Here is a 121,896-nt window from a genome sequence, read left to right as displayed (position 1 = left end):
ATAATTCTGCTAAATATCTTTTTATTCAGAGATTTTTTGTCTTTCCAATTGTGGCGCAATTGGTAAAGGCAGCAATCTAAAGAACAGAGATTTGGCTGATAACGTAGGTTCGAATTCTGTTCGGAGCCGTTATAATTTATAACTTTGGCCGGGTTATAGAATTACATCTCCATAGATTATTGAATAAAAAAACTCTATCTCTCAATTGGGAGATGAAAAGCTCCAATGCCGTGTCATGGCAGGGGGTTTCAGTGCCATAGTTGCAACCTGGCCTCCAGGCAATCATCTCCCAGTTATGAGAGATAGCGTTTCTCCGAGAGGAGTTTTGCAAAAATTCACAATAATTAATTATTATTATAAGTTATTAGGAAAAAAGACATTTTATTATAGTATAGTTAGAAAATCCATTTACAAAAAATAAGAGACAGAGAGAGCGGCTTTGATTCAGTAGAAATGCTATAAACATTGCTTTCAATATAGCGTAAACGTTATTACAGAAGCCACTATTTGGATTTAGTGATCTATAGTGAATGATTGTTGATCGTTGTAAAACTGAGCGTTAAGAATAACAACTTATTAGAAAAAACACTACTTGGCGTTCTATAGTTGGAAGCCCCAATTAAGATAAAAAAAGCAAACATTACTTGATGATGATAATGAATGAATACGTTTCATATGTCTGCCATAATGTTTCTTTGTAATCCAATTGTTACACATAAAACATTGTTGCTTTGAATTCATATTTTTATCGTCAGTGTTTGCTGTTTTATCTTAATTGGAACTCTCCCTACTATAGAATACCAAATAGTGTTTTTTCTAATAACGTATTATTCTTAACGCTCACTGTTTTTTACAACGATCAACAATCATTCGCTGTAGATCACCAAGTAATGTTTGCTGTTTTTATCTTAATTGGGGCTTCCAACTATAGAACGGCAAGTAGTGTTTTTTCTAATAGGCTATTATTCTTAACGCTCACTGTTTTACAACGATCAACAATCATTCACTGTAGATCACTAAATCCAAATAGTGGCTTCTGTAATAACGTTTACGCTATATTGAAAGCAATGTTTGTAGCATTTCTAGTGAATCAAAGCCGCTCTCTCTGTCCCTTATTTTTTTGTAAATGGATTTTCTAACTATACTATAATAAATTGTCTTTTTCCCTAATAACTTATAATAATAATTAATTATTGTAAATTTTTGCAAAACTCCTCTCGGAGAAACGCTATCTCTCATAACTGGGAGATGATTTCCTGGGGGCCAGGTTGCAACTATAGCACTGAAACCCCCTGCCATGGCACGGCATTGGAGCTCTTCATCTCCCAATTGAGAGATAGTGTTTTTTATTCAACAATCTATGAAGATGTAATCCTTTATAACCCGGCCAAAGATATAAACTATAACGGCTCCGAACAGGATTCGAATCTACGTTATCGGCCAAATCTCTGTTCTTTAGATTGCTGCCTTTACCAATTGCGCCACAATTGGAAAGACAAAAAATCCGAATAAAAGATATTTAGCAGAATTATTAATCATTCTTTTCTCCTATCTGCCGGCAGAGTAATCAAGCAATGCCATCTATTAGCAAAACTATCAACCATTATTTTCTGTCTGTATTTTATTGCCATCTGTTGGGCTGCTTTATAATTACCAACAGCGCTAGTAGCTTCGGAACCCTGGGTCCCAACATAAGACAATATCACTTCTGGATTTCGACGTCGCCAAACTTAACATTGCCACGACAGGAGGGGACCATTTTTTGCCAAAAATTTCAAATAATCGACAATTGTTCGCTCACTGGTACTACGGTTTTCAAAACCCAAAAGTACTGACCATCGAAGTCAAAGGTCAAACTCGAGAACGGAGTCACATACTGAAGTGCTGTTTCCACATTTAGTAATTGGTCATCACCTACTGACCATCGAGGTCAAAGGTCAAAACACTTAAAACCTAATAACTCGAAAACGGAGCTACATATTGAGGTGGTGTTTCCACATTTAGTAATTGGTCATCAACCGCCACATGTCCCAAATGTACTGGTCATCGAGGTCAAAGGTCAAAATACTTAAAACCTAATAACTCAAAAACGGAGCCCCATATTGAGGTGGAGTTTCCACATTTAGTAATTTGTCATCAACAACTGACCATCAAGGTCAAAGGTCAAAATACTTAAAACTTAATATGTCGAAAACGAAGCCACAAATTGAGATGCTGTTTCCACACTTAGTCATTGGTCATCATATACTACATTTTCCAAAAAGTACTGACCATCGAGGTCAAAGGTCAAATACTTAAAACCCGATCACACGTAAATAAAGCAACATATTGATGTGGTTTCCACATTTAGTCATTGGTCATCAACTACTGACTAAATGTGGAAACAGCACCTCAATTTGTCGCTCCGTTTTCGAGTTATTAGGTTTTAAGTATTTGATCTTTGGCCTCGATGGTCAAATACTTAAAACCCAATCACACGTAAATGAAGCAATATTGAGGTGGAGTTTCCACATTTATTCAGTAGTTAATGACCAATGACCAAATGTGGAAACAGCACCTCAATTTGTGGTTCCGTTTTCGAGTTATTAGGTTTTAAATATTTGAACCTTGACCTCGATGGTCAGTACTTTTTGGAACATGTAGTATTTGATGACCAATGACTAAATGTGGAAACAGCACCTCAATTTGTGACTCCGTTTTCGAGTTATTAGGTTTTAAGTATTTTGACCTTTGACATAGGGTTTGGAACGAAGCCATCCCTTAAATTGGAGGTCGTAAAAGGGAACGAGTGCACCCTGCTATGTTCAAATAGGGGTTGTAATCTATGCTATGTTCGTAGTTAAAATAGGGTTGAACGAGTCCACCCCTGTATTATCTGCTCTGCTAGGGGTGGAAAAAGGTGGTCATCAAAGAGAATGCTGCTAAATAGGGGATGGAAAATATGCTCATAAAAGAGAACGAGTCCACCCCTAAAAGGGAATGAATACACCCCTAAAATGGACTAAGTTCAAATAGGGGTGGAAAAATAGGCCAACTGCTATGTTAAAATAAGGATTGGAAAACGAGTACACCTCTGCTATGTTACGTAGTCTTATGTAATCTATGCTATGTTCAGTTAGGGGTGGAACGAATCTTAGTATTCTCTGTTATGTTAAATATGCTCATGAAAGAGAACGAATACACCCCGTTATTATGTTACGTAGTCTTATGTCTGCTATGTGTTCTGTGCTATGTTAAATAGTGGTTATTAGCTCTGCTATGTTCGTTAGGGGTTGAACGAGTCAACCCCTAAAATGTGCTCATAAAAGGGAATGAATACACCCCCTAAAATTACTCATAAAAGAGAACGAATACACTCCTATCACAGAGGACTCAATTTCTCACATCCCCCCTGTGTCCCCCGGCATAGTGTGTCAGGCGGCACTGGGAAATTCATTGTCTGCTTCAGGCGGGACTGAGAAAGTGGGTAGAGGGTCAGTGGCGCAGAAGCCCCAATTTGTTCTTCTACTTGGCGTTCTATAGTTGGAAGCCACAATTAAGATAAAATGAGCAAACATTACTTGGTGATCTACAGTGAATTATTGTTGATCGTTGTAAAAAACAGTGACCGTTAAGAATAATACGTTATTAGAAAAAAAACATTATTTGGTATTCTATAGTTCCAATTAAGATAAAACAGCAAACATTAACGATAAAAATATGGATTCAAAGCAACAATGTTTTATGTGTAACAATTGGAGTACAAAGAAACATTATGGCAGACATATGAAACGTATTCATTCATTATTATCATCAATTAATATTGTGAAAAGACAAAAAAAGCTAATCAGGGGGTAAAGACTGCATTCGAGCGTACCCTTAGAACTTATATTTTACCAGATGAAAATACTGAATACTATTTATGTGACACACCAACGTTTTTAAAGCGTATTAAGCCGCAATGTGAATGAATTATAAAAGAAGCTTTGAGTATTGATCATTTAGTTAAATTCAATTGCAGTTTAACAACAAGATTTCTACAACCTTCATTACCAGATGTTATAACAAGTTTTTTTGTTGTATCCGGATATCAAGTAATCCAACCGATTGATGATATCAGCAAAAAACTGGATGAAATATTCCAGGACTTATGTCACTTTCAAGAGGAAATATGTATTCAGAAATCAGGCTGGAGTCTATGTTCTGAGCCGGAACATAAATTAAAAATTGATGTTGATAAATATATTCCATTGAGAGCATCAAGTTATATAGATTTGCCAGATTGGATTAAAGCTAAAAATGCATACTTAATATAAAAAATAATGATAATCATTGTTTTGTATGGTGTGTATTGGCAACGTTGCATCCAATTTCACGACAAAATCATCCTGATCGTGTGTTTTGCTATGTTCAATATCAAGGTATATTTGATCGTGTTCAAGGTATATTTGAAGGTATAGAGTTTCCTATTGCATTAAAAGATATTGATAAGTTTGAGAAACAATATTATGAGCATACTCAAAAGACTATTTCGGTAAACGTATATGGATGTGACAATAATATTTATCCATTACGTGTAAGTGATGTTAGCGAACAATGTGATTTACATGTTGATCTGTTATACTTGACTCACGAAGATGGTCGAAAACATTATTGTTTAATTCGAGATTTTTCACGTTTAGTTCATAGTCAATTAACGAGTCATAAGTGTAAACCATATAACTGTCGACGATGTTTTCAATTTTGAATACACAAATTAAATTAGATAATCATTTGGAGCTATGTACAAAGCATAGAAGTATCACGAATCGAAATGCCTAATTTTAGTGAAATACTTAAATTTAATAAACTTGTGACCACTTTAAAATTGGATGCAATAATTATAGCAGATTTTGAAAGCATTTTGAAACCAATTAGCGGTTCTGATAATAATCCTGATATATCGTATAGCCGTCCTATTCAGCATTATGAGCCTTGCAGAATTCGCGACGACAAGAGATTTTGAACCGAATAGTAACACGAATTCCCTGCTTTTAGTCGACATTTAATTTCTCCGTGAATATGATTTTCCTCTGTTAATATTGATCCTAGATATTTGAAACTATCCACTTTATCAAAAGTATTATGGGGTATTTCCTTACGAATATATTACATCACTTAATAAATTTGATGAAGAGAAATTACCCCCGAAGGAAGCGTTTCATAATACTTTAACTGGTGTAATAAGTAATGAAGATTATTTGTACGCTCTCGCAGTATGGTATAGATTTAATTCCAAACACTGGGTGATTATCATGACCACTATTTATTAAGAGATGTATTACTTACTACTGATATTTTCAATAATTTTCGAGATGAGTGTATGCTAACTTATCAGGTCGATCCAGCACACATGTTTACAACACCTGGATTAGCATGGAATGCTATGTTAAAATTTACTAATATTGAACTTGAATTAGTTTCAGACATAGATATGTATATGTTTTTAGATTTGAATATTCGTGGGGGAATCACACAGTGTTGCCAAAGATATGCAAATAGTATTGAAAATGATTCTTGGATTGCGTATTTTGACGTAAATAATTTGTATGGATTAACAATGGCGGACTATTTACCATATGGAGGATTTCATTGGGATACATATCCTGAACAATATACAGTAAGAGATATCTTAAGTTGGTGTATAGATAAGAAAGAAGGGTGTTTTCTTGAAGTAGATTTGATATATCCAAAACATTTACATGAGATACAGAGTGATTTTCCGATGGCGCCCGAAATAAAAAATAAAAAGTTAATGTTAACCCTAGATAATAAATCCTATTATGTGGTTCACTACCGACTTTTACAATTTTACATTTTACAAGGTCTTAAACTTACAAAAATTCATAAAATTTTATGGTTTAAACAGGCTCAATGGTTAAAATAATATATTGAACCTAACACAAAATTACGAGCACAAGCCACTACATCCTTTGGTAAAGATTTTTATAAACTTATGAATAACTCACCTTACGGTAAAACAATGGAAAATGTAAGAAATAGGGTTGACATTCAATTGGTATCCGATCGACTGAAAGCTCAGAAACTTTTAGCATCACCTCGTTTAAAATCTAGAGTTATTTGTAACGAGGATTTGATAATGTTTAACATGGAGCGTTCGAAAATTAAATTAAAGAAACCTATTTATATTGGTGTTGCAATTTTAGAATTATAGAAACTTGCAATGTATAACTTTCATTATAATGTAATGAAAGCAAAATATGGTGGTAACATCAAAATTATGTACACAAATACAGACAGTTTCATTTACCAGATATTTACAGATAATTTATACGATGATATGAAAGAAATGTCTGGTTATTTTGATACTTCTAATTATCCGGAAAATCATGCTTTATATAGCACAAAAAATAAGTAAGTTTTAGGTAAAATGAAAGATGAAGTAGGTGGACTCTCCATTATTGAATATGTTCAGTTACGTGCTAAAGTACATGCAATTCGCACTAAATCTGATAAAGAAATAAAAAATAAGGGTATAAGAAAAAATGTAACACGTATGATTTCTATCGAAGATTTTAAGGATTGCTTAAACAATAATCGAACTATTAGAAAGAAACAAGCACAGTTTTAATCTAAAGAACATGAAATCTTTACAGTATCTGTTAATAAAATTGCTTTAGATCCTCATGATGACAAGCGAGGTATTCTTAGTTGTAACATTCATACATTGCCATGGGGTCATTATCAGTTAGCATTGAAATATTGTGATAAGTGTAAAATGTAAAATAAAACCTTTTTAAAATTTTTTCCTGAACTTTATAGAGAGCAAATAGTGTCTGAATATAAAACGTATAAAGGGTCAAAAATCAAATCTTGTTTTTCTATATATAAAGAAGTTATACAAAAAATACGCTTTTCAATCGAAACAGCATAATGATTATCAATGTAAAATATGTAAATAATGTTTTAGGAGAAATACATAGAAGTGATGTCTTATCAGGATGAAAGAAAAAATATTGTAAATGAATTACATAAATCTGCTAGAAAACAATATGCTAGAATTCCTGTTATTACCAAAGGTATTCACGATTTATGGCAGGCATATCTTGTAGAAATGAATAGTGGGAAATTAAAAGGTCTAGCAAAAATTAATGAAAATTATAAATATTTATTAACTGTCATAGATACATTTAGTAAAAAACAAAAAACTGGTGAACATGTTGCCAAAGGCTATGGGTCGATTTTAAAGCAAAATCAGATAAGTCCTAATTATCTTCAGACGGATAAAGGCAAAAAATTCTACAACACATACTTTACTCAATTAATGAAAAAGTATAATATTAAGCATTATTCTACTTATACTGAAATAAAAGATAGTATTGTCGAAAGATTTAACAAAAACATTGCGTAATTTAATGTGGAAACACTTTACTTTACAAGGTAATTATAAATGTGTCGATATATTACCAGAATTACTAAAACAATATAATCATACTGAACATAGCGCTATCAAAATGAGACCTGCAGATGTAACCAAAAAAGATGAACAGGTTTTATTATCAACCGTGTATTGTAAAAAAATTGCTTCCTTTAAAGGAAAACCAAATTTAAAGTGAATGATTATGTTAGAATAAGTAAGGCGAAGAAGCAATTTCAAAGAGGATTTACTCGTAATTGGACGACTGAAATCTTTCAAATAGCTAAAGTATTCCTGACAAATCCACCGACCTACTACTTAAAAGATAGCAAGCAACAACCTATACAGGGACGTTTTTATGAACAGGAATTAAAGAAAACCAAATATCCTCATACGTATTTGATTGAAAAAGTTTTGCGAAAGAAAAATAATAAAGCCTATGTAAAATGGTTAGATTTTCCAAAAAGCGAAAATTGTTGGATTGATTTAAAGCATACTCTATTGTAAAAAACGAAAATTCAAAGCCTTTATAGGTGAATCATGTCGTCACAAGTATTTCTTTTAGATTTTATAATTTTAAAAGGTGAATTCTATATTTTAAATTCTAACAACACTGTAAATTTTCGTTGCTTAGTTAAATTGTCATCATCATCACGAGGTTTATCAGTATCACAAGTAAAAGGTATATTAAATCAAATTTGTTCTTCAACGAACGCTGTGTTTTATGTAAAGGAGAAAATAAAGCAAAATGGTTTAAACGTTATTTAAAATAAATGTGATATATCTGTAAAGGGAGAAAAAAACATGGAATGGAAAATTCCTTTTACATGTATGGTAGCAGGTCTTACAGACTGTGGAAAATCATATTTTGTTAAAACATTTCTTGAACATTACAGTAAGTTATTTAAAAATATTGTATGGTATTATGGTGAATGGCAGCCGTAGTATGATACTCTTTCTGGCTGCACGTTTAAAGAAGGTTTACTTCAAAATAATGAATTTCAAGCACACGAGGGTCCACATCTTGTAATTATTGATGATTTAATGCGTGAGTGTGACCATCGGATTGTAGATATTTTTACTAAGGGTAGCCATCATAGAAATATAAGTAATATTTATAATACAGAATATTTTTCATCAACAAAAGGGAATGCGGGATATTTCGTTAAATTGTCATTATATTGTTTGTTTTAAAAATCCTAGAGATCAAGCTCAAATTAATTATCTGGCACGACAATTGTATCCAGGTAATACAAGATTTATTCAAGAAGCATATCAAGATGCAACTCGAATTGCACATGGTTATTTACTTTTTGATTTAAAACAAAATACTCCTGGTGAGCAGCGAGCTCGAACAAATATCTTTCCAAAAGATTCTTTTAATTATGTTTATGTGCCTATAAAAATAATTGCAATATGGTTTATATTCTAACAACTATTTGTGCTATAATAGCCTAAAAATGATTAGTAAGGAAAATGCAGATTTGTTAAAACTTTTAGCAAAGTCAAAACCGAAAGCACGTAAGGCAATTTTACAGATCCTGATTTAATTCGCTCTATTTGCGAATGTTCCTATAACGTATTACAGGGAAATGTTCCATTAAATAAAACAGAGATAAATAAATTAAAAATATAAAAAGGAACTGAGATATTTGGTGAAAAAGGTCCGCCATTAAAACAAAAGAAAAAACGAATAATTATACAAAAAGGTGGTTTTCTTACTGCATTGCTTGCACCTATTTTAGGATTATATTATCATGTTTAATTAAGTAATTATGCAAAACACACAAAAACTTATTTTAATCTCACCAGAAAAATTACATCATTATCAAACGATATCTAATCTTGATGATGAAATGAAAGAAATTTTAAATAATAAAAATTTAAATGCAGAAGAAAAATGGGTACGATATAGAGAGGTCTTACAAAAATATCTAAATATAATTCAAAAACCGGCAGCAACAACAACTACTACTATTGATAAAGAGGAGGAGGAAGAAGAAGAATAGGAGGAGGAGAATGAAATAATATCTACTCTTCCTGAAATTTGTAAACGTAAAGCAAGACCTTTATTACGTAAATTGAAACAAAATCCTAATATTCAATGGGATGATAATGGAAATGTGAATATTAATAATTAATTCCAGGTGCAAATATAGTGGATTTGGTATTCGATTATTTTAGATGTCGTAAGAAAAATATTTCAGTTGCCGGTTAGAAACGTTTTGCTACATTATTAGCTAAAGCTAATATACCCTTAGACTACATTGGTAATCCTCAACGAATAGAATATATTAGAAAAATCACACAAGTAGAAGGTGGGGAAGAGGACGATGATGATGATGAGAATGAAGAGGATGGCCCTCCATCCCGTAAACGTAAAGCTATCAACAAATGGCGTACTTATAAGCAATAATACTAATATAATATTGTAATCTATTGATATTTTTGAGTATATAGAAAGAAAGATGAATGACCCTTACTTTCATTATTACACTAATCAAGCAGGGAGTGGTTACAATGTATACAAAAATACAGCATATCAAGAAGGTCATTGGTAGTTTTCTAGGAGGTTCATTCCGTACTGTATTTCCTTTATTTAAACAAGGTGCAAAAACTGTTGATAAAGAGTTGATACGTTCAGGAATTAATGTAGCAGGAGATATACTAGATAATAATAGACCTATTGAAGAGTCTTTACAAAATCGGTGGCAAGAAGCTAAAACAAATTTAAAAAATACAGCTCAAAATAAATTAAATCAGGTGTTGGTAGGATCTGGAAGAAAAAGAAAGAAAGTTCATTTTAGTGGTGGTGTGAAGCGGATAAAAAGATCCAAAGATATTTTTGATTGATTGATTATGGAGCAAAGTGATAGTTTTTATCTCACACTTCCTAGCAATAGTTCTATGGAATATTTTCCTCAAAATACTCTTGCTTGTTATACTACTAAATTATATAATCCTATTGTACTGGAGAAGGGAGTGTGGGAAACAGCTGTTGTTGAAGTACATTATACAAGTTCATTTCAGAATGTTTCCAAATATACAAATAATATTTATTACCGTATCATGAATACAAAAAGCTGGAACATAACTAAAATCTTACCAGGACACTATTATCATGTTAATGATATTCTATCTCAAATTAATAATAAAAGTGATATATTAAATTTATAATTAAAAGTTAAAGCATCAGTAAAACGAATTGAGGTTAGTAGAGTAATAAAAGATCAAGAGAAGCATAGAAGTACGCCTATCTCCTGAACTAGCCAGAATACTAGGGTTTGATCATATACAACAGGAAGATATTGCAGTTGTGCATCATGCTCGTTATCCACCAGATTTACAAAAATCGCTACCTATACTTATGTATATTTACAGTGATATTGTAGAACCACAAATGGTAAGTGACACCATAGCTCCATTGTTACGTATTATAAATACAAATATTACAGAGTATGGTATTAATAATGTACATATTTTTGACAATCCTCATTATGTCACCGTGCAACATAAACAATTTGATCAAATTATTATTGATTTGCTTGTGTGAATATCAATAGTAAGAAAAAAGACAAAATGCAGTGTGAGTGTAGAAAATCAGAATTAGATTTATTTGCTGGTTTACCCACTCAAAAAGTATTATAGGTAATAAAATAGTACCATATAAGCTTGTGGCTTCAATAACTGATAATTCACCAATAGAGTTTGTAGTCCCTGGTCATGGACATGACTATATTGATCTAAGTCATACAATGTTATATATTAAAGGTAAAATTACTAAGTCAGATGGTTCTAATTTAACTTCTGCCGATAAGAAAATTGGTCCTGTAAATGATTTTCTCAATGCAATGTTCAGCGAGGTGCAAATATATCTGAATAATCAACTTATTTCTTACTCTTCACATACATATCCATATCGATCATATATTGAAAAACTACTAAATTATAATAACTAACTAACTAACTAACTCTATGGCCTATGGACCCGGAGGTTCAGTGCCGCGTTCATAAAAGCTCTCCACTGACTTCTATCCTTAGCTAATTGGATCCAGTTTCTACTTTGTATTCCTATCTCTGCGAGATCCATCTTAATATTATCCTCCCATCTGCGCCTAGGTCTTCCTAATGGTCGTTTTCCTATGGGTCTACCAGTCAAGACTTTGAAAGCGTTTCTACTTTCTTCCATTCTAGCTACATGACCTGCCCACCTAAGCCTCCTAGACTTGACGACCCTAACAATGTTGGGTAAACCGTATAGACTATGTAGTTCCTCGTTATGAAGCTTCCGCCATTCCCCATTCTCGTTCCTCTTGGGTCCGAATATTCTTCTCAGGATCCTGTTCTCAAATACTTTCAGTCTATGTTCTTCCCTCAGAGTAAGCGACCATGTTTCGCAACCATACAGAACAACAGGCATGATTATCGTTTTATATATTTTAAGCTTCAAATTCCTCGACAGAATTCGCGACGACAAGAGATTTTGAACCGAACAGTAACACGAATTCCCTGCTTTTAGTCGACATTTAATTTCTTCGTGAATATGATTTTCGTCTGTTAATATTGATACTAAATTATAATGCTAATGCTAAATCAACGCATCTTCAAACATCAATGTGGTTTAAAGATACTGCAGGGCATATGGACAGTGTGGCCGATGGTAATTTAAGATTTAAACAACGTTTTCTTCTCACTACTTTAAGTCAGTCATTTGAAATATTGGGTTATATTCAAGCTATTTTCAATCAGGAGAAATTTTTACTGAATGGTGTACAACTGCGTATTAAAGTAATTCCAGCTAAACCTACATTTTGTCTAATGGGTCAAGCAGATGCTGATGGAAAAGTTGTAATTACAGATGCAACATTGCTTGTGAAAAAGGTTGATGTATCACCAGCAGTTAAAATAGCACAAAATAAAGTATTACAAAATCCTAAATTTAGAATAAAATATCCTCTAACAAAAGTGCAGGTGAAGACAGAAAATTTGCCACAAGAAATTATGGATAGTACACTTCCAGATCTGTTTTCAGGCATAGTGCCTAAACGTATTATTATTGGTTTTGTTACTAGTACTGCTTTCAAGGGTACTTATCAAACAAATCCATTCCATTTTCAACATTTTAGTATGTCATTTTTTACACTGTATGTTGATGGAATGCCTGTACCATCCAAACCACTACAACCTGATTTTGATAATAAGCTATATATACAAGCATATTCTATGTTATTTACAGGTTCAGGTATTTATTATTCTAATCAAGGTAATGATATTTCACTTGCCGAATATCCTAATGGTTATACTCTACTGGTGTTTGATTTAACTCTCGATTCTAGCGCTAGTACTGCTTTTCATACTAGTCCACAACGGCAAGGAAGTGTACGTTTAGAGGTTCATTTTAAAGAAGCACTGCCATCTCCTGTAACAGCAATTATTTATGGTGAATTCCCCTCAGAATTAGAAATTGATTTCCAGAGAAAAATATATATTAATTAATTAATGTTAAATACAATTGAACTTTATGAGGCACTACAACAAAATTTGCCTAAAGATCATTTTATTGGTGTATATGCTGCAGATGAGTTACCTGTGTTTATTCATACATTTCCAGCAGCTATAATTATAAACACTGATTCTAGTGATAAGCCTGGTGAACATTGGGTTGCTGTTTATATATCTAATACGCGTGTGGGAGAGTATTTCGATAGCTATGGTATACCTCCCTATATATAGCATCATATAAGGTTTTTAAAACGAAATTTTTTGTATTATACTTGGAATAATAGACGTATTCAAGGTGATTTATTTCAATTTTGTGGACATTACTGTTTTGTATATCTAGCATGTCGTGCATCTCGTTATTCACTACGCGATTTGTTAAACAAATTCTCTTTCACCACTATTGATGCTAATGATATTATGCTTTATTCATTTATGAGAGTATGATGATGGTCACTGACGCGAGATTAAGTGTGTGTGTGTGTGAATAACCAGACTTGTTAAATGGTGTTGTTATTTTTTTTAAATCTCTGCTAAAAAAAAACTTTTAACTCCGCCATTGCCGGTCCCAAGAAGGAGGGTTGAGGGTACACCCCTTTTGCTATGTTTAAATAGGGGTGGAACGAATTCTTTGCTATGTTACATACTTGTTGGATAATGTGTTCATTCTCTGCTGTTAAGTTAAAGTAGGGGTTGGAACGAGTACACACCCTTTTGCTATGTTAAAATAGGGTTGGAACAAAAACATGGAAGTTATCTGCATTCCTTTGCACTCTTTAAACAGCTGAATAAAATTGTTGCCGGTCCCAAGCCCTGGATGAGAAAGGAGGAGGGTTGGGGGTAGCTAATCTCTGTTGTGTTACACCCCTAAAATGTAGGTTCGAAAATCTGCTATGTTACATAGTTGTTGGATAATGTGTTCATTCTCTGCTATGTTAAGTTAAAGTAGGGGTTGGAATGAGTACACCCCCTTTTGCTATGTTAAAATAGGGGTGGAACAAATACACCACCTCCCCTTTGCTAAGTGTCTCTGCTAGAGGGGTTGGAAAATAGGGTGTACTTTGCTATGTATATGTCCACAGTCTGCTAAGCCAAATGTTACTCAACGAATATTCTCTGCTGTATTAAATAGGGGTTAAAAAGGAAACAAGTACATCCCCATTATTCTCTGTTATGTTAATAGTTTTTGCTATGTTACATAATTATGTGTTCGTAGTCTTATGTATTCTCTGCTAAGTTCGAATAGGGGTTGAAAAATATGCTCATAAAAGGAAACGATGCTACAGTATGTTCGTTATGTTAAAATAGGGGATGGAAAATATGCTCATAAAAGAGAACGAGTCCACCCCTAAAAATACTCATAGAAAGGAATGAATACACCCCTAAAATGGACTATGTTCAAATAGGGGTGGAAAAATAGGCCAACTGCTATGTTAAAATAAGGGTTGGAAAACGAGTACACCTCTGCTATGTTACGTAGTCTTATGTAATCTATGCTATGTTCAATTAGGAGTGGAACGAATCTTAGTATTCTCTGTTATGTTAAATATGCTCATAAAAGAGAACGAATACACCCCGTTATTATGTTACGTAGTCTTATGTCTGCTATGTGTTCTGTGCTATGTTAAATAGTGGTTATTAGCTCTGCCATGTTCGTTAGGGGTTGAACGAGTCCACCCCTAAAATGTGCTCATAAAAGGGAATGAATACACCCCCTAAAATTACTCATAAAAGGGAACGAATACACCCCTATCACAGAGGACTCAATTTCTCATATCCCCCCTGTGTCCCCCGGCATAGTGTGTCAGGCGGCACTGGGAAATTCATTGTCTGCTTCAGGCGGGACTGAGAAAGTGGGTAGAGGGTCAGTGGCGCAGAAGCCCCATTTTTCTATTACTTAAACAGTATCAATCACTACTGTAAAAGTAATTTCCTATTGTCATTAATCAATCAAATGTACATATATCCATACACGAGGGAGCGGGCCTACCCAAAATTAAAATCCTATAGCCGCCCGTGACTGCGAGCCTTAGCATGTTGGAGGTGAACTACTGGAAAAAACTTTACTACTTAGTGATTAAAACTTTTTGTGAAATGATTTGATACTAGACCGAAGAAGTTTGTTTCGTCTTCGTTTCAGCTACAATGTCAAAGGGCTTTGTTGAAACTGAGTCAATTAATTTTCCATTTCTCTGGAGGTAGTTTTTTTTTAATCACATTCATTTTTACTGAAATAGATGTGAATAACACTGTTAAAAACAGAACTATCTAGTCATTTTTTCCTAGAAGAACAAGTAGAATTACATCTAAAATTTATGAAAAAACTCAAAGAAATAGTTATTCTTCTTACAGAATCTTACAATTAGTAAAGAAAAATTCTCTTGAAGAAATCCTTCCCTGGACAGAATTCCTCGTCTCAAAAGATTAGACAGAATGGGAATTCCCGTTCTGCCTAAAGGTAAGATCATTTAAAATATTTTCTAGAAAGTGCTGCGGGGCCTTAGGCAGAACGGGAAGGCGCCATTAACAATCTTGCTATTTTGGTTTTTAAAAGATTTTGAGTTCTTGTTTTTACGTGAAAATAAAATAAAACAACTTACTTTCGACAAGGTAAATTTGCAAGCAAAGCACTTAACACAAGATTGAATGGAAATCAACCTTTACACGGCTGTGATCGTCACAACGTTTGATCAATCGATTGCCAACGATTTCATCACGATGTCACACTAAGCATGAGAAAGTCGACGCTAATTGGCTCTGGCTGAGGAAGGAAATCCAATGTAATCGTTCGTTGCATCAACGAATTTTAGTTTGTTAAAAAAAAAAAAAAAAAAAAAAACTAAAAGATTGCCTTTTATTTATAGCTTTGAAGGCCATTAGTTTTTTTTAAACTTAAAGTCTTTATTTAAAGGATGTTGACAGTTAAAGGTAAAATGATTATGCCTCTTAATGAAATAATAATAAATATTGATCTAATTGATATTTCTTGTTTTTTTTTTTTTTTTCATTAAGGATGTTCATGTTTGGTTATGGTGGTTAATAATGAAGGCAGCATAGGCAATTCGCATGTAGTAGAAAAGAGTAATTAGTGTTGTTATTACTATTAAGGTGAGAATGATAAATGATATTTGCTCAGTAGTTTTTATGATGATGATTCATTTAGGTAAAAATCCTAAGAATGGTGGTAGGCCCCCGAAGGATAAGAGGCTGGTAAAAATAGCTAATTTTGTTGTTATGATAATTTTATTAGAAAAAGTTTGATTAATATGAAATATTTTGTTTATTGCGAAGAGAGTGACTGCTATTGTTGAAAGTAAGGCATAAAATAAGAAATAGAGCGATCATGCCATATCACTTAACAGTAGGGCTATAAGTATTCAGCCAGTGTGATTAATAGATGAGAATGCTATGATTTTACGTAGTTACGTTTGTTTTAAACCTCCAATTGAACCTACGATTAAAGATAAAATTAAGGTTAGATAGATTAGATTTGTAGGTTTTAGGCTGTAAGTTAGTAGGCCAAGGGGTGCTAATTTTTGTCATGTTATTAAAATAATGCAGTCTATTCAGAGTATGGCTTCTATTACTTCGGGCATTCAGAAGTGAAGGGGAGCTGGTCCTATTTTAAAAAGTAAGGAGATGGTGATTAAATAATATGTAGTTTGCAGTCCTATATAGAGTAAAATAATTGCTATTAGAAGCAAGGATCTTGCAATGGCTTGTACTAAAAAGTATTTTAAAGCAGATTCGGTATGACGTTGATTATTGGTCTTTGAAATCAGGGGGATGAATGATAGGTGGTTAATTTCAAGACCAATTCAAGTACCAAATCATGATGAGGAAGTTAGGGAGATAAGGGTTCCTAACACAAGTGTTGTAGAGAATAAAAGAGTTTTAGGATTAGTGAGCATTAGAAAAAGAAGAGTAATCTTCATATGCGGGGTATGAGCCCACTAGCTTATCTTAGCTTATCTTTCTACACCTTAGTGTACGGTGCACGTTGATTTTTGATATCAAAGGTGAAAGTTTAATTCTTTTGGCTGTAATAAGAGTATATTGAAATACTTGATTTATCCTATCACGATAATCCTTTAATCAGGCATCTTATTATTTAATAATTATTTATAGTAGTATATGAGGATTTAAATGGATCAATATTGTGTTATAGTAATTAAATTTAGAAATATTATATGTTAATAATAATTAAAACTTGAAAATCTATTAAATCCTCTTAATTAGCCTGAGATACCGGCTAAAGGTATATTAATAAGCTTAACGTATCCATTATATGCTAAATTTTACAGCATATGTGTGAGGAGAAAATAAATATACTTGTATAGGATACAATTTTGTTTGAGAGGAAAAAAAACAAAATTGTATCCTAGACAAGGGGGAATAAAGTTTTACTTAATACTAATTTTTATCAATTGAAGTTAAAGATGCAATTAATGATTATTCATTTTAACATTATAAATTAATATTAAAGTATTATCCTGGCTTTTCTTCCCTTATTTATCTAGTTGTACATGTAACCTTCTGGGCAAGGAATAAAATTGTTGTTGATCTTGAGGATAAGTAATGAGGTATAATTGTCGCAGTGCTTGTTTTTGTTTATTAATTAGTGTTTAAAGCAGTTAAGGTTTAAGGAGACCCGGCGAAATTCGTGCCAGCTGCCGCGGTGAGACGAGGGGAGTCTTAAATCTCAATACTTTCGTACCTGTTCAATATAACTATATCTACATTGCTGTAGTTGTGCTTGGAAAGAAAAGCAACAATTTGGTTAAGTATTGCAGATTCAAATATCTTTGAGAAAGAAGAAAGTATTGAGATTTGTCTAAAATAATCTGCATTTATTTTTGCGCCTTTCTTATCTAGAGGTTTAATTTTGCATGTCTTAATCTGTCAGGAAATTTACCGAGTTAAAAAGACACATTTATTAAGTAATGTAACGGTCTTGTTAAATGAATACTACATCTTTTTAGTATGGACATCGGTATTTCATCTAGACCTGTGGACCATTTATTTTTAGATCGTTTAATTATTGTGCAGTCGCCCCTTGTCGGTCTCAGAGCTCAGATGATGTACTTATAAATGACGTGATTGGGGATGACAGAACCGACAAGTTGCGCCCAGGATTTGTAAACATAGAACTTAACAAAATATGAGGTATGGGATCCAACCTGGGTTGCATTTAAATAAGATCCAACACGTACAAAAGAAACAGATTGTGATGCGAAAGGGGATGAAGAGGGGTAAGAAGGGAGTAACTTTCAGGATAGGTTAATCTACTCGCACTTACTTGCTGGTCTGATCGTTGTCCTCTCGACGATTCCTCCAACGGGCCGACGTCCGTCCATCCCTCTGTTTGGCTGGCTGGTCGTTCAAATAACCAAGGTTAAGAGTCGGCGAAACCCGGACTGAGAAACCAACTTTACGAAGATCGCAATTCTAGTTAAACTTAAAACTTCTTCCCAAAAAGCAATACATCGTCGTAGATGGCTATCTGGCATTAGCCGAAACAAAGGCGCTCTATAAGACAGAGCAAGGCTATCAATCGTAAATTTCAAAAAGAAGCTCGCGGTCTACATTCTAACTCGTCTCTTGCTCCATGTCGACTATTTCTTCCAATAGTCTCTCAATCGATTTTGTATGGCGTTCCTTCCGGGTTCATATCCTCGGTTATTCACTCTGTTTTGCGTCTCGAGGAAAAAAGTGCATGCTCGTAGATTAACCAAGGTAAGGTGATGATAGGAATGCGGACGAGGAAGCAATCTGTTATTTTATTAATTGAAAAATTACAAACGTAAGAAATGAATGACAGACAGCAAAGGCAAATGAACTTAGAAAAAAAAAGTCGATAGGTGATTTAACTTGGAACGAATGATGATTCTTTTGACTGAAATGTTCTTTTAAAATAAAATGTTCCAAAGTTCAAAATAAGAAACTTTGTCATGTGTCCAAATACACATATCTTCACGTTATTGTTAAAATTTCATTTTCCGACACTGGGCGGAGAAACATTGAGTTATTTATTTTGTTAAACAATAACTGATCTGAAGGTAGCTGACTATTTGGACCTGTAGTTTTCTGAATATTCGAAAAGTGATTGTTGAAAAGATTGGCAATAATAAAAGGATCGTTAATTGCCGTTTGATTCGATTACTATGTTTTCTTCAATTAACCGTTCTTTAGTATTAGACTCATCTTTTACTATACTCCATAATGTGGCGGTTTTATTTTCAGATTTTGTTATGCGTGTTGAGTAATATCGTGTTTTTGCCAATTTTAAGATATTTTTGTAAGTCTTTTTATATATTTTATAGTACTCCGTCATGTTACTTGTTAACTTGCCACCTCTTATATGCTAAATTTAAGGATCTTAACTTCTTACTAGAAACTTTAATCGCAGGAGTTATCCAAGATTTGTTATTTTTTATTGGAATAGGAGGAAATGCTCATTGAAGTAAGGAGTGTATGTGTCATGGAAAATGTTTCAAGCTTCATTTATAGATTTTTTGGTGTACATTTCCTCCCAGCTTTCATTACTTAGTATAAAATTGAAATGGGCAATATTTGTTTCATTAAAAATCCTTGTGTATGCGGATTTGACTTTCGTGTGTCGGATTTGATTAGTGTTTTGTACAATAGGAATATTTAAATGAAATAATTGAGCTTCATGATCCGAGAAGCCGCTATTTAAGACTGTAACTGTGCCGTTTATTTATTTATTTTTATAAAGTAATTGATCGAGTGCGCTACGACTATGATGTAGGTACACTCATGTCCAAAATTATTGTCGCATGTCTATAAAAATATTGTTGTAGGAATATAATTTGATAACGAATTCTCCCCTTATTTCTTATAATGTTAGTGTATGTATAATCGGTAAAGACATGTATGTGGCAAATTTCATGTCAAAAGAGCAGTAAATAAGAACAATAAAACGAAAACAAAACTTTCTTGTCCATTTAGCAACATTTTGTTTTACTCATTCTAATTTTCGTATTTATAATTCTTTTCCTATGAAATGTACCACAAATATACATTTCCCGATTATACACATAGTATCAGTATTTACAGTATCCTGCAAAAACATTATCAAATTATATTCTCTCAATGTACTTGGTGCTGAATTAACATACAAGTAACACGCTAAAATGGTAGTTATTTTGTGTTGTGTCAATACCTCATTTTTTACAGTGTGTGTTTATTAGACTGGACAAAATTGTCCATAATTATTTCAAGGTTTTGTATAAAAATGTTCAGATCGTTATCAGAAGTTCTATAGATACATATTACAACAGGTTATGAGCTAATAATTCAACTATATAAGATTCAAAATATTTATCCCTATTTAAATAATCAAATTTTGTTATTATTTTGGTTTCAATACCTTTTCTGCAATAAACACTAGCCCCGCTCCTTAGCATATTTGATCTACAATATGCAGTTGCTAATGTAAACTCAAAAATGCCTGTTACCATCTCATGTTGTTTCATCCAATGTCAGTTATGCATAGAAGGCTAACTTCATTTGTGAACGCAGAAAGTAAAATGTCCATATTCTTATATCTTTAAGAACAGTTTGGCAATTAAGCTAGTTTTAAACATTTTAAATTAAAATTTGCCCAACCGACATTTTAAAATGGCTGCCAGAGAAAACTATGGCACATAAATTTTTCAAACAGTGTTTTGTGACTATCTACCTATAGGGAAAAAACGATAAAAAAAAGGAAATTAAGAAAATGTTGGTAACATTGCCTAGGTGATTTGAAATGGATTGACCTATATCTATATCTATCTATCTATCTATCTATCTATCTATCTATCTATCTATCTATCTATCTATCTATCTATCTATCTATCTATCTATCTATCTATTATCTATCTATCTACCAACATTGGAGATGGCCTTCTCGAAATTTTCTTGGGCCCTTCATTGGCCTACCTTGAAAAAAATTCTAGCTACGCTACTGCTCTGTCCGTATATTTAAGAGGTTGGTATATTGTCAAAACTACTTGTTCTTTTAAAAGGGTTTAGTCTTGCTACACCAATTATAAATTTAATAATTTTCTGAGAGGTTAACTAGAAAGTCTAGGAGGGTGAGATAATGATTTCTGCCGGAAAGAAATACTGGATCTACTATAGGAATATTTTCTTACAAAAAGGGATATTTGATATTCATTAGTGTAATTTTTGTATAATTTAACCTGACAACTCTGAAGAAGAAAAAGAAGAAGACTAAAGCGGGATAAGGTCGATTCGTGTCCTGTTTTGAAGATTTAAGGAATAATTATCAAATAATGTATGAAAAAGAAGCTACAAAGTAAATTTATCTTCACGGTTTATAACTAGTGCTTAATATTATATTGGCAGGATCATATTTCTTATATAATACAATATTTTATATATTAAAATGGAGACACAAGAAAGGCACAGGAAAGTGAAAGACTCAAAGAAAGACAATAAAACTGTAACTAAAGGGACCACTAGCTCTAGGAAAGAAGTTAGGAAGGCGTAAGTAAATGTGATGTTTCAATTACAATACAAGTTAAGAATACGTTAAATATTTAGGCGAAGTCCATCAAGGTAATAGTATACATGAGAATCCCCTGATCTGCGTTTCTTCTGTGTTGTATTACCACTTCTACATGAAATACCATAAATTTTCTACGTAGTGCAATAGTAAGAAGTATCCATATACACAAGACATGCGATATGCGTTAAATTCCCCCCTCCCCCTCCACACACACATGGTCATAGATAAAGTACAAGGGCACTACACATGCAGGTATAAAGTACAGGTACGTTCTTTTTTTATTTTCGTGTCAGTCGATAAGTAAATATCGCTTTGTTACCCCCTTTGTAAGTTCGTACATACTCAATGAATAATCCCTAAGAAGTATGAGCATCCTGCTCCTTCGGGAACTGATGCAGCTTCATGTATACTATATCCTCCATCAACTCAGGAACAAGCTTCCTGCAGTCGTGCAGGCTAAGTTTAAAAGCTACAGGAGAAGTAACTTCGTAAATTAAAATTGCTTGCCATTCAGTTTTATGGGGGCATCTGTACATTCATGAAATATTGCCATAGCAGCTACTGCATTGTTAGGTCTCTTAGAAAGTCTCTTAAAGCAGTTGCCTTGGTGGGCGCATATTGACCTTGGAAGGGCTGAGTATAAAGCTAACGTGTAGACTTAGGGCATAAAAACGGCATTTGTGCCGTATCGCCGGACCACTTTGAAAACTGAAAAAAAGCACCAAAGTGCATTGCATTCGGTTTTATTTTGTTGGGTTACATTAAGTTACGTTACATTAGGCGTGCAGTATTACTTTAATACGGATCCATAGTATAAGTATTAGTAATAGTACAGCAGGAGTAAGAGTAATAATAGTAGTAGTAGGAACGGGTTAGAAACCCGGCAGGGGTTGGTTGGGTTCTGTTCTCTACATGAAAGGGCAAATTAAAGACTTGCCAATTTTTTTCTGTACATCTTACAATTTCTGGATCCGTATAGTAAAACAAGTGTACCTCTCCGCGAAATAGTCCATCCGCCTCCACATACAGTGCCGCTAAAAACATCAAAAACAATCAACAAATACAACAACTTTTTTTACCTTTTGCTATTCCCCTTGCGTCCGTTGTACTCTTTCTTTCTCACAAACTTTCTCACCCGCTAAATTTTCTAAAATTGGTCCGACGATACGGCACTTAACCCCATAAAAACTACCGTGCAGAGAACAAGAACCAACTTGTGCTAGGTGGCAATAAAATACACGAAGGCCTAAGTGTTGTATCGCCTGACCAATTTTAGGAAAGTTACTGGGCGAATTGGAGAATTTGTTTTGGTTTGTGATGAGGAGTGAGTGGAAGTTTAAGCGAGTCAGAATAGGAGCGCAACAGGAGGACCCGCTCGGGAATGCGTCCTAGGGATATTGCTTGTCAGGAACGTTGAATATGCAAATAAATGTGAATAGTAGAGAAACACTTCATATAATCTATATCATATATGAACCTACCTTGAACAGATTTGCGACATTTCTATACTCAGTTTATACACTACCCTTACATATAAGCTTCACTTGATCATGTATTCTTTATGGAGACCGTGGGTAAGAGCACATTTTCCATTTCGTATTTTTACTATATTATACATGTGAAAAGTAAAATCCCGATATATTTTGATTACTTATATCCTAGTATGAATATTTAATATATTTCTTCCCTAAATTTTACTAATTTATAATATATGCCTAATATAGGATGGCACCTAAAATTATTTCACTAACTAGGTATGCCTTTGCAAACTATTTTGACCGGCGAGATGCGGTTTACCACAAACAGTGCTATGAACTTCTTTCTCATCCATGGACTCACAAACAGTGCTATGGACTCACAAACGAATTGTGACTTTCCATTTGTACTTAGTACAAATGCGTGATCTTCCACTGATGGCAGCCCATTACACCCACATGAACCTGTTTTCAATATTGTATTGCCAATTTTTAGCTGTTAGTAATTTACCTTATCTACAATTACTCCTATTTCATTTTCATCCTTCACTCGTAATTGTTAATCATAAATATTTCTTATTTTCATGGTTTCTTTGCTCGCATCCTCATTGTATTACTGCGTACAATTAGTACGTTTGAACTGTTAAATGTTGCGAACTGCGCACTATTGACAAATAACGAAAACAGTGGATCCTTACCTTCTCACTGCGATGGGGGAATATAGCTTCGAAACTACTACTAGGAACTCATTAACAATGTCAGCCTTTTTTGTTGTGTTTGAACAAATATTCTGCCAAATATTTACTGTTGCTGCCTTAGAAAGAGTTTCTTAAGAGAAAATTTGCATTAATTGGTGCTATTTAACTTTAGGGGAGCTGATGATAAATTCAACATGTTGCAGGGCATAAAAATTATAGTCGATAAAACACGAACCACCATGTGCTACGGCGCTACTAAAAGACACAAATGCTGTCTAACTGAGTCGAAGCAGGAGCGCACCAGGGGAGCCGCGAGAAATGCGTACGTAGGGCACAGGCGCGTTACTGACGGTGGATAGACGGAAAAACTAGGATAGTGAAAAAGATCTCGTATAGTAATAGTAATAATAATAAAACGCGTGTGGGACGATTTCTTGGCTCCTTCAGTATAAACAAAGGGTGGCTTTTTAGTGTCACAATATTGTCCTGCTTCAGGCATAGCCTGCTGTGTTCAGAGAGTAAGTAAATGTTAACTCGTTTGATTAACAGCCCTTTCTCATTTGGCGGCGAACTGCCGCTCGCGGCGGTGGCGAATTGCCACACAGGGTAGAAAGACATTGCAAGCAATGGAGCTTTTCATATATGCGCGACGGTCGCCGCAAATTTTCGCGGCGAGGAAAAACAGCCTCCTCTTCCTGCTAGAAAGCGGCGCAGCAGATTGCCGCGTATAGCGAAGCGAGACATTGTAAGCAATGGATCTCTTTACATATAGGCGGCGATCTGCCGCTTGGGTGTTGGGGGAGGTAGCAAGGGTTGCAAGGAAAGAGTAGAGTGGTTGCGATAATATGGATGTGTGTGTGTTTTACGTATGTATATATGTGTGTGGACTGTGTTTGTGTATGTGGTTATGTTCTAGCTTAGAGAGCACCTGGAGTGCTTTTAACCAAACTTGTTACATACAATATATGGGAAAAGATAATATGTAAAAATAATCGAAAACGACCGATACTACCGAAGTGTCGAATCCATAGGTCGTTGATTAAAAAGAGTCCAAATCAATACTTTTTTTATTTATTTATTTAATAGAAGATTGGGATATACGTGCGGGCAGCGCTGGGCAAAGGAGCTAGTAATTCTATAAATTTCTTGTGCTCCAAAATTGAAATATATATACTATCCAATATTTCAACAATATTGCATATTTTACAGTCTTTTGCTATATATTTATGTACTATTTTGCTATGTATGTCTTGTTACATAAAAATTTGTAATCCGGATTTTAGTAATAATCAGGGTTGGCTGGTTTAAACCAGCTGGTTTTTTCAAAAAAAAAAAAAACAACTGGTTTAAACCAAAAACAAAAAAATGTTCGTAAAAGTGTAAGTGTTTGTAAAATCTTGATGAACACACATTTGTGGGTTATCACGTTTCACTCCTGTATATTATTCGTACTATATTCAGACCTAAATTCCCCATTCATTAGTCAAAAAGATTATACATACAAAAGCAATTTTTTTTATAAGTTTATAAATGTTTATTTTGTGATTTTTTGTAGTTGTTATTATTGTTATGTAATTGCAATCGAAGAAAAATTATAAATATTGTTTCGTTTCAATGTTTACTATTGATAAAATACATCGAAAATGCCGTACTTTTTGTGTGGGGGGAGGGGGGGAAGTCATACAGACCCCACGAGAGGCATTTAGTGAAATGAGAAGTATCTTTGGTATCTATTTATGTATAAATGAGTCTGAGCCAAAGTGGACTCAAATAATTCGTATCTTTATTCACTTTTCTTATTGATATGCAGATTAAGTCGGTGTATTTCTTTAATTTGGACCAAGAAAAGTCGTTGTTAACTAACTTGAACTAAATTAGTTCTTCTGTACTCCGTAGTACTTTGAAATTGTTCATATGTAATTCTGTGTAATGGTTTCACTTGTGCAACTGTTTATCTTTTTGTCCTTCTGAAATGACTCTTGACAGTTATATTAAGAAGCATGTAAAGATCAGTACAACGAATTTTTTTTATCAGGATTCCTTCGTGAGTGAGTCGGCAGACGTATCGCATTTGAGGCCAATTAGTTCCGGTTTCGAGTTCAAATGGAGGACAATTTCTCTCGGATGTAACTCGAGAAGCGGTTTTTATTCCTATTTAAGCTTATGTGACCCCTTCCAGCATAACCCTGTTGTTGCATAATAACATCAAGGCGAAACAAACTTATTTCTGTCCATATATGATATGAATATATAGAGCAAAGTATTTAAACCATAAAAACCTGGTTTAAACCAAAAAAAAAAAAAAAACCCGGTTTAAACCAAAAAAAACGTTTTTTTGTTTTTTTAAAATAAAAACAATGATTTTTGCCAACCCTGGTAATAATACTGTACTTTAGCATCACCTTGATTATGTGATATTTGATAAGTATGCCGTATTTTATATATTTTATAAATCTTAACACTTCTATGGGTGTAATTCCTTGAATAGTCCCTTGAATTCAAGGACTAGAGCAGTGTTTTAAAGAGACTCGAGTCAATAGTCGGAACGCTTAAAACAAACGAATAAACCCGAAATACTATAATAATAATAATACCTACAGACCAGCCTTGAACTCAATGGTTGAGTGTTGACTTGGGATTCGGGGATAGATCTCAATCACCTACTGTTCTTAGACTTTATCCTGGTTTTCCCAGTCACAATAGTTAAATATCGGGATGGTATTTTATATACCAGACCTGGCCGCTATTATCAATTGTGAAAACAGTATAGAAAAATCTCCTTCAAGATACCACTTCTCTAAATAATAATAATAATAATAATAAAAAAGGTAAAGGTGTCTTTTTTTTTCTGTCTGTCTTAACAAGGCGAGTAGGAGACACTTTTTGCGTCTGTCCATTGCAACCACCACAACACGACAAGAGTCGCAAGGTTTCGTTTTTTTCAGTTACACAGCAACCCTGCTCGCATATTTTTCATTCGCGGCAAAACGCCGCGTAATATAAAAGGGTACATTTCTCACGCAGCAAACTGCCACTAGTGGCGACGGCAAATCGCCGCCTCAATGTGAAAGAAGCGTAAGATGAAACATCGAGTTCATTTCCTTCCGCTGTACACACCATTTGTGTTTCTCCCCTCATTATCGCATCATACAAATGCTGGGTTAGGGCAAGGTTCTCGAATGCTGGTCCGCACATGTAGGCGAAGGTGGGTTAGTAGCCAAATTGGTTCCTTTCTTTTATCAAAGCTCAGTACTCAATTCAGGTAGTAATCAATTCACTTAGTAGTACCGACCGAGCGATAGTGACTGAAGGCGGGTTTGTAGCCAAGTTGATTTCTTTCTTTATTACGAAGCGCTGCGGTGGATCACTGGTGTATGGTGTATCCACCTCTGATGTATGGGGTCCTTGGTTCGATCCCAGCTCGCGCCAAGTGAGTTTTATGGACAAACACCGTGTGCATGGGTTTTGTCGGGGTTCTTCCGTTTCCTCCCATTTTTTCATTCCACCATTTCATTCATTTCTCATCATCACCATCTCCTTTAGCCTAACCGGCATAGTCGTGGAATCAAACTTAAAGAATTTTTTTTTTCATTTCATAGTTTGTAATTTATTACGCCCCCCTACGAGAGCTGTGTTATGTCCGCATTTGGATCTCGAAAATCAATATCGACAAAATTCAAAACCTGATTGAAGTGCCGGTATTTCGAAATTTGATATCACACAGCCCTATTTGCTTTAAGGTGAGTTTGTTTAGTTTTCTTAATCACGAACAGATGGCAGCACATTTCTCCTATCTTTTCCAGTGTATTTTGTAGGAAATGGCAATAATTGAGTCGCGTTGAGCTGAATCAATAAATCGAGAATAATCCGTACACTTTTCTAATATTGTGTTTCTTTTATTGTTGACAGAGCTTTTTGTTGGAAGTGTGCTCCCGTATAGTAAAATTAACCCTCGCATTATCTGTTTTCTGGTAACGTGGACTACCAAGGGGAAGGGGTCATTTTGTATCCACCTGTTAAGATTAAATATATCTCGCACAAAAGAAACAAATGAGAAAATCTCACAAGGATCTACAGTGATTGAAGCAGGGTTGGGAAAAAACATGGTTTTTATTGAAAAAAACAAAAAAACGTTTTTTTTTTGTTTAAACCAGATTTTTTTGGTTTAAACCAGGTTTATTTGGTTTAAATAATTTGCTCTATATATTCATATCACATATGGACAGAAATAAGTTTGTTTCGCCTTGACGTTATTATGCAACAGCCGGGTTATGCTGGAAGGGGTCACATAAGCTTAAAGCGGAGTAAAAACTGCTTCTCGAGTTACATCCGAGAGAAATTGTCATCCATTTGAACTCGGAACCAGGACTAATTGGCCACAAATTCGATACGTCTGCCGACTCACTCACGAAGGCCTCCTGATAAAAATACGTTGTACTGATCTTTACATGCTTCTTAATATAACTGTCAAGAGTCATTTCAGAAGGACAAAAAGATAAATAGTTGCACAAGTGAAACCATTATACAGAGTTACATATGGACAATTTGAAAGTACTACGGAGTACAGAAGAAATAATTTAGTTCAAGTTAGTTAACAACGACTTTTGTTGGTCCAAATTAAAGAAATACAACGACTTAATTTGCATATCAGTGAGAAAAGTGAATAAAGATACGAATTATTTGAGTCCACTTTAGCTCAGACTCATTTATACATAAATAGATACCAAAGATACTTCTAATTTCACTAAATACCTCTCGTGGGGTCTGTATGACCCCCCCCCCCCACACACAAAAGTACTGCATTTAGATGTATTTTATCAATAGTAAACATTGAAACGAAACAATATTTAGAATTTTTCTTTGATTGCAATTACATAACAATAATAACAACTACAAAAAAATCACAAAACAAACATTTATAAACTTATATAAAAAAAAGTTGCTTTTGTAGTATAATCTTTTTGGGTAATGAATGGGGAATTTAGGTCTGAATATAATACGAATAATATACGGGAGTGAAACATGATAACCCACAAATGTGTGTTCATCAAGATTTTACAAACACTTACACTTTTACGAACATTTTTAGTTTTTTGGTTTAAACCAGAGTTGGTTTAAAAAAAAAAAAAAAAACAGCTCGTTTAAACCTTGGTTTAAACCAGCCAACCCTGGATTGAAGTGAACAATACACGGGACCAAGACTAACATTTATGATACTGCCATCTAGGAGTGACACTACTAAATGCCAATCACGTCTTCTAGCAACGGGAGGGGCGGGGGGTTGTGCCCAACAACTTAAAATAACAAAGTTATGAGGCACCAACGTTCAGTTTGCACCACCGTAAGATATATGCTTTTCAGCAATAAAACATTTTTTGTTTACAATTAAAAAAAAAAACGATAAGAAGAGTAATTACAAAAAACATACTGTGGTAGGTACAAAATATCCCCCCCCCCCCCCAGTTGGTAGTGCAAAGGTTAAGTACTATTTTTATAACGAACAAAACCAAGTAATCAACAAGTGCACGGCTTTTTGTGTAATTACTGTTTTACTTTTTCTTTGGGCAAAGTGAATATTTATTTCATGTTATTGATCCAAATATTTTGAATATTGTCGCTCCGTACGTAATAGATAAAAGAGACTGTTGCCGATAATCGAGCCTGTATAGTTACCTTACGCTTCTAATTTCCTATTTTATTTCTCTCTTTTATAGTAAATATGGTCCAATGCCAACATTTCCATATCAAAGAGTTTGGAGTCATGTCGCGGTTGTAATAGGAATTACGGTTATTGTGTACTTTACGCTTCAAAAAGAACGGATATCAACATTTGCTAGTCAAGCGGAATTGGTCTCACACAGGACAATGGATCTACAGTGTTCTAATGATTATAATAGCGATACATATAGGTTTGCAGGTAGGTACGCATAATAGCGATACATGAGACAGACACCGAAATAAAACTTGGAACTAATGGGATTTTGTATGATTAAAACATATTTACACTAAATGATTGAATTATGAAATTGGAACATAACTGTTTCGGCTTCTTTTTTCATATTAAAATATTTAGTTGTAATCAGATATTGTGAATAGGGATTGAATTTTCGAACCTGTGAAATGCTACTAGTCTGTAGATTTTTTTGCGTCGTGCACTTCTTGTACATTATCTGATTTGAACCATTGTAGGAGTTAATTAATTTGCGTTGTCGAAATGTAACATTGGTAGAATATACAAACAAAGTATTTCTTTCGAGGGATTAACATAAAAGTTTTCTGATGTTGCACATTTGTGTTCAATCCTTTCGAAGATTCACATGTTTATTGTAACTTACTTCCCTCTCTTCCTGTCGTTTGCTATTATCTTGGTTTGAAATATTTCTATTTTCGTATTTACAGTCTTATTGAAATAAAACTTATCATTACATAGCCTAGGATATCTAGTATTTTTTTGTAGGTCACCTTTCATGTTGGTATCAGCACTCTGAGCCTCTGTAGAGGCGCTCTCGAAAAAGAAAATAAATTTCTGGAAAATCACCGCATTTTTCATCCATGAGAAATGCTAGTGATATCTTTAGAAAGCCTGTTTCATTCTGAAGACAACGACTTACAAACCATGAATCTAAAGGTAATTAGGGTGCGTGCGTAGGGTGTAGGATTTCTAAGAGAAATTTACATATGCCTGTAAACACTTGTGATTTTAAAAGAAATAAACTGAACTAGTTCACTTAACGTGCTTCTGTGTTCTGATGCAGTGTTGCTAGATTGGGCTGCAAGTAGCGGATTGGGCAATATTTTTAAGTGTTCTCGTTACCAAATTTTCAAAATTGGGCAACACGCTACTTTTTGGACTACTATTAATTATTTACAGTCTATAATTCTTAAGAATGCTCTACTTTATTATTTTCGTATGTGAAATCACAAATTATTTGTTTTACATAATGTAACGACATCTTGTAGTTCCAGTGTAATTTTAAATATTATTTATTATACTTCCGGGCAATGTATGATTTTAAAATATGCACTAACCAGTTTGAAGAAGAAAAAAAAAATACAAAAAAGAAAGAGAATCAAAACTGATTCTAATATGTTGAGTTGATCAGTTTTTGTCTTTAGGTAGTCATAACAACGATTGGTAAATAAAACTATATAATTCAGGAACCATCATATAAATGGATGTATACATAATCATAAAGGTGTGGATTTGTTTCTATAATTGTGCCACAATAAAAGCACGGAAAGCTAATCGTAATCTGGACTGTTTTAAGTGATTTTCGTAATATAATCTAGTTATAATTATGACTGAGGACCTATATATAACGAGTTACGTTATAATATATATATATATATATATATATATATATATATATATATATATATATATATATATATATATATATTAAGTATTATATTCACAATGAAGAATAGTTTTAGGTAAAACTTAATATTTTCGATTCTAGTTCAATTCTTGTTTTAGCACTTTTTAATCTCCGGATCTTTTATTGTAAGTGTAGTTACAATAGATTTCAAAATTCATGGCTTTCAGATTTAAAAAAAAGAAATACATTAAGGAAGTGAAGAATAAGAGTGAAAAGGCATACTGTAAACGTTGTAAAGTGTATTATTTTAAGAGCACACAAAACTGACTTAAGCAAACCTGCCTGCTTAGAAATCAGAAAGGTCTCCTGTTTTATATTATTGTCTGCCCAGTTCATTGCGCTCTGCAATTCTACTGCTCGTGACGTAGTATGGAATTTGCTCTTAACACCACGTGATCGTTGTCAACCCCAGACATCAGATGTACTTACAACTCCAGGTGTTTCCATTAAATCGATACATAAAATTATTAACATTATAGCTGCAGAACAAATCATTTTTATGTTTGTGCTACAAGTAGTTGAAATCCGCTACTTTTGGACCACAATCTCGCTACTTTTTAATCTTCAGATCTGACAACACTTTTCTGATGTGCTTTCTCTATTCTTTGTTTCGCATCTGTTTTGTGTTCACGTGCAGCATCAGTTATGTCACTTGTTCTCACTACTGTCATATATTGATTACAAGATATGTCACTTTATGCAGTCCTTTGCTGCTTATTCAGACTTTGTATACTTCAAGATAATTAATACTTCTGAAGAGAAGAATGTGGAGCTTCGTCAGTCGTGACACCGTACAATACTTTTTAATGGAAGATTGGATTTTTTTTTTTAAATAATTCTTCGCTATTACGAACCGCAACAGGTAGCTTACTCCTGATTTAACACATTTTCCCTATACAGGTCCGCGTGGGCTCCCTAGTTCGATCCCAGCTCGCGCCAGGTGGAACTTTCTGGTGTACAAGCACCTTGTGCGGGGATTTTCTCACTTTCTTCATTCACCGTTTCATTTATTTCTGATCATTACTGTCATCCATAGTCTAGCCGTCATAATTGTAGGACGTAAAACTGAAATATTTCATTTCATTTTTTTTCTCTATACAGTTTCTACAATTAATCTAAATTTATCGTGCACCTGTTGAACAAATAGTGTTGAAAAGTCATTTTCTGAACTTATCGTTATTTCTAAAGTGTTTACGTGTATTAAATTGTATGCAACTGTTAACCACCTTCATATACAAGATGCTTGTGGTTCGATAACTTATTTCCCCGAAGAATTTTGAGACCTGATCTTACGTGTTGTGGAAATTTCCGTTTGGGTTATCTAGAGGAGAGGATAACAGCAGCTACTGCATTTGTGGATCTCACATGTTGAGGCATTTGATGGAATGTTTGAGGAGTGTTGATTCAATTTTCATTGGTTTCGGCATGGCAGATTTATCGTATTAATTAATATTCAAGTTTTAAACTTTATTTCGGTATAATTTGCATTTACGCAATAACAGCATCATAATTCAACAGCATCGTTTGCATTAAGACAATTGGTTGTCTATCAATGATCGTTGAATTCAAATTTTTTAGCCATCCTGTAACGAAAATCAACTTTAAAAATCCGTTGGAATAAATGTATTTATTATAACGAATACTTGGATTTAATATCTTCTTAAAATGTCTTTTTACAGACTGTGTGGCCGAGAGGTGTGGTCGATTAGTTGCGGATCGACTTATTACTCCTGGAGAAGCTAAAGCGCTCTACAGCATGGCTGAGAGAGCGTTTTTTGTAGCAGGGGCAGTAGATGGAATTTCTGTGTTAGATCTTACAACCGGAGGATTGTCACAAGGACGGCAAATAACGAATATTCGTCACCTCGATGGAGCTAGTTTATACCTGAAGAAAGAAGATTTTGATATTTACAAGTATGTCCGTTAATGAAAAGTTAAATTATTATTTGCAGTTACGCATTATCATATTATTGTGTTAGAGCGTTTCATCTTTTACTTTAATCACATCATACTGTACTTTGTGTCAAATTTTGTTGAAAGTTCGTCTCAGTTAATTTCTTGATTAGATAAGTAACAATATATATATATATACAATAAATTTAATTTCACACCTTTAATTAAGCTTGTGCGTGGTTATATGGTTAGTGTATAAGATACTCTAATTCGATTCTTGATGAGGGGGGAGGCACGGTGGCTCAGTGGTAGAGCGTTCACCTCCGGTGCTTGGGGTCCCTGGTTCGATCCGAGCTTGCACCGTGTGGACTTTATGGTGAACAAACACCGTGCTCGTGGGTTTTCTCGGGGTTCTTCCGTTTCCTCTCACTTTCTTCATTCCACCGTTTCATTCATTTCTCATCATCACCGTCTCCTTTGGCCTAACCGGCATAATCGTGGGACGTAAAACTTAAAGATTGCATTTTTTTCGACTTGATGGGGGCTCATTTGATTTGATTCCATGTTACAGGTGTAGATACATATCTCGTATAATCTCGGTGCTGAAAAAGAACTTTCAACCAAGCCATATCTTATTCAGTTGTATATTCATTTGAAATCCATAGAAAACAAGCGACTTACTAGGGAAAGTCGCGGGGTGTTACTCTGACTTCATAGTTACAAGCGATAAAAGTTCAGAATTGAACAGATTTTGCAAAAATGTTTACAGTAACTATTTTGTTTAGATGCACTCTTCATTTTTATTATCGGGAGGAGGGGTTCTTGGGTGTCCAGCACAGTGGTGAGGTAAGAACTTACGCATTTTGCAAGATAAGGGCATTTATGAGGGAGGAAGTGAAGGATAAAAGAGTCTTACAACTTGCAAATTACCTTCTCTTTGGCACACCGGGTCGATAGGCCGATACAGTGTATTTGCTCTATTCCACTGTATTGTCATTCAAATATAACTTTCCTGTGTGCCCGCCCACCTTCAAATTGTACAATGACATTTTGTTTCCGAAACGCTTGGCCGCGGAACTAACGTGGACGAGACTCCAAACCAAGTCGGCCTCTGCTTACGCACTATGGAAGACAGTGTTTCAGTATCTCACCGCTAGCAATTTTCTTAAAAATTTTTTAGCTGATTTTAATGGCAATTGTTGAAAGATAGTGGCAAAACTTCAGTGAATATTTTACGATAAATGTGACCAAAAACAAGCAATCGGCTAGCGACGATGTATGCAAACATCGATTGTCTCCAGAATAAAAGCCGCCTTGGTCACAGCTTTGAGCGCACATTCCCGGTAATCTTTCTTTTTAAAGTTTTCGGGCTATTTTGTCGCTGAATATCTTCAAATATTTCCTGGAGTTTCACCAATATTTTCCCATGACCGGCATTCCGATTCGCTATTATATATTAAAAAAAAAAAAAAAAAAAAAAAAAGCGATGAAGTATTGAAACACCATCTTCCGCAATGCATTAGCATAGGCCGACAGAGTTCGGAGTGCCGCTCAGGATTGTTCCGCGGCCGACCGCTCTGGCACTGCGCGATCCGTTTGAAACGCCGCGCCGCGCGTTGATTACAAATGAAATGCCGGTGGTGTAAACTGATATTCGTATTCACTGTCAGTGCTAGCCTGTGGTGGATAATTTATTTGGTTTAATAAACTGATTTTTATTTTCTACATATGATACTATGGTGTAGTGCGGAAAGTGCAAAATTTGTGCTGGACAGCTGATACGGGCAAAACAACACATTGGTAACAGAGTCTTTTGAGAAAATATTGGTCTTAGTCCTATTTACAAAAGGAAAACATGTCATAATATAGATTATCACAAGACTAATTATGAATAACACGACGTATTTCATTGAGTTTCGTGCGCCTAGCAAAGCGTTTCGAAGACAAATGTCATAGTTTAATTTGAAAATAGCCACACAGGAAAGTGATATTTGATTGGCAGTACAGTCGAATAGGGCAAATACATTTTATCAGCCTATCGATCCAGTGTTCCAAAGAGAAGGCAATTTGCAAGTTGTAAGACTCTTTTATCCTTCACTTCCTCCCTAATAAATGCCCTTATCTTGCAAAATGTGTAAGTTCTTACCTCACCACTGTGCTGGGCACTCAAGAAAACCCCCCAAAACTAAAAATAAGACATCTATCTGAGGAAATGGTTATTTCAAACTTTCTGTAAAATTTGTTTCATTTTGAACTTTAAACGCTCGTAATTAAACACGCTTGCGATCGAGAATTTCTTCGTTTCCGTAATTGTTTCACATGTAAAAACGAGTCAATTGGGCATAATATCGATATGAAGTCAGAGTAACACTCCGCGACCTTCCCTAGTCAGTCTTCTTCTTGTTTCTGCACTAGTAATCTTTCTCTGAAGTAGTTATAATTTTCCTCTTTAAATGAATGTTCTGAAGACGGAAAACGTAGTTTGATGATCCTCGCTCCAGTCTCATTTTTTCACTGTGTGAATTTCATTAGCCTTTTGAAGATTGAACCCCCGTTCGTGAGTAAAGTCAGTGACATGGGCGGAACTTCGACGTTATTTTCGAGTTATCATAGATTAGGCCCTGATAGGCCTGAACTCACTACGCCCTGATAGGCCTGAACTCAAATGCATCAGTTTACATAGAGCAACTAAAGTTTGGTAGTGAGTATTGTGTACGCAGATCCGACTGGAGGGTAGGGGGGAAAGGGAAGACAACATTTTTTATGAATGGCATAATTATTTTCAAACGATTGTAAGATCTGTCCCTAATAGGCGTAGATTCACGAAATTTGTAGCATTTTACGCAAAATCGACGTAAGATTTTGGATCAAAAGATCCAATATGTTTCAATCAAAAATTTTCTTGTAGGTTTTATATCTGGAGAACTACATATAATGTAGCGAAACCCAAACTATCACTTAATTCAGTCGTAGATAATACGAAAACTCGATTTAGGGGCCGTTCAAAAATTTTGTGGCCCCTGATCCAAAAACTAATTATTGCATCGGCCAAGATATCAATCTTTTGATTTCATCATTCCTAAATTCTTGTTGTGTTAATAAAATAGCTATGGACTCCTTCGTGGCTAAGCCTTTAGCGTACGCGCCTTTGACGTGGGAGACCCTGGTTCGACTCCTGGCGAGAGCTCATATGGTTCGTATCCTACGGCAAGCTGTAGGTTCACGCCTCATACTGCGTTGCAGCTAAAAGGGCGGTAAACTCTAATCAAATACAATAGATGTAAGTACATAGATTTCATACAAAAAAGTGTCATTATTAAGGTTTTTTTATATGTAAAAGCAAGTATCCCGAGTGGGACACTTCGTTTTAAAAAAATAAATCAATACCTATGGTTGTTCTTGTACCGTTGATTTTTACAGTTTTTAAATCTTGTAAAAAAAGAACATGTAGTTAAAGGAAGAAAAAAATGAAAATGTCTTAAAAGAAAGAAAGAAACATTTGATTGATTGGGGTTTAATGGGGACGTCGTCAACGAGGCTGTTTGTCCCCGTCACGAAAAAGAAAAGAAAAAAGAAACGTTAATTGTTATCAATGACTATAACAGTAGTTCAGGAAGAAGTATATAAATACATTAAATGTCACATTTTGTTCAACGAAAAGGGGTGATAATATTTTATCTTGTTTATTTTTATCTTGTCTATATATTTATTTGTTCACCTTTATGGAAAACATGGTTGACTGAAAATAAAATTATCAACATGAACTCATATTCTTCCGTAATAATAACTGTTTAAAATGTATTCGTTACTATCTTTTCTAGTATTTAACAATCAAACGATTGCTATAAAGTTGAATTTTTTATGGTAATATTTGGTTTATGCTAAAGCTATTAAAAAGAGATAGTAAATTAATGATCTTCTCTTTAAAGATGTTATTATTATAGTTCAGTTTAATATCCTATAATTATGCCCTGAGACTTAGGGAGACTGCGGTGATGATAATGAACGAAATGGAAGAGCACTGAGAAAATCCTGCACACAGTGTTTGTCTCACAGAAAGTCCACTTGGCCGGGGTCTAACAAAGAATTCCACGCACCAGAGGTGAGCACTTTACATTGAGTCACTGCAACTCTATCTAATCTTTCAAATATAGAAGAAAAATTTGCAAGTTTTCGATTTAATGACTCAATTGAACGAACGTAAAATCGTTGCAAGAAGTGTAGGAGGAAACGCTAAAACTTGTAATGTGCATTACCACAATTGTTAAAAACAGTTTCATAAGAAACGTAATGACTACCATCATAGTGTTCTCTTTATGACTCTGTTTCCATGGCTGAATGAAGATATCCATGAATACAGGGGATACTATTCGTTATAACTGTAATGAGTGAGACAGCCATGTGCATCAGCCGGGCCCCGGGCCAGTCCCGGCCCACTGAACCGTTTCATCCGGCCCGCCTGATTCCTTATTGAAAATACTGTTTAGATGACCTTAAACTGGATTGAAAATATTTCCTGGATAATTGGTGTCCATCTTGGAAAATATCACCCGCGTTGGAACATCCAGTGCATCATGAGACATTAAGAGACTAATAGAGGACATGAAGAATCAAATTTCCCACTAAAATGATAAATATATAGATTTCTCTGTCTTTCTTTAGTAAATAAATATTTTGATTACCGTCATAATAGTTTCTATGTTGCTGTGATGTTATTGTACGGCGAACGAGTTTCTTCATTACCGTAAATATGGTCATTTGATTGTTATGAAAATGTTATACATTGTCTCATATGGTTCTCAACGGCAGTAAGTTCTCTGTGATTGGCCCGCTGTTCCGAGTTGTACATACCTTGTGAAAGACTTGTTAGCTTAGTGATAGGGTGCTTACCTTTCATGCATAGAGTCCTTAGTTCGATCCTCGCCACAGGAAACAACTTTGTGCGTATACCTTTCTTATCCCTTTTACTCTGTTATCTCGTTTCGGCAATTGTTTATTCATTATTCGCTTAAATCTGTCGCTCTGCGTTAGCCTACAAAGTGCTGTTGCAGAATTCGAAACAAATTTTGGTTTCACTTTTAAGAGGCATGGTAGCGCGCTCTCTTCGGGTGCGAAGTGTTCCTGATTTCATTCCATGTTCACGTGATCTTTCGGTGGACATTAATCATGGCTATAGGTTTCCTTACGTGTCGTCCTAATTTCTCATTCGTAGTTCCCTTTTCATTGGCGTGGGAGACCCTGGTTCGATTCCCGGCGGGAGCTCATGTGATTCGGATTGCACGTTAATCAATAGTTCCCGTCTCATATAGCCTCCCTGCTAAAAGGGACGTAAAACTCAAAATCAACTCAATTTTTCATTGTCATTCACTTGTGTCTCTTCGTGAAGGAGCGACTCTCTCTGTACTAGTACCCTTGGCCCCTTATTCGATTCCTGGTGGAATAAAACTCAAGTGTAGTGGTTGAGATCCCACTGTAAATTCCTTCAGTACTGTAAAGCTTCAGTACTGTAAAGGGTCAGACAAACTTAAAATTACATCGCGTAACCACAGAATGTTGAACTGTAAATTTTATTCCATAATTAATTGTGATAGAGTGGAGATCATCGTCCTGTTCAGTAGTGAGGCTATATGAGACATGGACTTATAGCTTAACGTGCGTTCGATTCCCAATGGAAGTTGATGTGGCTCGAATCCCACTTTAAGCTGTAGGTCCAAGTCTTATTTATCCTCAATACTCAACGAGACACTGAACTCCTAACTCAACCAACCGAACATAGACGGCCAGCCTTTCTTAAGATTATATTAGATTAGAATTTTAAGATAGCTTTTCCATATGTTGAAAAATAATCCAGTTTTTCACTAGTTAAAAGAAGCATACGTAGTTTATGTAAATTACATCTCGCACCTACTGTTACTCCTAAGTACCTCCTCGTTGATTTCTAATTATATATACATAATTGTTTCATTAATTGAATCTTGTGTGATATAATTTTATTATGTTTAAAGACATTTGTATTCCTTCTACAGGACATAATTTTTCTAGGTAGACGAACTAAATTTAGAACTACGAGAATTAGCCAGTGAAAGTGGTATGTAATTTTGAAATGCAATTTATGTACTAATCAGTGCAGCACTTTCAGCTTGTCTGTCTAACAGTGATGCGGTGGTGGTACTAACCTGGGAATTTGGGTGTTGTGCATGCTTGTGGTTGAGTTATTTCCTAATAGGATGTAAGATAAAAATATATCTATATGGAGTAATAATCTTTTCTTCCCTTATATATATATATATATATATATATATATATATGGATGTATGTGTGTGTATATATGTATGTTCCAGCATACCTCTAGAACGCCTGGAGCAATTTTAACCAAATTTAATACACTTATTACTTACAATTTGGAAAAGAGTATTGTCGGGTTAAGACCTCCTGGTACTTCTAGTGGTAATGGGAGGCGGAGACGTATAAATATGATCGAAATCGATTGATATTAGTCTCGAATCAATAGTTTTCGAAATCCATGAGCTGATTGGTGATAGTTCCCATGCCCCTAAAGTCCAAGCTCAGCCCCCAGTGAGGGTAAGATTCCCTAGCATGCCTAGGGGAAGCAAGAGGAGTGAGCAACATAAAAATGATCGAAAACGACGGACATTAGTGTCGAATCGACATTTTCGGAGTCACTGAGATGAAAAGTGATTCTTTCGATGGCGTTTAAATCCAAATTCAGCCCCAATTAGTTTTCCTCAAGGGAGAGGTGACATGTAAAAATAATTGAAAATGACCGATATTATTGTCGAATCTATAGTTTTCAGCGTTTCTGAGTTGATAGATGAGAGTTTTGGTGCTCTCTAAGTCCAAACTCTGCTCCCAGTTAGGGTAAGACCCGCCCTAGCACTCCTAGGGGAAAGGGAGGGTAAGACATATAAAAATGATTGAAAACGACCGATATTAGCGTTGAATCCATAGTTTTCGGTGTTGCTTACATAAATAGTGACACTCTTTAAATAATGATTACTATGGCGATAATATAAATAGGTAAAAGAAATAAAGTTATATAATAATAAGTGAAATAAAAGTATAAAAAGTAGAAATAATAATATATAGTTACAGGTTAATTAAGAGAAACGCATTTTTAATAAAATAATCGAATAAAATTTATGATACATAACAGTGAGGAATATTGGAAACCAGAAATAAGTATAATAGCCATACATTATATTTCGAATTACTACAACCTACCTATTGGAATGAGAGTAACTCATGTATCTACGTAATAGCATAACTAACCAGGCAGTACCAGCTAATTCAAATGAGAAGCAGGCAAATCAATAATAGCGCTAGCGCTATTAATCTGACAAGATAACTAGCCTACCTACTATTAATTATTGTAGTTACTAACGGTGAGTTACGAAACCTGTACAATTAATCAACAGTTAAGTTTTTATGTAGCTAATACGCACCTATTGAATAAAAGCAACAAAGAAGACGCAATGCGTATACTAACATTCAGCAGAAGTTGTTGACTGCTCGAGACTTACCTTGCCTAATCAACTAAATGATAATATACATAATGTTACTGTTAAATTTAATTGTGATGCCATTAAATATTTACTTAACTACATATATTGTGTTTGTGTTACAGGTTCTACATAAAAAAGTACATTGTTTGAAAGTCAGCGTAATAATTTATTAATGGTAGCAAATGCTGTATTTGATGTTTGAAATATATTTAAGGAAAATTTATTTTTGTGATTAGATTAAGAAGTTCTTAGCCCTTCGGGAGCTCCTGCGTGGCTAAGCGGTTAGCGTACGCGCTTTTGGCGTGGAAGACCGGGGTTCGATTCCCACTGGGACTTCATGTGGTTCGGATTCCATGTTAATCCATAGGTCCACGTCTCATATAGCCTCGCTGCTGAAAGGGACGTTAAATTCAAAATCAGCTCAACTCAACCTTTAGCTCTTCGGGAATACGATTCTCTGTTCGCCTAAATTGGACACGCCTATTACTGTACATAATATCGTTATTTCTGGAGCAATATTCCAGATGGCGATCTAACTGGCCTTGCGGCACTGTTGCTGTGTGCTACTTAGGTACCAGCGTCGACAGCAGGGGCGGATCCAGAGGGGAGCGAACGGGGCGATCGCCCCCCCCCCCCCACAAGAGGAAACTTTCTTATTTTATATATAAATAAACCCATCCATAACAAGTTTGGAGCTCTTAAAAGTAGTAGTATTACCGCCGACCGCCCCCCCCAGAAGTCCGTCCTGCATCCGCCCCTGGTCGACAGTGCCGTTACCATTTCATCTAATCTGTTGAGCAGTACATTTTTTAATATTAAAGGGTAGTTGTAGAAAATCCATGAAATTAAACCTTCTGCTTCTCTCTCTCGGTAGAATTCGAGTTTTTGATAATCCAAGGTCCTATGCAACTCAAATTATGAAGTCTCTATTGTGAATAAAGAAATAAATGAGAGAAAACTTTAACTTAGTACTTTAGGGCGTTCACGTTGCTCCATATCTACAGCTTGTTGGGAGCTTGGGGAAATTATCATATGAGCGTAGATCACATGTGCAACATTCTGCTGCTTTCCTGTGGAAGACATGACGTCTTAACGTACAACTTATGGCAGTCGTCAAATCTCGTACAGAGACATAGTAGTATAAGCTGATAAAAGATCGTCGTATGGAAGAAAATTGGATTTCGTTTCGTAGCAGGCAGTATTAATCAATAATTGATAAAACCTACAAAAACAGTGTATTTAGTCACTAAATAGAAGTAGTAAAGTACGGGACAAAAATAAACAACCACAAACGCCATTAAAACTAATGATGATTTTGGGCAATAACTAACTGATTCATACTAGCTTTGCTATATTGAATAACTTACACTAAAATACAAATTGCTGAGCAAAGCAACGTTTTATTATAAAATAATAAATGTGTGGCAGTTTCGCCAACTAACTGAACATTTTGACTTCATCAGACACTGCCACACATTACACATCAGTTGGCGAAACTGTCACACATTTATTATTTTATAATAAAACGTTGCTTTGCTCAGCAATTTGTATTTTAGTATAAATGATTTTGACCGTTTATATTTGTCCCGTATTTTAGGTTATTATTATTCAAATTGAAAAATTTAAATAATAATTAACTTTGTATGTATAGTGTTTTCAAAGAAATGTTGACTTTTTTTTTTAATGGCAAACCATCTAGCTTTAAAAGGCTGTATAGTGGCAACCGCACATAGAAAGTTCTAATACTTCGACTCTAAACAAAGACCTCAGTTGGGCTTACAAAATCCACTCCTGTTTGATTTATTCCTACTCTTGGCGTGTGGACAGGGCTTTTTGTAAAAGAGAGAGATGACTTGTTTTTAACAAGAGTGTACCTTCCGAAATAGGTCCAATGTGTTTAGGGTCGAAATTCGACAAGAATTTATTATTATTGTTAAGTATCAAAGTTGTCTGGTTTAAAGCATGATTTAAACCTTGGTTTAAACAACAACAAAACTGAAAAATGCTGTAAATCGTGTGAACTTCATGGTGACACTTCCGCATTTCAAACCATCTGCATTAGTTTTATCTCTTTTTTCACCTTTTAATAATAATGGCGTCCCATGTTCAATTCTTGGTCAAAGCACTACCTTTCTTTCAAGTGTAAACCAAGTAGCGATTCGGATGTCACTTTAAGCGAGAGTTTTCTTGATAATCTCGGTATTACATAAGGATGTTAAGCCTAAAAATACGAAACGAAACCAAATTGTATATTTCTGCTTGCTTGAATGTTGGTTGTTTTATAAAGAAGCCAAGGTTGCTTAAATATATTGATAGAAATTGGCAAAATTTATCGACTGCCTACGTAGCTTTCAACATTAGCTTGGATTAGAATTTCAGTTTTAATTTTATTTAATGATATCTACATATTAAATTTGTAATTTAATACCTCAGTTTTAGCGTACTAATTATAATACATAAAATTTTACATGCAAAGTAATAACATAATTTTACCGTTATTGCATTGCATTTAAAGTAATAACAGGATTTTCCCGATGGCTAAGGCGGGAGTTTCCCGATTTAAGAAATTTACTGACCGGACCACTGAACTTTATAATGAAACGGGACAGTCCCGATTCTCGAATATACTATTGGTGTTGGAGTGAAGTGGGTGCAACTTCCATTCTGCTGTTCCACGTCCAAATGGAGGACAATTTCTCTCGGATGTAAGCCGAAAAGCGGTTTGGATTCCGCTTTAAGCATATGTGACCCCTTTCAGCATAACCCCGTTTTTGCATAATAACACGAAGGCGAAACAGACTTATTTCTGTCCATATGTAATATAAATACATAGAGCAAATTATTTAAATCCAAAAAACCGGTTAAAAAAACAAACAAACAAAACATGTTTTTTGTCAATCCTGTTAAGTATTCTGTCTTTCGGCAGGTCCTGGGACTAATGAGTTTTTTTGGTCAATTTTAAATTTGGGCCTGAAAAAGTGTTTCTTCCACGTTTCTCGATCTTCATCTTCTTGTAACTCCCAATCTTTCTTCTGTTTTTCAAATCATGTTAGTTGTTTTTCTTCTTCCTATTCCTCGCTTTTCTTCCATCTTTCCTTCTATGCCGGTATGAAGAAACAATTTCTTCGCAAGATATGTCCAATCTAATTGACCTTTCCACGAAGGATAGTGGCTAGAAGCGTTCTCTTCCCTCTTATCCGTTTTAAAACATCTCCGTTTGTTACCCTCTCTGTTCATTTTATCTTCTCCATTTTCCTCCAACACCACATTTCGAAGCTCTCTAAATATTTCTTCTCTAACCTTCGTAATGTCCAAGTCTCTGAACCATACAGTCCAAAAATGCTCCATATATAGCACTTGACCATATATAGCACTTCTTCTTAAGTCCAATATTGAGCCTGCTAGTTAAGAGTGATCTTGTTAAATGCTTCTTTAGCTATGGCAATTCTTGACTTGATCTCTTTGGTGCAGTAAGCATCTCTCGTCAAAATACTTCCCAGATACTTGAAATTATCGACCTCTTCAAGTTTTTATTCTACTCTGACCCGCAAGGACGCGTTTCCACTGGATATTCTCATGACTTGCGACTTTTCGATGTTGATTTCCATCCCACCATCAAGAATTAGTGGGTAAAATTTATCCAGTGTTGCATTTTTTTATATATACATACACACAATGTTATAACAAAACAATTTTCCAGTATAACCTACGTAAAAATTACTCGATTTTCATACAGTATAATGTATACATTCTCTTTCGGCTTTTTTAGTTATCCCCAATGCTTACAATTGAAACTAACAAAGAATAAATTTCTCAAATTTTGAAGTGTTTTATTTAAATAATTAGAAAATAATTTTTACCAACAATATGCTGTCTTCATGCAGTATGATATATATTTTCTTTCGACTTCCCCAGTTATCATGACCTTAAAGCTAGGTTGCCATGCTGCAATAATCTTGTAGTTGTCATTAAAAAAAAATCTTGCAATCCCATCTTTCTATTTACTGTTTACGCACTACAACTTTCTGAAAGGAATAAAGATGTCTCCACCCATGCAGCACTGCACTCTAGTGGACAAATAGTGAACTTCCTCATTAAAAACATGTATTTTTGGCGTGCTTCCCCTCCCCGTCCAAAAGAATACGTCATTTAGAAAGCGGCGAAACTGTTTTTTCTTTATGTCAGTGGGATGGTGACAGCAGGTAGCAAGCAAGACGACCCAGAAAGTTGTACATACAGAAATATTGTAGGGTTGCAAGATTTTTTTTTTTTAATGACAGGTACAAGATTCTTGTAGCATAGCAACCTGCTTAAGACTAAATTCTGTCAAGAATCAGAGTGTGTGTAACCCGTCTCTGTTTAACAAAAGAATGGTCCATAATAATTTTCGGTTCTGATGCAATATTGTGAAGCTTCCTAATCATCACTACTGCATTGAGTTAAAATCAATCAAGAATGAGGAAATGCATTACTCCCCCTTTTTTCTTAAGTTCCACAAAAACTTTTTTGAAAATTCTTCGATTGTGTTATAATATGGTGTATATTTTCGTTCAGGATTTCCACTTCCTAGTGCTTCGGGTTAAACTCAGTTACTTCGTCCATAGACTATACAACGAAGCATAGGAAGATGTATGTTAGGAATCTGCCGCAAAACGAGAAAAAGAACCACATAAATCAGAAAATTGACAGGAGTGACGGATGTTGGTATTAAATATAGGTATTGAAGTGGAAATGGGCCTATTATGTTGCAAGAAGAAATGATGATAGGTGGACAAAACCATTATTCACTGACCTTGAAAACATTAAATATTAAACAGGAAATTTCCGAATAGACCGGTACAGTTACAATTCGGAACAGGAATCGGATCACTGACAGTTTTTAGTTAATTATTCTCCAAAGTTGCTTCGAATTTCATAAACAGATGTATGTATCTAGATCTGCGGCAGGGCGAGAAATTTATGGTGGTCAAATATTTTAGTTTGGCGGTAGGGATTTGGTCTTTACTTTGCCCTCGATAAAATGGTGACCATACTCTCTGATCTAACTACTGGATTCAGACCTGAAAATTTCGTGCCCTGATGTACGGTAATCTTAACTTGCCGTATTTATCGAATTCGACAATTTCAATCCATGTATCTGCACGGGGCAGAAAGTCAAACTTAACAAGCAAATTCCAAGGTCCACATAAAAATAGGTGAATTAGGCAAGATAGTTAAGATATTAAAAATGCCATATACAGTAATTACTACAATAACTAACCACAGGCTGCATCGTGAAGCTCTCACTTTCTAAGAATATCCGATCCTGTTGAAATTTCACATTTTACATTGTTGATGTTGGAATAACTCCAAAATATTATGTTTGCCTTATTATACCAGGGCAGTCATTAGTTTTGGGAAGGCTGTTGTAGTTTTGTTATTTATGATATAACTACAATAAGTCTTGTACAGTACAGTCTCTAGTTGTCTACCTAGATAATTATGAATTTGATAAGTATGAACTAGTCATAACAGGCAGTGTACGAGAAGTGAATTTGGACAGAGGTGTGTGGTGATTAGTTGGCGCAGTGTCTCAACACTCAAAAACATCAAGTTACATGTGTAAATCGGAGAAATTGCTTCAGAGACTTTGGTAGCCTTAAAACAGTTAAGAAAAATTGGCCTCAAAAATACCAGTTTCGCCACCGTAGAAGATATCAAAATCAAACCAGACGGCTGAACTTTGGGAGATACCAAAACAGAACTTTCGTCTATGTTTCCAGGAATGGCAGGAACAGTGGACTAAATGTGTATGTTCCGATGATGCCTATTTTGAAGGCAGTTAAGTAAATGTGTACTTATATTCTGGTAATAAAGACCTGCAACAACATTCCGGGATCTTTTTGACTGCCGTGGTATATTATGTTTGATTTATCCAGCACAAGATGGCAGCTCTACTGTTTATATCATTGGTACCTAGCAGCTTATGCCTAATGTTTCTTAGATTTGTACTATCAAATATTCGTATTCTTTAAATGCTGCACATTCTAATATATTTCAAAGGATTTCTCCAATAATATTGTGGGGACTGTGGATTTTGTGTCTGTAGAGTAACTCATTGAATTATTTTCTTTTAATTCTGTGGTGCTTCTCAAAACACATAGAGAAGAAATTGCTCCTGAAATAATGATTGTTGTAGCGGGAACAGACAGACGATATTCTCTTTATTAAAATAAAACACATTGTGTACAAAGAGAATCTATAACATAAAATCTTTTATAGTACAAATTGCTCTAGAAACTTTGGAATATTCTCATAAAACAATGTACTTTAGAAAATATCAATGCGATAAACATGTATTTGGTTTACTTGCAGAGTTGTTAGAAGCAAAATTCACAAAGCTGTGGCCAATCATTTTGGAATAAAACCAAATGCTATATTTCTCAGTCACCCTACCTTTTTATCTCGTATGGCCCCAGAAGCTTCCTCCTTAGTACATAGCGGATATTATGGTCGCCCTTTAGTTGATAAGGTATGTTATTAACTGCAGTATTATAAGAAGTTATGGTACTTTTTTATTTATTTATTCCAGGGATTTTGACATATTTTGTAGCGATAGGGAAGGTAATAAATGATTAGACTTTTAATGTGAAAATTCGTGTTTTAACTTCGTTGCTTAATCAATTCTAGGTATATCATAAGTGCTGTCTTTTTAATTTGATTTAGAAGTTACAAAATATAACAGTTTCATTCCCGAAATGCATGTTCGAGAATGTGACATATTCGGACCATATGTTGGTAGCTAAAGTACCTTTCATAGTAATCATTTATTAAAATTATTATGTAGGATTCCACACTTTTTTTCTCCCATTGTTTTAATTCTTGTTACCTTACCACTGAAAACGGACCTAGCTGCTTGTTCCGATACGTGTGGAGAGTGTTTAGTTTCCCCACGGAAACCAATTTTATGTTGATCATGTACTGGTTGATCATGTTATGTTAATCTTCTGATTTCTGGAAACTGGCTTTGGATCTCCTTAGGTCCTTTCTTACGTCATTTGTATTAGGTATACCAGAATTTTTTTTATTTTTTTTTATTTTAGTTTTCTGGTGTCGCTTCATTTGTTTTTTTACAATACTTGAGCTGTAGAGTATTGAAACACCACATTGCTCATTTTTCTCTTTCAGCTTATGCACCCGGAGTTTGTGTTCTCTTCGCTTGTGTACTTAACAGATTACAAGAAAGATTTTCAAGGGGGAAGACTAATCTTTATGGATAAAGAATCTAATAGAACTGTGGAACCAAGGAAAGGTGAGAGTAAACTTTTCCTTTTTAAGAAAAAAGAAGGTCTTTACACACGTTTGTTGTGATCTTATTGATAACAATTGTAATGTAAATCGCTTAAAGATAAGACGTAAGAAAGAAACTGTATTTGGTACGGATACGGATAGAGTATATTACAGAGAAATTGCATGTTTACTCTCATAAATAAAGTTTAAAAAGATAAAAAGAAACCAATTGCTTGAAAAGATACTCATCTTGAATCTTACTTTATCCGTAAGATGTAACCTTTATCCAAAGTACCCATATTCAGATTTAATTTTGATTTCAAAGTGCCCATATTCAGATTTAATTTTGATTTCAAAGTGCCCATATTCAGATTTAATTTTGATTTCAAAGTGCTCATATTCAGATTTAATTTTGATTTCAAAGTGCCCATATTCAGATTTAATTTTAATTTCAAAGTGTCCATATTCAGATTTAATTTTGATTCTCTTATTCGAATGAAAAATATCGCTTTGGTTGTTTTTCGAGAATGATTTTTTAAAAATCAGTTTCATTTTATCAATGTTATGCTTTGTGTTTTTAAGATGGTTTGAAAGATCTGATATCGGAACATCGTTGTATTTGGTTTCCCAAATGTTTTCTTTCAGTCTAGAACATTAGAAGATTACAACATTATATTGAAAGAGCTTTCTGGTTGCTAAATACAGCTTCGACGTGTAATATTTTTTAAACAATCTATAAAAATTTGAAGAAGGAAAAATAATTACCTTTTGACTTTATTATTGACCTTTTACTCTTGATATTGAAATGTGCAACTGACTGCCGAATTTGCAAAGTTCACATCCGAACAATATACAAAATATTGGCGCGAAACTACGCAGAGCATGCAAAGCTGCGAGCAAATATTGGTACCTCCACATAGAATATATTTTTTCAAAAGGGGATAGATACGATTATATTTTCTTGCGAAACACACGTTGTTCTTTTACTGCAAATCGAACTTTTATAAAATATCATTCTTTTGAGAGATTAACCAAATTACTTATTGGCGGTAGTAAAAATAGAATATAATTTTTGAATAATTGTATCACTGTCCCTTCTGTTGCTTGCTTACGTTCTGTCATTTCCTGTTTAAAAAAAAAAAAAAAAAAAAAAAAAAAAAAAAAAAAAAAAGCACTGTTTCAAGTGTTCGTGTTGTAAGTACTTAGTTTGAATTTTTATGTATTATTATTATATTCATAGAAGACTAACATAGAATTAATAATTTATTTATGAGCTTATCGTGGCTATATGGCTTGACGTGAAAGACACGAGTTCAGTTCTTGGTGTTAGCTCTTCGGTTCGGATCGTAAGTTAAACCTTTCATGTCTACGTTTTATATGACCTCAGTGTGCTGAAATTGGACGTTCAGCTCCTAATCAACCAGTTGTTTTCAACACTCACTTTTACTTTCGCTGATTGCAGATTAACTATACGTATCGGCAACTGATTAAATACAATGGGCAAAGAAATATAGCAGACGACCGATTGGTTTATTGGGGAACATTATCGCCGGAAATTTAACTGGAAAAACATACGTACCAAAAGTTTTGTAGTTTTGTTTTGAAAAGGTAGTAGCATTTAGATAAAAATTTACCCTTATCAGAAATGCGTCGAAAAGTTGAGTTGGGAGACTTATTAATTCAATGCTAATTTTCTAAAATAACGTAGGATTATTTTATCTTATGTTAATTTAGAAAGAGGAGTAAACTAACTAGAGATGCAAGGGCTCGGAAAAAACCGGCTTTTTTGGAAAAAAAACTCGGTTTTTTCTGCTTCGCTTTTTTGCTTGGGAAATTTTGGGCTTTTTTTGAAACTTTTGCTTTAAACTGATAAAGTAGACTTTGTTTCGCGTCTCTACAACAAAAAAACTCATTTAAATAGTGGCTGATGCAGATAATAATATGAAACCTCGAAAATATACCGGTACCATGAATTTCAAAAAGATTTCTTAAAATTCTTAACATATTTACATTATGAATTCCTTTAAAGGATTAACCAATATATGTAATAATATTTTAACCTCTTATATACAATAAGTACTTTATAAAAAATTATGCACAAATAACTAGCAAAATTGTATGTAGTATTTTTACTTCAAAATATCACACACCCTGTTTTTGAAGCAAAGTAAAGAAAAACATAAGAGAAATCTGCACATCAGGAGCTTCGTTTCGGGTGGTTCTGTACATTCTTGAAATTTTTCTGTTAAGTTTTAATTTTTATATACATTGTATGAATATATCAAACAAATTTTTCACTGATTGATCACATACGTAATAATCTGTTACCACCTATCAGGTGCTTCGGATCTGCAAAATCGGTAAAGCTCCCAAATTCTGTAATGCACTGACTGCTAGTTAAGCTTGTTCAGAATCGGGAAAGTATCGAATTTTCTGTTTATGGATCATATACGTAATAGACAGTTCATCTGAGCGTATGGTTTCCTAGGCTGTAGAATATATAACCACCAACACGGTTTACCCAATGCTGAAGGTTTCTAAATTTTTAACAAGAAAATTCAACATATAGTTACCTTTTTTTTTTTTTTTTTTTTTTTTTTTTTTTTTTTTTTTTTTACGAAAAAGAAAAACTATGGAATACATTTTAAAAGAGTGGAAGAATCAATCACTGTTCCAATTCACAAGAAGGACGACAAAATTGATTGTAATAATTATCGAGGCATTTCTCTCAACATTCTATTAATAAGATTGACCCCATACGCAGACGAAATTATTGGAGATTAACAGTGTGAATTTAGTCGAAATCGACCAGATATTTACCATTGGGACAAATAATCGAAAAGAAATGGGCATATATTACCCAGTACATCAACTGTTTATTAATTTTAGAAAGGCTTACAACTCGGTAAGGAGGGAAACATTGTACAACATTCTTACAGAATTTGGAATACCGAAAAAGCTAGATTTATTAAGTGTTTAAATGAATTCCAGAGTAAAGTTCGAGTAGAAAAATGCGAGTTTCCACGTCGAGATTGGCCTGAAACAAAGATATGCGTTATCGCCGTTATTATTCAGCTTTGTTCCGGAGTACGCTATAAGAAAAATCAAAAATAGGAACCAGCGCCTAGAGTTCAATGGTATTCACCAGGTTATGGTGTATGCTGATGATGTAAATCTGATAGAACGATCGAAAGAAATGCAGAGGCCTTATTAAACGCTTGCAGGGACATGAGTAAATGCAGAGAAATCTAAATAGAAGGAAGTTCACAAGGAAGTTACGGCAAATTATGAATGCGTTAAAATGTAAATTAATACTTTCGACACAGTGGATAGTTTCAAATATCTTGGATCAGTATTACCAGACCAAAATCATACCCACAAAGAAATTAAATGTCGATTAAAATCAGAAAATTCTTGTTATTATTCAGTTCAAAATATTTTGTCGGCGCGAATTCTGTCAAGGAATTTCAAGCTTAAAATATATAAAATGATAATCATGCCTGTTATGCCTTATGGTTGTGAAGCATGGTCGCTTACGCTGAGGGAAGAACGCAGACTGAAATTATTTGAGAATAGAATTCAGAGACGAATATTTGGACCCAAGAGGAAGGGGAATGGCGGAAACTTCATAAGGAGGAACTACATAATTTATACGGTTTACCAAACATCGTGAAAGTAGGAACGCTTTCAAAGTTTTAACTGGAAATCCAATCGGGAAACGTCCATTAGGAAAATCTAGGCCCAGATGGGAGGACAATATTAAGATGGATCTAGCAGAAATAGGAATACAGAGTAGAAACTGGATTGAATTGGATAAGGACAGAAGTCAATGGAGAGCTTTTGTGGCCATAGAGAAAGAGAGAGATAGAGAGAACACATTTAAGTTAAGCACAACAAACATGATTGAGTGGTTAGCTTTCGCGCTTCTATAGTGAAGTCCGGGATTCAACCCCGCATTCGACCATTTTGACAAAAGTTTTTCTTAATTCCATCTGTGAATGTAGAGATAGTGCGTGTACTGTGAGTCCTGGCCGACTTACTTTCTAATCGTTTTTAAATCTTTGTTGTTATTAATTACCAGCAGTGATGGATTTGCGAAGAGGGTTAGGGTGGGGATGTCTTCCGGATTGAAGCCTCTACCCCGAAATTACGGAATTTCTAAAGCAAACTAAATATTTGTTTTGCCTTTACTCATAAACTTCAAGCTGTCCTCAAATAAGAAATTAGGAATTTTTAGAAAAACTAAGCATTAATAAGAAAAGCCCCTCCGAAAATACTTTTCTAAATCCGCCACTGATTATCAGTATAAAATGGTCTTCAAAGTTGTATCTGGAAGATTAGAGCTGAATATACAAACGAAACGAAATATTTGTTATGCCTGTACTCATAAACTTAAGCTCCTCTTAAATAAAAGTTAGAAATTTTTAGAAAAACCAAACATTATGCAAAAAAAAAAAAAAAAAAAAAAAAAAAAAAAACCAAATAATTTTTCTAAATCTGATACTGATTATTTCTATCAAATTGTATTCAAGGTTGTGTCCGGAAGATTATTGTTAAATCATTGCACAGCTACAGTATAACGGAAATGTGGAAGTACGCTCTTACAGATATATTGAAAAATGTATGCTCTGATGGATATATGGGGCCGCGGTGGCTCAGTGGTAGAGCGTTCACCTCTGGTGCTTGGGGTCCCGGGTTCGATCCCAGCCCCCGCCAAGTGAACTTTGTGGTGGACAAACACCGTGTGCGTGGGTTTTCTCGGGGTTCTCCCGTTTCCTCCCACTTTCTTCATTCCACCATTTCACTCATTTCTCATTATCACCGTCTCCTTTAGCCTAACCGGCATAACCGTGGGACGTTAAACTTAAAGATTTCATTTCTGATGGATATATTGAAAAAAAATGAGTTTAATTATGTGCTAGAAGCTAGAGTACTAAGCTCTAAGAAGTGAAACACGGATGACTAAAAAGAAATGATCTAGAGAAGAAAAAAATGTCAATAATTCAGAAGTTAAAATCAAGTTAAATAGCTTCTAAAATTGCCCTCAAATACTACGTACTTTATGTTTACTTTAATTCATAAACCATGTGCTCCATTCATTATAATGGTGAATTCCAGAGCGAAATATGGCATTCAGGTCATGGAATCTTATTTAACTTTAGAGTATACTATAAGAAAGCTATTTAAACAGAAAAATCATGAAAATGAAAAAAGCCAAAATTTCCAAAATTCTCGTTTTTTTTTTTTTTTTCAAAAAAGCCGGCTTTTTTTGTGCAAAAAACCATCGATTCAAAAAAGCCGGCTTTTTTGCATCTCTAAAACTAACGCCTGTACTTCTATATATTGGCATACGCCGAAATGATTTTTTTTTTTTTTTTTTTTTACCAGACATATACAGTATTTAAGACAAAGAAAATTACAATTGTGAATTTCTTAGATTAGTTTGTTTCTTCCTTATTCCTTATCTTAATCTAGGATGTATGCCGTTCATTTCATTGGGAAAAAAAGTAGCTATTGTTCATTAGTTATTTTTTTAAGTCAAAAATTACAATTTTAGTTTGATTTAGTGAACAACATAACCCTAGAGTACAGGTAACGGTAGAGCATGAAAGGAAGAAAGAGAAAAGCAAGCATTTTTATTAATATTTACAGAAAAATCAACAAGTTTAGCACAAAATATATAGAATATACACTTCGTAATTGTATGTTGATTGTTTTGAAGTTTATCGTCCCGTTGAGTAGCGAGGCTATGTGAGACATGGACCTACAACTTAACGCGGAATCAAAACCACATGAATCCCAACGAGAATTGAACCTTAGTCGCCCGCGTACGCTAACCGTTTAGCCACACTCCGTGACTTCAATATAGCGGATGTTTCAGATAATACGTTCAGTACTTATAAATAACAAACGGCTAGAGATAAAAGGAGAAAACAAGAACTGAGATACGAAAAAGGGAGAAGGGGCATCAAATAGAGCGTTCTGCTTGCTCAACAGAGCCCATTACAACGGAACCCTGGGAATCACCGGTAAATTAAGTGAGAAGGTATGCTACTTCATTAAAAAGATTGTGGAAACCAACATGTTTTGTACGAAAAAGTTATTCATATCGGGCGCCATTTACGAAGACTGAGAAGATGCTTTTTGCTTTGGTATTGTGATATTTTCACCTGCACCGTGTTGTATTTGACAACAGCTGTGCAAGAACTCACATTTAAATGAAGACGATTGCATAAACTTTGCTTCACACGAACAATTATTTCCCTACAAAAGTTGTTTATTTACTTGTGGTTTCAATAATGTATCAGATGGTTTACCTTACCATTTAAAATTTTAGGGTCCATGGGTTCGACAAGGATGCTGTCTCTCGCCAACATTATTTTATATCTCTCTAGAAGACATAGTGAAAAAGAGCCTACATGATGAAAACGGCATTTCGGTAGAAGTTAGAATGATTAGGTGTATAAAATTTACAGATGAAGTGGCGCGTGTTGCAGAGTCTGAAAAGAAAATCAATAGGATGTTAGAAAACTTCAGGAAGGGCTGTGAAGAATATGGGATGAAAATAAATGTTAGAAGAACAAAAGCCATGGAGATTGCAAAGAAGTGGTATGTGTCAAATATAAAAGTAGGAGGGGAGAAAATAGAACAGATGACTAGTTTTCGATACCTGGGTAGTATTATTAGTGATGATTTGAAGTGCGAACGTGAAATAAAAGCAAGGATAGGAATTATGAAAGAATCCTTTAAAAGGATGAGAAGTCTATTTTGTGGAACCTTGAATAAAGATTTGAGAAAAAGACTCATGCTTCGTGTAGAGTGTTGTACTGTATGGGGCGGAAACGTTGACATTACGTAAAGGTGATGAAAAACGACTGGAAGCTTTTGAAATGTGGATGTGGAGAAGAATGAAGATAAGTAGCTGGGTCGAGCGGAAAACGAATAAGAGAGTGTTAGAAATGGTGGAAGAGGAAAGGACAATTTTAAATATTATTGAGAAGAGGATGAGAAACTGGTTGGGAATTGCCTGAGAAGAATATGTATCATGAGGGACGTGCTAGAGAGTATGGTGGCAGGAAAGAGAGGGAGGGACCGAAGGAGACTACAATTGATGGACGATATCATAACAGAAAAGTCATGTATAAAGACAAAGAAGTTAGTGGAGGACCGTAGAGCATAGAAGCATCTCAGCTGCAGCAAGTGACGTGCCAATAAGGGCAGAATACCTATTATGATGATGGTCCCTATGGGGCAACTAACATTTTCATATCTCACGTTTTGTTTCATCGTTTTATCCCCAATTGTTTCTGATTTATACGCTCTGAACATTTTATCTGAAATACTTGTACACATGCATTCTTTGCTAACCTTATTAAAAGTCAATAAAGGAAAAAAAAAATCAACCTTTACTTGAAAGTCATTAGGTGAAGAAATAAGGTACTTGATAGGTATAAGCGAGAATAATTCATGTAACGAAAAACATTAGTAGTTTCATTTAATGACATCGAATCTACGTTTGTAAAACACAAATAAATAATAAAAACCCATAGGTAGGTGTACTTGATAATTAAAAACGTTCAGTGTGTTAACTTACGGGTAAATTAGGCAGGACTATTAAGAAACATTGAAAGACTAATAAAAAAATTATTTCACTAATGTTATGATATATAGGTACATCCACTTAGACAACAGTTTCTGTTCGGAATATAAAAATGAGTATTACTGGGAGATTGAAGGGAAAAATTCTGTAAACGTTTCGAAGATGCTACTATTAGAAATGTAAAATTATAAAGGTAACCAAGAAAGTTTTGTCGCTGTGGTCTGTGTTCAATTGGTCGTCACACCGTGAGTAGAATGCTTATGGATATAAGGCGAAGGTCAGTTGTTGGTGGGGTATATCCAACATTCTACCTGGTTGGGGGGGGCAGTCCAGTTATACCGTGAACTTGCGTAAGGACAGAATGAACATGGGACCTCCACAGAGCGTCATAAGGGCGTGTATGCTGTACGAATTAAACTGGGATCAAACGCAGCTGCAGCGGAGCAGGAGATGTGCCAGACCTTTGGTGAGGGCTGGTGCTTGGGGTCCCGGGTTCGATCCCAGTCCCCGCCAAGTGAACTTTGTGGTGGACAAATACCGTGTGCGTGGGTTTTCTCGGTGTTCTCCCATTTCCACCCACTTCCTTCATTCCACCATTTCATACATTACTCATAATCACAGGCTCCTTTAGCCGAACCGGCATAACCGTGGGACGTAAAACTCAAAGATTTCATTTCATTTTTCACTTTGGTGAGGGCATCGTGACTACGAGGCAGCAATTGAGGCGAACAGTGTCCAGACATGAGAGGAACTGGGACTATAATTCAGTGTGAGTGGAGCAACCATTCGGCAGCACCTTCATCAACTTGGGAAGCACTACAAGTCCGGTAGATGGGTCCCACGTGATTTGACTCCAGGCCAAAGGGCAACGCGAGCAGACGCCTGTGTTTCTTTGCTGCCTGAGGAAGGAGCCATTTCTGAACAGGGTGACACAGGACACGCTGACATGTGATGAGAAGTGTGTCCTGTACGAAGCTCCACGGCGCCATGGTTTGCATCCCATGAACCGGTTCCGAAACCAGCACTGCACCAGAAAGAAAGTCTTCCTGTGTGTTTGGTGGACTGCTCGCGGCATCGTGCATTGGGAACTGTTACCAGCTGGTCAGAGCATCAATGCATCTGTGTACTGTCAGCAGTTGAGCCGTGTTCAAGAAAAACTAAAAACTCTGGAGCCAGCACTTCTGAATCGCAAAGGGGTTCTCCTGTTACAGGATAACGCTAAGCCCCAAATGGATGAACCGGGACACCATTCTACGCCTTGGATGGGAAACACTATTGTATCCGTCATACTCCCCGGACATTGCACCGTCCGATTATCACCTGTTCCATTCCTTGGGCAATCACTTTAGAGGATGTCAGTTCAAATCTCAAGTAAAAGTGCAAAATGCACTTGATACCTTCTCCGCTTCACCTACTAAGTTCTACCGCGATGGAATCCTTGGCCTTCCAGAACATGGGCAGAAGGTTGTCGATGCTGATGGGGATTATTTTTGATCTTCCAGGTACGTCTTAGATGACATATCGATGTTCGAAGGTGGTGGATGAAAAAGCGACAGAAATTTCTTGGTTACCTTTATATTACACAAAATGATAATAATGTAGAGAAATAGTCTGGAATATTCAAATATAAAACTGCATCTAAATTGTGATATGGTCATTTAAACGAACAATGGGATAATCTAAGAAATTACTATCGTACTATGTAAATTGGTCCGTAAGAAGGAAGGTAAACAAAATAGATCGCTTGAACTGCTGAAGTTTGGTTTGAACCATGACTTGGTGCATATAGGAATGTAGTTACCGTAGTGAAACCAATATGTACATAGTTGATAGAACAAATTGTGATTGAAGAATTATTGTGAGTTTTTCGTTGTACCTGTATGTTTTAATTCACTTTTGTCCAAAAAATGAAATCTCAAGCGAAATCTTTCAGTAGGCAATCGAGCGGTAAGTTCGTTAATTTTTCAGCTATATAGAAAGCTCCATTGTAGATTTCACAAAATTGATCATAGTTCGTAATAAATTTTCCACATAACTCCTATCCAATGGAGTAATACTATAGTTTCCAAATTATATTCTGTGAAGAGTTACGAACAAAATAAGTGAAATTTTGTAGAATGGCAGGATTCCACATAGTGTTTCGTGATAAACGCCTTCCAAAATTATCTGGGACTTTAGAAGTTTATGAACTCAATGAAATCAGTGGGGCCGCGGTGGCTCAGTGGTAGAGCGTTCACCTCTGGTGCTAGGGGTCTCGGGTTCAATCCCTGCTCCCGCCAAGTGAACTTTGTGGTGGACAAACACCGTGTGCGTGGGTTTTCTCGGGGTTCTCCCGTTTCCTCCCACTTTCTTCATTCCACCATTTCATTCATTACTCATTATCACCGTCTCCTTTAGCCTAACCGGCATAACCGTGGGACGTAAAACTCAAAAATTTCATTTCATTTTGAATGAAATCAGTCTTTATTTATTGTTTCATATTATTTATTTATTTATTTATTTATATATTATTTATTTATGTATGTATTTATGGTTACAGCAAACAAAAACTTGTTTACGCGTTGATTTCCATCATTTTACTCTTACGCTAATTATAAAAATAGTAATATTGAACCTTTTATGACCATCAAATGACAACAGTATATATTTATTTCAGGGAGATTACTAATGTTCTCATCAGGTAGTGAAAATCGACATTTTGTAGAGCCTGTGACGTCAGGAATCCGTTATGCATTAGTCATTGGATTTACATGTGATGAGTCACAAGCCATTGATGACCCGAGCCCAGAACTAATGGTGGACTCAAATAAGAAAGGTAAATTGTCTTAAATAGTCCTAATTACCGGAAGTAATCTTACAGTGAAAATTATGCAAATATTTCAGCATTGCTGTGTCCTGCTGTTTTTGTTAAAGTAGAGTTTGAGGCGGATAGTGGAACCATATTCTGAAAAAGTATCAGTTTCTGTTTTCTCCAAGTTCTTCTCCAGACTGTCCTCTAACGTTTAAAGGAGGTAAGTTTTGGGCGGAAAGTGCTTGGTTGTTTTACACGTACTTTGTTATGTGTAGCTAGAGTTGTGAGTCTGTGCAGACAGACAAGATCGTTATATAAAAGAATATATATTGCAAGATGAAACGAGATTAAGAATTTTTTACTAACCTTCGGTAGATTTTGGGCTTTGGATAATTGTGCAAAGGAATACTGAGAAGTAGATGAGACTTCGTGTCTCAGTACTACAATGTGTGTAGTTGTTAACTGAGATAAATGAAGATGTACAGAAGTACCAGTATTTATCATTCTGCTCCATTTGTACATTTAACATTTTCTATTCGTCGTTATTGAGCAGATGACCGTCCAAGTATTGAAACATATTTTATATGTCAAAATTAACCTCTCGTGATAAATATGCACATTTTAGATATAAAAACCAACTGTTTTTGTCCAAGATAACTGGAATGAGATAGAAATTCAGTAATAGACGCGATAAAGAGTGTGACTGGCACATCTAATAAGTAAGTAGGATACTTAGAGGTACTGCATGTGAAAAATTTATCTTCATTGTTATTTGAAAAACAAAAAAGAGTATCGATTGATTCACAAAGCTTATCTTCCTTTAACAGAAAACAGTTGAAGATATTTAAAAGCGAGGTATTCTTTGTGATAATAACTGCTGAGCGGTTTGCTTCGAAATATCTTCAACTCAATACATTCAGTTAAAGGAAGACGTATTCTGTAAATTCATCGAAACCAACTGCTTGTTTTTCGACGTTCGACTGACGAAGAGAGCGGTAAATTGCTGAAACAATATCAAAGATAAATTGTAGAGGCGCAGCTCCGCTGAGTACGTACGTATGAGCTGATTTAATGTGTGAAAAGGTCTGAATATTACAGCTTAAACTACACAAAAAAACTCATAAAACGTTAATTAACTTGCGTAAATTGGTAACCACTATAACCTGGTAACAATATAGTTGTATAAAATAAGAAATAGTGAGAAACCCTGGACATATATATTATAACAGTATTTTAATTAGTGAATTTACGTTCATTATTTGTTGTAGAGAAAATGTCATAACACGTAACAAGACTAACACAATAAACAACAACATTTGAGTTCATAGCTTTACTTTCTTACAACAAACCTAAAATTCAGCAGGCACTGACTCATTCTAGTTATAATTTGAAAAGAAAGTAGCAGTATAAAGTCACCGAAAATGCAGCGAGTTCATTAACAATTACGGCTCGATCTTTCTTTTGTTGCAAGAATATATTTGCTTCGTATGTATTTTTTGGCTAACGTTTCATGATTAGAATTTCGTTTTGTTAGTTCAAAAGACACTTATAATTAACAAAGAATTAGTTACTTACCAGTGAATCCTCTCTTGGAAAGCCTAAGCACTTTTTAGACGTTTTACCTTCCTCAGTGGCAAGGTGAAAGGGATTAAAACGGATAGGAGATAAAAGGTGCAAAACGAAATAAATGTAATGTAAGGAGTCAATCCTGAGATGAACGAGCAAAGTGAAGTACAAAAAGAGTGGACTGAATTAAAGAAAGCGCGGTGTCTTGTGTTACATCAATGTTACCAGATTCAAAATAGACATTGGGGGCGCTGTGGCTCAGTGGTAGAGCGTTCACCTCCGGTGCTTGGGGTCAATAGTTCGATCCCAGCTCGCACCGTGTGGACTTTGTGGTGGACAAACACCGTGCTCATGGGTTTTCTCGGGATTTTCCCGTTTCCACCCACTTTCTTCATTCCACCATTTCACTCATTTCTCATCATCACCGTCTCCTTTAACTGAACCGGCATAACCGTGGGACGTAAAACTTAAAAGATTTTCAAAATAGGCATCAAAGGTAGGTACCCAAGTTCTATCAATGTTGCCAATATTAAGGTTCAATGCAGGTTTCTACTTATGAATAAAGTGTTTTTTGCTGAACCTATTACCTTAACCTGTTTTATATTATGTGTATGTTTTAAATGAAGCGCCAAACGCAACATGCCATCTTCTTATGACCTTCCTTGATTGTCTAACATGTTCCTTAATTCGAATGTTAATATTGCGTTTCGAACCAGCTGAGAGTTCCGAAACGCCTAAAAAATGCTTAGGCTTTCCAAGAAAGGATTCATTAGTAAGTAGCCAATTCTTTGTTAATTTAAATCATCCTCTCATGCAGCCATATAATTATAATGACACTTATAATGTTTTTTTTCTCTCTCTCCCTCTCTTATATGATACGTTCTTTATGAAGTATCAGTAATCTGTTTTAAGTAACGTTTATGAAGATGTTCTGAAAGAAGATCCTAAAGTTTACATGCTCCTTCTCTATGTACAATTCTAATAAAGCTGTTGCTTTAATAATCAGTTCCACCAATTTTCATATGGTATGGGAAGTTTTGACAACGCTTTTTGAGCCTGTCTGTAACTTTTTTACAGATTATCAACATAATATCAACACATCGACTTGTGATAATGTTTTAATACTTTGAATATATATATTTCGTAATTTATTTTCACAATAATTTCATCACTCAACGATTGTTAGGTCATATTTTCACTATGTATATCGCATCACTTGGCTTTATTTCTTTAAACGTGTAAAAACCGAGCAACATTAGAGGAATCAAAATTTCTCTAACACGGCACTATTCCCATAAACCAAAGTGGTTCAGTTGAATGCGTATGAGACGAGACAAAATTTTATTGGTATAAACCTTGCCTTTTCTTCAGGTGTGTTATATTTTCTCTTATTTAATACATACAGAATATTTTAGATCTTCACTTGGTGTTGCTTGATTTGCCTTGAACGAACCTATTTTGGGGGTGTAAATAGCAAGACATGTGTAGGATATTACTATATTTGAATGCTCTACTAGTAATCACGTAAATCTGAAGTTTTTATTCGCATGTACACAAGAGAGATATATTCAAGGCGTGATTCAAGAATCATCCTATAATTAAAATGGAACATGTTAAGGAATTTAGTTTTAAAATATAGATTTTGTGAATTGCATGATATTATTGAAAAGGTCCTTCTGGAAATTTTCTGGAATGGGCCCTATGAACATGCATTGATTTATTGTTCAAGCCTTCAACGAACTTGCAGGCGTGTAGGCAAAGAAGGATTTCGCATTAGAAGATATACATTCGCACTGAAGATGTGTGCTTGCATCCCAAACCTTGAGTTTAACGATAGTTGCTCTGCGAAACTCTTTTTCACTTTACTTTATAATGAAATAACCTTAGTCCTTCCTTGTTGTCTAGTGCCTTTGGTGCACGTGGTCCCGCATTCGATTCCCGGTGGAAAAGCTCAAATATTTAATTTCATAACCAACTCGCTGTCGTTTATCATCTGTCTCTTTTAACCTAAAATGGCATAAACGTGGGACGTTTAACTAAAAATTCAATTTCATGTCATTTTTCCAAATAACTTTTTTTTTTCCGAAGGAAACATCCAGTAAGAAATGTAGTTGTTGTATCGTACTCGAAATATTCTAAACGACAGTCTTATTCCTTTGGCATGGCGGCGTTCAATCATTCACTAAGATCTTTAATAAATGACCCTTCGTTTCCTTTTGAAAGTTATCCAAATTTACAAACAATGAAAACTTGAGACTGACCTGGGAAGCGAATCTGCATCTATGGCTCACTCTGCATTGCGCCATCCAGTGCGCTCAGTGATTAATGACGTATTTTCTCCTCAGCTGGCGTAGGTGTTCATTAATATAGACACAAAATCGTCAAGCATAACAGGTGTTTTGTACAGATCATATGATCGTAATGGCTGAGCACCAGCTTCAAAAACCAGAATATGTCACTGATTAAAGAACCAACTTGGTAATATAGAGATTAGTACTTCAGCATTGTGAACCAGCGACCCGGGTTCGATTCACGGTTCAGTCTCACTTTTTTACTCTTTGAATTTCATTCAATTCACACCAAAAAAAAAAAAAAAAGTAAGCGGGGCAGAAGGTATAGGTTGCGAAAATTGAAAAGGTAAATTCGAAATAACTTGAGGTATTTGCACGAAAGAAATAAATTCTTGCATGGGAGAAATGGGTTAATGTGGCTGCAAAGGAATGGCCGCAGTATTACTAATTTCGTTAAGAGGTTCGTAAAATTTGACCAAAATATGTTACTATAACATTTAACACAATTGCTTATTCTGTTTTTGTGAGTAATTTCATTTCGTCAATCTAAGTTCTTTTAACTCCAGAAATATCCTTTCACTTGCGACTCATGTCTTTCTACAAACACGTTAACCTTCCTCTTTTTGAAGAAATAAAAGGAAAACTGTATTAATCTGTTTCAGAGATCAGGCATTTAAGTCCCAAACGTAGTGATTTGCATTAAGAAGACAGATTATCAAATGCAAGGATATTTCTGTAGTTGATTACGAAAGACCATTATATAGCGTAGTTAAAATGAAGTTTTTAGTTATGCATTAGAAATAGATTTTCATTGTTTTAATTTATGAATTTTTCCTACAGATAAAGAGGCAACCACAGACCAGCAGTGATTAACTTCTGAACTACGCCTTATCACAGTGCAACGCGCAATGGTTGTGAAGTGAATATTTCGTTTGTATATGCATTGTGCTGTACAATTACAGTGGCGTTCAATCAGAAGAGAGGGAATTCATTAATGTAGATGGAATAGCAAGGTCACGTTATATATGCTGCTGCACGTCAACGGTTAAGAAAGTACACCTATCGCACGCACGTTAAAAACATATACCTTCTAACCTTAGAGAAAATGAGCTACTGACTAATTGATTTGTAGTTAATTATGAAAGCTGTTGTATGCATATTTATTATTAGAAAAATTATTCCTGTCCGGGATGCAAGGTAGGAACAATTTTTTCTAATTATATTTGTATTGTATAAACGTTGAAAAGTGTGGACTCTAATTATGTGTGAGTTGTATAAGTGAATGTTGAATTGAAGCTTATATAAATTAGATTGACCGCATCCTTAATTTAGCACAGTGTGTTACACGTAATTCTTGGCAGGCTTGGTTTATCGTGTTCAAAAGTGGATTTCCTTTGTTACCTTTGTGAATTTACGATTAGTCCACAATCTACTTTACCTGTGTTAAATGGACTGCTTCCGTTGTGTGAGGCAGAACCAATGGATGCCATGATCAAAATTATAAATATATTACAATTATGTGAACCAAAGACGACAACTTTCTGTAATTTCGATATAATCTGTGCAACATTCATTATGACTAGAGACCGGATGTTTAGGCAGTAAAAACCTGGAAAATAGGCACTTAAAGTTTAAAAAATAGACACTAAAATGTAACTCAAAATAATGAAAATAAATACTCAATACAATTAAAAAATAAATTCCAGTCATAGATAATGTTCAAAGAATACAGAAACATACCTGTTTGTTAATATTTTCTTTTACTGTGTATATATATTTTATACACTTACAGGTCCAAATTTATACACTTATTTTATAGGTCCAAATTTTATACACTTATCATTACACACAACAGTCCAAAGTATTACAGCACTTTATCAATACATATAGCAGTCCAAAGTTTTATAGCACTTTATCGGTACACATAACAGTCCAAAGTTTTACAGCGTTTTATCTGTACATATAGCAGTCCAAAGTTTTTACATCTTATCACTACAAACAACACTTATATTTCTCGGAAAAGGCAGAATCCTTTCGTCAAATACTAAATTAAATATTTTCCCCCAATAAAATCTTATTTTGAAGAAAATGCGTAGAATAGGCAACATTAGGCACTAAAGCAATTATTTAAGCAGGAATGAGCGAAATAGGCAAAATGAAATTGGCTTAAATTAAAACTATAACCTCCCCATATAAACTTTAAAACGTTATTTTTGATCATATCTTTAATATTAAAGAATAGGCATTTTGCCTAACATCCGGTCTGTAATTATGACAAACCAATAAAATAATAGAAACCACTCAAAGAGTACCAAAAATCACTCAATTTTCTCGCCAATAACAAAAAATTGACGCGGTCGATCGTCTTGGGGTTTCGAAATTTGACTTCTGTGTAAGAAAATACATGGAATCCATATTCTGGGCTCCGGTGCACAGAACTACTACTACTTCTTCTTCTTCTTCTTCTTCTTCTTCTTATTATTATTATTATTATTATTATTATTATTATTATTATTATTATTATTATTATTATTATTATTATTATTATTATTATTATATGAAATGTATTTTAGTCTGTTTTCCCTGTCCTCTCATAGATTCAAATTTTAAGGTTCCTTGCTCCGATAGAGACCCCTTTTGAGAAGGTAAAATTATGACGTACAAGTCTTAACCATCTCCTTGTGCAAGAAGATTGTACCATCAGACACAAATTTAGAACAATTGTACTTGGCTCCAACCAGACGTCACACCATGCAACCTGTAAAAGAAGACATGTTTACAAACATTGTACTTACCATTCAGCCTGATAAAGCATACAAGAGATTGAAAATAGCAGATCCAGATTAATAGGAACTCAACAGCACTTTTATTACAATTGCTGAGACACTAAACATCACAATTGCACATAAAACACTATGATGAAAGTTTTTTTATGCGTATATTATATTTAATTATGTATCAGATTTAAATTTTAATAAATTTTCAATATTTTTCTGTTCCAGTCTGCACGCTATTAAATCATTTTCTTCCTTACTGTGTCTCTGCACATAGCCTCTGTATACCCTCATAATACTCCACTAGAGTAGAACACCATAGAGTGCTGCACTGGTGGCTTAGTAGTAGAGTCCTTACCTCTAGTGTGTGAGATCCTTTGTTCGATCACCGGCCAATAAGTTTGTACTGGACAACATAGTGTCCGCGGATTTTCTCGCGGTACTCTTGTTTCCTCCAACTTTTTCATTTCACCAATGCTTCCATCATCATTCACTTGCCTTAATCATCGTCTCTCTCAGCCTAAGGGCATAATCGTGGGACGTTAAAGTGAAAGATTTAATTTTTACAACTCTGTTTCTCCCCAAAAGCTACCGTCCCGTTCTTGGGATAATAAGGCATGGAGTGTATTATATTTCCATGTTGTGAGATAACCACAATTCATTGTTACTTTCACGTAAGATATCTGTAAGATTCATTGCACTGTGCTGTTGGTCATAGTTCGCTGCAGGAAAATCACCACAAAAAATATATAGTGGAGGGTGTCCATTTACGAGATTGGATTGATAAAAGTTTATTTTATATACAGTAGTCACCATAGTTTATGTTGCTGAGGACACTAGAGAAATAATAATTTCGTTCGTCACTCATAAGATTCACATTAAACATGCAGCGAGAACAACATTAAAATATGTATAAACATGAGTAAATTTGTATTTTGATATGCAAATTTATCTTAGAAAAGATTGCTCTTCACACACGCCAAAATCATCTCTCATTCTTTCGAAATCTCGTAAGCGAAGCAGCTACTGAATTGATGTAAATTGAAAGTTGACATTGATACTTTGCATAGAATGATACCGAATTCAAATTTCATTTCTGGTTACGTTAATTTGAAATTTTCCTCAGTCCCTTATAACCGATTGAGTGTTCGAGTCCCTGTTCGGGCTTCCATTTATCTGTAATCAATCTCAAGTTCGTGGTCCATGTTCGGGCAGCTATTTATTTGTAACCGGCTGTAGTTCTGTTCGCTGTCCTCGGCTCGTGGTATTACCAATAAGTATACTCCTGATACTTTAACTTACCTGGACAGGACGACGAAGACCTCTCCAAGAAAGGTTACAAACTGTTTCCCAAAAAGCTCGTCGATCTCAATAATGAGATGAGCATTAGGCGCCGAGAGGTTCGGGTGTCTCGTCTCGAAAACCTCACGGACGATCAGACGGTCATCCAGACCATGACGCACACAAACATCACTCATGCAAACAACGAAAACACACTTGATTAATTGACACTATACTTATTTATTAGAACACTATTTTGAAAAAAAAAATAACGAAGAGAAATGAATACAACACTGGACACTAATAAATTTTGCCGCTGAAATTACGTTTTGCCCTATTCGGGAAATATAGCCCTTTCTATGTATATATGATTATAATTCAGGTATCACTATAAATACTTTTCTCACACCATGAACACACTTGGGGGATTCGCACTGGGGAAAAGTTGTCTGGATCGTCCCACGATGAACCCAGTTGTTACGCTGAAAAGTCCTGCAGCGTAAAAGTAAATCTTGAGTAAATAAACGAAAAGAAGGTCTTCACAGTTGAATTCTGATATTGGAGGGCGCGAATATAACTTTTGAAACGCACAAGGTCTGAGGACCTGGGATTTCACTGATTGGGGCTAGCCGTAAGTAATCGTCCTTCATCGGCTAAATAGCTTGTGCCCCTTAACACAACTTATGTTTGAAGTTCAACGCGAGATGCGTGGTTGCATCTTCCAGACCTGGAGTCAAACTCCCTGAGCGTCCAAGCTCAAGCTACGGATTGCAATGGTCAACAGAAAAGTGTTGGCAGTTTATTTCAAAAATTACTCAGTTACTCACCTGTATGCACATACAAACAGAATACGGAAAACAATTTTTGTTAATTTTAGTCAACTGCCCATAATGCACTAGACACGGCGATAACACTGGCGTGAGAAAGTACAGATAACGGGCTACGAAACAACACAGTTGGTGCCACTTCGGCTACTGGGACATCTGGTCAGCCCGTATTTCTCTCATCTATTGTAATGTTTCCATAAGCAATTAACGAAAGCACTTAATTCAGTTCCCAATAACTATAGAATATATACTGTGTATATAATGAGTCAGGGAGAAACACTGAAATGGTTAGTCACTAACTGAAATGTTCTCAGCAAAATCAATGTTTTAAATATATATATGAAAAAACGATGAAAGACTTCTTTGTCCAATTGTGTGGGAAAGAAGCAATTCCCACCAAAGAAAGAACTTATATGCGTTGCAGAATAAAGTATAAATCGAAAATAATAATCACTGTCTTCACGAAATATACAGGGCGTCCACAAAAAATCCTTCTATAACCTGGTAGCGGTTATATATGGCGTCTGAAACGTGGAACGACCTGTCGAGTGCATACGTAGACAGGTTGAGAACCCTTGGCCGTATGACGAAGTATGAATAAAATTAGGTTTATCACCTGAAAATTTAAAATAAGTTAGTTGGCAACACTGTCATATGGTGTGAGACTTACGTGCATGAACGTTGAATGGTTTTTCACCTGAAAAAGGGCTATTTAAAATAGGTAAATAACTAGTCCACTCACTACAACATGATGAGGTTCCTGCATGAGCAATGTCCAATCCAAATGTTCCATAAAGTAATAAGATCCTCTTGAACAATTGGTGCAGTTGGGTTTCCTTATCTTCCGCTTCTTCACATGTTGAAACCATGCTGTCTTCCTGTGTGAGTATCCTCCATTCCTCCATGGTTCTCCAACGAGGAGTTGATAAGGGGAGAAGGGGAGATTTTTTTTTTTTTTAAACACTGGTGTGAGAAACGAGGTACGGTTGAAACACCTGTATGATAACTTTTTTTTTTTTTTTTTTTTAAAGTTCGCAGAAAGCGTTTATAGGGCTATTTAATTCTTACTTTTTTTTTTTTTTTTTAACACACAAATACTTTTCGTAAAATGTTTAAGTGTTCCGTTTCGATCACTTTATTTGATATAATATGAAGTAAATACGTTATAGGGCTATTTAAATGTTTTTTTTTTTTTTTTAACACTAATAAATTCTTTTCGTAAAATGTTGAAGTGTTCCGTTTCGATCACTTTATTTGATATAATATGAAGTAAATATACACACACAATAACTATTCATGAAAACATCGACTTAAAGAATTATCTAATATCTCAATAAAATTAGTAAATATACTGATATCTGTATTTAAAATATAATAATATGAATGAATAAGCAAATAGCAAAACATGTTAAAGGTACTAAAATATTAGAATTATTATTAAAGTTTCGATATCACTATAATATATTTGAAAAATATGAAAATCATTGAAAAAGTAAAATGAATAGAAATGTAAACACATAATAAACTGACAATACATAAACAAAATAAGATTTTCACCTGTATGTCCCTCTTTTTTTTTTTTTAACTGTGCCTCGTGTTGTTTGGCAGAAAAGAACGAAAAATCGTTTTTCAAAAATAAAAAAAAAAAAATAAACTTAAGTGTCAAAATTGACGTTCATAGTAATTCCAACAAATAAGCATGATTCTGCATATCAAAGAAAAGATCGTGATTTCGTTGACATGTACGAAGAAAATTTGGCACGCCATAAGATCAAATGCCATCTGCTCGTCGTGAAAATCGAGACTTTAATTCAGTAATGCTCAATACAACAAATGGTTTCGTTCTGAAACAAAGTTATTATTAGCTTAGGCCTAGAATAATGGTCGTTGTTCACTTCCATAAACGTAAACATTGTAGGGTTACCAAAATAGATGGGTATTATCTGCAAAAAATTTATTAATTAAAATGTTGAAAACTATCCAATATTGATCCAAGTTTTTCGAAGGTCTAAGTCAAGGAAGTTGACTCACTAGTCCAAACATTCCTGAAAATAAATGGTCATTACGCCATGAATTGACCAAAACCATAGGTGGGAAAAATGTGTAATACTACACGTACTTACACACAAAATATGCCATCGACACCTGCGAGGCAAGACTAGAAACGTGGAAAGGCCTGCAACCATAGGCATTTACAAAATGTTTCTGTACAAAACTGAAATATAAACATTAATATTCAGTAAACTACGCGTATGTTCCCTGGAACATAACATACGTCTTCCACCTAGAAAAGATGTGTAAACACACAAAATACAAATGCTCTCATAGCATCGTAAAATATGTCTCTAAAAGACAAAATACATAAGACCTATTAAAAGAAAAACATGGGATACAAACAAAAATATAGTCAACGACATTACAGCTTTCTGGTCGGTCTGAAACATCAAGATAAAATACCCTACAAAACAGCTGTAACAGGCTTCCTTAAGCATCTTCGCTACAAATATTCAAAATGGTCTTATTAACACATTAAAATTCAGTCATCGAACATACGAAATAATTAACAAAGTAATTTTCAAAAAATCGTTATGGCTTCATGCTGTTGGAAAGAAAGAAAATAAGTTTAATTTTCGGGATCTATATCGAATTCGAATAGTTTCTAGGACATACTAGAACTAAAATACAATTTTCTCAAAATTAACATGAAAAATAAACATTACAACTCATTAGCATACAAATCCACTTAATAGAATTACTGTTCATAAACATTAAAATATTCACTGAAATGTTACTAGACATCAAAATATACTCAAAATTTAAACTAAGAATACACATATCTAGTTACAGGTTACTATTAAAATGAAAACGATAATCTAAGATTAACACTGAAAAGAAATTTAACATTGATTATAAATGTAAAGTTTCATATTCTACGCATGAGATTACATACTAAGTTTCATTTACAAATACAGAAATATATACGTAACTAACAACTAAAAATTTTCTTATCCTGGGCATCTCGATACATTTTTTTTTCTAAAAGAAAATCAAACATTAATTCTAAATAACATGTAATAACATATTTAAGAATTTCGAAAGTGGGAAGAAATCCTAAAAGTTTTTTTTTTTTTTTTTTTTTTTTTTTTTTTTTTAAATTTTAAAACAATAAAAATATATATTATAACGCCAAAACATCTTCCCACTAGCTAGGAATACGGAACTGCGCCACTAGTTCAAATTGCTTTTGGATAAATGCAATCTCCCTACGTATGTGATACGTTAATTATTTACTAAAAGATCTAAATTCAAACATCTGAAATGAAAACAAGAAAAAATTAATGACATTAAACTAATAGTAAGTCAGTGATAAGGTTTGCAACACAAATGCACAGCTGACTGAGGTATGAAGTGCTACACGGAGCAAAGACAGAAAAAGAAAAGAATGAATCAGCTGTATACCGTCCGTTATTCGTAACCATACGCACAGGTGGTCGAGAATGCAGCGACTATCTTATCAAAATAAAGAAAGAAAAACGTGTTATCTGCTCATTGCCGAACAGTTAAAAGCTGGAAGCAAAAAGGAGTATTAAAAGAAATGCGTAGTTCTTCTTTTCGTATCCAGGTGCTCTATCAAAAACTAAAAGCAAAAAGGAAAAAAATGAATACATGTTTATCGCTTAGAAATGCGTCGCTCTCCTAGGAGAAAAATTTGTATCAACACACAAAGTCTTGGTTGCCCCCCTTTTTTTTTCTTTTCCTATGATTACTGTTTCTGCTTTGATAATTACGGTTTGTTCGTCTATTTCTACGATGGTTACCTCTCCGTACAAATCTATGCTTAATGTCACACAAATTGCGGTTCCTGTTTCGTTTGTGATAACTCAGATTACGTGGCCGTGATTTACGACTCCTTTTGTATCTGTTACTGCCTTTTCGAGTGCGGTCTTGGTTCTGATTCCCTTTAAATTTCGTGTTGTTTACGATCTGAACTTGGTATCTTAGCTTATTACAATAACTATAACCTCGTTTACGCTTTTTTACTCCGTGGTTTGTGACAGCTGTTTTTGTGCGCTTACGACCTCTGTTGTCTACAATCATATGTTCATGGATTTCACTAAATTCTGAATGAATAAAATCGTTATCAGATTTGTTGCGAGGTTGGTTTAGATTACCTGTCTCTGATTGGAGTTCAGATTCCTGCGTTTCCTTTTCATTAGGAGTATTAGTTTCTAGCTCAGGTTCCAATTCCAATGTTTTATTTACACTAGGAATATCAGTCACTAACTGAGGTTTAAATTCCGGTGTTTCGTATCCAATAGGAACATCTGACAGTAACTGGGGTTCGCATTCCGGTGTTTTATTTTCAGCATTTTCCGTTTGCTGACTATTTTCACGAAACACGTCCCGTAAAGCGTCGATATTTTGACCTAAATCACTCTTTAGTTCTTTTTCTAATCTATCGATATTCTCTTTATTTCTATCTACTTTTTGTTCTAATCTAGCTAGGTTTTCTTTATTCTCAGCACGGGACTCTTTACTTTGCTTTAATAATTTAGCAAAGTGAGCGTAACTTTGTTGCAAAAGTAAATCTAATTTCTCATTAAGTAAAGCTAGTTCTGCTTGCGTGTATGGCATCTTGAACAAAATAACCTAGACTATCACAAAAACATGATTAAAATCACCTGAAAGAGATTTTTTTTTTTTTTTAAATTCCTGGTACTGAGCTGAAAAAGAAATGATATATTAAAATATTAATCTTATATGTATATTCGAGCACCAACGGTCTCGATTCGGTCCCTGTTCGGGCGCCATTTATTTATAACCGATTGAGTGTTCGAGTCCCTGTTCGGGCTTCCATTTATCTGTAATCAATCTCAAGTTCGTGGTCCATGTTCGGGCAGCTATTTATTTGTAACCGGCTGTAGTTCTGTTCGCTGTCCTCGGCTCGTGGTATTACCAATAAGTATACTCCTGATACTTTAACTTACCTGGACAGGACGACGAAGACCTCTCCAAGAAAGGTTACAAACTGTTTCCCAAAAAGCTCGTCGATCTCAATAATGAGATGAGCATTAGGCGCCGAGAGGTTCGGGTGTCTCGTCTCGAAAACCTCACGGACGATCAGACGGTCATCCAGACCATGACGCACACAAACATCACTCATGCAAACAACGAAAACACACTTGATTAATTGACACTATACTTATTTATTAGAACACTATTTTGAAAAAAAAAATAACGAAGAGAAATGAATACAACACTGGACACTAATAAATTTTGCCGCTGAAATTACGTTTTGCCCTATTCGGGAAATATAGCCCTTTCTATGTATATATGATTATAATTCAGGTATCACTATAAATACTTTTCTCACACCATGAACACACTTGGGGGATTCGCACTGGGGAAAAGTTGTCTGGATCGTCCCACGATGAACCCAGTTGTTACGCTGAAAAGTCCTGCAGCGTAAAAGTAAATCTTGAGTAAATAAACGAAAAGAAGGTCTTCACAGTTGAATTCTGATATTGGAGGGCGCGAATATAACTTTTGAAACGCACAAGGTCTGAGGACCTGGGATTTCACTGATTGGGGCTAGCCGTAAGTAATCGTCCTTCATCGGCTAAATAGCTTGTGCCCCTTAACACAACTTATGTTTGAAGTTCAACGCGAGATGCGTGGTTGCATCTTCCAGACCTGGAGTCAAACTCCCTGAGCGTCCAAGCTCAAGCTACGGATTGCAATGGTCAACAGAAAAGTGTTGGCAGTTTATTTCAAAAATTACTCAGTTACTCACCTGTATGCACATACAAACAGAATACGGAAAACAATTTTTGTTAATTTTAGTCAACTGCCCATAATGCACTAGACACGGCGATAACACTGGCGTGAGAAAGTACAGATAACGGGCTACGAAACAACACAGTTGGTGCCACTTCGGCTACTGGGACATCTGGTCAGCCCGTATTTCTCTCATCTATTGTAATGTTTCCATAAGCAATTAACGAAAGCACTTAATTCAGTTCCCAATAACTATAGAATATATACTGTGTATATAATGAGTCAGGGAGAAACACTGAAATGGTTAGTCACTAACTGAAATGTTCTCAGCAAAATCAATGTTTTAAATATATATATGAAAAAACGATGAAAGACTTCTTTGTCCAATTGTGTGGGAAAGAAGCAATTCCCACCAAAGAAAGAACTTATATGCGTTGCAGAATAAAGTATAAATCGAAAATAATAATCACTGTCTTCACGAAATATACAGGGCGTCCACAAAAAATCCTTCTATAACCTGGTAGCGGTTATATATGGCGTCTGAAACGTGGAACGACCTGTCGAGTGCATACGTAGACAGGTTGAGAACCCTTGGCCGTATGACGAAGTATGAATAAAATTAGGTTTATCACCTGAAAATTTAAAATAAGTTAGTTGGCAACACTGTCATATGGTGTGAGACTTACGTGCATGAACGTTGAATGGTTTTTCACCTGAAAAAGGGCTATTTAAAATAGGTAAATAACTAGTCCACTCACTACAACATGATGAGGTTCCTGCATGAGCAATGTCCAATCCAAATGTTCCATAAAGTAATAAGATCCTCTTGAACAATTGGTGCAGTTGGGTTTCCTTATCTTCCGCTTCTTCACATGTTGAAACCATGCTGTCTTCCTGTGTGAGTATCCTCCATTCCTCCATGGTTCTCCAACGAGGAGTTGATAAGGGGAGAAGGGGAGATTTTTTTTTTTTTTAAACACTGGTGTGAGAAACGAGGTACGGTTGAAACACCTGTATGATAACTTTTTTTTTTTTTTTTTTTTAAAGTTCGCAGAAAGCGTTTATAGGGCTATTTAATTCTTACTTTTTTTTTTTTTTTTTTAACACACAAATACTTTTCGTAAAATGTTTAAGTGTTCCGTTTCGATCACTTTATTTGATATAATATGAAGTAAATACGTTATAGGGCTATTTAAATGTTTTTTTTTTTTTTTTAACACTAATAAATTCTTTTCGTAAAATGTTGAAGTGTTCCGTTTCGATCACTTTATTTGATATAATATGAAGTAAATATACACACACAATAACTATTCATGAAAACATCGACTTAAAGAATTATCTAATATCTCAATAAAATTAGTAAATATACTGATATCTGTATTTAAAATATAATAATATGAATGAATAAGCAAATAGCAAAACATGTTAAAGGTACTAAAATATTAGAATTATTATTAAAGTTTCGATATCACTATAATATATTTGAAAAATATGAAAATCATTGAAAAAGTAAAATGAATAGAAATGTAAACACATAATAAACTGACAATACATAAACAAAATAAGATTTTCACCTGTATGTCCCTCTTTTTTTTTTTTTAACTGTGCCTCGTGTTGTTTGGCAGAAAAGAACGAAAAATCGTTTTTCAAAAATAAAAAAAAAAAATAAACTTAAGTGTCAAAATTGACGTTCATAGTAATTCCAACAAATAAGCATGATTCTGCATATCAAAGAAAAGATCGTGATTTCGTTGACATGTACGAAGAAAATTTGGCACGCCATAAGATCAAATGCCATCTGCTCGTCGTGAAAATCGAGACTTTAATTCAGTAATGCTCAATACAACAAATGGTTTCGTTCTGAAACAAAGTTATTATTAGCTTAGGCCTAGAATAATGGTCGTTGTTCACTTCCATAAACGTAAACATTGTAGGGTTACCAAAATAGATGGGTATTATCTGCAAAAAATTTATTAATTAAAATGTTGAAAACTATCCAATATTGATCCAAGTTTTTCGAAGGTCTAAGTCAAGGAAGTTGACTCACTAGTCCAAACATTCCTGAAAATAAATGGTCATTACGCCATGAATTGACCAAAACCATAGGTGGGAAAAATGTGTAATACTACACGTACTTACACACAAAATATGCCATCGACACCTGCGAGGCAAGACTAGAAACGTGGAAAGGCCTGCAACCATAGGCATTTACAAAATGTTTCTGTACAAAACTGAAATATAAACATTAATATTCAGTAAACTACGCGTATGTTCCCTGGAACATAACATACGTCTTCCACCTAGAAAAGATGTGTAAACACACAAAATACAAATGCTCTCATAGCATCGTAAAATATGTCTCTAAAAGACAAAATACATAAGACCTATTAAAAGAAAAACATGGGATACAAACAAAAATATAGTCAACGACATTACAGCTTTCTGGTCGGTCTGAAACATCAAGATAAAATACCCTACAAAACAGCTGTAACAGGCTTCCTTAAGCATCTTCGCTACAAATATTCAAAATGGTCTTATTAACACATTAAAATTCAGTCATCGAACATACGAAATAATTAACAAAGTAATTTTCAAAAAATCGTTATGGCTTCATGCTGTTGGAAAGAAAGAAAATAAGTTTAATTTTCGGGATCTATATCGAATTCGAATAGTTTCTAGGACATACTAGAACTAAAATACAATTTTCTCAAAATTAACATGAAAAATAAACATTACAACTCATTAGCATACAAATCCACTTAATAGAATTACTGTTCATAAACATTAAAATATTCACTGAAATGTTACTAGACATCAAAATATACTCAAAATTTAAACTAAGAATACACATATCTAGTTACAGGTTACTATTAAAATGAAAACGATAATCTAAGATTAACACTGAAAAGAAATTTAACATTGATTATAAATGTAAAGTTTCATATTCTACGCATGAGATTACATACTAAGTTTCATTTACAAATACAGAAATATATACGTAACTAACAACTAAAAATTTTCTTATCCTGGGCATCTCGATACATTTTTTTTTCTAAAAGAAAATCAAACATTAATTCTAAATAACATGTAATAACATATTTAAGAATTTCGAAAGTGGGAAGAAATCCTAAAAGTTTTTTTTTTTTTTTTTTTTTTTTTTTTTTTTTAAATTTTAAAACAATAAAAATATATATTATAACGCCAAAACATCTTCCCACTAGCTAGGAATACGGAACTGCGCCACTAGTTCAAATTGCTTTTGGATAAATGCAATCTCCCTACGTATGTGATACGTTAATTATTTACTAAAAGATCTAAATTCAAACATCTGAAATGAAAACAAGAAAAAATTAATGACATTAAACTAATAGTAAGTCAGTGATAAGGTTTGCAACACAAATGCACAGCTGACTGAGGTATGAAGTGCTACACGGAGCAAAGACAGAAAAAGAAAAGAATGAATCAGCTGTATACCGTCCGTTATTCGTAACCATACGCACAGGTGGTCGAGAATGCAGCGACTATCTTATCAAAATAAAGAAAGAAAAACGTGTTATCTGCTCATTGCCGAACAGTTAAAAGCTGGAAGCAAAAAGGAGTATTAAAAGAAATGCGTAGTTCTTCTTTTCGTATCCAGGTGCTCTATCAAAAACTAAAAGCAAAAAGGAAAAAAATGAATACATGTTTATCGCTTAGAAATGCGTCGCTCTCCTAGGAGAAAAATTTGTATCAACACACAAAGTCTTGGTTGCCCCCCTTTTTTTTTCTTTTCCTATGATTACTGTTTCTGCTTTGATAATTACGGTTTGTTCGTCTATTTCTACGATGGTTACCTCTCCGTACAAATCTATGCTTAATGTCACACAAATTGCGGTTCCTGTTTCGTTTGTGATAACTCAGATTACGTGGCCGTGATTTACGACTCCTTTTGTATCTGTTACTGCCTTTTCGAGTGCGGTCTTGGTTCTGATTCCCTTTAAATTTCGTGTTGTTTACGATCTGAACTTGGTATCTTAGCTTATTACAATAACTATAACCTCGTTTACGCTTTTTTACTCCGTGGTTTGTGACAGCTGTTTTTGTGCGCTTACGACCTCTGTTGTCTACAATCATATGTTCATGGATTTCACTAAATTCTGAATGAATAAAATCGTTATCAGATTTGTTGCGAGGTTGGTTTAGATTACCTGTCTCTGATTGGAGTTCAGATTCCTGCGTTTCCTTTTCATTAGGAGTATTAGTTTCTAGCTCAGGTTCCAATTCCAATGTTTTATTTACACTAGGAATATCAGTCACTAACTGAGGTTTAAATTCCGGTGTTTCGTATCCAATAGGAACATCTGACAGTAACTGGGGTTCGCATTCCGGTGTTTTATTTTCAGCATTTTCCGTTTGCTGACTATTTTCACGAAACACGTCCCGTAAAGCGTCGATATTTTGACCTAAATCACTCTTTAGTTCTTTTTCTAATCTATCGATATTCTCTTTATTTCTATCTACTTTTTGTTCTAATCTAGCTAGGTTTTCTTTATTCTCAGCACGGGACTCTTTACTTTGCTTTAATAATTTAGCAAAGTGAGCGTAACTTTGTTGCAAAAGTAAATCTAATTTCTCATTAAGTAAAGCTAGTTCTGCTTGCGTGTATGGCATCTTGAACAAAATAACCTAGACTATCACAAAAACATGATTAAAATCACCTGAAAGAGATTTTTTTTTTTTTTTAAATTCCTGGTACTGAGCTGAAAAAGAAATGATATATTAAAATATTAATCTTATATGTATATTCGAGCACCAACGGTCTCGATTCGGTCCCTGTTCGGGCGCCATTTATTTATAACCGATTGAGTGTTCGAGTCCCTGTTCGGGCTTCCATTTATCTGTAATCAATCTCAAGTTCGTGGTCCATGTTCGGGCAGCTATTTATTTGTAACCGGCTGTAGTTCTGTTCGCTGTCCTCGGCTCGTGGTATTACCAATAAGTATACTCCTGATACTTTAACTTACCTGGACAGGACGACGAAGACCTCTCCAAGAAAGGTTACAAACTGTTTCCCAAAAAGCTCGTCGATCTCAATAATGAGATGAGCATTAGGCGCCGAGAGGTTCGGGTGTCTCGTCTCGAAAACCTCACGGACGATCAGACGGTCATCCAGACCATGACGCACACAAACATCACTCATGCAAACAACGAAAACACACTTGATTAATTGACACTATACTTATTTATTAGAACACTATTTTGAAAAAAAAAATAACGAAGAGAAATGAATACAACACTGGACACTAATAAATTTTGCCGCTGAAATTACGTTTTGCCCTATTCGGGAAATATAGCCCTTTCTATGTATATATGATTATAATTCAGGTATCACTATAAATACTTTTCTCACACCATGAACACACTTGGGGGATTCGCACTGGGGAAAAGTTGTCTGGATCGTCCCACGATGAACCCAGTTGTTACGCTGAAAAGTCCTGCAGCGTAAAAGTAAATCTTGAGTAAATAAACGAAAAGAAGGTCTTCACAGTTGAATTCTGATATTGGAGGGCGCGAATATAACTTTTGAAACGCACAAGGTCTGAGGACCTGGGATTTCACTGATTGGGGCTAGCCGTAAGTAATCGTCCTTCATCGGCTAAATAGCTTGTGCCCCTTAACACAACTTATGTTTGAAGTTCAACGCGAGATGCGTGGTTGCATCTTCCAGACCTGGAGTCAAACTCCCTGAGCGTCCAAGCTCAAGCTACGGATTGCAATGGTCAACAGAAAAGTGTTGGCAGTTTATTTCAAAAATTACTCAGTTACTCACCTGTATGCACATACAAACAGAATACGGAAAACAATTTTTGTTAATTTTAGTCAACTGCCCATAATGCACTAGACACGGCGATAACACTGGCGTGAGAAAGTACAGATAACGGGCTACGAAACAACACAGTTGGTGCCACTTCGGCTACTGGGACATCTGGTCAGCCCGTATTTCTCTCATCTATTGTAATGTTTCCATAAGCAATTAACGAAAGCACTTAATTCAGTTCCCAATAACTATAGAATATATACTGTGTATATAATGAGTCAGGGAGAAACACTGAAATGGTTAGTCACTAACTGAAATGTTCTCAGCAAAATCAATGTTTTAAATATATATATGAAAAAACGATGAAAGACTTCTTTGTCCAATTGTGTGGGAAAGAAGCAATTCCCACCAAAGAAAGAACTTATATGCGTTGCAGAATAAAGTATAAATCGAAAATAATAATCACTGTCTTCACGAAATATACAGGGCGTCCACAAAAAATCCTTCTATAACCTGGTAGCGGTTATACCCTCCAGGTGAAAGTGGATTGCTATCTAGGGGGTGAAGGCTGTCTATTTTTTTTTCCTTCCGATAATTGTTGCCTACCTCCATTTACAAAACATTTCCGTGTAGTAAAGTAACCTGGTACTGCCTGCACCTAAAGCTTCGTAAACCAATCAGTATATTTAATAAGAGAAATCCACTTTGAACATTCTGTACTAAAGGTGACCGATGTGTATACTATACAAATTACATTAAATAAAAGAGCAATTAAATCTATAATATTTATGTTATTGAAAAATAAGGAAGACATTGTTACATGCACAGTGAAACCTCTAAATGACGAACACCAATGGGACATGATTAGTTGTTTGTAAATGAGAGGTGTCCGTTTCATAAAGGTTACAAAAATCTATTACTCATGCGGTAATTGTATGGACTATACAGTAACTTGCATATTAGTTATAAATGTGAATATAGGCTAATACTGAGATACTATAGTCATTTTTCAAATTACTGGGAGATTTCGGACACGGATATCTTCTTGAGGCCGTGGTGGCTCAGTGGTAGAGCGATCATCTCGGGTGCATGGGGTCCCAGGTTCGATCCCAGATCGTGCCAAGTTAACTTTGTGGCAGACAAACACCGTGTGCATGGGTTTTCTCGTGGTTCTCCCGTTTCCTCCCACTTTCTTCATTGCACCACTTCATTCATTTCTTATCAGCATCTCCTTTAGCCTAGCCGGCATATTCGTGGGACGTAACACTCAAAGATTTCATTTACAGGTGTTTTCAGAAAGCAATTTATTGTGAACAGAGAAAAATTCATGTAATTCAGCATGCAACTGTTGTGTGTAGTGGTTAACTAAATCATTATCTTATAGCTGTGGCGTTTCGTGGAGAAAGAATTTTTTATCTCTACCACTGTATCGCATATGTATTTTCAAATTGCGAAAAGTACTTTATGTCGTAAATACGAATGATTTCTATCAGTTTTTAAGAGGTTACCAGAATATTGGGGGAAAAGAAAACTGCATGTCCGTAAAGGAAAGAGTTCTGTCGTAATAATATATATATATATATATATAGTCAAAAAAAAAATGTCCGCATTACGGAGTTGTCCGTTATTTAGAGGCGTTCTTTAAGGTTGGTTTAAAGGGACAAGTTTTGCCGGTAGATGTCACTACAATCTTCGGATCTTTCTTTCTGTTTTTTTTTTTTTTTTTTTTTTTATTTACTTTTAACGAAAATTCAGGATTTCTCTTATAAATTTCAACCTACAGGCTTCAGATTTTTAGAGAAGGAACTTCATAACATATCGAAGTCAAGAATCCGTATTGATTGTTTTTTATTTAGAATTTTTTTCATTGTTGAAGTGTCTTGATTGGTGAAATGGATATCCAAACCTTTAACATTGGAACTGAACCAACAATGAAAAAAATTCTAAATAAAAAAATCAGTACGGATTGTTGCCTCCGATAGGATATGAAGTTCCTTCTCTGAAAATTTGAAGTCTCTAGGTTGAAATTTGTAAGACAGAATGTAAATTTTCGTGAAAGGTAAAAAATTCATGAGAGAGATACGAAGACTGTAGTGACATCTATCGGCAAAACGCGTCCGTTTACCCCAACCTTAAAGGAAGTTTAACTCTATTACAAAATATATGTTTTGTTACACGTGTAGAAAAGATTAATAGATTATGCTGACATGTGAGCACTAAGATAGTTAATATATTCGTAAGAATGAAGGGAGAAACGCACTAAAACTTAGTAACATACATCTTCAAATGTGGGTCTAAATGTGTTTTGGAAGGGACATGTGTTTTAACTATTACATGTCCATTGTATTTTGGAATTCTTCAGTTTTGTATTTGGAAAGTACTTGAGTTGATTTATTGATGTATTGCTTGTCAGTTTTGAGAATATTTATAGTTTTTTTCTAATGTAAATATATATATAAAAGTACTATGTATAATTATTTTAAAGTTATTTTCGCTTAGTACCATGAATGTGGAACCATTGTACCAAAAGATACAGAGTAAGTTGTCACTAGACGGGCGGGAAATTCAACTCCAGACTGTCGTAGCACCGGGAAGATTCTCTACCACTATATATATATATATATATATATATATATATATTGTTTTAAACAGTAGTGTTCTGTAATAATCCAGTGAGTAGTTTGTTTGTACAAATTAATTACGTTGCCAGAGGCTTTGTGACTATTTGACGCTCTTGTGGAGTAATTAATGAACTGAAAAGTGTTTTACTTAGCATATATCTGTATGGTAGGGGTATTTACTGACAGTGAAAAATTGGCATTTGATTCCGCGATAATCTTACGTTCAGTTTCTTCCGTGTATTTCTAGTTAGAAATTATCCAGCAATTTCACTTTGATTCTGTTACTTTTTTGTCTTATATCAATGGATTTTACACACACACACACTTATGTTGGGTAACATGATGATCTCGAGATATTTAGTACGTAAATTGTGCCAATATTCTAAAACCAAGTGTATATTGTAACGGGTGATCCAAAAGTCGTGCACATCAAAATAATAATAGAAACCAGACGACATTAAGTAATACTGCTGAATACTATTTGATATAGTATTATATATCTTCACAATATATACTTGAAATGAAATGGTTGCTGCAAGTACGAATTCTTTTTCTCATATTCGAGGCCAGTTTATAGAGCGCGTGTACACCCATAATCTCATTTGTTTTGTTCATCTTTAGTTCCTCCAGTGTGTGAGCCTGTTGTTATAGACCTTAACTTTAAGTTAACTCCACAGGGAAAAATCAGGGGACGTTAAATCGGGTAAACGTAGGGACTCTAATCCTTTAGATATGATACACTTGCCAAAAAACTTGCTCAAGAAATGCATGGCGTCGTTATACGTGTGACATGTGGCACTGGCCTTCTGGAACCAGCCATCACGCTCATCACCGTCAAGAAGTGCAATGAACTGTGCAATGATATTTAGGTTCACAATATATATCTTCACAATATATACTATTTACTGTAATTTCAAAGAAAATGGGACCCTCTATACGACGACGTGATATGGCACACCGAACTCCAATTTTCTGAGAGTGTAAGGGGATTTCGTGTAACACTTACGGATTTTCAGTTGACCAAATTTGAGTGTTTTGACTATTCACTTGGCCAGTAAAGTGAAACTCGCCTCATCAGTGAAGAAAACACGGTCAAACTCTGCAATTCCGTGGTTGTTAATAAGCGAAACCATGTACAGTACACTGCACTCTTATCTTTATCTGGCTTCTTCAATTCTCGAACACTGCGAACATAATATGCACGAAAATGTAACCTCTTTATCGCTATCTGAGCACTTCCATGTGCGCTGATAGTCTCCCCAAGCTTTTTTGAGGGTGAACGCTGCATCACATTTTTAACCTCAGTAGTTTAGCGTCAGTCAAAATAGGTGGTCTCCTGGTTCTCTTTTTGTCTGCGACTGATCCGCATTCTGTAAAACGAGCGACTGATCTCTTAATGGTTGAATTATTAGGCACTGCCACATCACGATATTTCCTACGAAATTCGTCTGCAACACGTGCATAAGAATATCGTCTAGCAACAACATGTTCACCAAGGAATACACAAAACACTAATGCAAGCATTGTGTGCTACACACATCTCACTGGCGTCTTAAGTGTGTTGTTGTTAATACCCATGGTGCCAATTTGCGGTAACCGATAGAACTTTTCAGCCATAACATTATTTATAGACAATTGAATTTGGATATGCGCGACTTTTGGATTATATGGTATTTCACCATGACATGGCTTAAGGAAGTATGTTCTGTATTTCTCAGTGTTAATAACAAACATCAATACATTTCTCATCCAATGTACCGCGCAGAAAAATGAGACCCCCCCCCCTTCCCTTTAGTAGTTTAAGTAACAACAATCCGACAAATCACAGAAAAATAATATTTAATGAAATGTATAAATATGTTACCATTTGTATAGATTGATTCTCTTATCATGAATGTGATTATATCATTCCGAGTATCGCGTATTGTTGTTTTTGTACATAAAACGTATCTCTGTATATTTTATCTGTTGAAAGTCGTAAGGAAATGTTCCTGCGTTGTGTTAAGTGATTAATGTTGAGTTTTGGAAGGATATAAAAACATAAAATGAGATGTGTTATATTTATTATTGCCAAATCAGTTTTCATCTGTGTATGTTTAAATTGCAATGAAGTATCAAAGTTTGCAAGTTCTGTATCAAATTTAGTAGCGTAGATGAGGAGTCCGTTCCCACGTCCAAGACAATTTGTTATGGAAGGTTACAATTTGTATCAAATCACCGTCGTAAGTACTCTGTTATCACTGCCATACGAGCTTCCATGCACCATAACCCTCCGCTAGTCTCTTTGGTGTTGCCGTCTTTCTCTCCCGCTCTAATCTTTTGCTAGAGTGCTTTCCAACTCTTTCGTTATGACGACACCCTATTCACTAATAATTATAGAACATAATTTGCATTCCATTCTTAACGAAGATTTTAGTGAGAAAAGTTAATGCGACTTCTGTTTTAGTAGAAGCACTAATTTTACAGGTTTGATCTGGCATCATGATATAATTGTGGAGCTATTTGAATTAACAGATATCATGCCCAAAAAGCCAGAAATAATCATGCTAATAATTCCTGGGATCTATTGGGCTGACCACACATCGCCTAGTTGAAGGAGCGCCATCCGCTGGCTACAGCTCTTTGTGTTGTAGTGAAAGGGAGTTAAGTTTAATATTTCTTTCTATCTGTCAGTTAATTTCATCAATATTTCAATACCATCAAACTAAATACAACTATAATGTACATTACAGCCGATGACATGTAGACAATTTCTGTGTATGTGCGATTCTTCAACATGGCTTTTATTAGTCCTACTTTGCTGTGTTTCATGCTACGTTATAACAAAAAGAATCTCGCGACATCGTTGATGCCACCACGCGAAACTCAAACTGGAAAGTCCTGTTCTACTGTATCTCCTGTCACCCCAAATAAGACAATTTATTCACAAATAATACCTGTTTATTTTCTTCTTTTATTTTTAATACTGTCTCCAGTATTGCTTTCGCTAACATTTCCTCATTGGTGTTTTGTTCCATCCATCTAGTTGCCTCCATTCTTCCCCAAACCTGCATTTCGAATCCTTCCAATCATTTTTCATCATTTGTTTATAGTGTCAACATTTGAGCCCCGTACTGACAAGGAACGGACATGGACGTGTCATCCTGACATCCGAATCAAACCTAGTCCATTCGATAAACATAACAAAGATATGTTCATGCACAACAAATTAAGTGCCATGGACAACGAAGCTAGTCCCTGGGGCCCATTAACCCTGTTAGTATAAAGAAAATCGTAGACTCGCAGTGAAGTGGCTGTTGCATCAACACTGTTCATTTGAAAGTCATGGTTTATAGTTCATTCTGTTCAGCATGAAACAAGCTTTCCAGAGGTGTTATGTTTTGGGGCCCATAACGTACTTGAATAGGGAAAATTGGGAGAATGTTCGGGAAATCACCCTTCCCAAAATTCTTCCGATCAACTTTGGACCCCTCTGGAGTGGCCCAGGTTGAAAGTAGAATCCTCGAAAAATACTATAAGGGATAAGAATTGTGTGTACCAAGTTTTGTATTGATAAACAGAATAGGTATAGGGGAAAGCGTGTATTGGTATACAAGGAGTAGGTTTGCTTTGGATGTCGGATGACACGTTCATGTCCGTTGCTTGCGAGCAAATTTCACACGGAACATGTGATGAATCTAGTGGTAACTCTTTTCCTTAACGACCTGTAAAATATATTTTTCTTCTTTGTGAAGGCTCCCTTCATCATTCTTATTATTACATTTATTTCACATTCTATGTCAGATCACTAATAATGCTATACATGTACCTAAACTAATCATATGTTCTACTTTTTCCTCTTCCTTTCCTTTTCACGTTCTAAACATATCCGGAAATCTTTTCTGTGTCATACTATAATTACTTTGATACCTCTATCTATAAATTGTGATTTTACTGATGTATCTTGAACTTCGTATTTCTTGTTACCAGTAAGTTCCGTCCACAAAATCTTGCCAACTTTTCTTCTCGCCATTCCTTTTGTCTAAATTCTAAATCGAAGAAAGTTACTAAAATACTTTTCTTTTTCCTACAACATCATTAAAATATCCATTGTAGTTATGCATCCCTTGTTCTCTTTTAATCATGATTTCTTTAAATTTTTTTCTTCCGTTCTGGTACATGTGTTGTATTATTAAAGGTTTTTTTTTTTTTTTTTTTTTTTTTTTTTTTTTTTTTTTTTTTTTTTTTTACTTCTTCTCCTTAAGTCTGACCACCGTATAATCCTACTGTCTATGAATTCTAATTTCATTATTTAACTTTTAGTCAATTTCCCAGAATGGCGCTCACACCAATATATTTGCTATTTTTCGGTTCCCGAATACAACATACTATAGTTTCTCCTTCGAACTCTCAACTTACGCTAAGTGGGTTTTATACAAAACAAACACCGTGTGGGTGTATTTTCTCGAGGTTCTCCCGTTTTCTCACACTTACTTCATTCCACATTATCCTCATCACCGTCCTCCGTAGCCGTAGTGCATAATCATGGGACGTAAAACTATAATTTTCATTTCATTTCACCACATTTCCGTATAGTTCCCAGCAAATCCAAATGATTCTCCTACAGTTCATAAATTCACGTTCACAATTTTCAAGAAAAAGAAATACGTCTCTAGTATCCTTAAAAAAAAAAAAAAAAAAAAAAAAAAAAAAAAAAAAAAAAAACTATGCTACTGAATAACTTTCATTGTTCTTAATGGAATGGTCTTGTTTAACGAACTAAATTATATGGAGGACTAGCTAGGCCTCTCCCTGTGGCACACTGCTCTTACTTGAGAATATAGTTGATTTTCTCCTTGATCTTGAAAGATGGACATCCCCTGACGGATGCCAATGGTCAGTTTGTGAAATCTCTGAGATACCATAGACTTTACAATACAATTTTCATAACTACGCATATACAAGGAACATATATTCTTGAAAATGTTTATTATATGCTCTCTGTATATTTACTTCTGCTATTAATGTCATCAGTATTGTATTTGTTGTGTTTTATGTATACATATATATTTTTTTCAGTGTTAAATGTAAAATGTATATTTTGATGTTAATTATTAAAAGTGTTTATTTTGTACCCCGGCTTTATATTAAAATAAAATAGATTTTGAAAAATCCACAGAAAATATTGGGTAAATATTCTAAACATTTTAAGTACAGTTGAGTTCTTATTTGTTGTAACTGCCTTTTTTTCTTTGTAGTTATTTTTATTAGATTTATGCTTTAGAATACAGATTGTTTTTTTTTTTTTTTAAGGAAACATTTTGTTATTTACCATAAATATTGTATGATATTTTACGTATACTAATACTCATTAGTTCCATAAAATCATTAACTGTAAGGGCATCTGGAATTCGTTTGTTGTCATTTTGTATTATCATTAACGGAATTATTGTTATTCTTAAAATACTCGAAATTTGTGTAAATTATTGAGAATTAAAGCCGCATTTTTCGAGATTTCAATGTAATAATATAATACATTATTATATTTGTTTACATTTCTTACTAATAGAACTATGTGAAGAGCAGTGTAATTCATGCCTGCAGTCAGAAGAGTTAACGGTCTCCCTTTTAAAATTTTGGGACCGTGGTGGTTCATTGGTGGAGTGGTCACTCTTGTGCGTAGTCTTTGGTTCGATTCCAGCTCGCGCCAAGTGAATTTTCAGATGGACAACGATAATGTGCATGGGTTTTCTTGATATTCTCCCGTTTCTTCATTCGACCATATTATGATCATCACTATCTACCTTAGTGCATAATCATGGGATGTTGAACTATAAATTTGATTTGATTTTTAAAATTTGCCTTGCATTTATATATTAACATTGAACATTAAATCAAAATATCTAAAATTTTGGGTGTTGCTCTCCTTCCGTCCAAAGGTTGTTACTTCTGTGGGATTGGTAAAAACGGTTTGATACTAAAACTTCTAGTTTCAGTTTTATTTTTAAAAAATGATTTTTAAAAAATAGACTGTAGAGACATTGTACAAAATTCTTATCGATGCATTCCCATTTAAATGCGTGAGTAATCGGAATTGAATGTCCCCTTTAAGCTCCGACTCTATATGAAACAAAACCAATCTTAAACTGGTTCAAACCACTATTTAATGTTTTTATCCGAGACAAACACCCTACACCAGAAATCAAATCTGAGATATAATGCATAGAAAGCAGTCACGAATTGCAACATTTAGATTAGATTAGTAGCTTTCTTTGTTTTTAAAATTAATAAGAAGTTGGTCGTGTGGTTTGTCTTATGATACTCTTAATTTCAACAACAGAAAAGTACTTCCTATGTAAATTTTGAAAGTGGGCTTGTTTTGATTCATAAACTACTAATTTTTAACCTTTTCCAGCACGCGCCACAGAAAAGTATTGTACTTATCTGTTGTGAAACATCGTTTATTTGTTCTGAACATTCACTATGTAAAGTTTATCGCAATGTTTATGGTTGTACTACAGAAAGATATTATATACCAATCTGTTGTAACTGAAATAGTGTGTATTTGGCTGTTAAGTGAGATACTATTTATTTGGTCTAAACATTCACCATTGAAAGTTTATGGTAACGGGTGTGCTATAGTAAGATATTATACTTGTCTGTTGTGACAATGTTTATTTGGTCTAAACATTCACCTTGGAAAGTTTATGGTAAGATGTTATCGTTGTGAGAGTGGTACAGTGTTTACTTGTTTATTTAAAGAAACCATTGTTATTCAGTTGTTTGTTTGTAGCAATGTATGCATTCGTGTGTTGTCACTTCTTATATTGTACAAATAGATGTTATATTTTTATAGTAAACATTTTTGTTAAGTGACTATACTTTGAGACGAAAATTAGTTATTTTATGTTTTATTTCAAAATCCTTACATCTGGCTTTTGCCTACGAATACAGGTTATTATAACAGGGTGAACCTTGCCGCAGTTATCTACAAAAAGTGACCTCTACAAGTTCTCCCCGCCGAGGTTGCCATTGCTAAAAATATTTTTTTGACATTCACGATAAGTTTCGTAAATATTATTGGATTTTGGTACGCTATTAATATGTTCTAAAAGTCTTTCTCGCAATCCGCACTGCTAGAAGTTGAAATCAATCAAGCATAAAAAATATTGGATCCTCCTTCGATTACAAATATATACCACGATAACTTTCGTAAAAAATAAATAAATAAATTAAATTAAAAGATAATTAATATTTCATGTAATATGGCAATATTTATGAAGTTCCCCAAACACCTCTACTGCTTGAACTTGAAATGGGACAATAAGAGGGAGGGAGTTACTCTGCTGTCGGTTGAAAGAAAAAAGAACTCTATGAAATAAAGTGTATTTTGTTTGAAATTACAGTCTCACTGCTATTGTTTGGGACTGAGATTAGTCAGAGGAATGAAGGTGAATTGTATGGAAGCATATTAACAATAAGTTTCTTTTTAAAAATTCATGAAACATTGCGTATAAATTATTTGAGACTTTTCAGCGAGACTTATTGCTTATGTTATTCTGAGACACCACTCAGAGGTAAGAGGGCAAATTCCCTCCAACTTTCAAGATCAAATTTTTCACGGTAGCTTCCGTAATACGTGGTGTGATTGGAAAGTTTTAAGACAGTTGGTAACACTGTTCAGGAGGAGTAGATATAATCGCCCGTTAGCATGGAAGCGGTGGCTTGGTGTGTCCTTGAGACATGTTGAAACATGGCACCAAGATATCTTTATTCAGTACGGCGTAGCAACCAGTTGAGTGCGGGCGTGTGTGTGTGTTGGCGGATTTTTAAGTGCGCAAAATGGATGAAAAATTGAAACAACGCGTTTGTGTGAAATTTTGTTTTAAAACTGGGAAATCTGCTTCGGAGACTTACGAACTCTTACAAACAGCTTTTGGAGACAAATGTCTGAGCCGGTTAAATGTGTTTATCTGGTTTCACAGATTCAAAGATGGCCGCGAGTCAGTAGAGGATGACCCCCGGTCTGGCCGGCCTTCAACATCAAAAACTAACGAAAACATTGAGAAAGTTGGCGATTTAGTGCGCTCGAACCATAGACTTACAATTAGGGAGATGGCTGAAGACCTGAATTTAAGTTTTTATGCGGTTCAGCCAATTTTAACTGATGATTTGAACATGCGTCGAGTGTCCGCGAAATTCATTCCAAAAGTGTTGTCACACTAGCAGAAACAACACAGACTTGAAGTGTCCCAAGAACTGTTTAATCGAGCAGAAATGGACTCAGATTTCTTGAATAGGATAATAACAGGTGATGAATCATGGGTTTATGGGTATGACCCAGAAACAAAGGCCCAGTCTTCTCAGTGGAAGAGCCCAGATTCACCAAGACCAAAGAAAGCGCGACAAAGTCGGTCAAATGTGAAGACAATGTTTTTTTTCTCTCGATTCTATGGGTATCGTGCATCATGAATTTGCCATTAGGGAGCAGACAGTCAACCAGAAATACTACAAAAGTGTTCTTCAGCGTTTGCGCGAAAATATGTGGCTGAAAATGTCTGCCCTCTGGAAAGAAAAGAATTGAATTCTTCACCACGACAATGCACCAGCGCATTGTGCGTTCTCGATCCAGGAATTTTTGTCCAAATTCAACATTCTTGTGCTTCCACAACCCCCATATTCCCCAGATTTGGCCCTGGCCGACTTCTACCTCTTTCCTAAATTAAAATTGTTATTGAAAGGGAAGAGATTTGACTCAATTTAGGACATTCAAGCAAATAAGGAGAGAGTGCTTCACACCATCACGGAAAATAATTTTCAGGAATGCTTTCGGAAGTGGAAACACCGTTGGAATCGGTGTATTCATTCAGCAGGGGACTACTTTGAAGGAGATGTATCACAATAGTCTGTAAGTACTGCCATTTTAAAAGTACAAGCCGTCTGAAAACTTTCCAATCAGACCTCGTATATACTATTTCAAAACAACACCGACAACGTTTAGGAGGGGATTCCCGACACCAAGATAAGACAAAAACTATACACCAACCTGGATGTACAAATGCTTCCTTTTGGAGTTATAGAGCGCCGAAAACATGAAAAAAGTGAAATTTGAAGGTCCATAGCTCCAAAACTATGGGACCTACCGTAGTAGGGTCAAGACTTCACTTAGTATGCACTATCCAGAAACCCATGCTTGAGAACCCTAAGGTACTCGTGCAACATTTTTTATAGAGGGAGTTTGACTAGAGGCATATAACTTGAAGTACTCTCTATCTCTATGAACATTGTTGCGGAAGTAGCCCAGTATTTTGAAACATGGATATTTGGATAGGGCACATACTGGTTCCTAAGTGAAGTCTTGACCGGAACACGATAGGTCCCATAGTTTTGGAGCTATTTACCTTTAAAGTTCATGTTTTCGGTAGCCTATAACTCCAAAAGGAAGCATTTGTGCAGCCAGGTTGGTCTATATTTTTGTCTTATCTTGGTGCCAGGAATCACCTCCCAAACGTTGTCTGTGTTGTTTTGAAACACCCCGTATACCGGAATATACGCTAGGGCTAGTCATTTTTTTTTTCTGTCTCGAGAACTGGGGACAACACGAAAAATTAAGATATATGAGGTGTATTAGAAGAGTAACGAGAGACAATGTTATGCCCGAACCGACAACGCTCTTGCCTCCACTTTTACGTGACAGTTTTCACCCTTGCGTTGATTCATACAAGTCTGAAGTTGTGTTTGTAGGGTGCGGTTGGACCTGCAAAAGTTTGAGCAACATTGTACAAACCGCAGCAAAAAACCTGCAATACGAGCATGTAAGTTTATTGTGAAAAGACTTTAAGTCCTTTTGCTCCAAAATAAGTGTGCATGGGAGGAAGCTGAGGTTTCTCCTGGCGTGATTCGTGCCACTTAGACGTTATGTTGATTCCCTGCGTGGTTAGGCGTAATTTCACAATAAACTTACATGCTCATGTTGCAGGTTTTTTTGCTGCGGACTGTACCATCAAGTTGCGTGTAAAGATTGGCGATTCCGATACTGTAACTTATGAAAAGTTACAAAGGGGTTATGGAGAACATTCTCTATCGAGGGTACAGGTATTGAGATGGCATAAGTAATTTTTAGAAGGCGAAAAACTAGTGGAAAAGAAACCTCATCTGGAAGATATTCAATCTTAAAAACAGATGACAATGTGGAAAGAATGAAGTATCTTGTGAGATCAGATCGCCGATTGATACTGATAATGAACAGTAGTGAATTAAATTTGTACGTGTTTACCGTCCATCAAATGTTAACACAGGATTTGGACATGAGAAAACTGCAACCAGGCATTGCACGCACTTGGATGCTGCACCACGGTGCCACACCATGTCGTACGACAGTCTTCATTAATGATTTTTTTGGCAGAAACAAAATTCTGCGCTTCTTCAGCTTCCCGGATCCTAGTCTCTATGACTCCTTTCTATTTCCGTTGTTCAAAAACTAGTTGATAGGGAGCCATTTTGGTTCTTTGGATAATATCCAGAAGAGTGTAACCGACGAGCCGAAAGTATGTCCTTACCGCAAAAGATTATAGCAGCACAGTACTACCGTGGGTTCCACTTGCCTAGTATTCCGTTGGTCCTGTGCTTACATCAGATGACACATTTCAGTCAATGAGTATATTGATATTTTAGGTAATGACATGCTTCCTACGGTCCAGATGTTTCTACCCAATGACGTAAACTTCAGGATGTGAATACGGCTGGAGCTGTTGACGAGTAGTTTTATGAATTACAACACCTCTGCTGGCCTACCCATTTCCAAATGTCAACATTATTGAATAGCTGTGCTTATTTCTAGAGGTAAGACTCCAGATTAGATATCCTTCTCTGTTCAAACTGATAAAATTGAATACTGTACTGCATGAGGAATTGTACAGTAGTCCTTTGGATACCATTCATGTCCTATGCATCCAAAAAAATATTTCATCCATTGCACAGTGAATCAGAGCTCTTTTGCAGGTTACTAGTAGTCTCACACTGTATTAATCAAGAAATTTGCATTTTATTTAGGTGTTTCCATTTTCTCGGGAACCATATGTGTGTTACAGAAATAAACAGGGCGCTATGACTAAGAAGATTAAAAATACATAACATTTGACATATATATTTTTTTTACTGCATTTTGATACAAACGTAAAGGGAATTATGCGCAAAGTAATGCGATGAGTGGCATCCATCTCAAAGCAAACTCCGCTGATAACATGGATTATACAAATCAGAAATATCTTACATTATAAGAATACTGCTTACATAGGAACTTTCACCTTGCAAATATAGGAACTTTCAGTAAGATATGCCGAAGAGGCCCTATTGTTTCATCAGTTCATCAACTTTCACAGGTCTTACATTCAAAATTTAATAAAGTAATGGACAAGTGATAATATTAACAAATGTGCCAATAAACTCTATACCAGCACACTCACAAGCGTAAATTTAAAAAAAAAAAAAAAGAAATAAATGTAAATAACGATCAATGAAGCTCGAGATATGCTTTGAAACCCACGTCAATTTTACCAGTTTTCTTACCTCATATTTGGATATATCCCAGAAAACAACATCTTCATTTGACACAGTAAATTTTACCTCTGCATATTAAGTTTTTCGGCCCCAATAAAAAAAAATTAAAACATTCGCCATGTAAGGGGGGAACTTTCTTCTTCGCGAGTGACAGATTGGGTCTACGATTTCTTAGCATTGTAACAATAGTGAAAGCAGAGCTCACTAAGAAATATAAGAAAGGTTATGACAAGAAATACTGCTAAAAATATAAAAGCTCCATCAATATGATTTAAGGATAGGGGAAGAAGTACGTTCTGAAGATTTTGACGATATGTAAGAGGTAAAAGGAACATTTTGTCACGATATTTCATGATTATTTCTTTTTCCCAGTGAATGATAATTCCCGTATCCCGCAACCATCTGGTAACATCGCTTACTTTTGCTACAAATGGTGAACCTTTCTCCATCATCATGCTATTGTAAAATACTAAGGCATTCTCTTTCATTAAATACAAATTCGCAAAGGCTTCTTCCGCGAGGTCATACGATATAGAGAAGTGACCAGAATTTAAACGTTCCACCAAAACTGCTACTTTTCCAGTTTTAGCCAGCTCACTGAGTTCGGTAATATTTTCAAAGAACACATATTTCTCTTTGATTCGCACAACGTCTGTTTCAGTTACATATGCAAAGAAGTCTATCAAAGCCATTTCGTGGATTGCCCACCGCAGACCGGAATCTGCGAAGTCTTTCATCGTTTCAATTGGTTTTTGAAAAACGGGAACCGTTAAGAAAGAAACAAGATTACAATTGTAGGCTGTAATAAGTATTATGCAGGTAAATGAATACAATAATAATATGAAATTAGGGGGAGACGGAGCCAAATTCTCAATAGATATTCCCGTCAGAAGACTGACAGAGTGTATGAAAGATCTCGAGCAATCATGGTAACCCTTGGTCGTTTTTAAATATACGACATTCGTATAAACCACTCTAAATACATGCAAAAGGATGGATACAATAAACAGAAATATCCAGATCCAAAGCCAAGTTACACAATGAAATGGAAGGAATATTTCCCATAAGAATTGTTTTGGCTTAGGTTTCGGCGTTAGAAATGTAATGCCAGATCGTATATGAGGCTCAGAAAGGTAAAAATACTCGTAATAAAAAGCATTGGTAAAAGTAGCTGGGCAAGCAAAATGATATTTTCCACTCACTATAGCTCCAAATAGACCTGTAGCAGATCCATTTTCAAGTAAAAGTCCAAATCCTCCATCGATAATATCAATGTTCCAACTCATATTATACCGCTGTGACACTGCTACAGCTATTCTGAAATCGGTGCCTTCATAAAACGCACCGTTAATGATGGAATAAGGACTGTAATCTATGTTGGCAAGTTTCACACGTGTTCCTTGAAGATTTTGTAACTTATCAGAATATAGGTTAACATACAATAGGAACGTGTTGTTGTACCAAATATCCAGTACACGAAAATGCTCTGGTTCGAGATCGTATCCAATATCATGAGTAAGAATTTCAAAAACATCTTTACAACAGTTTTTTGGTCGTATAATGAGGGTACTGGGAGAAAATTTTAAAAATTTAGAATTTATATTTGAAAGCGATTCACCGGATGCATTTTGGGAGATATCTATAATTAGGTACTTTCTAGTATTTCTTTGAACTGATTTCTGCGTTGCTGTAAGTAAAGACGAACTCAGTTGAGACATGTTTCTGGTTATGATAACAAACTCATTGCAATTCTCATTCATACCGTTAAGCATTCTTGTGTAATCATCTGTGGTAGAAAAGGTGAAACGCAACAATGGAACGGTCTTTAATAAGTTTTCCTGACGAATAGTCAGAAAAGACATTTCGTTTACTACAGCTATACATTGTGTGTCAAGGAAGTAATTGTTTATTATTGTTTCAACTAAGAATTCCAAAGTGCTTTTGTCAACATTTGTCGTTTTTGAATATATTAACATGGATGAAGATGCTTGTAAACTATACAAGATCATAAACACTCGTGAGAAAAACACGAAGGTGATCCTGAAGTCCAATCTTTTCATTATGAATAATTACTCCTGGAAAGAAAAAAAGAGAAAAATAAATCTTAGTTAATTATTTCAATTTTGAGACTAAAGTCCGTGTTTATGACTTTGGTTTGAATTCAAGTCGAACGATCAACGACGCAACTAGGCTACTTGTCACACGGTGCAAGAACTCGCCTTATCCCCCCTTCCCGCGATCAACCAAACCAAAACGCTCCCCTGATATTGGCATCACAATTCTCCTATTGTATTTTTTTTCTTTAAGTGGTAAAGCTTGATTTGAAAATTGTAGTACATAATTTAATTTTTAGTACATACAAAATAAAACACCAAACTAATTAGTATTTGATTACCAAATAATCTGAGAGTAGCATGCTTGACATGTTCTTATAGTCTTATCATAATAACTGCAAATCATAATGTTGTTGGAATTATATTGGAATGTGCATATGTGTAGAATGAATTAACAGTCTGTTCCTTTAGAATAGATAGTTAATTATGACAAACAGTCAAGCTGTTGTCTCGAGTATTATACTTGGACATTTTGCAAATCTCTTAAATCGATGTAAGTTAAATGAAAACACAAAAAAGCTGGAATTAAACTTTAACTTTGTGGGCTCTTTTGGCTGCAAAGGTTTTCAAAATGTCTTCAAAAGATAGCTTTGAAGCTAACTTACATTCAACGGATATGATCCTAAGGTTGGTGAGCCGTTGTTGTCCTGTTAAGTTTTTGATGTATTTTTTTTATGATCTTTAGTTTGCTCTCCTGGCCTTATATTGAAAATAAATATTTGCCCAGTTTAACGCCCCCCAATCCGACAGCCGGGGCACTAACCCCGTTTGCACCCCCTTAGTTACGTCACTGCGAACGATCAACATATTCAAAATGAACAAAATAATGTCACTATTAATGTAAACTTCTATTATTATTATTATCATTATATAATATGATTCGTATTCAGTTTCGATTGTGAAAAATATTAAAACTGTTAGGACCTTATGCAAAGTCGTTCTGACGAGTGATTAGTGCCATACTAAAATGTTCGACTACCATATGTTTCCTGAAGTAGTCAGGTCTTTAGTATGATGCTAATCATACGTCAAAACGCCTCTGCATACGGCCCTTAGTGTTTAAGATTTAACATAGTATATACAAGAGTTCATCCGAGAAATTAATACTTGACTTCATTCTTCGGAGAACTTCATTTACAGTCCTAAAAAATTGTTACCATATAAATATATACATATATAATATAATCCAATTCATTCAAATACTGGTAACAGCGGTACTGTCCAACAAAGTTATGAATGGAATGTTTGATAATTAGCACACTTCAAATGCTTTAACTGACAGCCGTGAAGAAATAAGAGTACGTGTATCAACGGTTAGCAACGAAAAAACACTAAAAGTACTGAAAGCACTAAACACACACACACATACATACAAAATTATTACTGTAGAAGCACTAGGAAGATAGTGGGAGAAAGCAGTAAACAGATATCGGATAATGTTTATCAAACTTATTATAAAATGTGGTTTTGAGGACGTATTTTGCATATTTGGAATCTATGAGCCAGTAGCGTAACTAGAATTTTTCTCAAGGGGGGCCGATGAAGGGCCCAAGAAAATTTTGAGGGGGCCATCTCCAATGAATGAATTTTATCATATATATATATATATATATATATATATATATATATATATATATATATATATATATATATATATATATGTGTGTGTGTGTGTGTGTGTGTGTGTTTTCAAGGTGAATGTTTTCATCTTTGTTGTTCATGATTTTACTCTTTTACGATGAAAATGTATGAATTTACTACTTCAAACAACTAGGATACATTAATACAATTGATTTCCAATATAAGTAAGTAGTAATTTAATCGCTGCATTTAAAATATGTGTGGCTGGTAGATTTAAGTGGAAGCAGAGAAATACACTTTTACAGGTCCAGAAAATAACTTAGAGGTTCATGTCTCTACTTAAAAGAGGATCTTTCTATTCTTGTTGGTAGCAGCAAACTTATCAACAACTTGTTCAAGATCTAACGATTTATCAATTTTCTTCAATATAAAGTAATCCTAAGTTTTTCAACCTATCATCAGTCATTGAATTGCCTATATATCTTTAATCTTTTCAAAAACGAAAATGGCATTTTTTCACATGTAGCACTAGAAACTGATATAGTGGCAGATATTATATCTAACTTGTTGGTTTCTAGGAATGCGTTTTTGTAGACGCAAAGATCAACGAAATTCACCAAGGAATCAACTTTGGTTTTCTCTCGTCTTCATACAACTTAATTGTGTTTGGGAGGATTTTGAGTTTACATTTGAATATTTACAGATCACTTTCATAATACTGGGCCATATGCTCCACAATGTTGTAATTTAGAAAGTTTTCACCTTTTGGATGTAGAGTGGTGATTGATCTAATGATTTTGCTACATGATCCAAAGCGTTTTTCCGTCTTAGTGATTGCTTTATCAATAGTAGGAAGAAAAGTGTCTCTTAGTATATTATCTTTAGAAAATTCGTTTTCTGCCTCCAATGAAGGAAGAGATTCATCCAAAATGAATTTGTGATATTTCGATGGGGAATGTCTAATTCGTTTTCACGAGGAACCCCTATAGCCTATCTGTTTCCGGCTCTGGAATTTCAGGACCATTTTCTATGCATATCCACAAATATTCTTGATAAATTTGTTAGAATGTTGTTCGTTGAGAGTCATATTCTCCACACCACATTTTCGACAGCGTTTGAACTAGTGAATCTACAAGAATCAAACCTTCCGACATGTCTGTATCTACTTAAAATAAGGCGAAGCTCAAAGTTACAGCATGGCAGCAGTAATATTAAATTTTAACCGAAAACATTCCATCTCGTATAGATGACATTTATTTTTGTTAGCCTCATCACTGATTTTTGTTAGCCTCATTTCCCCAGGCTTTAGTTATTAGAATAGGTCCACCAAGCGCTGACTCTGTTTTCCTTGGAGATCGCTAGTACCGCTTATTAACATCACAGCAGAAGGTTTTTACTTAGTTGCCACGGCCAAGAGCGTTAGGAAAATTGACGTACTAGAGACAAGACCAGAAGGTAGACGAGAAGGAGAACCAGTACCAGTAACGCCAGTAAAAAGTAGGTGTTGGTAGTATTCAGTATCTTAATTTTCTAGAACTATTGGGATACGAACAGCAGAGAGAATGACAGAAATAATAAAAACTTCTGCTCTCTTCTTTTACTGTATATTAAACAAGACCTCTCGATATTATTTGATGATAATAATAATAATAATAATACCAAATTATTTAATGGATGCTATGCATTTGTTCTATGTCGCCATAATCGATGGAAATTAATTGCTTAGTGTACGAAGACTTCTTTCTCCAACACAAATGTAATGTTTCACTACAGTGCATGCTATTTGTAAGTAAGAATCTCTTATTTTAGTATGACTTTCAACATTGAAGCAAATCAGAATCAACTGATTTTTTTTTTTTTTTTTTTTTTTGTTCTTTGTCGAAAACAAAGAAGACAACCAGATAAGGGACAGAGGTTAAAAGGAACGTTCAGATGCCGAGGTCAATGCATGCACCTTACAGATTTAGATAAATTAGATCTTGCTGTACTACAAACAAAAAGGAGCCTGAAGATTTTTGCTCGGAACGCAGACTATTGCAACATACGATATTCTACAGTTGGTAACTTTGTTGTCGAGATATGTTTCGGTAGTAGTTTAACTTGCGGCCACTATTAACTCACCGTTTGTCGACTTATAGCAGTATCACTCTGTGTGGGGGGGCCGCTAGGGGGGCCAAGATTTTGAGCAAGGGGGCCTGGCCCCCCCAGGCCCACCCTTAGCTCCGCCACTGCTATGAGCTAAGAGTTGAATTAATAATCTTGTTATTGACTTATTTTAACTGAAGTAACTTTGCTTTTGTTACTGAACGCAGAATTAAAACAATCTATGGCGAAAGCACAAAGTTTGCTAATATAATTCATGTGTAAAAGTTTCCTATCTGTGGATTCATCAGACACCGCACCGTGGTTGACGAAGCGAAGAGGTATAAATAATTAGTGAAACTTTTAAACATGAATTATTTTAGTAAAAGTTGGCCTTGGCCACAGACTGTTTGGTAGGGATGCGTTCGAGTCGAGTCGAGACAGAATTTTCCTGACAAAATTCGAGTCGAGACACAGCTCTTCCAATAGAAAAATATACGGTATATTTTTCGAGTCGAGACATCAGTTTTACAGCACATTTTCGAGTCGAGACAGTCTCAAATCTTGTCTCGTGCGCATCCCTACTGTTTTGATACATGAAGTCATGGAGATGATTAAAAAGAATCCACGGAAACATTTGTCATCCAATCCTTTTTTTTTTTTTTTTAAACTGAAGGTTTTGTAGGTATTTTAAATCATATTAAGTATGTGCACATTCAGCTGTAAATGATATTATTCCCATTTCATTCCCTTTCTGGATCCAAAGATCCAATATATTTCAGTCAAAAATTTTCTTGTAGGCCTTATATCTGGAGAACTACATATAGTGTAGCCAAATCCAAACTATCACATAACTCAATAAGATGTGGTTATTCCGTAGAAAATACGAAAACTCGATTCTTACAAGGAACGAACATGTCATCCTGACATCCGAATCAAACCTAGTTCATTCGATAAACATATCAAAGATATGTTCATGCACAAAAATTTAGGTGCCATAGACAACGGAGATAATTCCTGGAGCCCATTAACCCTGTTAGTATAAAGAAAATCATAGACTCGCAGTGAAATAGCTATTGCATCAACACTGTTCATTGGAAAGTCATGATTTAAAGTTCATTCTCTTCAGCATAAAACAAGCTTTCCAGAGGTGCTATGTATTGGGGCCCCCAACGTACTTGAACAGGAAAAATTGGGAGAATGTCGGGAAAATTCCCTCCAGAAATCCTTCCCATCAACTTTGGACCTCTCTGGAGTGGCCCCGGGTAAAAACACGTAATCCGAATGTATATCAAAAATAGTATAGGGAATAAGAAATGTGTATGCCAAGTTTTGTATTGATATACGGAATAGATATGAGGGAAAAGCTTGTATACCAATACACGATTTCCCCTTATACCAAATCTAGCAATACAAAACTTGGTACAGACATTTCTTATCCCCTATACTATTTTTCTAGATACATTTGAATTCTGTGTTTTTACCCGATGTCACTCCAGAGGAATTCAAAGTTGATGGGAGGGATTTCTGGAGGGAGTTTTCCCAACATTCTCCCTTTTTTCTGTTCAAGTACATTAGGGGCCCCAATACATAGCACCTCTGGAAAGCTTGTTTCATGCTGAAGAGAATAAACTATAAATCATGACCTTCCAATGAACAGTGTTGATGCAGTAGCTTTTTCACTGCGAGTCTACGATTTTCTTTATATTACTAACAGGGTTAATAGACCCCAGGGACTTACTCCGTTGTCCATGGCATCTAATTTTTTGTGTATGAACATATCTTTGATATGTTTATCGAACGAACTAGGTTTGATTCGGATGACATGTTCATATCCTTTCCTTGTCAGTACGGTATGATGTGCTTATTCCGTAAAAAAAAACACGAGAACTCGGTTTAGGGGCCGTTCAAAATGTTGTGGCTCCTGATCCAAAAACTAAGTATTAGCCAAGATCGCAAGCTTTTGATGATTTATATATACATAAATCCTAAAATTTTTGTTTTTCATGGTTTTCAGTTTAAGCAAGCGGGTTATGTTGCAAGCAGTGATGAAAATTTTCCTGAAAATTTTCCGATTCATAAAAACATACTAAACTTATTCCTACATCGTTGTTTAGCCGTGATGTGAGGTGGAAAATTTTATTCTATATTTTTCCGGAAAATTTTCTGTTCTTAACAAATATCAGTGATGAAGTAACAATTCCTCTGCAATCATAAAATTGATTGAAATCATGTATAGAAATGTTAAAAAGTGAAAGATCGTTTAAAGAATCTGAAAATTTTCATGCCTCAGACAATTTTCAGTACTATGTAGGAACAAGTGAATAGAAATATTTTCTGTCTTGTATGGAAAAGTTGAAGAACTTTTTATTTTTAGGAAAATTTTCATTTTGAAGCAAAAAGTAAAACAACTTTTTGTGAATCGGAAAGTTTTATTGCTTTGTAGAAACAAGTGAAAAGAATTTTCATAGATCGGAAAATTTTCATCACGATGTAGAAACAAGTGGAGAAAACTTTTCATAATCCGGACAATTTTGGATATTATGTATAGTGATGTTAGGTGGAAAATTTTCCACTATATTTAACTGCACATAAAGCTACAAAATTGAATTTCTGTAGAGGAAAGTTAGACAGCAACAAATTATAATTTTTCCAATTACCTTTCGGAAACCAGAAAATTTTGTAATATTTCAAGCTGGGAGGTAAAAATATACAGTGTTTCTCTCTCTCTCTCTTTCTTTCTCTCTCTCTCCCTCTCTGTTTGTGTGTGTGTGTGTATGTAAAGTGCAGGGAACATACATCGAGTTGGTGGAGAACAAATATCCCATTCCAATATTTAAAATGTAACAAGAAATTGAAAAGAAACCTTTGTGAATTTATCAATTTCAGAAACAGAAAATTCCACTATTTCTTCACATGTAGGCCTGCCTATGTAATGAAATAACTACATAAAATTTCCTTATGAAGATTATTTTTGTAACAAAAAATAAGAAAAACTGATTTTATTGTGTTTAACACTCGTGAATCATAATTTCAATATTGGAATTTTGTATAATAAACATTTCAGAGCAGATATTTGTATTATAAAACTACCATTATTATGTACAGTATAAAAATGTATTAGAAATAATGACGATTTGATAGAACGTATATATATAAAAGAAATATGCTTTTTATTTTGTAAATTAAAATGAAATTACTTGTTGCTTTTAGAACGCAGGGCTAATAGTGCAGCTTTTTATGTTTCTTTTAGTTTATTGGAAGAACAACTACACAAATCAGCTTCCTTATTAGTTATATTTCACTTGCTCTTCTGAATGAATATATGAATAAATAAATGTTTATTTCCAGAAAATGGTCAGTATTTGCTTTCGAGTTACTTAAACTCGAATTTTGGGTAGTCAAACATTTACAGTAGTCACTTTATATTATATTTACTTACTTATTAATGTTGCAGTATGTAAATCTATAAAAGCAGTAAAGCTATGAGAAAACCGTCTTATGCGTATTAAACTGACAAAATCTAATATTGTAAGATCAAAGGTGGATTCTGAGGGAAGAACTCATTGAAGTTTTTGAAACATTCTAGAAATGAAGAATCGTTAGATTTTCACTTCATGAAACTTTTTAAGATAATATTTATTACCAATAAATTTTACTTCTAAACAACGATGTAGGAATAAGTGGAGTATGTTTTTATGAGTCGGAAAATATTCATAACTTTAAATAAATTGCAATTTTAAATAATAGAATGGGAATTTGTACTCTACGAACTCGATGTATGTTCTCTGCACTTTGCACACACACACACACACACACACGCATATATATATATATATATATATATATATATATATATATATATATATATATATATATATATATATATATATATAGAGAGAGAGAGAGAGAGAGAGAGAGAGAGAGAGGAGTTAAATTCAGTTGATTTTGAGTTTAACGTCCCTTTCAGCAGCGAGACTATATAAGACGGGACCAACTGATTAACGTGGAATCCGAACTACATGAGCTCCCGCTGGGAATCGAAGCCAGGTCTTCCATGCCAAAGGCGCGTATGCTAACCGCTTAGCAACGAATTAGCTCGCAGAGGAAGAGAGAGAGAGAAACACTGTGTAAAATTTTAGTTAAAAACTTGAAATATTAGAATTTTCCGGTTCCCGAAAGCTAATTGGAAAATTATAATTTGTTGCTGTCTAACTTTCCTCTACAGAAATTCAATTTTGTAGCTTTATGTGCAGTTAAATATAGTGGAAAATTTTCCACCTATCACTATACATAATATCCAAAATTGTCCGGATTATGAAAAGTTTTCTCCACTTGTTTCTACATCGTGATGAAAATTTTCCGATCTATGAAAATTCTTTTCACTTGTTTCTACAGAGCAATAAAACTTTCCGATTCACAAAAAGTTTTACTTTTTGCTTCAAAATGAAAATTTTCCTACAAATAAAAAGTTCTTCAATTTTTCCATATAAGACAGAAAATATTTCGATTCATAAAAAATTGTTTCACTTGTTCCTACATAGTACTGAAAATTGTCTGAGGCATGAAAATTTTCAGATTCTTTAAACGATCTTTCACTGTTTAACATTTCTATACATGAATTCAACCAATTTTATGATTGCTGAGGAATTGTTATTTGATTACTGATATTTTTTTAGAATGGAAAATTTTCCGGAAAAATATAGCGGAAAATTTTCCACCTCACATCACTAGTTGCAAGCCTCAGAAATTGTATATGAACTTTCATTAACATTGGGTAAAGATTACACAAGTTACAGTTGAATAGAAATGAGATGGACACACACAGGGGCATGCTCAGTCGAACGGTGGAAGCTAATTTATACATCCGTAATTTAAATTATAAATAACAATAAAATACCTGCATTCTATATGGTAAGTTCTATCTTCAAATTCTGCTTTCAATTTACTTCGATACAGTGTTATATCCTCCTTCTGTGTGTGACGATTTCACGTGTTCTTTATCGACATATTTAATCGATAAAGTATGTGGAAATAGTTTATTCAAAGGTGTATTTCTCCATATTTCACTATTTGTATTCATATATCCATGGTGACAAATAAAATTGTCCACATAATAAGCCATTCATCGATGTTATCACATTCTGTATAATTCCGGAAAACAAATATAACATGCACTGCCTCGTCTCTCATTTTATATTCAATGAAGCATAAACGTTAGTATTACTGATTTTATATGTATCCTGATTGGGTTCAAATCGAAGCAAATTGGCTAAACTTTTCTTTTATATAAACTTACGTAGAAAACAAAACTCTGTAGCTCGGAGAATATTAATTAGGTTTTTTAACAACAAATTTCGTCATTTGTCAGGGAATTTTCTCACGAATATTTATTAAGAAGATTCATTTCTCAATGTAAACAACAGCAGCTACAGCCGTCTGTTCAATGGACGTGATTGGCTGTAATTCTAGAAGCTCTTTGGAACTTAAAAGATGGATGCCCTAATTAAGTAGTTATAAAATATTTTGGTTTTCTTTCTCTAATTACAAGGATTGACAAACAAACAAATGAGGGAAGAGAAACATAAAAAACTATGGAAAACCAGTACTCTTTTCGGAACTACAAAGTTGACTTATTTTAAAGAAATACTCAACATTTATTTTAAATATAACATTTCATAGACACATTGCCGCTAACTTCGAATATCAAATTTCAATGACAGTTACAAACTAACGAAACGTAACTGCATTGAACGAACAATTATGTTATTTTCTGAGTAAATAACGGTTTCATTGTATGGAGAATAAACACATTATTTAGCTTCACGTATTACAGAGAACATGGCAATACTCAAATGATCACAGTCCTAGTGTTTCGTTACTGTTGTACTCAGACCTATTTGATAATATACGTTACAGATCATTTGATCATAGTTTTCCATCTTTCGATTTGGGCCCAATCACAAGTTTAATTGATCAGAAATTCATTTGCATATCATCAAATTGTGCCAAATTTCACAGAAGTAAATCCCCACGTTAAGCGGGTTTCCATATTCAGGCTCCTAACAATGAAAACATTTACGATCATTCCAATCCCAATCATTTCACAGATTCAACCTGTTGTATATAAGTTATTAGGACATAAAATTGAAGGTAGTTTATACGAAAAAGACTTTTATGCATTGCAAGACCTGTAACGCCAAATATTAACCACAAACTTATACTCATATCGACATAAACAAAACAAAAAAAGTATGGAGCAGGAAACCACTTTCCACAAGACTCTAAAAAAGCAAAGTGAAGACGTACGAACTGTTCGAGCGGTTTGGGTCAATAATCTATCAATCATAAGTTTACCTCATGTGTTCAAACCCTGTAGAAAATATTCGTTTCGTTTTTGTTTTCTTAAAAGTGTGTTCCTGTTTTCATCAGAGGACTGAGAACATTTCTTTGAATAAATCTTTAGCAACTACTTTTCTCTCAAATTCGATTAGAAAGTAACATTATATGAATTATAAATCTAAAATCCCCAGCTGAAAACAAAATATTAAGTATGTTCAATTTTTCATTATTATCCTTTGATTTGTAATGAGAAACTAATTATAAGCATTGATGATTTCAGAAAATTCTACCCGGGTAATGGTCAATATATGAATCAGAGAAAACTGATAAAACATTATTAGTCCACTTTGAGCATGATCGAAGATATGGCCACGAAGGGGGAAATTTATGTCGACAGGGCAAAAATTCTCCCACAGGTCATGCCCTGAAACCATCACTGTTTGAAAGGTTTTCTTAACAAATACCTAGGTAGAATATTACATTTATTTCTCGTTCTACGTTTTGAAATGACAAAATCATAATTTTAAAGAGAATTATAATACGATAAGCATAAAGATTTATAGAACTAATGAAGTAAATATTATTGTGTAAGTTATCGATTTCTAATCAGATTAAAACTAGAATATTCGTTTGCATCGCACTTTAAAGTAAATCCTCTCTATATATAATTCTTACTGGAAAGCATGTTTAACTCCAATTACTTAATCAATATTTTTAATAATATATTTTTATTGTAATATTTTTACTATTCAATGTTGTATACACTCCATTTCCCAAAGCAAAACCTCGCAAATGTATAGTGGGTTAGTAAATATTATCAAATAAATTATCATTTAGTTTACGTAAATAGTGCATCGCCTGATTTGAAACTTCGTACTTTAATAATAATAATAATAATAATAATAATAATAATAATAATAATAATAATAATAATAATAATAATAATAATAATAATAATAATAATAATAATAATAATAAAATCATAGCCATATCTTATAAGAATTTCACGCCTATTCAATAAATGAATTCAACGTGGTCTCTATTCGAAGTTCTATTTATTCGAATCCGATAGAAATATAGAGAGAAACTTCGAGAACAGGTAAAAAAAATGTTGCCTTGGTGGGACTGGAATTAACCTTTAAGAGTCCTTTACAATTTACAGACAAATGCCTTAGACACTTTGTTTCTTTTCTTTAAGTTAACTGATTCACTGAACGTATCTGAGTAACTTGTGTCTATTTTCTACTGGATTATACACGTTTTACAATCATTTCCTTTAAGCTTGAACGACAGGAACACGAATACAAAAACATCTAGGACAATCAGAATTCCAAAGTCCCCCCGAAATCGAACCCGGGACACCGTACACCAAAGGCACACGTGCTAACCACTAGACCAGCGGTAAGAGCGAATGAAATGTATTTTGAAGTGTCTGAAGTTTATGCCTCTTTCGCCCTGATGTAATACGTCTATTGATGTTTTTATGTTTACCGTATTCGTTATTTTCAGTAATGATATATGTTATTCATATAGGTTCTGTTACGTATCCGTCCATAAATATTATATAAATTGTCAGAATTATTCATGATCTTTCACGGAAATTCACTGGTGCATGCACAGTAGACAGACAGTGTAATTGGAAGGTGAGTTCAACAGAGATTATGTATTTCGCCGACATTATTTAATAGCTATGTAGAAGAGATAGCGAAAACGAGTCTACCTAATGAAGATGGAATTTCAGTAGGAGATAAAATGATGAGGTGTATATGGTTGGTATGGTTGTTGTTACAGAATCTAAAAAGAGAATTAATAAGATGTAGAAAACTTGAGATAGGCTTGTGAAGAATATGGGATGAAAATAAATGTTACAAAGACAAAATCCATGGTGCTTGAAACGAAGCGATCGGTGTCAAATATAGAAGTAGGAGCGGGAGAAAACAAGAAATGACTAGTTTTCAATATCTGAGTAGTATTATTAGTGATGATGTGACATGCGAACGTGAAATAAAAGCAAGGATAGAAATGGCGAAAGAAGCCTTTAGGATGAAGAAAATACTATTTTGTGGGACCTTAAATAGAATTGAAAAAAAAAGACTCATAAAATGCTTCGTGTACTGTATTTTACTGTATTTATAGGGCAGAAACATGAACATTACGCAGAAATGATGAGAAACAATTGAAGGCTTTCGAAATATTGCGTGGAAAAGAATGGAGAGAAATAGCTGGGCCGAGAGGAAAACGAATGAGAGGGTGTTAGAAATGGAAGGAAAAAATATTATTGAGAAGAGGAAGAGAAACTGGTTGGGATATTGGTTAAAAAGTAACTGTATTATGAGGGATGTGCTAGAGGGTAGGTGGCAGGAAAGAGAGGGAGGGGACGAATTATACTCTATATAAACAGAATTAGGCTATTGGCGATATCAAAACAGAAAAATCGTATGTGAAGATGGAAAGGTTAACAGAAGATCGTGGAGCATGGCAGCTTCTCAGCCGCGGTAAGTGACCCGCTGGTAATGACAGAATACTTCTGATATAATGATGCTGATGATGCATAGTAGAAACAGAAAGATCCACTTTACTGTCATTGCTAATACGAATCACAATGCAAATTTCTACAGGCTGTCAAAATGCCTTGCTCTAAAGGCTGTAGAGAACTATCTGTTACTATGCGAGGGGAAATCATAGGTCGAGTAACTATAGGACAAACTGCCATTCAGATAACTAGGGGTATGGGCTGTGACAAGAAAACAGTGAAGAAATTGATTTAGTGGTAGAAGAAGGTGGTGAATATTTCACATCTCGGCCAAGAAGTGGAAGACCAATAATAATAATAATAATAATAATAATAATAATAATAATAATAATAATAATAATAATAATAATAATAATAATAATAATAATAATCTCAGATATTTATATTTATTTCCAGCATGACTTTAGCATACCCTCCTAGTACAGTATTATTTTTTAAAACAGTCATTAAAAAATCGTCAAGCTAATTTTAGAGTCATTATAAGTGGTTCTTTATTTATTTATTATTTATTTCACAATTCATTTCTGCCAGTAGCTTTCGCCCCACTTACTCCCTCTTTATGCTTAACCAGGAGAAAGCTGCGCGTCCTCAGGTTGGGAACCACTGCTTTCATTAAGGAATTATGACAGCCTGTTCGAAATTTGCATTCGGACTAATATCAGTAAACTGCATTCTTCTGTTTCTACTGCGCATGCACCAGTGAATTTCCATGGAAGATCATGAATAATTCTGATAATTTATGTAATATATATATATGGACGAATAAGTATAACATACACCATTCCTCAAAGTAACGAATACGGTAAGCATTAAAAAAATCAATAGACATATTACATCAGGGTGAAATAGGTATAAACTTCAGACACTTCAAAATACATTTCATTCGCTGTTACCGCTGGTCTAGTGGCTAGCACGTGTGCCTTTGGTATACAGGGTCCCGGGTTTGATTCCCGGTGGGGAAACTTCGGAATTTTAACAGTTCTAGATATTTTTGTATTCGTGTTCCTGTCGTTCAAGCTTAAAGGAAATGATAGTAAAACGTGTATGACCGAGTAGAAAATACAGTATACCGAACGTACCGAGAGACAAGTTACTCAGGTACGTTCGGTGAATTAGTTAACTTAAAGAAAAGAAACAAATGGCCTTATGCAGAGTCGTTTTGACGTATGATTAATGACCTACTACGAGTTTGACCAACGGATGGTTATCAAAAGTTTAATCACAGACTCTGATTAGGACGTAGTAGTTGACGAAGTTAATCACATGTGACTAATTAATCTAGAGCAGAGGGCACCCTTTCAGACACGTTTTAGCTTGTGCGTCACATTTCGTATTTTGTATTTCATGTATTTTCATGTTTACAGACTACGCATGCGCACATCTACATTCCGTAGTTGCCACATTTATTTTTCTCACCCGATGCATTGAGGTTATACTAGTTAATCATACCCAAATCAGCTTTTTAGTTATATTAAAAGTAGACTCTGAATACCAAAAATTACAACTTCCTTAGTAAAAGTCTAGTATGATACTAACTAGACTGTGACTAACCCTTCATTAACGAATTCTCTCTGAATACATTCCAAAGTGTCTAAGGCATTTGTCTGTAAATTGTAAAGAACTCTTAAAGGTTAATTCCAGTCCCACCAAGGCAACATTTTTTTACCTGTTCTCGATGTTTCTCTCTGTATTTCTATCGGATTCGAAATGAAATGAAATCTTTAAGTTTAAGTTCGTCCCACGGTTATGCCGGTTAGGCTAAAAGAGACGGTGATGATGAGAGATGAGTGAAATGGTGGAACGAAGAAAGTGGGAGGAAACGGGAGAACCCCGAGAAAACCCACGAGCACGGTGTTTGTCCACCACAAAGTTCACTTGGCGGGGGCTGGGATCGAACCCGGGACCCCAAGCACCAGAGGTGAACACTCTATCACTTTTTTTTTTATTATTATTTATTTAACTAACACAAATATAGTATACAGGTAACAGGAAATTATACATTTCAAAAGAGGCCTCATAGAATAAGAAGAAAAAAAGCTATGGACCAGTACATCAGGGTGTTAATTGTTCATTTAAAACAACAAGAAAATTGCCAAAGTTCTTTTGCCGTACACTGGGAGAAAATTTCCATTTTTCTTTGAAAACATGATATTTGTAATTGTCCACTGTATATTCCTGATTTGTCAAAAGATATTGTATCGTAATTCCACAAAGCCAAATCACTGCATTGTGTTTTTGTGATGGAAAGTATTTAAAATCTGGAAATAACATAAAGTCTGGCGAAAACGTATCAATACTGCAACGACATATAATTCGTAAAATAGTTCCGAGAAGGAGCCAGATGGGACTAATTAGACTGCAAGTTCTTAGTCTATGTTGAAGGTTATCAAGTTGAGAGCAAGACACACAATTTGGGGATTGAGTGAGATTAATCTTGTGTAGTCTGTTTTTTGTTGGTACCAAATCATGCACTACTTTATACCAAAGAGATCGTTGTTTGGCGTTAAGAATTGTATTATTTATATTTTCCCAAATCTGATTCCAATTGTGATGTGGATGAAACTTGAGACTTCTGTACATCACTGTCTGTGTGAGTTGTAAGGATTGATACATATTTTTGACACTAAATCTTACTGGTACACTTGGATCGAGAACATTATAACCACTTTCAAAAATATTGTCCTGAATGTATCTGACACAGGAGGGAATCACCGTGAGGTTAAGAGGTGCTACAGTCCCTGTTTTCTCGATCCAGTATAAACTCCATACTTTCACAAATAACGATTTGTCTGAATGAAGAATGTAGAACCATTTAAGGAAATACAAAACTTTACACTTAATGTGAACATCAACTAAATTCAATCCTCCATTAGATTTGGGTTGTGTTACTACATACATAGGAGTTTTAAAGATGGACCCTTTCCACACAAACCAATAAAGTGCAGTCTGAATTTGCCTACTACAACGTAATGGCAAGGGCAAAAGTTGGCCAACGAACCAAATTTTCGCAGCTATATATGTATTAGAAATCCAAACTCTTTCCTCTAAACAGAAATTACGATCTTTCCAGTTGTGGCACGTAACTTTGATGTTTTGAATAATCACATTCCAGTTGTAAGTAATCATTTCATGTACAGACCTACAAACCCAGATTCCTAAGATCTTGAGATTGTCAACTTGGGAGATCGATATATTATGTTCATTATTCCAGTTTCCAAATTTAAGTAATTTTGTTTTCTCCATATTAAGTTGTGCACCACTATATTTTGCAAAGGCATGAATAGTAGCAATGACACTATCCAACTCAATTGTATCTTTAACAAGGACAGTTAAATCGTCGGCATAGGAAAAAAGTTTAAATTGTAAATCAGCGAATTGTATACCAGATATGTTTACTTCAAGTGTATAAAGCAAAGGCATCATATATATATTAAAAAGGATCATGGATAATGGACATCCTTGTCTCACTGATCGTTTAACAGCAAAGGATGGAGTAAAATATCCATTAACCTGCACTTTGGATCTCGCCATAGTATATAATGCTTTGACTTGTTGTATGACTTCCATTCGAAACCCAATATTACTCATCACGTGATATAAATAGTCACGATTTACTAAATCAAAAGCACCTTGAAAATCTACTGATAATATTCCATGTGGTTTTCTGCTGTAATCCAAATATGACACTGTGTCTCTTAAATCCATCAGCAAATCAATCATGTTCCGATCATTAAATCCAGCTTGCATTGGATGTAATATAGAGGGTATAACCTTCATTAGCCTATTGGCTAAGCATTTAGCAATGATTTTGTAATCCACACAAAGCATAGATAATGGACGATAATCTTTAATTTTACGTGAATATCTAGTTTTTGGAATTAGAATAATGACACCTTGGGAGAAATTCGGATGACTAACGTTACCGAAAAGAATTTCATTCACCATATGAGTGAATTCTGCTCCAATGGTGCCAAAAAATTTCTGGTAAAATTCTGCTATTAAACCATCTGACCCTGGCGTCTTGTTTCTTTTAAGATTTTTAATAACTTCCCATATTTCTTTCTCTGTATACAATTCCATTAACATATCATTAGCTGCAGATGTAACTTGCGTCGCGTCAGAAATGTCTACAAGATGAGTTAGATCTGTTGTAAATTCTTTGTCAAATAAATTTTTGAAATGTTCATATATGCATAAGGAAATTGCAGACTGTGATGATAGTACATTGCCGGAATCAGTTTCCAGTTTTGTAATCAATTGTTTCTGTCTTCTTGCACGGTGTTTAATCAACTGGTATAATGTTAACTTTTCGTCAGGTAAAATATCAGTATTTCGACATGAAGTTCGAAGTTTTTCAATTTTCTTACATTGTAGCTGTAATATTTTACGTTTGAAATATTTCCCATCCCTGTAGGAAATCTCAGTATTACCGTGAGAAAGTTTGGTTGTTTCAGCTAAACATTTCATATAATAATTCATAGTATATTTATCTGTATTTTGTATTTCCCTCGCATATTGTATACAAAACCATTTTATATTTTTCTTAACATACGTTTGCCACCACTGGGTTGTTGTGGAATATCGCTGCTTGTATTGAACCCATAATTTCCATTCTTTAGAAAACAACTCATTGAATTCTTGGCGTTGTAAGAGCTGGGCATTCATTTTCCAATAACATTTCCCATAAGAGACAAAAGGCTTTCCAATGGCAAGCTCTAGTTTAATTGCAGAATGATCTGTGAAGGGCACAGCGTAGACATTATAATCAACTAATTGTGAAATGATAGTACGATTAACATAGCACCTATCTATTCTAGAACCAGCATTATTCCTGAGATATGTAAATAGCTGATCTCGTTTACACTGAATAGCACAATCAACTAAATGGAATTGATCGATGAGGAGTTGTAATGCTGCACTATACGAAGGCACACCCTGACAGTCTTGTGGTCGAAGGTGACAATTAGTATCACCTATTAAAATCATGTTATTGAAAGTGCCTGTAAACAGATATAAAATGTCGGCAATATAAAACATTTCTCGAGCTTCCCTGTTTTGATGCCCACTCGGAGCATATATATTTACAATAACAGTTTGATCCCAATATAAAGCAATACCACGACCATCAACTAACATTTTAATATCGGAAATATGAATGCCATCTTTAACTAAGATCGCAGTACCAAAGTTCTTCTCCCCAAGATTTACATAACTAGTATAGCCAAAAATATATGAAAAATCATCAGTCGTAACCTCCTGAAGACACAGGAAGTCGACATCATGTTCATAAACAAACTGTTTGAATAGGGACTGTTTTACTTCAGCTTGTAGTTTGTTAATATTTAGTGAAATGCACCTAGTAACATATGGCATTCAAGTGAACATAAATAACTATTAAACTGCACAAATTGCTTAAAATGTATGTTATGACGTCAAAAACTATGTCTGTACACTTTGCTTGTCTGTTCTTTCAATTTGACTAATTTTTCGTCTTTTCTTCTTGTTTCTACTCTCATTCAAAATCTCAGGTGATGTGCTCTCCGTGTTTAAGTCATCGTTTATTCCTTCTGTCTCTGGTAAGCTCATTCCTTCGTCTGGGTCCGCAATATCATGGTTCTTGTCAGCTAAAACAGTACCATCTTCGTCTGCTGTCACAACAGAAGGTATAGTATCGTCTGATGGTTTGTCAACAGATACAGCCATACATATTTGCATTTGATTGTCATTTGTAAAAACTGGGCCAAGACTAACGTCATCAGGCTGTAAAGCACCTATGGGTTCCGCAATTTGAAGGGTAGCAGCACTCTTTTTAGGCACAGCTTGAACTAATGGAGGGAAACTGTGCTCGGAGAGAGTGAAGTCATCATTCTTGTTAATATGGGGATCGAGAGTCTTGTACCGCGCTGCTGATCTGGCAGTTGAAATATGTTCTCTTTCCTCTATTCGTTCAGCTATCTTTTGTTCTGTAGTTGGTGATTGAGTTTGTCCATCATCCTGTAATAATTCTGTTGGAAGGAAGTTTACTACCTGCCGTTGCAAAACACCTGAAGATGTGGATGGCAAATTTTGTTGCTGTGTCACTGTAGTTCTTCTTCTGTTTAAAGAACACCTATTAGCTACGTGTTCAACGGATCCACAAATAAAACACGTGGGGGGTTGTCCATAATAGATAATCGAGGCACGATAGCCACTTATGACAAGACGAGATGGGATATGTTGTTTTATTTCCATTTGTACTATACGATTGCCATTATTAACTTTATATTCAAATTTGTCTGACCACTGTTCATTTGATACTGTTTTGATTACACCATACTTGCCTAAGATCGCGACAATTTTTTGATTTTCCATCTCCAATGGAAGATTGACTACCTTCACTTTCGTTATTTGTTCAGTAGCATTTGACACTAGAACTTCACTGATCAGACCATCTTCATGTTGAAAATTGACAGACTGAGGCAGTGAGGACATAATCTGTTCAAAAGAACACTTAGAAATTAACTTTAAATATACACAATATTCTTCGCTATTTAATTGTATACCTTGCACCTGATCAGCATTGAGTTTGATCGTATCAGACAGCCATTTATGTATTGCATAAGGGCTAGGCCTATTTCGACTCGTCGACTTATCAAATGCAAATTTGATTGTATTTTCTCTTAAATTCTTTTCCATTTTCACAAAAACTCAGAAGCAAAAAAAAAAAAAAAAAAAGTTCGTCAAGTATCGTATATAATATATATATATATATCTATATAAATGTGTAGCAGTCTCAGGAAGAACATGCAAAATAACAGGCCACACTTTACCTACCACTCCGCAGTTCCATTTGATAGGCACTACACAAGTAAACACGTTAACTTCGCAGAGCACGCAGACACGTCCACACACTTCCACGGTCAACGAGAAAATCCCCACTGAGCCACCGCGCCCCCCTCTATCGGATTCGAATAAATAGAACTTCGAATAGAGACCACGTTGAATTCATTTATTGAGTAAGCGTGAAATTCTTATAAGATATGGTTTTGATTTATTATTATTATTATTATTATTATTATTATTATTATTATTATTATTATTATTATTATTATTATTATTATTATTATTATTATTATTATTATTATTAAAGTACGAAGTTTCAAATCAGGCGATGCACTATTTACGTAAACTAAATGATAATTTATTTGATAATATTCACGAGCCCACTATACATTTGCGAGGTTTTGCTTTGGGAAATGAAGTGTATACTACATTGAATAGTAAAAATATTACAATAAAAATATATTATTAAAAATATTGATTAAGTAATTGGAGTTAAACATGCTTTCCAGTAAGAATTATATATAGAGAGGATTTACTTTAAAGTGCGATGCAAACGAATATTCTAGTTTTAATCTGATTAGAAATCGATAACTTACACAATAATATTTACTTCATTAGTTCTATAAATCTTTATGCTTATCGTATTATAATTCTCTTTAAAATTATGATTTTGTCATTTCAAAACATAGAACGAGAAATAAATGTAATATTCTACCTAGGTATTTGTTAAGAAAACCTTTCAAACAGTGAGGATTTCAGGGCATGACCTGTGGGAGAATTTTTGCCCTGTCGACATAAATTTTCCCCTTCGTGGCCATATCTTCGATCATGCTCAAAGTGGACTAATAATGTTTTATCAGTTTTCTCTGATTCATATATTGACCATTATCCGGGTAGAATTTTCTGAAATCATCAATGCTTATAATTAGTTTTTCATTACAAATCAAAGGATAATAATGAAAAATTGAACATACTTAATATTTTGTTTTCAGCTGTGGATTTTAGATTTATAATTCATATAATGTTACTTTCTAATCGAATTTGAGAGAAAAGTAGTTGCCAAAGATTTATTCAAGGAAATGTTCTCAGTCCTCTGATGAAAATAGTAACACACTTTTAAGGAAAAAAAAACAAAAAGAATACTTCCTACAACGTTTGAACACATAAACTTATGATTGATAGATTATTGACCCAAACCGCTCGACCAGTTCGTAAGTCTTCACTTAGCTTTTTTTAGATTTTTGTGTAAAGTGGTTTCCTGCTCCATACTTTTTTTTATGTCGATACGAGTATAAGTTTGTGGTAAATATTTGAGCCTTACAGGTCTTGCAATGCATAGAAGTTTTTTTTTCGTATAAACTACATTCAATTTTATGTCTTAATAACTTATATACAACAGGCTGAATCTGTGAAATGATTGGGATTGGAGTGATCGTAAATGTTTTCAGTTAGGAGCCTGAATATGGAAACCCGCTTAACGTGGGGATTTACTTCTGTGAAATTTGGTACAGTACGTCAACTCCTAGCCGAACATTCCGTACGAAACCATATGAGACATGAAATTGCTATAGGCATCCCAGAGTTATGTTTATATATATATATATATATATATATATATATATATATATATAAGTGTGTGTGTGTTTTAAATGCTTACACAATAGTATAAGGGAGATCTTGGGTTCGAAACTCGGCCGTCTTCTAAGGTTTTCCTAGGGTTTGTGAGCAAGGTAGTGACGGAGTTCCGTTTAATATAGTCAGTTGTCTCTCTTCCTTTCTGTGTTGAAACGTAAAATGTGAAACGATCATTGCCTTTGGTTCATTTATACTAACAAGGAGAAGGCAGACTTTGGTAAGTGCACTTCGGGGCCATTTTTTGCGAGGTGGTAGTGCACATTTACAGAGTTAATATTATAAACTGGGAGAGCGCAATGGCCAAAAATAATTGAGAAAAAACGTCTTAAACTTTTCTACTCGCCACATATATCGTAAGCCGCGCAAACTTATCAAGTGACGACATGGCAGAGTGAGAAAAACCTGACACTCAAGTCCAAAGGCTCCCGGGTTCGATTCTCATTTGAGTCAAACTTTTATTTTCGTTTTTTGCTTCAAGCAATTTTTTTTAACAAGAGTTTCATTCCCATCCAATGGATGGGCGGGCCGTAGAAGGCAACACCTTCTCTGTGGCCAGAGATATATCAAGCAATAAAGTAGCATTTGTAACTATAAGTAAAATATTAATTCACCATATGTTTATAATGTATTAAAACAATAGAAATTTTCAATCACTTGTAAAATCTTTCAATGCTCCATGTTAACTAGCAAGAAAATTTAATCTATTCCGTAAATATACTGGTATCACGAGTTACATTATGGTTACGACAGTCGTTGTGTAATAAATATTCTTGACGCTTCGTGTCTACATCTGTTGACACTTGACAGTGTGCGAATTACAAAGGAGTTGAGGGGGAAATCCCCTTTGCTAATACTGGATGTTGCTATAACCAAAGGAGATTTCCCCCTCATTCCCCTTGTAATTCGCACACTGTCAACAGATGTAGACACGAAGCTTCAAGTACGTTTTTACACAACGACTGAGGTAACAATAATATTTACGGAAGACATTTAATTTTGTCCCTAGTTAACATGTTGGTTGAAGCTAAAAACGAAAATAAATATTTGACTCGAATCCGTGACCCTTTGCACTTGCGTCTCAGGTTCTTCTCACTCTGCCACGCGGTTACTTGATAAGTTTGCGCGATACATGCGGTGAATAGAAAACTTTAAAACGTTTTTTCTCTGTTATTTTTGCCCATTGCGCTCTCCCAGTTTATAATATTAACTCTTTAAATGTGCACTACCACCTCGCAAAAAAATGGCCCCGAAGTTCACTTACCAAAGTCCGCCTTCTCCTTGTAAGTGAAAATACTTCCCAATAGAAAAGAAATAATATATAGACAAAATAATTACACAATACTTTTATATCTAGCATATGCTACAAACAACTCACTATAGTAAACTATTTGCTTGTAATAGTCTACTTATAGAAAGCTTTTAATTTAAGTTCAGTTTATGTCCAGTATTGTACGGTTTTTATTGTAAGGAGATCCAGCAAATTTGTGCGTACAGGGAGGTGGTAACTTTAAGAGCTTAAAGGAGCAGTTCGAGTTAAAAACAAGTTTAGTGCAATAGAAAGAGAAACAAAAAATAAGAGACCCGTATTTTTTTATATCTTGATAGGCCGTCTCGTTCAGCTTCTACAGGCATTTGTTTTTTATGAATCGTAAATGGTGACGTCATGGGTGGGATACGCGAGAAACTCAATGTGAGTCAGCAACCACTCCCTTGTACGCAGCTAATAAACCTTTAATAGTGCATTGGATTTAATAGATTGTGTTTTGGATTTGTTAGCAGTCTTGCTCTGTGTTGATTTCTTGAGGGAAGTTTTTGTTAGTTGTTTTTCCTATAGCATTAGTATAAAAAAGAGTAGAGAGAGAGCAGTAATTACGTTTGTTGTGCGAAACAGTGTTTCTTCCAGACATGTTTTTAGGGTGGCACTGTCTCCCGGAACTCTGAGAGATTCCCCCGGAGGAGACCAAAATAATACGTCTATAATGTAATAAATATAATAGTACTGTGTAAAAATAATGTGCCTCTCTGAATACTAAGTGTCCCTTCCCTCCCCCCCCGGATTTTTTTCTGAAAGAAACACTAGTCTGAAGTAGAAAACACGTTTTAGTACAGCGCGTGCTGTCTGTGAAGTGAAGTAGAAATGCCTAACACCTGATGTGTTTTTGGTTGTAATTCTTGTGCAATTGAAGCTGAGGACGTAAAGTATCTTTTCTTACGTTTCTAAGTCGTAAGAAATCACCAGATCGATATAAATTATGGCCCAAGAAAATCAATGGGAAAAAAATGTACCAAATAAAATCACTCGTGTTCCAAACATCTTGAAGAGCCTGCCTTCGAGAAGTCAAGTTTACTGAAAGAAAAGTTAATGCCAGTGGCGAATCTAGGCTTGTGCCGGGGGCCTAGGCCCCCCAGTTTTTGAGTGACGAAATTGATTTAAGCTATTACTATTATTTAGATATTTTTGAAAGTTTTTAGTAAACACGATATACATATCATAGTCTAGGTTCTGACTCCCCCCCTGAGTTTTTACCGTCTAGATCCACTTCTGGCTAATGCCAGGAGAATTATTTACACGCAAACTGAGAAAGACTGCTGTTCCAAGTATATTATTGAAAGGTTTAAAATCCGAGCCATTGAGCAAGTACCGATCTATGTCCAGTTACCAACGTACAAATACCGTACTAGACGCAATTGACGGTTGTAGTCAAGACGAGGCATTAGAGGGTAATAGAGACGATGTCACTCATGATTCTGAAGATACTGTTTTAGAAATAAGCTATACAATGTGAATTAGGGAGTGAAATATACTGGGTTGTAGAAGGAATCAGTGACGATGATTGTTCCTCAAGACATTGATCCATCGTTTAATTTCTCTGTATCATGTGACAATGATGATGAAACGGGTGATGAGAGTTGTTCCGCGGACAGCTATGAGAATAAAATAAATTTAACCGGTGAAGTGTTTTTCATATTCTGGCAAATTTTACAGATGTTATTTCATTTTTGCCTCATATGTTACGCTCCTGTACATACCTTGAGGCACAAAATTATAGGGTCAGCGTTAAAAATTGCAACAAAACGTGAAAATGAACACACTTATGTTTGGGAATCGGAAGAATGATTAAAGAAAAGGTACTTAGGTGTTGCAGCAATCTCGTCCGCCATCTATTTACATATTTTTTTTTTTTTTTTTTTTTTGAAACGCTGAACTCATGCTTTATAGGATATTCTACATGCAGATGATAGCCTATTTGTAAGTCTTTGCAATCAGTTCTGGAAAAGGAAACCACACTTAGAATGTGCCACCGCATCTCTCACAAACGAAATGCTTGGCACTGCGTAGTATGTAAGCCTGCTCTCGCTCCTTGCCCACCTATGACGTCATCACGAAATCTTTCTTCCTCTGTTACCCGCTAGGGGGGCGCGGTGGCTCAGTGGTAGAGCGTTCACCTCTGGTGCTTGGGGTCGCGGGTTCGATCCCAGCCCCCGCCAAGTGAACTTTGTGGTGGACAAACACCGCGCTCGTGGGTTTTCTCGGGGTTCTCCCGTTTCCTCCCACTTTCTTCATTCCACCATTTCACTCATCTCTCATTATCACCGTCTCCTTTAGCCTAACCGGCATAACCGTGGGACGTAAAACTTAAAGATTTCATTTTTCTGTTACCCGCTAACGACTGAACGTATCGCCATCAAACAAACACCGTTCCTTTTAGAATTTTCAACTCTACAAATGGAAATAAATTGTAAAAAATGCATTTCTAAGTCGAACTGCTCCTTTAACGTGGGAACTGAGCCATATTTATGAGCTTCCACCATGAATCCAACCCGGGTTTCCTAAGCCAAACTCACATACGTTAACCACATAGCTTCCAGTACCCTGAGCCATGGTCCGTCGGTCAGCCGTTCTTTTCTTTTCTTTTGTATTTTTTTCCTGTTTAGTCAGTTCCTTTAGACGTATGATGAGATGGTATCTTCGAAAGTTTATGTGTAGTCCTCGTTTATATCCCAATATTGTTATTTTTGTTGTTGCGTTGTAAGTTGACCTCACTGCCTGTATTTGAAAAAAATGAATATCAATAAACTGAGGAAATAAATAGGCCTATAATGACAATTATAATAGCACGCATGCAGATAGTTTCAAATCAAGCAAAACGTAACCGCATGTCGTGATTCAACAGAAGTCTCATAGGTGGCAGCACTTACTTCAGCTTGAAATTACAGCACTCGCCGCTAGATGGCGAAGATGGTGATGTTGACAAACTATCATGGTTTGAAGTTTGAAATAGATGCTTTTTTTATAGCAAAGAGGAACTATAAACAAATGATCTTTCAGAAAGCTGCGTAATTGTCGTGTAATAGTTTATTTAATGTTTTATACACAAGAGACGGAGCAATGACGTTGCCAGATTTAATTTTTTGGGAACAAATGGAGAGACAGAACAGGGGCGTCATTTCAGACTTTGCTTCAGGGGGCAAGAACACCACCGAAATAAGACTTTCACTTCTTGTACTAGCATATTCCTCAAACTCTTGGGGGGGCAATTGCCCCCTCCTGTACCCCTAAATGACGCCCCTGGGCAAGGGCGCCGATTTCTCTGTAAATTTGGGGGCCCACTCAGACGCAGAAGGTGTATATATATATATATATATATATATATATATATATATATATATATATATATATATATATATATATATATATATATATATATATATATATGTGTGTGTGTGTGTGTGAGGATGTTAAGTCAAATTGAATTTAAATTATGCCAAATATTGTATATTCATAAATACACTAGGGGGCCCACATGAACTTTGGGTGCCCCGGGCTCCCCGGCTCCCCCTCGGACAGAAACATTTTCTGGGGGGGCAGCTATTTCTTATATATTGAAAAGAATTGTCTCATATTAGTTGACCTACATTACAATACTGCATGCCTAAGGGGTGACGTCGAAGGGCAAATAGTGTAATCGAGAGAGGCGCCCGGCCTTTTGCACCCCTTTGGCGTTGTCACTGAAACGGAGGAAAAGGGCAGTAACTTATAACTCCTGATAAAGCAGTCAGAGATTCAATTTACTTTCAGCAACTGCATTAACTGCTTAAAATAAAAGAAACAATAATCACAGAAGATTTCTTGCATGAGATTGTCACTTCTGATTAAATACAACAACCTAAATGGTCGGAACAGTGATTGGGTTGTGATCATTGTCTAGAACAGTATCGCAAGCCCCTTTTATCCGTAAAAGGGTTGCTGATGTGGTGCGTATGATCCATTATGTCCATCGGGGCAATATGGGTCAAGGGCGGAACCAGGACGGACTTATGGGGGGCGGTGGGTTGTAATACTGCTACTTAGAGCTACTTTTTAGAGCTCCAAACTCTGGGATGAGTTTTATTTATATACAAAATTAAAAAAAAAAAGTTTCATCTTCTGGAGGGGGCAATCGCCCCGACCGCCTCCCCCCCTAGACCTGCCACTGCTACGAATCGTTATAGCTCTCAACTCCAAGAAATATAGCCCTAACTTGTCCGCAAACATCCAGCAATGGTCAACAGACTTGGTGTTCTCGTATTGCAAGATAATAACTAACTAAACTAAACTAACTCTATGGCATATGGAACCCGCAGGTACAATGTCGCATTCACGAAAGCTCTCCATCGATTTCTATCCTTAGCAACTGGATCCAGTTTCTACTTTGTATTCCTATTTCTGTGAGATCCATATATATTGTCCTCCCATCTGCGCCTAGGTCTTCCTAATGGTCGTTTTCCCATTGGTCTTTCAGTAAACACTTTGAAAAGATTCCTACTTTCTTACGTTCTCGCTACGTTACCTGCTCACCTGAGCCTCCTAGATTTGACAACCCTAGCAATGACAAAACAGGACTGCTGACATCAGAAATATGTTGTTAGACGTTCGAAAAAGATTAATTAAGACCCAGGTATAGAGTGTGGCGCTTTATGGGTCAAAGACATGCACATTGAGAAAATCTGAAATGTCCAAGCTGGAAGCGTTTGAAATGTGGTGTTGGCGCAGAATGCTGCGCATATCATGGACCGAAAGGAAAAGGAATGAAAACGTACTAAGGGAAGCTAATGAAGGACGACAGGTCATGAAGATAATAGAAAAAAGAAGAAACAGCATGGTTGCCCATCTTATTCGGCATTCCGATTGGATCAGTATGTTGATAGAGGGAAAGGCAGAAGGAAAACCAGGAAGAGGAAGACCAAGGATGGAATATTTAGATGCAGTTA

At 34.9% G+C, this 121,896-nt stretch overlaps 1 protein-coding gene across 2 annotated transcripts; it reads left to right on the top strand.

Moving 5' to 3' along the window:
- Window positions 1–19,095: 19,095 nt before the first annotated feature.
- Window positions 19,096–64,923, top strand: LOC145660706 (2-oxoglutarate and iron-dependent oxygenase domain-containing protein 3-like). 2 transcript variants are annotated; one of them, XM_081726058.1, is made up of 7 exons: window positions 19,096–19,193; window positions 29,322–29,524; window positions 32,666–32,900; window positions 46,757–46,913; window positions 47,570–47,693; window positions 57,928–58,086; window positions 62,760–64,923. In XM_081726058.1, the coding sequence occupies exons 2-7, from the start codon at window positions 29,335–29,337 to the stop codon at window positions 62,786–62,788; spliced, it is 894 nt and encodes a 297-aa protein (XP_081582184.1). In that variant the 5' UTR covers window positions 19,096–19,193; window positions 29,322–29,334; the 3' UTR covers window positions 62,789–64,923. The 2 variants fall into 2 exon arrangements, with proteins under 2 accessions (XP_081582184.1, XP_081582183.1); XM_081726057.1 differs by lacking the exon at window positions 19,096–19,193 and adding an exon at window positions 21,108–21,412.
- The last annotated feature ends 56,973 nt before the right edge of the window (window positions 64,924–121,896 follow it).

This window comes from Thermobia domestica, chromosome 9 (genome assembly GCF_964235325.1).
Source record: "Thermobia domestica chromosome 9, izTheDome1.hap1.1, whole genome shotgun sequence".
NCBI classification, from domain to species: domain Eukaryota; kingdom Metazoa; phylum Arthropoda; class Insecta; order Zygentoma; family Lepismatidae; genus Thermobia; species Thermobia domestica.
This window is presented reverse-complemented; position numbering and strand designations above follow the sequence as displayed.

What these genes read in the sequence shown, in the direction of transcription:
- LOC145660706 (XM_081726057.1), top strand. Translation starts at nt 21,312, where the DNA reads ATGGAGACACAAGAAAGGCACAGGAAAGTGAAAGACTCAAAGAAAGAC. An exon ending in GTCGCCCTTTAGTTGATAAG is followed by an intron (nt 46,914 to 47,569) that starts GTATGTTATTAA and finishes TTTCTCTTTCAG; the next exon opens with CTTATGCACCCGGAGTTTGT. An exon ending in AACTGTGGAACCAAGGAAAG is followed by an intron (nt 47,694 to 57,927) that starts GTGAGAGTAAAC and finishes TATTTATTTCAG; the next exon opens with GGAGATTACTAATGTTCTCA.